We start from the raw sequence: 144,179 nt of genomic DNA, 5'->3' as shown, positions 1-144,179 counted from the left end.
CCTGACACATGTCTTACCAAGGTCCTGAAACTGTCCCAAAGTAAGACCTGACGCTGTCCCTAAGAGAGGCCCTGAGGCTGTCCCTAACAGAGGCCCCGATAATGAGTTCAACAAAGACCCTAATGCTGATCCTACAGAGGACCTGATGCTACTCCTAAGTCATGCCCTGAAACTGTCCCTAACTCAGGCCTTAAAGATAGGCCTCACCTAGGCCCTGTGGCTGTACTTTACGTACTCTCTGATGCTGTCCATACATCAAGCCCTGGCATTGGTACTGAATAAGGCCCTGATGCTAGTCCTAACTAAGTCCCTGATGCTCTCAATAACTAAGGTCCACATGCTCTCCCTAGGTCATTTCCCGACACTTACCCTGGAATGGAACCTGACTCTGTCCCGAGCTAAAATCCTGCATCTTATCCTAACTGAAACCATAATACAGTCCCTAACTGAGGCCCTGACTAGCCCTAACTAAGGTCTTGACCCTGTCTCTAACTAAGGTCCGTAATTTGTCCTTATTATAGGCTCTGCTGCCGTCAATAACTAAAATCCTGACACTCTGCTGAACTATTATCCTGACCCAGCTCTAACAAATATCTTGACACTGTCCCTAAGAAAGGACTGTCGCTGTCCCTAAGTGAGGACCTGAGGCTGTCCCTAACTACAGCCCTAAAGCTCTCCCTAACTGAGGCCTTGATGCTGTGCCTGACTGAGGTCCTGGTCATGTATTTAACTAAGACCCTAATGCTGATGCAACAAAGGCCCTGAGGCAGCTCCTACTTCATGCCCTGACACGTTCTCCAGCTAAGGGCCTGACGCTAGGCCTCAATCAGGCCCTGTCGCTCTTCCTAAGTCAGGCCTTGACCCTGTCCTTTACAAAGGACAAGATGCTTGTCCTAAATCTGGCCCTGACACTGTCCCTAACTAAGGCCCTGACATGGTCCCTAACAGAGGCCCTGATGCTATCCTAACTAAAGGCTTGACACTGTCCCTAACTAAATCCTTGCTGCCATCCATATCTAAAGTCCTGACACTATCCTGAGCTTATATCCTGACCCATCTCATACTAAGGTTCTGAAAATGTCTCTAAGTAAGCAGTGATGCTGTTCCTACGTGAACCCTGAGGCTGTCCCTAACAGTGGCACCGACAAATGTCTTTAACAACGACCCTGATGCTGATCCTACCGAGGCACTTAGGCTGGTCCTACATCATGACCTGACACTACCCATAGCTAAGGCCCTGATGCTAGGCCTGACTCAGGTCCTGTCACTCTCCCTAAGTCAGGCTCGGATGCCTTCCCTACCTGTAGCCCTGACACTGATCGTAAATTAGGCCCTGAAGCTCTACGTAAATCAGGTCTTGAAACTATCCCTAGGTCATTTCCTGGCACTATCCTTAGACCTTAACCTGACCTTGTCTTTAGCTAATGGTGAGAATAGCTAAAGAGATTCTTTAGGGCGTGATTTTTTCATCTTGTGAATATGGTTTTCTTAAGAAAATAATGTTTTTTTTATTGCTTAACAATGGTGTGTTAGTTTCTGCTTTATAACAAAATGAATCAGTTATATATATACATATGTTCCCATATCCCCTGTTTCTTGCATCTTCCTCCCACCCTCCCTATCCCACCCCTCCAGGCAGTCAGAAAGCACCGAGGTGATGTCTCTGTGCTATATGGCTGCTTCCCACTAGCTATCTACCTTACATTTGGTAGTGTATATATGTCCATGCCTCTCCCTTTCTTTGTCACAGCTTACACTTACCCCTACCCATATCCTCAAGTCCATTCTTTATTAGGTCTGTGTCTTTAATCCTGTGTTACCCTTAAGTTTTTCATGACATTTTTTTTCTTCTTAAATTCCATATATATATATGTTATCATACGGTATTTGTCTTTCTCTTTCTGACTTACTTAACCCTGTATGACACACTCTAGCTCTATCCACCTTATTACAAATAGCTCAATTTCGTTTCTTTTTGTGGCTGAGTAATATTCCATTGTATATATGTGCCACATCTTCTTTATCCATTCATCCGATGATGGACACTTAGGTTGTTTCCATCTCCGGGCTATTGTAAATAGGGCTGCTATGAACATTTTGGTACATGTCTCTTTTTGAATTATGGTTTTCTCAGGGTATATGCCCAGTACTGGGATTGCTGGGTCATATGGTAGTTCTATTTTTAGTTTTTTAAGGAACCTCCATACTGTTCTCCATAGCGGCTGTACCAATTCACATTCCCACCAGCAGTGCAAGAGTGTTCCCTTTTTTCCGCACCCTCTCCAGCATTTATTGTTTCTAGATTCTTTGATGATGGTCGTTCTGACTGGTGTGAGATGATATCTCATTGTAGTTTTAATTTGCATTTCTCTAATGAGTAAAGATGTTGAGCATTCTTTCATGTGTTTGTTGGCAGTCTGTATATCTTCTGTGGAGAAATGTCTATTTAGGTCTCATGACCATTTTTGGATTGGGTTGTTTGTTTTTTTTTTTTTTGTTGTTATTGAGCTGCATGAGCTGCTTATAAATTTTGGAGATTACTCCTTTGTCAGTTGCTTCATTTGCAAATATTTTCTCCCATTCTGAGGGTTGTCTTTTGGTCTTGTTTATGGTTTCCTTTGCTGTGCAAAAGCTTTTAAGTTTCATTAGGTACCATGTGTTTATTTTTGTCTTTATTTCCATTTCTCTAGGAGGTGGGTCAAAAAGGATCTTGCTGTGATTTATGTCATAGGGTGTTCTGCCTATGTTTTCCTCTAAGAGTTTGATAGTGACTGGCCTTACATTTAGGTCTTTAATCCATTTTGAACTTGTTTTTGTGTATCGTGTTAGGGAGTAATCTAATCTCATACTTTTAAATGTCCCTGTCCAGTTTTCCCAGGATCACTTATTAAAGAAGCTGTCCTTTCTGCATTGTACATTCCTGCCTCCTTTATCAAAGATAAGGTGTCCGTATGTGCATGGGTTTATCTCTGGGCTTTCTATCCTGTTCCATTGATCTATCTTTCTGTTTTTGTGCCAGTACCACACTGTCTTAATTACTGTAGCTTTGTAGTATAGTCTGAAGTCAGGGAGCCTGATTCCTCCAGCTCCATTTTTCGTTCTCAAGATTGCTTTGGCTATTCGGGGTCTTTTGTTTTTCCAAACAAATATTGAAATTTTTTATTCTAGTTCTGTGAAAAATGCCAGTGTAGTTTGATAGGGATGGCATTGAATCTGTAGATTGCTTTGGGTAGTAGAATCTTTTTCACAATATTGATTCTTCCAATCCAGGAGCATGGTATATCTCTCCATCTATTTGTATCATCTTTAATTTCTTTCATCAGTGTCTTATAATTTTCTGCATACAGGTCTTTTGTCTCCTTAGGTAGGTTTATTCCTAGATATTTTATTCTTCTTGTTGCAAAGGTAAATGGGAGTGTTTTCTTGATTTCACTTTCAGATTCTTCATCATTAGTGTACAGGAATGCCAGAGATTTCTGTGCATTAATTTTGCATCCTGCAACTTTACCAAATTCATTGATTAGCTCTAATAGTTTTCTGGTAGCATCTTTAGGATTCTCTATGTATAGTATCATGTCATCTGCAAACCGTGACAGCTTTACTTCTTCTTTTCCAATTTGGATTCATTTTATTTCCTTTTCTTCTCTGATTGCTGTGGCTAAAACTTCCAAAACTATGTCGAATAAGAGTGGTGAGAGTGGACAACCTTGTCCTCTTCCTGATCTTAGTGGAAATGGTTTCAGTTTTTCACCATTGAGGATGATGTTGGCTGTGTGTTTGTCATACATGGCCTTTATTATGTTGAGGAAAGTTCCCTCTATGCCTACTTTTTGTAGGTTTTTTATCATAAATGGGTGTTGAATTTTGTCGAAAGCTTTCTCTGCATCTATTGAGAGGATCATATGGTTTTTCTTCTTCAATTTGTTAATATGGTGTATCACATTGATTGATTTGCATATATTGAAGAATCCTTGCATTCCTGGAATAAACCCCACTTGATCATGGTGTATGATCCTTTTAATGTGCTGTTGGATTCTGTTTGCTAGTATTTTGCTGAGGATTTTTGCATCTATGTTCATCAGTGATATTGGCCTGTAGTTTTCTTTCTTTGTGACATCCTTGCCTGGTTTTGGTATCAAGGTGATGGTGGCCTCGTAGAATGAGTTTGGGAGTGCTCCTCCCTCTGCTATATTTTGGAAGAGTTTAAGAAGGATAGGTGTTAGCTCTTCTCTAAATGTTTGATAGAATTCGCCTGTGAAGCCATCTGGTCCTGGGCTTTTGTTTGTTGGAAGATTTTTAATCACAGTTTCAATTTCAGTGCTTGTGATTGGTCTATTCATATTTTCTATTTCTTCCTGATTCAGTCTTGGCAGGTTGTGCATTTCTAAGAATTTGTCCATTTCTTACAGGTTGTCCATTTTATTGCCATAGAGTTGCTTGTAATAATCTCTCATGATCTTTTGTATTTCTGCAGTGTCAGTTGTTACCTCTCCTTTTTCATTTCTAATTCTATTGATTTGAGTCTTCTCCCTTTTTTTCTTGATGAGTCTAGCTAATGGTTTATCAATTTTGTTTATCTTCTCAAAGAACCAGCTTTTAGTTGTATTGATCTTTGCTATCGTTTCCTTCGTTTCTTTTTCATTTTTTTCTGATCTGATCTTTATGATTTCTTTCCTTCTGCTTACTTTGGGGTTTTTTTGTTATTCTTTCTCTAATTGCTTTAGGTGCAGGGTCCGGTTGTTTATTCGAAATGTTTCCTGTTTCTTAAGGTGGGATAGTCTTGCTATAAACTTCCCCCTTAGAGCTGCTTTTGCTGCGTCCCATAGGTTTTGTGTCTCCATTGTCATTTGTTTCTAGGTATTTTTTTATTTCCTCTTTGATTTCTTCAGTGATCACTTCGTTATTGAGTAGTGTATTGTTTAGCCTCTATGTGTTTGTATTTTTTACAGGTCTTTTCCTGTAATTGATGTCTAGTCTCATAGCATTGTGTTCGGAAAAGATACTTGATACAATTTCAATTTTCTTAAATTTACCAAGGCTTGATTTGTGACCCAAGATATGATCTATCCTGGAGAATGTTCCATGAGCACTTGAGAAAAATGTGTATTCTGTTGTTTTTGGATGGAATGTCCTATAAATATCAACTAAGTCCATCTTGTTTAATGTATCATTTAAAGCTTGTGTTTCCTTATTTATTTTCATTTTGGATGATCTGTCATGATCTGTCAGTGGAGAGTTAAAGTCCCCTTCTATGATTGTGTTACTGTCGAATTCCCCTTTTATGGCTGTTAGTATTTGCCTTATGTATTGAGGTGCTCCTATGTTGGGTGCATAAATATTTACCATTGTTATATCTTCTTCTTGGATCGATCCCTTTATCATTATGTAGTGTCCTTCTTTGTCTCTTCTAATAGTCTTTATTTTAAAGTCTATTTTGTCTGATAGAAGAATTGCTACTCCAGCTTTCTTTTGATTTCCATTTGCATGGAATATCTTTTTCCATCCCCTTACTTTAAATCTGTATGTGCCTCTAGGTCTGAAGTGGGTCTCTTGTAGACAGCATATATATGGGTCTTGTTTTTGTATCCATTCAGCCACTCTGTGTCTTTTGGTGGGAGCATTTAGTCCATTTACATTTAAGGTAATTATTGATATGTATGTTCCTATTCCCATTTCCTTAATTGCTTTGGGTTCGTTATTGTAGGTATATTCCTTCTGTTGTGTTTCTTGCCTAGAGAAGTTCCTTTAGCATTTGTTGTAAAGCTGGTTTGGTGGTGCTGAACTCTCTCAGCTTTTGCTTGTCTGTAAACTTTTTAATTTCTCCATCAAATCTGAATGAGATCCTTGCTGGGTAGAGTAATCTTGGTTGCAGGTTTCTCTCCATCATCACTTTAATTATGTCCTGCCACGCCCTTCTGGCTTGTAGAGTTTCTGCTGAGAGATCACCTGTTAACCTGATGGGGATTCCCTTGTGTGTTATTTGTTGTTTTCCCCTTGCTGCTTTTAATATGATTTCTTTGTGTTTAATTTTTGACAGTTTGATTAATATGTGTCTTGGCATATTTCTCCTTGGATTTATTCTGTATGGGACTCTCTGTGCCTCCTGGATATGATTAAGTATTTCCTTTCCTATATTAGGAAAGTTTTCAACTATAATCTCTTCAAATATTTTCTCAGTCTCTTTCTTTTTCTCTTCTTCTTCTGGAATCCCTATATTTCGAATGTTGGTGTGTTTAATGTTGTCCCAGAGGTCTCCAAGACTGTCCTCTGTTCTTTTCATTCTTTTTTCTTTATTTTGCTCTGCGTCAGTTATTTCCACTATTTTATCTTCCACCTCACTTATCCGTTCTTCTGCCTTAGTTATTCTGCTATTGATCCCATCTAGAGTATTTTTCATTTCATCTATTGTGTTTTTAATTGATGCTTGAATCATCTTTAGTTCTTCTAGGTCCTTGTTAACTGTTTCTTGCATTTTGTCTATTCTATTTCCAAGATTTTGGATCTTGGAAATAGAATCTTGGATCAGCTTTACTATCATTATTCTGAATTCTTTTTCAGGTAGACTGCCTATTTCCTCTTCATTTGTTAGGTCTGGTAGGTTTTTATCTTGCTCCTTCTCCTGCTGTGTGTTTTTCTGCCTTCTCATTTTGCTTATGTTACTGTGTTTGGGGTCTCCTTTTTGCAGGCTGCAAGTTCGTAGTTCCCGTTGTTTTTGGTGTCTGTCCCCAGTGGCTAAGGTTGGTTCAGTGGGTTGCGTAGGCTTCCTGGTGGAGGGGACTAGTGCCTGTGTTCTGGTGGATGAGGCTGGATCTTGTCTTTCTGGTGTGCAGGTCCATGTCTGGTGGTGTATTTTGGGGTGTCTCTGGACTTTTTATGATTTAAGCAGCCTCTCTGCTAATGGGTGGCATTGTGTTCCAGTCTTGCTAGTTGTTTGGCATAGGGTGTCCCACACTGTAGCTTGCTGGTCGTTGAGTGAAACTGAGTGCTGGTGTTGAGATGGAGATCTCTGGAAGATTTTCGCCGTTTGATATTATGTGGAGCTGGGAGGTCTCTTGTGGACCAGTGTCCTGAAGTTGGCTCTCCCACCTCAGAGGCACAGCACTGACTCCTGGCTCCTCAATTTGGGATGATTCATTGTCTATTCATGTATTCCACAGATGCAGGGTACATCAAGTTGATTGTGGAGGTTTAATCCACTACTTCTGAGGCTGCTGGGAGAGATTTCCCTTTCTCTTCTTTGTTCTCACAGCTCCCGAGTCTCAACTTTGGATTTGGCCCCACATCTCCATGTAGGTCGCCGGAGGGCATCTGTTCTTTGCTCAGACAGGACAGAGTTAAAGGAGCAGCCGCTTCGGGGACTCTGGCTCGCTCAGGCCAGGGGGCAGGGAGGGGCACAGAGTGCGGGGGGAGCCTGAAGCGGCCGAGGCCAGCGTGACGTTGCACCAGTCCGAGGCGTGCTGTGCGTTCTCCCAGGGAGGCCATCCCTGTATCCCGGGAGCCCGGCAGTGACGGACTGCACAGGCTCCCCAGAAGGGGGGCGTGGACAGTGACCTGCACTTGAATACAGGCCTCTTGGTGGCGGCAGCAGCCCCTGCATCCCACACCCGTCCCTGGGTTCCACGCTTTCAGCCACGGCTCGGGCCCATCTCTGGAGCTCCTCCAAGCAGCACTCTTAATGCCCTCTCCTTCCAAACCAGGAAACAAAGAGGGAAGAAAGCGTCTCTTGCCTCTTCGGCAGGTCCAAACTTTTTCCCGGACTCCCTCCCGGCTAGCTGTGGCACATTGGCCCCTTCAGGCTGTATTCACGCCGCCAACCCCAGTCCTCTCCCTGTGCTCCGACAGAAGCCCGAGCCTCAGCTCCCAGCACCGCCCGCACCGGTGGGCGAGCAGACAGGACTCTAAGGTTGGTGAGCGCTGGTTGGCACCGATCCTCTGTGCGGGAATCTCTCCGCTTTGCCCTACCAAGGTACATGGGGAGTTTCTTACCTTTTGGGAGGTCTGAGGTCTTCTGCCATCGTAAAGTAAGTGTTCTGTAGGAGTTGATCTATGTGTAGCTGTATTTCTGGTGTATCTGTGGGGAGGAAGGTGATCTCTGCATCTTACTCTTCCGCCATCTTCCTATCCTGCATCTTATGATAACTAAATACCTTATGTTGTGCCGAAATCAGGCCCTGAATTTAGTTCTAAGGCCTTGACGCTCTCCCTAACAAAGGACTAAATGCTCGTCCTAAATCCGGCCCTGACCCTGTCCCTAAATAAGGCACTAACACTATGCCTAACTCAGGCCTTGATATGGTACTAACAGAGGCCTTAATGCTCGTCCTAACTAAAGGCTTAACACTGTCCCTAACTAAGGCCTTGCTGCCATCCATATCTAAAGTCCTGACACTATCCTGAGCTTATATCCTGACCCATCTCATCCTAAGGTTCTGAAAATGTCTCTATTTAAGTCGTGATTCTGTCCCTACATGAGGCCCTGAGTCAGTCCCTAACAGAGGCACCGATAATGTCTTTAACAACGACCCTGATGCGGATCCTACCAAGGCCCTTAGGCTGGTCCTACATCATGCCCTGACACTATCCCTAGCTAAGGCCCTGATGCTAGGCCTGACTCAGGCCCTGTCGCTCTCGCTAAATCAGGCTTGCATGCCTTCCCTACCTGTAGCCCTGACACTGGTCGTAAATTAGGCCCTGATGCTCTACATAAATCAGGTCTTGAAACTATCCCTAGGTCATTTCCTGGCACCATCCCTAGACCATAACCTGACCTTGTCTTTTGCTAATGGTGAGAATAGCTAAAGAGATTCTTTAGGGCGTGATTTTTTCATCTTGTGAGTATAGTTTTCTTAAGAAAATAATGTTTCTAGTTTTACAAACTTTAAACAAAATGTACTCACCTGTTGTGGAATATTCCTACAGAGGTCCGTGCACGGTTCACTTCTGCATCTGCTTGTATTGGCCTTCAGGTTGCTTTCAGGTATGGCTCCTCTTATGCTAATTAAATCCCTGATGCTGTCCTTAACTAAGTCTCTGAAATTAGTCCCGAGATCGAGAACCTGTCCCTAACTGAGGCCTGGAGGCTCGTCCTAACTCACGCTTTCATACTGGCCCTAAATAAGGCCCTGACACTACTCTTAACTCAGGCCCTGACACTGTCTATAACTAAGGCACTGCTGCCATCAATATCTAAAGTCCTGACATTATCCTGAGCTAGTATCCTGACCCATGTCTTACCAAGGTTCTGAAACTGTCCCAAAGTAAGCCCTGACGCTGTCCCTAAGTGAGGCCCTGAGGCTGTCCCTAACAGAGGCCCCGATAATGAGTTCAACAAAGACCCTAATGCTGATCCTACAGAGGACCTGATGCTACTCCTAAGTCATGCCCTGACACTGTCCCTAACTCAGGCTTTAAAGATAGGCCTCACCTAGGCCCTGTTGCTGTACTTTACTAACGCTCTGACGCTGTCCCTACATCAAGCCCTGGCACTGGTCGTGATTAAGACCCTGACGCTAGTCCTAACTAAGTCCCTGATGCTCTTAATAACTAAGGTCCTCACACTCTCCCTAAGTCATTTGTGACATTTACACTGGAATGGAACCTGACTCTGTCCCGAGGTAAAATCCTGCATATTATCCTAATTGAAACCGTAATACAGTCCCTAACTGAGGCCCTGAGTAGCCCTAACTTAGGTCCTGACCCTGTCTTTAACTAAGGTCCATAATATTTCCTTATGATAAGCTCTGCTGCCATTAATAACTAAAATCCTGACACTCTCCTTCGCAATTCTCCTGACCCATGTCTAACAAATAATTGACACTGTCCTAAGAAAGGACTGTTGCTGTCCCAACTACGGCCCTGAAGCTCTGCCTAACTGAGGCCTTGATGCTGTGCCTGACTGAGGTCCTGGTCATGTATTTAACTAAGACCCTAATGCTGATGCAACAAAGGCCCTGAGGCAGCTCCTACATCATGCCCTGACACGTTCTCCAGCTAAGGGCCTGACGCTAGGCCTCACTCAGGCCCTGTCGTTTTTCCTAAGTCAGGCTTTGATGCTGTCCCTACCTGAAGCCCTGACATTGGTTCTAATTAAGGCCCTGATACTCTCAGGAACTAAGGTCCTGACACTATCCCAAGATCATTACCTGACACGATCCCTAGACCTTAACCTGCAAATATCCTGCCTCTTATGCTAACTAAAGCCCTTATGCTGTGCCGAAACCAGGCCCTGAATTTAGTCCCAAGGCCTTGACGCTCTCCTTAACAAAGGACTAGATGCTCGTCCTTAATCCGGCCCTGACCCTGTCCCTAAATAAGGCACTAACACTATGCCTAACTCAGGCCCTGACATGCTACTAACAGAGGCCTTGATGCTTGTCCTAACTAAAGGCTTGACACTGTCCCTAACTAAGGCCTTGCTGCCATCCATATCTAAAGTCCTGACACTATCCTGTGCTTATATTCTGACCCATCTCATACTAAGGTTCTGAAAATGTCTCTAAGTAAGCCGTGATGCTGTCCCAAAATGAGGTCCTGAGGCTGTCCCTCACAGAGTCCCTTATCATGTCTTTAACAATGCTCTTGATGCTGATCCTACTAAGTCACTTATGGTGCTTCTAAATCGTGCCCTGACTGTCCCTATGTAAAGCCCTGATGCTAGGCCTCCCTCAGGCCCTGTTGCTCTCCCTAAGTCAGGGTCTCCCGCTGTCCTTACCTGAAACACTGACACTGGTCCTCAATTGGGCCCTAATGCTCTAAGTAAATAAGCTGTTGACACTACCCCTAGGTCATTTCCTGACAGTACCCATAGACCTTAACCCAGCCTTGTCTTTAACTAATGTCAAGTCTTATGCTAAATAAATCCCTGATGCTCCACCTAACAAAGGTTCTGAAATTAGTCCCGAATTCGTGAACCTGTCCCTGAGGCCTGGAGGCTTGTCCTAACTCAGGCCCTGACACTGTCCCTAAGGCCCTGACACTACATGTAATTCAGTCCCTGACACTGTACCTTTAAAGGCTCTGATGCTAGCCCTAACTCAGTCCCTGACTCTGTCTCTAACTAAGGCCCTGCTGGCGTCAATGTCTAAAGTCCTGACACTAACCTGAGCTAATTTCCTGACCCATCTCTTACCAAGGTCCTGAAACTGTCCCAAAGTAAGCCCTGACGCTGTCCCTAAGTGAGGCCCTGAGGCTGTCCCTAACAGAGGCCCTGATAATGTATTTAATAAAGCCCCTGAGGCTGATCTTACTGAGGCCTTTATGCTGCTCCTAAGTCATGCCCTGACACTGTCCCTAACTCAGGCCCTAATGATATGCCCCACTTGTGCCCTGTTGCTGTACCTTAGTTAGGCTCTGAAGGTGTCCGTACATCAAGCCCTGGCACTGGTCCTGATTAAGGCCCTCACGCTGGTCCTAACTACGCCCCAGATGCTCGCAATAACTACGGTCTTCTCCCTCTCCTTAGGTCATTTCCTGACACTATCTCTGGCCTGGAACCTGACTCTGTCCTGAGCCACTGTCCTGCATCTTATCCTAACTTAAACCCTAATACTCTCCTTAACTAAGGCCCTGACTAGTCCTAACTAAGGCCCTGACTCGGTATCTAACAAAGGCTCTGATGCTAGTCCTAACTAAAGCCGTGACACTTTCTCTAAGTAAGGCCCGGAATCTGTCCCTAATATAGACCCTGCGGCCGGCAATAACTAAAGTCTTGATGCTTTCCTGAGGTAATATCCGGACCCTTCTCTAACCAAGGTCCTCACACTGTCCCAAAGTCAGCCCTGATGCTGTCCCTAAATGAGGCTCTGAGGCTGTCCCTGACACAGGCCCTGAAGCTTTTCTCTAACTGAGGCCCTGACGCTGTGTCTAACTCAGGCCCTGATCATGTCTTGAACTAAGACCCTAATGCTGATCCAACAAAGGCCCTGATGCTGCTCCTGTCAAGCCCTGACACTGTCCCTAGCTAAGGCCCTGATGCTAGGTCTTACTCAGGCCCTGTCACTCTCCCTACATCAGGCTCTGACGTTCTCCCTACCTGAAGCCCTGACACTGGTCCTATGTAAGGCCCTGATACTCTCTGTAACTAAGGTCTTGACACTATCCCTAGCTCATTTCCTGACACTATCCCTAGACCTTAGTCTAACCCTGTCCCTAGCTAATGCCTTGCCTCTTATGCTAACTAAAGCCCTGTCACTCACTAAGGCCCTGAAATTAGTCCCAAGACCCTGACACTGTCCCTAAGGCCCTGACACTAGTCCTCAGTCCCTGACACTGTACCTTTAAAGGCTCTGTTGCTAGTCCTAACTCAGGCCCTGACACTGTCCCTAATTAAGGCCCTGCTGCTGTCAATAACTAAAGTCCTGACACTATCCTGAGCTAATATCCTGACTTATCTCGTACCAACATTCTGACACTGTCCCCAAGTAAGCCCTGATGCTGTCCCTAAGTGAGGCCCTGAGGCTGTCCCTAACTAAGGCCCTGAAGCTCAGCCTAACTCAGGTCCTCATGCTAGGTCTAACACTGGTCCTGACATTGTCCCTAACAAAGGCCCTGACCCTAGTCTAACCCTAAGCCCTGATGTTGGTGTAACTCATGTTATGACGTTGTCCCTAAGTAAGGCCCTCAAGCTGTCTCTAATGTCAGCCTTGCTGCTGTCAATAACTAATGTGCTGACACTATCCTGAGCTAATATCTTGATCCATCTCTTACCATGGTCCTGACACTGTCCCTACTAAAATCCTGATGGCATCCCAAAGTGTGGCCCTGAGGTGTCCCTTTGAAGCCCTGTTGCTGTGCCTAACTCAGGCCCTGACAATGTCTTTAACTAAGACCCTGATGCTGATCCTAACTAAGACACTGACGCTAGGCCTCACTCAGTCCCTGACGTTGTCCCTAACTCAGGGCCTGACTCTGTCCCTAACTAAGGCCCTGAAGCTTTCCCTAAGTCAGGCCCTGACACTTTGCCTAACTCAGGTCCTGGCAATAACTTTAACTAAGACCGTGATGCTGGTCCTAACTACAGTCCTGATGCTGGTTCTACGTCATGCCCTGACACTCTCCCTAACTCAGGATCTGATGCTGTCTCTAATATCTTGGTCTGGCCCTCCCTAATTCCTTGAGGCTTTCCATAACTATAGACCTGACACTGTTTCTAACTAACTGCCTGACTCTGTACCTAAGTGATACTGAATAATTAGCCTCTCGGCACCAGTTCTGAATCAAATCTCGAGAACAGTGTTTTGGAAAAATAGAAGAGATTAGTTTTATCACTCTGCCAGCCAATGGAGGACACAGCAGGCTCATGCCCTCTACAGCTGTGTATCCCAAGGTGGGAGGATTTGGTGTTTTATATCGATGGTTCAAGGGTATGGGTGCTAATAAAGATCAGTGTGTATGCAGGGCCTGCACTCCTTTAATCTGGTCTCAGATGGTTTCTTGATGAGCTCCTCAGGAATGAAGAATGCTAACATCTTCCATTTGTTGGAGGTTTTAGTTCTTTAAGGAGCTCAAAGATATCGTTATGTGTATCCCTTGAGGCAGAACCAGGACACTGCCACAAGGCTGCACTATTGTTTCTTGACTGTTCCTCCCTGTCTCTGCATCCCCTCACTTCTCTGATTAGCAACTGTTCGAATTTGCCTTTTGGAATTCAGGGAAGGCCCTGGAGTCTCTAGTCTATTCCCTACAAACAAGTTAGGAGGCACACAGAAAGGCTTCTGTGCCCAGGAGACCACAGAGTCCCTCTCGGTTTCACGCCTCCTCTTCTGGAAACTCCTAATCTTGAGAACAGATTTTTGACAAGAAAAGAAATAATCATTTCAGATTGAGATATTAATCATAAACTTGGCACAGGAAATCGGTTTTAATCCCCACTTCACTTTTATCTTTCCCCACATCTTTCAGGGAACGGGGTGATGACTGCTCTGGTTACTTCCTGCTGAAATGGGGCGTAGTCCTGCCTAAATCTAGGGGAATGGATACTAAGTTAGAAATATTTGAGTTCCAAGTCCTGTACCTGAGACTCGTATGATTAAGATCTCAGTCCTCTGGTCCCCCTTTTGGTGCAACCAATCCAGTTAAAATAGGAGGGGTAACAACTGAAAATTTAATAGTAAAAATAGATCTCATTCCCTTAGGAATTCAGGAGAATAAGTCTGAAACCTGGTCTGGAACTGGCACTTCAGAGAGACTTCATAGCCAGTTGTCTAATTCTACTTAAGTAGGTTTTAACTTCTGATGTATTATTGACGTATCCATAACAGGAGCTATTGACCACTACACATATGTCTCATCTTTCTATTAGTATCTGATATAACGTCATTGTTTGAAATTTAATAGTTAAAAGACTAGTCTCTGAAAACTTACATTTGCAGCTACAAGCAGACATTGTTTTGAGAATGGCTACTGGCATCCCGAGTCTAATATAGCTCAGAACTTCAAGTTCAACAGTACAGGAATGCGAGGACTTCCCTGGTGGTCCAGTGGTTAAGACTTCGCCTTCCAATGCAGAGGGTGCCCGTCTGATCCCTGGGCAGGGACCTAAGATCCCACATGGCTCGTGTCCCAAAATCCAAAACATGAAACAGAAACAAAGTGTAATATTTGTAACAAATATTGTAGCTAATTCAATAGACGTAAAAAATGGTCCATATGAAAAAAACTTAAAAAAAAAAGAAACAAACAAACAAAATACAGGAATGCATCTACATCACAGCTACAATGGTCACTTAGGTTTATCTTGGATATCTGAACCATAGTCACTCGTTTTTTTTTTTTTTTTTTTTTTTTGCCGTACACGGGCCTCTCACTGCTGTGGCCTCTCCCGTTGCAGAGCACAGGCTCTGGACGCACAGGCTCAGTGGCCATGGCTCACAGGCCCAGCCGCTCCATGGCATGTGGGATCTTCCAGGACCAGGGCACAAACCCGTGTCCCCTGCATCGGCAGGCAGACTCCCAACCACTGTGCCACCAGGGAATCCCAGTCACTCCTGTTTGACTGTTGAATGCATTCCCCTCCTCAATGCCAAAGCAGATGTACAATTCATATATAAAAGGCCACAAAACAGGCCACTTTGGTCGGTAAAATTTAAGTTAAACCATGTATAAGCCAGAGTGACTTCCTCACACCTAAATACGTGAAGAGATTTTTCCCTTTTGATTACAAGTCTTTCAATAGAAAGCATTGATGGTCAAAATGTCAATCCCTCAGTGCCAGAATGGTTCAGCTGTTTGGCCCAGGTGTAGATCATGTCCTTCAGTGCTAGGCCTCCTTTATATTTGCCTAGTTAATCCACATTGGGGGAATACTGATCAGGTATCATGAACATGCTCAGAGGTATGTTAATGAGAAAACACTTTATATAGGCCATAGATTTTATTATTCATACCCAACTGTCACACAAGCATTGTACATGTGCTTTTAGCAGCAGACCTAAAGCAAACAGTGATACATCATGAGTAATTACATTCTGAGAACTTCACTAGGTAACTTTCCTTTCCTCTTAAACATCAGGGCAAAATGAAGCCAACACAGTAACTTCCATAAATACAGACTTCAATACAGAGGTGTCATTTATCCAATTGCTCCAAGTCCTAAGTAGCTTGAGGGGAAGGACTTCCTTGTGGCTGGAAAACACAGATCAAAGCCAGTAACAAAAAAGCAAAAACATTATAACCATATTCACCAGTTCACTCAGTAACCAATCCTTTTGTTAACTTTTTATGAAGCCATCAGTTTCTCCATTAAGATTCTTCATTTCTTACCCAGTTTGGCATTATGATATGAAATTTATCAGAAACCTGTGCTTGCCAAAATGTCCTTCACATAGATCTTCTTGAAGATGGAGCACGTTTGCAAAGTGTTACAGCACAACAGTAACTATCTATAAATCACATAAAGACTTAAAATGTCATTGTTAAACATTGGATCACAATGTAAATGACAAAAGAAGCCATGATTGCTGTTACATACAACATTTAAAAATTACTAGAATTATGACTGATAAACGTTTACCAGGACATACTAGATTTTTAGGAATTCCATGTAATTTAACATACTAATCAAACATTTCTCTCTGAGATGGCTCAAGGGCCTTCTAAAGCATCTCAAAGTTAGCTGGAGATCAAAAGAACTGTTAGAATTGGCGAAACAACACTTATTCACTGAACCAAACTAAAGAGATTTCAAACAAAAAGAGAGATCACAGACACAGGCAAAGGAACTCACAACTGTTATCAAAAGCAGCATTCCAAGAAAACTTTGGAGGGAGAAACCAAATCCAGGCTTTCCCTAACCCACTTCCAACAAAATCCATCTTAGAAAATCCTGATCATGCACAACTCTTTCCTCAGTGTTCCCTTTTCACAAATGTTCATCACCTTCTGTATCCATCTTATGTTGCCCCTTATTTTTTTCTGCATTCAGACACAACCAGCTCTAGTACAAAGTGACTTTCTTTTCTCTTTGTACCATCAGCCTGTTACCTAGCTGCTCACTTTCTTTACTACGTAGCTTCATAAATGCTTGAACATATGGAATTTCTTTTGTCTTTCTCTTCCTGTGACAAAATAACTCTAGCTGAAGGATAGTATAGTCATTTAGGCTACCATTCAAAGAGCACCTTTCCTCATTTTTCAAGAATGTATCCGTACATTGGCCAGACAAAATTACAGTAGAATTTCATTCTTTTCTTAGTCTTGGTTTTACAACTATAGGTTGACCAGTCTGCCAGGATTTTGCCCATTGGCTATCAGATGTAACTGAAGAAGAAGCACTTCTTACGTTTGAACCATGGAACACTCACACGTGGACTAAGAACAAAACAAAATCCTAACCACCAATGGAAGCCTCAAATCAAAGGAACCAGAAACCAAACAGAAACCCAAAACCAAACAGCACAAGACTGAAATCAGGTTCCAAGTCTCAACTTAGCCTGTGAACTCTGTGCAAGTGGTGCACCTTCCAAATGAGATTTCCTGGAATGAAAAGTCACCCAAATGGGAACCAAGGTTCCCCCAGATGTACAGGGCTAAAAGGACCTCAGAGTGCATGCCAGGGGAGTTACCACATGCTGGCTGAGGTGCTGCAAAATCCCAAATGCTATTTTTCTCGTTCCCCAAAATAATCTCTTGGAGTAAGACATTCGGGGCAGTCCAGGCAGGAGGAAGAGAGGAATGTCCTCAAGGCAAAGATGGCCTTGGCAGCTGCTAGGGTGGTCCCTCTTCCACATCTACTCCTGCCCCAGAGTTCTAACTGCTGGGATGACTTGGACTCGGCCTTTCCAGGCAAGGGTCACAGGTGGTCTGGCCTCTAAAAGAATTCTCCAACCCCACACTCTCTCGAAAGAGGCTGGTGTGGAGAAAATCTCAGAGTGTCTGATCAAGCCAGGGGACCCACAGGAGGCATCCCCAAGTCAGACCCACATTGGGTACTAAATTTGATGTTGAAAATTCGACCTCTGTGCACCAGTGCCGAATTGAAACTCAGAGAGAGTGGTTTGGAGGAAGTAGAAAAGAATAGCTTTACTGTTTTGACAGCCAAAGGGGGACACAGAAAACTCGTGCCCTCAAAAACCGTGTGTCCCAATGCAGGAGGACTTGGTGAGGAGTTTTACAGCAATGGTTTAAGAACACACTTGCTCCTAAGGATTAGTGTGTGTACAGGGCCTTAACTCCCTTTAATCTGGCCTCAGATGGTCTCTTGATGAGCTTCTCTGGAGTGAAGAACACTAAAATCTTCTATTTTGTGGGGGTTTTAGTTTGGTAAAGAGCCCAAGGATACTCTTATGTACATCCCTTGAGGCAGAACCAGGGCCCTGCCCCAAGGCTGCACTATTGTTTCCTGATAGTTCCTCCCTTGTCTCTGCATCCCCTCCCTTCCCTGATTAGCAACTGTTCGAATCTGCCCTTTGGAACTCAGGGAAGGTCGTGGAGCCTGGACCCTATTCCCAACAAACAGGAAACAGGAGACATGGGCAAGGGTTTCATGTCCAGGAGCCCCACAGGGCCCTGCTTGATTTCACTACCAGGCCCTGACCCTGACACTAACTATGGCCCTGAGCTGTCTAGAATGGCGTGAGCTTTCCCTAACTATGAATTTCTCTCTCTCCCTAGCTAAGGTCCTGATGCTGTCTCTAAGGACTGAGCTGTCCCTAACAAAGGCCCTGATTTTGTCCCTAACTATTGCCCTGAAGTGTCTCTAACTAAAGCCTTGACACTGACCTTAATTAAGGTCCTTATGCTGTTCCTGAGGCCCTGAGGCTGTCCTTAACAAAGGCCCTCAACTTTTCTTTAACTGAGGCCCTGACACTCTCCCTAAGTAAGGACTGAGGCCGTCTCTAACTAAGACCCTGAGTCTGTCTTTAACTAATGGCCTGTCTTTCCCTAACAAAGGCCCTGACACGCTCCCTAGTAACATGAGCTGTCCCTCATTAATGCCCTGATGCGGCCCATAAATGAGGTACTGAAGACGTCACTAAGGTCCTGACGATGTCACTAATGACCCAAAATGTCTCTTACTAAGGCCCTCAAATTACGTCTAACTGAGACCCTAAAGATGTCCATAACTAAGTCTCTGATACTATTTCTAACTAAGACCCTCAAGTTATCTTTAACTGAGGCCATGACAGTGTCCCTAATGAAGAAGCTGACAGTGTCTCTAACTAAGGCCCTGAGTCTGTCTTTAACTAACGGCCTCACTCTTTCCCCAACTACTCCCTGACGCTGCCTCTAACCAAGGCCCTGACTGTGTGCCTAATTGCCTGAGCTGTTTTTCACTAATACCCTGACCCTGTCCATAACTAACGCCCTGATGATGTCCCTAATGAACAGCCTGAAGTATCTCTTACTAAGGTCCTCAAGTTTTCTCTGAGGCCCTGAAACTCTCCCTAATTAAGGCCTTGTCACTGTCTTTAAGTAATGGCCTGATGCAGTTCCTACCTGAGAAGCTGGTGCTCTCACTAAGACCCTGAAGTCTTTACCTGAGAAGCTGACACTGTCTGTAGCTAATTTCCTGACTTTTTCCTTAACTAACATCCTAATTTTGTCCCCAAATAACGACCTGACACTAGTCCTAACTATGGCCCTGATGATGACCCTATCTAAGGCCCTGATGATGTCCCTAATAGACTTAGATGTCCCTCACTGTGGTCCTGATCCTGTTCATTACTAAGGCCCTGAATATGTGCCTAAGTACGTCTCTGACCCTGTCCTAAGGCCCTGACCCTCTTCCTAACTAAGGGCCTTGACGCTGTCTCTACAGAAGGCCCTGACACTGAACCTAAATAACGGCCTGACACTGGTCCCAAGTATAGACCTGATCCTGTCCATAACTAAGGGCCTGAAGATGTCCCTCATGAAGTCTCTGACACTGCCCTTAATAAGCCCCCGACACTGTCCCTAGCTAATGGCCTAAGCTATAACTTACAAAGTCCCTAACACTATCCCTAGGACGCTGACACCCTCCCTGAGGCTTTGATGCTGTCCCTTAGTGCCTAAGTGGTGACAAAATAACACCCTGATTCTATTACTAAGGCCCTGAATACATCCCCAAGAAAGTCTCTGAAGTGTCCCCAACTAACGGCCTGAACTGTCTCTTACGAAGGCCCTCAAGTGATCTCTGAGGGCCTGACAACTGTCCCTAACTAAGGCCCCGTTGCTGGCCCTAACGAACGTCCTGATGCTGAACCTAACTGAGGCCCTGATGCTCTTCCTAACTAAGGCCTTGATGCCCATTCTACCTGAGGCCCTACAACTGTCTGTAACTAATGACCTGACTCTTTCCCTAACTAACACCCTCATTTTGTCCCTCATTAGTGCCCTGACACTGGTCGACACCACAGCCCTGATGCTGGCCCAATCTAAGGCCTTGACGACGTCCCTAATAGCTTTAGATGTCCCTCACTGTTGGTTGACCCTGTCCCTAGCCAAGGCCCTGACCCTCTTCCTCACTAAGGCTGTGATGGTGTCTCTACCTGAAGCACTGACACTGTCTATAATAACGGCCGGCTCTTTCCCTAACACCCTGACGCTGTCCCTAATAGCCTCATGTATCTCTCAATAGCGCCCTGATCCTGTCCATAACTAAGGCCCTGAACATGTCCCTAGGTAAGTCTGACGCTGTCCCTACCTCAGGCCCGGATGCTGTCTCTACCTCAGAATCTGAAATTCTCATGTCCCGACGCTCCCTAACATCCTGACGCTGCCCCTAAGTGAGGCCCTGACACTCTTCTTAACTAAGGACTTGCCGCCGTCCCCACCTAAAACCCTGACACTGTCTGTAACTAATGACCTCTTTCCCTAACTAACACCACCGTTTTGGCCCTACCTAACGCCCTGACACTGGTTCTAATTATGGCCACGATGCTGGCTCTAAGGCCCTGAAGGTATCCCTAAGTAACAGCCTGAACTCTGTCTAACTAAGGCTCTCACGTTCTCTCTAACTGAAGCACTGACACTGTCCCTAACTTAGGCCCTGATGCTGTCCCTTATAGTCTAAGCTGTCACTAAATAACGCCCTGATCCTGTCCATAACTAAGGCCCTAAATATGTCCCTAAGTGCATCTCTGACGATGTCCTTAACAGCCTGAACTCTCTTCAGGTTATCTCTGAGGATCTGACACTGGCCCATCCTAAGGCCTCACCCCGGGGTTGTCCCAGGCTGCTGGGCAGTTCTCTCTTGTCCGCATCTCTGGCCAGCTGCCTGCCATTGGCCACTCTAAGATTCTGCGATGCAGTGGTCCCACGTGGGATGTGCCTGTGTAGGCTCACCTGTGGGAGGAGAGTCATGGCCACTCCGCCCTCCAGGGGACTGCGGCTCAGGGTAGGAACCTCTGTCAGTGTCTGGACACAGAGTTCTGTGTCCTAGTTTGTTGTAAATCCCTTGGATTTACCTCTAACATTTTAAAATGGATATCCCCCTCAGCATATTTATAATTTAAATTATTTACCTCATTAAAATTCAGGAATGACATTATTAGAATGAGCAGGAAGACAATGGATGTCCCCCCAATGATCTATTACTTGGAGGTTTTAAAATTCTAATAAGAAAACGTTCACTCTCCTCACCCTCTTGGGCATCAGCACAAGGCAGGAATCAGCTGCATTCTTTATTTATCCCTCTGATTTCCCAGAACCTTTCCTTCCAGGAGAAATCTCTGGGCTCTGAGGGAACTGTGAGTGGTGACCATCAGGTAAATCTGAGACTGAAAAGCAAGAGGAACAGAGATTGAGGAGGAGATGAGAATTGGTGATGGGGAGAACCAGGGACATCCATATTCAATCTCAGGCTAAGAGTCTGGGTTAATCTCCAACGAAGCTAAGGACCACCAGGATCTGGCCCCACTGGACTTGTCACCTGGTGTGGGGACTGGGGGACAGCCAAACCACCATGGCCACTCTCAGAGAAATAAAGAAGGTGGGAGGGCACCCTGAGAGCCAGACTGAAAGTGGTCATGCTGTGAAATAATAAGATGACCTTTCAGAAAAGTGAAGACTGTTCTCTTGGTTCTCAAAGACTTGCAAATACTCTGTGTCCTTCTGGAGGCATGCTGAAGCCTTCAGCCTTTGAGGGCAGTAATGGGAGTGCATCTGGGCTCAAAACCATCCAGCACTCACTCCTTGAGGGTGCTGAGGATAACCAGTGTCCACACCCTGGGTGCTGTGGGGCCTGAAATCCCCTTATCACCTAGGACAGGAGGGGCTGCGCAGACACTCCACTGGACCACCAGGGGGCTTGGCTGGTGGGCTACGGTCCTTTATCAGATACATGGTTTGCAAACATCTTGTGCCATTTTGGATGGTGGATTATCTTATTCCTTGCTCCTTTTATACACAACTGTTTTTCATTATGAGGAAGTCCAATTCATCTATTTTGTCTTTTGTTGCTTGTGCTTTTGGTAGCAGATCTAAGAAATCATGACCAAATCCAAGGTCATGAAGATTTACTCTCATGTAAGTTTTATACGAGTTTTATAATTTTGGCTTTCGCATCTAGGCCTTTGGTCCATTTTGCCTTGATTTTGTGTACAGGGTGGGGAGAGGTAAGGGTCCAACTTTATTCTTCCACATGTGGGTATCCAGTTGTTCCAGAACCTGTGCTAACAGTTTGGGAGAAAATACCTGCAAATGATGTGACCAACAAGGGCCTAATTCTAAAATATACAAACAGCTCATACAACTCAAAAAAGAAACAAAATCAACAATAGGCAGAAGGTCTAAATAGACATTTCTCCAAAGACATACAGATCACCGATAAGCACATGAAAAGACACTCCACATTGCTAATTATTAAAGAATGCAAATCAAAACTACAGTGAGTTATCACCTCATAGTGGTCAGAATGGCCATCATCAAAATGTCTATAAATAAATGCTGGAGGGGGTGTGGAGAAAAGGCAACCCTCCTACACTATTGGTGGGAATGTAAATTGATGCAGTCACTATGGAAAACAGTATGGAGGTTCCTCAAAAACTAAAAATAGAATTACTATATGAACCAGCAATCCCACTCCTGGGCACATATCCAGACAAAACTATAATTCGAAAAGATATATGCACTCCAGCATTCACAGCAGCACTATTCACAATAGCCAAGACATGGAAGCAAAGTGGATGTCCCTCAACAGATGAATGGATATAGAAGATGTGGTACATATATACAATGGAATATTACTCAGCCATAAAACAGAATGAAAGAATGCCGTTTGCAGCTACATGGATGGACCTGGAGATCATCACACAAAGGGAAGTAAGTCAGACAGAGAACGACAAGTACCATATGATATCACTTATATGTGGATTATAAAATGAGACCCAAATGAACCTATCTACAGAACAAAAACAGACTCACAAATATAGAAAACAGACTTGTGGCTGTCAAGGGGAAGACAGGGGAGAGGGCTGGATTGGGAGTTTGGGGTTAGTAGATGCAAACTGTTATATATAGGATGGATAAACAAGATCTTACTGTACAGCACATGGAACTATATTCAATACCCTGTAATAAACCATAATGGAAGAGAATATGAAAAATAGGTATATATGTATGTATATATATGAATCACTTTGCTGTACAGCAGAAATTAACAGGTTAATAGGTCAACTATACTTCCATATCAATTAGGTTGAAGGCACTTTTATAAAGTAGGCCTTATTTCTCTTGTCCTTTCATCCTGGGACAAATGTTTAACAGAAACTAAGCTGGATTACTCCAGGCTGAACTCATATCACACAGAACTTTAATTGTTGAAAAAACTATGAATACCAGTTACACTATGGGATGTCCTGATCCAATATGAAGTTTGTAAACCTTGTATCAAGCCTGCAGAATCCAGTAAATTTGGAAATTCAAACTGAAATGAAGCCAACTATCCCATGACTTCTCCACAACTAGTTATATATCAATTGGAAACCATATACAATCAAATGAATGTAGACAGAAACAACTATAGCCTTCCTTTTTTTTCCTTTTAGATGAAGATGGTATTTAAGGTGATGTCTTGGGCTGTTTCAGGGTGTTACTCAATTTCCTGGGTATCTCCCATGCACACAGGAGGTACACCTGTTAGTTAATTTGTTTGTGCAACTATATGAAGGTAGTTAATACCACAAAACTGTAAACGTAAAGTGAATTAAATGCTAAAGGCATGTTTTGTATTTTTAATGACAATGCAAAAAAAGTGTAGTGCTGATATTTGTTACAAAAATGAACACGTAAAACATTCTTCGTGAAAAAAGCCATACAGAAAAGTCCACCTAGATCCCATACTCATCTTGTCTGCTTCAAATCCATCAAGGTTGTCTAAATGAGGAGGAAACTCAGTAATGGCTCCAGAAAAAGAACGTTGGATCAGGATGGAAAAAGACATTTTCATACAGTTGGGACAGCAGCTGAAAGTTGAAATGGGGCTGAGTATTAAAGTATAATGTAGACATCAGGTTTTCCTCATTTAGGAGTTATGTGCTGGTTTCTTTGGCAAAACACACTGAGTATTTTGTGTGAAATGGCAAATGTGAGTACTTTTTGCCATTAATGAAACTTTTCTGTACATTTTAAATTATTGGCAAGTAAATTACTTTTCTAGACAACCAGGTCAGTATCATGCCAGAAAATCAGATAAGACAGACATCAAATTTTCTTATAGAGGCCAAGACTTACCCAGACCAAGTTCAACCAAAGTTGTGATACTTATTTCCCTTGTAGGAGTCCACTTGGTATTAAGAGGTACCATGGGAAGAGTGTATTAGTAGCTACCATGTCGTGCGTCCTGTGGATCACCTGGGGGGCAGTAGAAACGGTGAGATTTTAGTATTGGAATTTTTCACATTAGTTCAAAAAATATGTTAAAAATAAATTCAGTAAAGTTGCAAAATATGGAATCAATATACACAAATCAGTTTTGTTTCTATACACTAATAATGAACCACCAGCAAGAAAAATTAAGAAAACAATCCCATTTACAATTCCATCAAAAAGAACAAATTATTTAGGAATAAATTTAACCAAGGACATGAAAGACCTATACTCAGAAAACTATAAAGCATTGATAAAGAAATTGAAGACACAATAGAAAACAATATTCCATGCTCATGCATCAGAAAAAATTACTATTATTAAAAGGTTTATTCTACCCAAAGCCATCAACAAACAGTGCCAGGAAAACTAGACACCAGACACCAAAGAACGACACTGGTCACCATCTACACTGCACACAAAACTAACTAAAAGCGCACAGTATTCCACAATAAACCCTTTCTCTCCTGAGTCCCCTGAAGATGCACCCCACGCACCCAGCAGTCAGTTGCACAGGAAGATTCTCCACACTTGGTCATTTTTTCCTCTTGTGGAGTCTCCTCACCATCGGCTCCTGAGAAAACCCCGCTCCTGTCAGTGTGGACAATGTCTCATGGTCCAGAAACCTAAGTCCTGACAGGAGACAAAGCTCCTGTCTGCTTGTCACAGAGCAAAGTCTGTGGGCAGGGTGCACCTGTGCCCCAGGGTCAGACAGGTGGGTTTGGCGCCCACTGTGGGACGTGAGAAAAGTGCCGGGAGTGCTGCACTCACAAACCCAGAGGCCTCATCCAGAAGGCAGTTCTGCTGTATATACTAAGTTTGGAAATCCAAACTGAAATGGAGCCAAGTGTCTCACTGTATCTTCTCAAAAGATGGTTAAGGAGCAACTAATTACAAACCATATGTAATGAAATGAATGTAGACACAAACTTTACAACTTGAACCAAAATTCACTCAAAATTACCCATAGACAAATTTAAATTACCAAACTATAAAAATACTAGAAAAAAAATATAATCTACATGACTTTGGGTCTGGTGACCTTATTCAGAAAACCAAAGGACAAACCACAAACTGCAAGAAACTATTTCCAAAACACATATCTGATAAAGGATTTGTACTCAAATTATGCCAACAATGCCATTAAAATTTGGTAAAGATTGAAACACACACCTGGCCCAAGAAGATAAACAGGCAGTAAATAAGCATACAATAATATACTCAAGATGCTGGTGGAATGCATGTACAACCAACTTTGGAAGAGAGTTTGGCAGTATTTCCCAAATCTAAAAAGTCTCACCTTAGGGTCCAAGAAGTGTACCTCTTGTATTTAGACAACTGCTTTGAAAAACTGTGTTCAAACCAAAACTAGCATCAAGTAATGCACAGCAGATCTATTCATAATGGCTAAAAACTTAAAGATATCAGGATATCCTTCTGTAGGTGAATTCATAAGCAAATTAGGGCACATACATGTCAAGGGGAACAGAATACACCACCCCAAAATATGCCCATTTGACAAAAACATTATTTTGGACTGATTAATTTAAGAAACAGCAGACCCAGGAGGATCTTTAAAAACCAAATAGAAAATGCCCTTTTAGGAGATAAATTTACATTTATTAAGGATATCTCCATTTGTAAGGGTATGTCCCTCTCAGGACCAGGAATTGAATGATGACTAAATATCAAGAAAAGCTTGTTGGGATTTCCCTGCTGGTCCAGTGGTTAAGACTCCATGCTCCCAATGCAGGGGACCAGGGTTCAATCTCTGGTCAGGGAACTAGATCCCGCATGCTGCAATTAAGAGCCCACATGCAGCAAATAAAGATTCCACAGGCTGCAACTAAGACCCGGCACAGCTAAATAAATAAATGTTTTTTTTTAAAAAAAAGCTTGTCAGTGAAATAGGCCTGGATGTAAATCTGTGTAACAACCATACCCTTGTTTACTGGGCTTTGACTAATAATATCCCTTAAATGGCTTCCTCCGTTCCCTAACATCTTTCTTTTGTTCTCAGCAGAAGATAGCATTTAAGGTAAGGGCTTGGGCTATTTCAGGGAGTGACTCAGTTCTCCTGGGTATCTTTCAAGTATACAGGAGGTATGCATGGTATATATTAAACTTCTGATTGTTTTCTCCAGTTCATCTCTTTTTCATTACAAGGGAGATCTCAATAAAGAACATAGAAGGGTAGATGGAAAATTATTTTTCCTCTCACATACATGCGATGCAATAGTATTCAGAGATATAATGGAATGGACCATCAACCCGTGCAAAAAAAAAAAAAAAGATGCGTCTAACACTTACATTGCTAAGTGAAAGAATCCAGTCTGAAGTGCTACACACTGTATGACCTCATTTATATGACATTCTAGAAAAGGCAAAACTGACATGGTAAACAGTTTATGGAATATGTGGTTGAAGTACTCCATATGATACTTCAGTGGTGAATACCTGTCACTATGCATTTGTCTACCCCCACAGATTTTTACAACCCAACAAGTAATTTACCATCTATTCAAACTTAGCTACTTAGGGTATGGGAGTGTCAAAGACACTGACACTGACACACATTCTGACGTTCCAATACAGAACGTAATGAAGAATCTAACTGATTCACAAATGTATGAAAAAACTCACTGCTGGTAGTGGGACAAATGGGCTGACCTAAGTTAACTTTGGAAATGTACAGAATCTGTAGGCCAAAGACAAAATGTGCCATACATACACAGTGGACTCTATGTTCTTTCCCATGAAGGGTAGTAGCTAACAGTACTGAAACTACTATATCAGTAATCGAATGGAACAAGCACTGAATTTAATAAATGACAAATGGTGGAAGCCAGGTTTCTTACCACTGGAGTGGGATGTTACAGTCAAACAAAGACATACAAATGGTCAACAAGGACATGAAAAGATGTCAAACGTCAGTAGTCATTATGAAAATGCAAGTTAAAGCCACAGTGTGATGCCCCTTCACATACACTAGAATAAAAATAAACTTTAAAATAAAATTTTAAATATATAAATAAAAATAACAAACGTTGGCAACAATGTAGAGAAATTGGAACCCTTAAAAGTTACTTGTGGAGATGTACAATGGTGCAGTCTATGTGTACAAAACTTTAGCATTTACTGAAAAATATAAAACATAATTACCATGTGGTTCAACAACTCCACTCCTAGATATATACCCCAAAAATGGAAAACAGGTGTTCAAACAAAACCTTGTACACCAATTAATCATAGCAGCACTGTTCACAATAGCCCAAGGTAGAAAAGATTTAAATGTCTATCAGCAGGTAAATGGATAAGCAAAATAAGGTGTATCCATAAGCTGTATTATTCTGTCATATAAAGGAATAAAGTAAAATTATACAGCCACTGTGAAAAATTGTATGGTGGCTCCTCAAAAACATGGAAGCTGTATGATCCCTTGATTCTGCTCCAGGGTGTACACCCAAAATATTAGAAAGCAAGGACTGGAACAGACATCTGTACCCCATATTCATAGCAACGTTATTCACAATAACCAAAAAGTGGAAGCAACACAACACATCTTTCAACAGATGAATGGATAAGTACAGTGTAGCATATACACAATGGAGTATGATTCAACCTTTAAAACTAAGGTAATTCTCACACATGCTACAGTGTGGATGAGCCTTGAAGTCATTATGCTAAGTGAAACAAGCCAGACACAAAAAAGGACAAACTTTCTATGATTCCACTAGTATGAGGTATCCAGATAAGTCAAATTCAAAGACAAAGTAGAATAAGGTTGCCAGGGTTTGAGGTGAGTTAGTGTTTAATGGTAACAGTTTCACATGGGGAAAATAAAGTTCTGGAGATGGATGGTGAGGATATTTTTACAACAATGTGAATGCAGTTAATGCCATAGTACTGTGTACTTACAAATGGTTTAAATGGGGCTTCCCTCGTGGCACAGTGGTTAAGAATCTGCCTGCCAATACAGGGGCCACGGGTTCAAGCGCTGGTCCTGGAAGATCCTGCATGCCGCAGAACAACTAAGCCAGCGAGCCACAGCTACTGAGCCCTCGTGCCACAACTACTGAAACCCGTGAGCCTAGAGCCCATGCTCCGCAACAAGAGAAGCCACCACAATGAGAAGCCTGCACATGGCAATGAAGAGTAGCCCCCAGTCGCCGCCAACTAGAGAAAGCCTGCGCTCAGCAACAAAGACCCGACACAGCTAAAAAACAAAAAAGAAAATAAAGTAATTTAAAAAAAAAAACCTTTAAAAAATGGTTTAAATGGTAAATGTTATGTGTTTTTAATTACAATGGAAAAAATGAATGAAATAATGATCAATATTACAATGTGGATAAACACTGAAAACATCCTAAGTGAAAGAAGCCATACAGAAAAACCACCCAGATCATGCTCATCTTGTACACTTTAAATCCAACAAGGTTTTTATAGTGAGGAAAAGTCCCAGTGATGGTTCCAAGAAAAGAAAACTGGATTGGAATGGAAAAATACATTTCCACAAAGCTGGGGCAGCTGGTGAAAGTTGAAGCAGGTCTGTGGATAGGATTATAATGTGGAAACCATAATTATTCCTCATTATGGGGTTATGTGCTGGTTCCCTGGGAGAGTGGCCCTCCCACTCTCACAGGGTAAAAAAAAAAACTGGAGTATTTTGTGAATGTGGAAAACTTTATACTGCTATTTAAAGTTTTTTATACACTTGAAATTTACTAGAAAATAAAGTACTTATCAAAACAACCATGTCATACCAAGCCAGAAATACAGACATCAAACTCTGTTATAGAGGCCAAGCCCTACCCAGATCCAGTTCACCCACAGTGGTGATGCTAATCACCCTTGTAGGAGTCCACATACTACAAGAAGCACCATGGGAAGATTATATTGGGAGCCACTATGTCTTGGGTGCTGTGGATGACCTGGATGTAGATGAAACAGTGGGATTTCTGAATTCTAGTTTTCCACATTCAATCACCAAAAAACTGTTACAACTAAAAACTGAATTCAGTAAAGCTGCAGGATACAAAAAAAAGAAAATCAATGCACAAAAATCATTTGTGATTCTATACACTGATAATGAACCATCAGAAAAAGGATTAAAAAAATCCCACTTACAATTGCATCCAAAAAGATAACTAGGAGTAAATTTAACCAAGGACATGAAGGACCTGCAGACTGAAAACTGGAAGACACTGATAAAGGAAACTGAACGGACAAAAATAAATGGAAAGATACCCCGTGCTCATGGGTAAAAACAATATTGTGAAAATATGCATTCTAAGGTAGGACTTCATTGGCCGTCCAGGGGTTGGGACTCTGCACTCCCACTGCAGGGGGCGCAGGTTCGATCCCTGGTTGGGGAACAAAGATCGTGCATCCTGCATGCCACATGGTGTGGCCCACAATTTTTTTAATTAAAAAAAAAATTCTAGCCAAATTAATGTACACATTCGATGCAATCCCTACCAAACGTGCAATGACATTTTCCATAGAAACAGAACAAACAATCTTAAGTTGTGTGTGGAACCACAAAGGACCCAGAAGAGCCAAAGCGACCCTGAGGAAGGATAACGGGCTGGAGGCATCTCGCTCCCTGACTTCGCACTTCATTACGAAGCTACAGTCCCAAAAAGTGTGGAATTGGCACAAAAACAGGCACACAGACCAGAGGAACAGAGCAGAGAACCCAGGAATCAACCTACAGGTATGTGGTCAGTTAATTCACAAGAAAGGAGCCAAGAACATACACCAGGGAAAGGACAGTCCCCTCAATAAACGGTGATGGGAAAACCAGAAGCCACTCGCCAAAGAACAACACTGCACTCTGTCTACACCACACACAAAAGGGGCCAAAAACCCAGTTTTCCACGTCAAGCTCTTCCTTTCCTGGGTCCTCTGAAGACAGACACCCTCAGCGGTCATCCACGCACAGGTACCTTCTGCCCACTTTTCCTCACCTTCTCCCTCAGCAGCATCACCTCCCGGCAGGTCCTGAGGATACCAGGCTCCTGTCAGCATGAACTGGACCCCACAGCATCCCAAAGCTGAAGCCCCAGTGGGTCCTGAGGAGACCCAGCTTCTGTTAGTGTGGACTTGACCCTGGCTTGTCCCAAAGCACGGCCGTCAGCGTGGACTCAGCCCTGCGTGTCCCAGAAGCCAAAGCCCCAGCAGGTCCTGAGGAGACAGGGCCCCTCTCAGCATGAACATGAACAGCATGACCTGAACAGACATCCCGCCAAAAAAGATACACAGATAGTAAAAGTCATACAGAAACAAGCTCAACATCATATACCATTAGGGAATTAGAAATTAAAATCAGGAGATATCACAGCACACCTCTTAGGACTGCTAAGCTCCAAAAATAGGACAATACCAATTGCTAGAGGGTGAGGAACAAAAGGAACTCTCCCTCATCACTGGGGGAATTCAGAAGGTAGACATGTTATTAAACTTCTGCTTTTCTCCTGGTAATCTGTCTTGTATTACAGGGGCATGGGGGCCTCAACCAAGAACCTAGAAAAGTAGAGGGAAAATTGTTTGTCCTCCCATACACATGCAGTGGAATACTACTCAGCAGAAAGGAATGAACCATCAAACTATGGAAAGACATGGATAAATCTTCAGTATATACTGCTAAGTGAAAGGATCCAGTCTGAGTAGGCTGCACACAGTATGACCCCATTGATGACATTCCGGGAAAGGCAAAGCTACATAGATGATAGCAGATCATGGGGTGGGGGCTTTGAAGTAGTCCACGTGATACTCTAGGGTGGATACCTGTAACTATGCAGTTGTCTAAGCCCATAGATGTGTGTAGCCCAAGGGGCCAATCATAATCTATACAAATGTAGTTATTTAGGATGTAGGAGTGTTGCAGGATGGAATACATAATGTCACAGAGTCTAACTGTGTTAGAAATATATGGAAACAACTCACTGTAGGGGATGGGGTAAAAGCTGCTGACCTAAGTTACCTTTGGAAATGATCGGAAGCTGTAGACTAAAGGCAAAATGGACCATATATAAACAGTGGGCTTTATTCTACAAAGTTCTTTCCAGGGTGTAGTAGCTAACAATTCTGAAACCTCTGCATATGTAACCTGGAAAGGAGCAATGCACAGATAAAGGGCAGATGGTGGGAGCCAGGCTCCTTGCTGTGGGCGTGGGAAGTTACAGATAAGCAAGGGGAGAGCCTCTGCCCTCATAACCCTGGATCTGGGCTTCCTGGGAGGATGCTGACTGGCTGGGGGAAACACACAGATCTTCACGCTGGGAAGACCCTGCAGACATAGGAACTTCACGCCCCATCTTTCCACCCATACCTGCTGGAAACACTCAGCCCTCCATAATCAGGCAATTGCAGCGTTTAAGACATTCTCACCCCCAGGCAGATAAAGGAGCATGAGGGTCTTGCTTACCCCTAAGCTGTCCCAGAATCCATGCCCTGGGTGTGGAGCCAGGATGGGGGTTCCTGGGTCTCTGAATCCAGGCCCTGGGGGTGGAGCCAGGTTGGGGGCTCCTGGGTCTCTGAATCTAGGCCCTGGGGGTGGAGCCAGGTTGGGGGGTTCCTGGGCCTCTGAATCCAGGCCCTGGGAGTGGAGCCAGGTTGGGGGTTCCTGGGCCTCTGACCAGAAGGTGAGAGGAGGGAGGAAGACCAGTCCTGAGGACAGAGGTTCCCTGAAGTCTGTGAGCCCAGGAACACCGATGGGTTCATTCCCAGTGAGGACATGGGCGGGGCCTGCAGTGGTTGTGTTCCCCCTGGACCCCTTTGATGAAGCCACGGCAGCACTGGGCCCGGACGTCCCCTGGCGGTGTCTCAAACTCTGACACAGCGGTTTTACAAAGGAACAAGAGGATGGAGCTGAGCCCGACGGCCAATCCTTTCCGGCTCTGAGTTGCTTCCAACAGGACCGCAGTCACCTGCACATAGTCTGCTGTGACCTACCTGCCCCCACTGGCCTTTCCTCTTCCTTCCTGTGATGATTCCAGTGACATTTCCAGCCTGGACCCCTCCCCCAGGCCAGACGCCTCTGTCCAGCCACTGCACCCCCATCTCACCTTGGGGGCTAACAGGGCCCTCAGAGGACTGGGACCCCACAGCTCCCCACACGCAGGAGCAGCCCCACCTTCCCAGGCTGCTGAGTCCAGGCACCGGGTGTAATCGAGCAGGACCCTACGGGGCCTTCCCAGGGCAGAGCCCTCCCCCACGTCCTCTGCTGTAGGTCCTCTCTGAAGTATCTGGATAACAGTGTCTGACGCACGCTTCCTCCACTACCAAGTGGAAGAAATTAACTACTTGATGATCGTGAACAGGTAGCCCCGGAGCTTCTGGGGCCTAAGAATTTACAATGTTAACCGCCTGTTACCTCACCATCAGCCAGAGAATTGTGCACCAGCTGATCACATACCCTGCGACCCACCTCCTTCACCTGGCCTTTAAAATGGTTTTGCTGAGCTCCAGCAGAGAGCGCGGTGAGAAGCGGATCGCGGCCTTTTAACCCAGGACCCTCCAGGCCCTCCGGCTTCCGGTCAGCAGGTGAACTGGGGGGCCCCCGGGACGGGCTCAGGCTGGGTCTTGCTGAGCCCCAAAGCCCTCACCGTAGCCGCCCACTGGCAGCGCCCGAGCCCAGAAGCAGCAATGAACTTCTCCCCCACCCCCACCTCCGCGACCTAATGGCATCGGCCCCTCAGAGCCCAGATCCCGCCCACCACCGGGCCTCTTGACCCCACGCTTCAGGGGTCAGGCGAAGCCTCCGGCAGGCCACCAAGGACGTGGCACCTTTGGGCGTTGGGCGTGGCAGGGCGAGAAGCATGGCGGCCACTGGAGAGCCTCGAGGGCCCGGGAAGGGGGGTCTACGTGGACGCCAGCTTGGCCACCCTTAGGCCTTGGAGCCCGCGCGGATCCAGGACCTGAGGTGACCTCTCTGCCCCAGCTGGACGAGACCTCACCTCGTCCAGACAACGACGGACAAGGCCTGAACGGGCCTGGAAGGGGAGCGGAGCCCCGGTCGACGACAGGTGGAACATGAGTGGGTCATCGGGCGATTGGTCGTTGTTCTACCAAGACCTTGATGTTGGAAGATAGAAATGGTAGAATCACGTACCACGTGTGGCCAACAGGAAGTGCCCGCCACCCTTTGGGAAGATTTACTGGCCGTTTATAGAAGGCCTGTGTATATAATATGAGAAAGCTGCTCTCAACTTCCCCCCAACCTTTCGAAAGAAAACTTTTTGCTACATCTAGGCCTTCTAGATGGGAAGAGGTTGCCGACGTATGATAAAGGCACATGTCTTGTAAATGCCCATTTGTTTCTTTAAAAAACCCATAGAAAAGACATGTCTTCTGGAAATGACTTTTCGAAATGGAGTTGTCTGACTACCTCTAGAGGCGACATCAGGAGACACAGAGGTCCACGTTTGTTCAGTGGGTTAGAGGACATGGGATGGAAGACTTTGAGGAGGAAGAAGAGAAGGTTCTGTGCCAGCCTGGTCACAGTTAGAAGACATCTGCGTATTAGAACCATTGTTTTGTGTGTGCATTTTACTCCTTACCACTGTATATGTAGTTGACAATAGGTACTTTTTTGAAATATCTAGTCTTTCTAGATGTTCTAAAGTGCCTGATATATGTTCAAAGTAGAGGTAGTAAAAAGACATTTTGTAAATATCTTTTTGTTAAAATTCATATGAAATGTTGTTTTGGGGGGAGGGGTGGCCAAACCACCTTTTTGAACAGTACGCAGTATGCACCGTGTTTGTTTGTGCACCGGTGTAAGGTCGGGGGCAGGAGAAGGAAGTGCAAAGAGCTCAGTGCCAGTGTGTGTATAGTGAGGCAAGATTAACTATTGTCTTTTTTATGTTCCTGCATTTTGTTTCACTTTGCTGTGTATATAGTGTATATAATGGACAAATGAGTCCTAGTTTACAACACCTAGTTTTTCCAGATGTTAAAGAGGTTGCCAGTGTATGACAAAAATAGAGTTAGTAAATAATACATTTTGTACATTTTGTGTTAAAATTTCTAGGAAAGATTGTCTTCTGAAAATTTGAGCATGATAGCCCTCTGGGTCGGTGGAGAGGGGAGAGAGAGAAGGGGGTTGGTCTTAGAATGGCTAGAATGCTGGTATTTTGAAGACACTTTCAGATTATAACTGTTAAATGTGTGCAGTTCATTCAATACTGCTCTGTATATAGTGGACAGATTGTGTCCTTATTTGGAACTTCTAGCCCATCTAGATGGTTAGAAGTGCCCAACGTATGTTAAACGTAGAGGTAGTACAATATCACTTTGTAAATATCTTTTTGCTAAAATTCACAGGAAGTACTGTCTTTGGGAATGTGAAATGTTAAACCACCTCTCTGAGCAGTATGCTATTGTCTATACTTGTTCAGTGGTTTGGAGGAGGGAAGGAAAGAATTGCAAAAGGTCATATGCTAGTGTGTTCATACCTGGACATTTTCAGAGAAAACCATTTTTTGTATGTTCATTTTGTTTTGCTGTGTATATAGTGTATATAATGGACAAATTTAGTCCTAGTTTTGCAGCATCTAGTCTCTAGATGTTAAAGCGGTTGCCAGTGTATGACAAAGTAGTAAAATTAGCACATTTTGTATACTTTATTGAAATTCATAGGAAAGCTTGTCTTCTATAAATGACTTTTGGATATGAATTTGTTCAACCACCTCTAGGCATTACACATGCATGTACTTGTCCACTGGATTGGTGGTGGAGAGAAGGAAGTGAGGGAGGAAATGGTTCAGGCCAAAACAGTCATATTTAGAAGATACCTCAGATTATTACCACTGTTACATGTGTGCAATTTTATTTAACAGTGCTGTGTACATAGTGGATAAGTAAGTTCTTATATGAAATATCTATTCTTTCTCGATGTTTAGAAGTGCTTGATGTATTTAAAAGTAGTTTTAGTAGAATAATGCTTCTTGTAAATAGCTTTTAAAAACTGATGGGAAATACTGTCTTTGGAAATGGAATTGTTAAACCTCGTCTCTGAAGAGTACACTCTGTGCTTGTTCATTTGGTTTAGGGAGGTGGGAGGGAAGATTGCAGAAGATGTTTTTTTTTTATTAGTTTCTGCTTTATAACAAAGTGAATCAGTCATACATATACATCTGTTCCCACATCCCTTCCTTCATGCTTCTCCCTCCCTCCCACCCTCCCCATCCCACCCCTCCAGGCGGTCACAAAGCACCGAGCTGATCTCCCTGTGCTCTGTGGCTGCTTCCCACTATCTATCTACCTTACGTTTGGTACTGTATATATGTCCATGCCTCTCTTTCACTTTATCACAGCTCACCCTTCCCCATCCCCATATCCTCAAGTCCATTCTCAAGTAGGTCTGTGTCTTCATTCCCGTCTTACCCCTAGGTTCTTCATGACATTTTTTTAAAATTCCATATATATGTGTTAGCATACGGTATTTGTCTTTCTCTTTCTGACTTACTTCACTCTGTATGACAGACTCTAGGTCTATCCACCTCATTACAAATAGCTCAGTTTCGTTTCTTTTTATGGCTGAGTAATATTCCATTGTATATATGTGCCACATCTTCTTTATCCATTCATCTGATGATGGACACTTAGGTTGTTTCCATCTCCGGGCTATTGTGAATAGGGCTGCAATGAACATTGTGATACATGTCTCTTTTTGAATTATGGTTTTCACAGGGTATATGCCCAGTAGCAGGATTGCTGGATCATATGGTAGTTCTATTTTTAGTTTTTTAAGGAACCTCCATACTGCTCTCCATAGTGGCTGTACCAATTCACATTCCCACCAGCAGTGCAAGAGTGTTCCCTTTTCTCCACACCCTCTCCAGCATTTATTGTTTCTAGATTTCTTGATGATGGCCATTCTGACTGGCGTAAGATGATATCTCACTGTAGTTTTGATTTGCATTTCTCTAATGATTAATGATGTTGAGCATTCTTTCATGTGTTTGTTGGCAGTCTGTATATCTTCTTTGGAGAAATGCCTATTTAAGTCTTCTGCCCATTTTTGGATTGGGTTGTTTGTTTTTTTGCTATTGAGCTGCATGAGCTGTTTATAAATTTTGGAGATTAATCCTTTGTCAGTTGCTTCATTTGCAAATATTTTCTCCCATTCTGAGGGTTGTCTTTTCATCTTGTTTATGGTTTCCTTTGCTGTGCAAAAGCTTTGAAGTTTCATTAGGTCCCATTTGTTTATCTTTGTTTTTATTTCCATTTCTCTAGGAGGTGGGTCCAAAAGGATTTTGCTGTGATTTATGTCATAGAGTGTTCTGCCTATGTTTTCCTCTAAGAGTTTGATAGTTTCTGGCCTTACATTTAGGTCTTTAATCCATTTTGAGCTTATTTTTGTGTATGGTGTTAGGGAATGATCTAATCTCATACTTTTACATGTCCCTGTCCAGTTTTCCCAGCACCACTTATTGAAGAGGCTGTCCTTTCTCCACTGCACATTCCTGCCTCCTTTATCAAAGATAAGGTGACCATATGTGCGTGGGTATATCTCTGGGCTTTCTATCCTGTTCCATTGATCTATCTTTTTGTTTTTGTGCCAGTACCACACTGTCTTGATTACTGTAGCTTTGTAATATAGTCTGAAGTCAGGGAGCCTGATTCCTCCAGCTCCGGTTTTCGTTCTCAAGATTGCTTTGGCTATTCGGGGTCTTTTGTATCTCCAAACAAATTTTGAAATTTTTTGTTCTAGTTCTGTGAAAAATGCCAGTGGTAGTTTGATAGGGATTGCATTGAATCTGTAGATTGCTTTGGGTAGTAGAGTCATTTTGACAATATTAATTCTTCCAATCCAGGAGCATGGTATATCTCTCCATCTATTTGTATCATCTTTAATTTCTTTCATCAGTGTCTTATAATTTTCTGCATACAGGTCTTTTGTCTCCTTAGGTAGGTTTATTCCTAGATATTTTATTCTTTTTGTTGCAATGGTAAATGGGAGTGTATTCTTGATTTCATTTTCAGATTTTTCATCATTAGTGTACAGAAATGCCAGAGATTTCTGTGCGTTAATTTTGTATCCTGCTACTTTACCAAATTCATTGATTAACTCTACTAGTTTTCTGGTAGCATCTTTAGGATTCTCTATGTATAGTATCATGTCATCTGCAAACAGTGACAGCCTTACTTCTTCTTTTCCAATTTGGATTCCTTTTATTTCCTTTTCTTCTCTGATTGCTGTGGCTAAAACTTCCAAAACTAAGTTGAATAAGAGTGGTGAGAGTGGGCAGCCTTGCCTTGTTCCTGATCTTAGTGGAAATGGTTTCAGTTTTTCACCATTGAGGATGATGTTGGCTGTGTGTTTGTCATACATGGCCTTTATTATGTTGAGGAAAGTTCCCTCTATGCCTACTTTCTGCAGGGTTTTTATCATAAATGGGTGTTGAATTTTGTTGAAAGCTTTCTCTGCATCTATTGAGATGATCATATGGTTTTTCTTCTTCAATTTGTTAATATGGTGTATCACATTGATTGATTTGTGTATATTGAAGAATCCTTGCATTCCTGGAATAAAGCCCACTTGATCATGGTGTATGATCCTTTTAATGTGCTGTTGGATTCTGTTTGCTAGTATTTTGTTGAGGATTTTTGCATCTATCTTTATCAGTGATATTGGCCTGTAGTTTTCTTTCTTTGTGACATCCTTGCCTGGTTTTGGTATCAAGGTGATGGTAGCCTCGTAGAATGAGTTTGGGAGTGTTCCTTCCTCTGATATTATTTGGAAGAGTTTGAGAAGGATTGATGTTAGCTCTTCTCTAAATGTTTGATAGAATTCGCCTGTGAAGCCATCTGGTCCTGGGCTTTTGTTTGTTGGATGATTTTTAATCACAGTTTCAATTTCAGTGCTTGTGATTGGTCTATTCATATTTTCTATTTCTTCCTAATTCAGTCTTGGCAGGTTGTGCATTTCTAAGAATTTGTCCATTTCTTACAGGTTGTCCATTTTATTGGCATAGAGTTTCTTGTAGTAATCTCTTATAATCTTTTGTATTTCTGCAGTGTCAGTTGTTACTTCCCCTTTTTCATTTCTAATTCTATTGATTTGAGTCTTCTCCCTTTTTTTCTTGATGAGTCTAGCTAATGGTTTATCAATTTTTTTTATCTTCTCAAAGCACCAGCTTTTAGTTTTATTGATCTTTGCTATTGTTTCCTTCATTTCTTTTTCATTTATTTCTGATCTGATCTTTATGATTTCTTTCCTTCTGCTAACTTTGGGGGTTTTTTGTTCTTCTTTCTCTAATTGCTTTAGGTGCCGGGTCAGGTTTTTTCCTCGAGATGTTTCCTGTTTCTTAAGGTGGGATTGTATTGCTATAAACTTCCCCCTTAGAACTGCTTTTGCTGCATCCCATAGGTTTTGGGTCGTTGTGTCTCCATTGTCATTTGTTTCTAGGTATTTTTTTTTTCCTCTTTGATTTCTTCAGTGATCACTTCGTTATTGAGTAGTGTATTGTTTAGCCTCCCTGTGTTTGTAATTTTTACAGATCTTTTCCTGTAATTGATGTCTAATCTCATAGCATTGTGGTCGGAAAAGATACTTGATACAATTTAAATTTTCTTAAATTTACCAAGGCTTGATTTGTGACCCAAGATATGATCTATGCTGGAGAATGTTCCATGAGGACTTGAGAAAAATGTGTATTCTGTTGTTTTTGGGTAGAATGTCCTATAGATATCAATTAAGTCCATCTTGTTTAATGTATCATTTAAAGCTTGTGTTTCCTTATTTATTTTCATTTTGGATGATCTGTCCATTGGTGAAAGTGGGGTGTTAAAGTCCCCTACTATGAGTGTGTTACTGTCGATTTCCCCTTTTATGGCTGTTAGTATTTGCCTTATGTATTGAGGTGCTCCTATGTTGGGTGCCTAAATATTTACAATTGTTATATCTTCTTCTTGGATCGATCCCTTTATCATTAGGTAGTGTCCTTCTTTGTCTCTTCTAATAGTCTTTATTTTAAAGTCTATTTTGTCTGATATAAGAATTGCTACTCCAGCTTTCCATTTGCATGGAATATCTTTTTCCATCCCCTCACATTCAATCTGTATGTGTCTCTAGGTCTGAAGTGGGTCTCTCGTAGACAGCATATATATGGGTCTTGTTTTTGTATCCATTCAGCCAGTCTGTGTCTTTTGGTGGGAGCTTTTAATCCCTTTACATTTAAGGTAATTATCAATATGTATGTTCCTATTCCCATTTTCTTAATTGTTTTGCATTTGTTATTGTAGTTCGTTTCCTTCTGTTGTGTTTCTTGCCTAGAGAAGTTCCTTTAGCATTTGTTGTAAAGCTGCTTTGGTGGTGCTGAACTCTCTCAGCTTTTGCTTATCTGTAAACGTTTTAATTTCTCCATCAAATCTGAATGAGATCCTTGCTGGGCAGAGTAATCTTCGTTGCAGGTTTTTCTCTTTCATCACTTTAAATATGTCCTGCCAGTCCCTTCTGGCTTGCAGAGTTTCTGCTGAAAGCTCAGCTTTTAACCTTATGGGGATTCCCTTGTGTGTTATTTGTTGTTTTTCCCTTGCTGCTTTTAATATGTTTTCTTTGTATTTAATTTTTGACAGTTTGATTAATATGTGTCTTGGCATATTTCTCCTTGGGTTTATCCTGTATGGGACTCTCTGTGCCTCCTGGACTTGATTATCTATTTCCTTTCCCATATTAGGGAAGTTTTCAACTATAATCTCTTCAAATATTTTCTCAGTCCCTTTCTTTTTCTCTTCTTCTTCTGGAATCCCTATAATTCGAATGTTGGTGCGTTTAACGTTGTCCCAGAGGTCTCTGAGACTGTCCTTAGTTCTTTTCATTCTTTTCTCTTTCTTCTGCTCTCTGGTAGTTATTTCCACTATTTTATCTTCCACGTCACTTATGCATTCTTCTGCCTCAGTTATTCTGCTATTGATCCCATCGAGAGTATTTTTGATTTCATTTATTGTGTTTCTAATTGTTGCTTGATTCATGTTTTGTTCTTCTAAGTCCTTGTTAACTGTTTCTTGCATTTTGTCTTTTCTATTTCCAAGATTTTGGATCATATTTACTATCATTATTCTGAACTCTTTCTCGGGTAGACTACCTATTTCCTATTCATTTGTTAGGTCTGGTGGGTTTTTATCTTGCTCCTTCTCCTGCTGTGTGTTTTTTTGTCTTCTCATTTTGCTTATGTTACTGTGTTTGGGGTCTCCTTTTTGCAGGCTGCAGGTTCGCAGTTCCCGTTGTTTTTAGTGTCTGTCCCCAGTGGCTAAGGTTGCTTCAGTGTGTTGTGTAGGCTTCCTGGTGCAGGGGACTAGTGCCTGTGTTCTGGTGGATGAGGCTGGATCTTGTCTTTCTGGCGTGCAGGTCCATGTCTGGTGGTGTGTTTTGGGGTGTCTGTGTGCTCTTTATGATTTTAGACAGCCTATCTGCTAATGGGTGGTGTTGTGTTCCTGTCTTGCTAGTTGTTTGGCATAGGGTGTCCAGCACTGTAGTTTGCTGGTCTCTGAGTGAAGCTGGGTGCTGGTGTTGAGATGGAGATCTCTGGAAGATTTTCACCACTTGATATTATGTGGAGCTGGGAGGTCTCTTGTGGACCAGTGTCCTGAAGTTGGCTCTCCTACCTCAGAGGCACAGCACTGACTCCTGGCTCCTCAATTTGGGATGATCCGTTGTCTATCCATGTATTCCACAGATGCAGGGTACATCAAGTTGATTGTGGAGCTTTAATCTGCTGCTTGCAGAAGATGTTTTGCTAGCAGGTACTGGAACATTTCAACTTATCCATTTCTCCATATGTTACATGCATTTTGTTTAACTTTACTGTATATATTTTGTATATACTGGCCCAATGGGTCCCAATTTTATAATATCTAGTCTCTAGATATTAAAGAGGTGACCAATGTATGACAAAAGTAGAATTAGAAACTAACACATTTTGTACACTTTGTGTTAAAATTCATTGAAAGGCCGTCTTCTGAAAAGGGCCTTTGGAAGTGAAATTGTAAATCATATCTAAGTGACTCCTGTGCCTGAATTTGCCCAATGTTGAATGGATGGCAGAATGGAGGTACTGGGAGAAATGAAGGGTTCTAGATTAGAATGTTCCTATGTAGAAGACACTTTCAGATCTAACCATTGTTACATGTGTGTAGTTTATTCAACACTACTGTGTATATAGTGGACAAACTTAAGTCCTTATTTGAAACATCTAGTCTTTGTAGATGTTTAGAAGTACACAAAGTATGTTAAAAGTAGAGGTAGTGAAGTGACATATTTTGTAGATATATCCTTTTGTTAAAATTCTTATGAAATACTGTCTTTTAGAAATGGAGTGATCAAAATGATCAAACCACCTCTCTGAGCAGTACACATTATTTTATTTGTGCTGGTTCAGGGAGAAAGAAGAAAGTGTAAAGGGCTTTATACCAAGACTAACCATTGTCTGGTGTGTCTCTGCGTTTTGTTTTACTTGGCTGTGTACATAGTGTACATAAAAGACAGAGGGTTCAAATTTACAACATCTAGTCTTCCTGGATGTTAAAGAGGTTGCCAGTGTATGACAAAAATAGCCGATCAATACATTGTGTACACTTTGTTTTAAAATTCATAGGAAAGACTCCTGAAAACAACTGGAGGGAGTGGAATTGTTAAAATCCCCTCTAAGCATTACAGATGCTTATTATTCTTGTCCACTGGGTTGATAGAGATGAGAAGGGGAAGCTTCTAGGCCAGAGTGTTCCTGTTTAGGAGAGACTTTGTGACTATAGCCTTTGTGTGCAGTTTCTTCAGTGCTACTACGTGTATACATAGTGGACAAACTTAAATCTGTATTTGAAACATCTAATCTTTCTAGATGTGTAAAAGTGCACAACATATGTTGAAAATAGAGAGTTAAAAGTCACACTTTTTAAGTATTTTTTTTCTGTTAATTCATAGGAATGGTTGTATTGGGGGAGTGGAAATTGTTAAACTTGAGTCTTGGAGAGTAAGCTGACTATTCACTGGGTGGTCGGGAGGTGGGGAGTGGACAGGGAAGGAAGCACAGAGAAGGGATCTGTGCCCATGAGTCTTTAGACAAGTTCAGATTGTCTAACCATTGTTCTATTTGTGTGTTTTAGTTAATATTGCTGTGTATTAAAGAATAAGCAAGTCCTAATGCCCAAAGTATATTAAAAGTAGAGGTAGTAAAATAACCCCTTAATAAATACCCTTTTGTTGGTTTTTAGGAAGGGCTGTGTCTTCTGAGAGCGTCTATGTTAATCCACCTCTTGGAGCTAGATATATTCCTGTATTTAGTCGCTGATATGCTGGAGGAGGGGTAAGAGGAAGGGTGAAGGGAAGGGCTCTTAGCTAATATCTCCATATCTAGAAGACAGTTTTAGGTTGTAACCATAGGTCTAAATGTGCATTTTTGTAAAGTACCAATGCTTATCACGGACAAGGTTCATTCATTATTTTGCAACATCTAGGCTTTTTAGGAGTCCTGAGGTGACAGTGTATGATAAAAAGTAGAGCTAGTGAATTAACCAATTTGTAAATATCTCTGTTATAATTGGTAAAAAAAAAGTAGCATCTTGTATATGGAATTGTTAAACCATCTGAGAATTGTACACCAGGACTTGTTCATTAGGTTGGTATCAGAGGAGCAGAAGGAAGTAAAAAAGGGAGGGAAGTATGCAGATGTGTTCCTTTTTATATTTTGATGATAACCATTGATGTGTGTGCATCTCTTAGCTGTACAATAGGAATACATTGTTAAGTAATTCAGTGGAAACATACCTCCTTGCTAATACTTTAATAGTTTAGATCAGATAATGAATCCTCTTAAAAGCATCATACTTTGGGTACTGTGTTGCTTTGTGTCTCATTTTTAATTGAACGTTAAGGGAATGTAGTATTTTAATCATAACTCTGCCAATATCTTTTTCTAGAGGCCTGTTGCCATTTTTGTCTTTTCTGAAGTTTTTGTCGCCAAGAAAGGATTACATTTTTTTCCTTCCAGATTTAGTTGGTGTAGTGTATTTTTGGTTATCAAAATACTCATAGCTTTGGGACTTTGAAATGGTAAATATTCATGATGTGTGAAAAAGCATGATACATAACTGTATGATCTTAATTACATAAAAATGGATGCTTAGTTGTGTTTAAATACACAAATGAGACCTAGAAGGATACATCAAATGGTAAACTCCTCGTGAGGATGGATGACTTTGTTTTTTGCTTCTTGTGTTCTTTGGTTTCCTATTATGCACATGTTAACTTTTAAGAAATAAATGTTATTTTGAAAACCTTAAAAAAATTGCTTTGCTGAAATCCTTCAGGGAGTTTGAGGTTTTAGAGCACAAGCCGCCTGGCCTCCTTGTATTGGCACTTGTACAATTAAAGCTGCAGTTTCCTTCACCACACCCAGTGTCAGTAGACTGGCTTTAGTGCACTCGGGCAAGTGGACCCACATTTTGTTTGGTGACACTGGGGTCTTCCAGGCTCCCACTCTCCTTGAGCCCCAGTGACTGTCATCTGCTCCTCCAGAGTCTTCTTGCAGCAAAAGTAGAAATGAAGTTTTCCTTCCCCTGAGAACAAGGAAAACAAAGGGAACAGCGAACAGGCTAGAGAAGAAACATAACCTGGCCTGAAAGAGTTCATCACTCCTTGTTTTACTTTGTCACTCATTTGTAGTAACTAGATTTGTACTTTACAAAGCTAACCTCACTCCCTGACACTATGTAATTTACATTCGGCACCCATCACCCCAACTCTGTGTGAGTTACATCCCCTGCCTCTCACTCCCTAACCTTATTATGTCCAGCACTTACATTCTATACGACCCTCATAACAAATCACCCCCTAGGTTTTCATTTCAGAAACAAGTTCATCGGCTGATAAACCAGAGACAAACATACGCAATTACCAGACTGCTGGGCCCCAATTACTGGGCAGCCTGACACAAACTATGACTGTTTTGAAACAATGCAAAGGAAAGGAGGAATGCGAGACCTTCACTACATTGAGCCTCATCCTATACCCCGGACTGCGAGAGCCCCACATATAAAATCTTCCCTGATTCTCAAGGAGGGGGTGCCCAGTCCTTGAGGCGCTAGCCAGCTATGTCTTCCCTGCTGCCTGGCAGAAAAATAAAGCCATCTCTCTCTTCCTCCAAAATCCCTGTCTCTGTATTTCTGCTCGGCCTCAGTGCACAGGGAAGCCGATATTTCGACAACAGTCTGTGGCCAGTCCCCACGCTAATTCACCTCTACGCCCACAGCCCTGGCCCAAGCCCGATCTTGTGCCTGGTTCCTCCATCAGGCCTGACAAAGCTCCCTGCCCCCGCGGTGTGTCTCACATCCCACCCCAACGTGGTCTTTCTGAAGCAAAAACGAGACTGACTCTCTCCCACCTGTAATCCCCCAAATGTTTCCCCACTTTTGCTAGGGTATCTGCTGGGAGAGACATCTGCCAAGGCCCTGAGGGTCCCCAGCATCCCCAATAGGCTGCTGGCTCCTGGGTTCCCTGACAGTGAGCACCTCAGCAGGCCAGGAGACACGGCAGGAAACCCCAGAACTGCTCACCTCCGGAGGGGACTGGCACTGCCACGGCCTGATGAAAGAGAGCAGAGAAGGGTTCCCCAGCTGGGATACAAACTCTGCACGAGTGGCCTCTCCTTGAGCCATTACATCACCTCGTGTGACTTGAGGGAAGGAAGGACCAAGGCACCCTTGGTTCCTAAGGAGGATGGTACAGGCTCAGTCACGTCCCCCAAAATTCACAGGCTGAATCCCTGACCCCCAGGACCCCAGGACAGGGCTGTATTTGGAGATGGGATTTTTAAAGAGGTGATCAAGGTAAAAATGAGGTCACTAGGCTGGATCCTAATCCAATAGGACTGATGTCCTACAAGAAGAGATTAGGACACAGATAGGCACAGGAGGAGACCATGTGAGGACCTGGGGAGAAGATGGCTGTCTACGAACCAAGGAGAGAGGCCTCAGGAGAAGCCAGCATGCAGACACCTTGATCTCAGCATCCAGGACTGGGAGATAGGTGTGTTATTCAAGCGGCCCAGTCTGTGCTATTTTTTATGGCGGCCCCGAGCAGACTCACATGTGGGGTAACTCAGGGCTCAGACTGGACACAGCCCACGCTCCATCCCCCTGTACGTGAGTTACAGGATCCTCAGGACCTGAGGAGGGGGTCCCTGATGGGAGGCACGAGATAGAAGATGCTAGGCATTAACATGACTGCATTCATGTTAAACGTGCCTGAAATCCATTCACACAAGATGGTTTTGTCTTGTATGTACATTGGCACCTTCAGTCTGAACTGCAGATCTCTGGCTTCACCACCTCCACTGAGAGCATTAGCTTCACCTGCTGTGGACCGTCTCCTGTAGGATTTCCAGAACCACAAAGCATCGAAGCTTCACAGGACCCAGAGTCTGTGCGCTAACGTCCAGGTGACCCTCGCAGCAGAGCCACACAGCTGCCCATCAGAACCCATTTCCCTTTTTCCTGTTCACGGCTACCCTGCACCTCCCAGCTTTCCCACCCCTTCCAGCTGGGGCTCAGTGTTTCGTGTTACCAAGGGAAACGGGTGGAGGTGGTGAGGGCCTTGGCCAGCCTGCATCCTAGGACGGAGGGCATGATGCCCACCTGGTCACCCCACCCTGCTGGTTGGAGCCCTCACCTGGAAGCAAGGAGGAGAAACAAGGGGGACAGAGCCTGGGACCTGACACCCACCTGCCCTGGACTCTTACAAGAAGGGGACAGAGACGTCTTGAGCTTCAGCCCAGTTTTGGGAGACACTTTGTTCCAGCAACAAACTTCTGCCCTAAAAGCCGAAGTGCTTTACAAACCCCTCCCCAGCTGTCACAGAAAGTCAGGCTTAATCTCTTCACACTCTGCAAACCCCAGTTCACGCTGAGACCACCTCTCAGGTGATGGTGCTTCAGAGAAGCCCCTTTAAAAGATCCCTGGAGTTCAGCTCTCCCAGCCCTGCCTTCAGTTTAAGGGAGAAGTTTCCTTGACAAACCTGCTCAGTTTCCTTGACAACCAAGCTTTTCAACCTCCCAAACTCTTCTCCTTCAAATGTTCCTATTCGAGGCTGGATGAGCCTAAAGTGACAGTGCTCTCATCATGTGCCAGAGAGCGACTCCTCCAAGCCCGTAGTTATTGGTTACATGATGCTACTGATGATGAAATCCCAGAAGAGCCAGCTTGGCAATATAACCACTTCTGGACTCGGCACTGGGTCCCTTTCCACGGACAGAGTGGAGTGGCTGTTTCCACGGGCCCCGTGGTGGAAGCCCTCACCTAATGCAGCCAGGACTTCATCCTTTCCAGGTGATTCCAGGGTCCTCACCCTGCCCAGACCCCACCCACATGGCTGCTGTCTGTGCCAGTCTATACGGGACCTTGGTAATCTCCTAAAAGGAGGGTTATTTTATACACAGGTAATGGGTTGAATGCTGGCCCCAAAAGATGTGCCCCCCCCAGAACACGTGAACAGGACCCTATCTGGGAAAAGGATCTTTGTATATGCAGTTCAGGACCTCGAGGTGAAGTCATCTTGGGTTGGGGTGGCCCTCAATCCAACTGAGAGAGTCCTTATGAGAGACAAAAGAGGAGAGACACAGACATAGAGGAGAAGCCACGTGAAGACAGAGGCAGAGATGGGAGGAATGCAGCCACAAGCCTGGGGGCTCCCAGAGCCCCCAGAAGCTGGAAAAGTCAGGAAGAACCCTATCCTGGAGCCTCTGGACAGACTTCCATCCTGCAACACCTTGATTTCAGATGTCTGGTCTCCAGGACTGGGGGAGGATGAATTCCTGTTGTTTTAAACCACTCATCTTGTGGTCATTTGTTACAGAAGCCACAGAACGGTCACACAGACCCTGCTCTGTAGGATCCTGGAAGTGCGGGTCTCATTAAAGGCCAACAGAGGCTGGAATGCAGAGCCCTTAGAGTCAGCATTGGGCCCCAGAAATCCTAAAGCAGAGGCTGGACACCAGAATGTTGAGGGGTCAGTTGGAAGCCCATCCCTAAGAGTGTCTGTCCAGGTGAGCTCCATATCCTGGGAGGAACCTGACCACAAGAGCCCTGGGGACACTGGGTACCTTCTCAGGTGAGCTCCATATCCTGGGAGGGGCCTGACCATGAGAGCCCCAGGGGCTGCTGGGTACCTGTCCAGGTGAGCTCCATATCCTGGGAGGGGCCTGACCATGAGAGCCCCGGGGGCTGCTGGGTACCTGCCCAGGTGAACCCCATATCCTGGGAGGGGCCTGAGCATGAGAGCCCCAGGGGCTGCTGGGTACCTGTCCAGGTGAGCTCCATATCCTGGGAGGGGCTTGGCCACAAGAGTCCCGTGTGCTGGGCAGGGGGCATGTGTATGAGCGTCCCCTCTGTGCAGCCAGCACAGAGTTGCTTATCAACTTCCCTGTGGGCAGTGCTGGGATGAAATGAGAACCAGGAGATGCCACGGACCCCTTGAACTCCTGTCCCTCTAGAGTGATGAGGTCAGTAGGCAGGTGCTGGCCACTGTGCTGCGTGAGGGAGACCCCACGGGTACCTCTTGTGTCTTCCACCTGACACCACGGAGGCCTCCCCAGGACAGAGCAGACAGCCTGCCTGGGTCAAGTGGGAGCTCCTGGTGATGCTGCAGGGGACATGAGAGGGACAGACCAGGCAGGAGGAGGTGGGAGTCCAGGCAGAGCCATGGGACTCGGGGCCGAGGGGGCCTTTCTGGGTCTGAGCTGGGAGTGGACGGGCAGGTGGTGAGTGTGATCCAGGAAAGCTGCCCTCGGTGATGTGAGGCTGAACCTGCTTCAGAGTGACAAGCCTTCCGGATGATCCCAAAACAGGATAGTGAGATGGATCCTGTTAGAAGAAGGTAAGTGAATCCCCCCAAAAGGGGGCTCTGCGAGCTGGTCCCGGGAGGGGGGCGAAGGGAACAGGTGTGGAAGCTGTGGAGAGTAGGCAGTCCCCCTGGGCGGGCAGCAGGTGCAGACCCCACTCCGTGTCCCACATCTGTGCTTCCGGCTGGATTACTTGGCTTCTCGGAGCCTCAGCTTCCCGGTCTGCTCATGGGGTGATGGTAGCATGGATTGACTAGCAATTTGCTCAGAATAGGGTAGGAAGGGGTCTAGTGGATATTCCACAGTACACTGTCAGTATAGGAATCGCAGGTCCTGTTTCCCGCAGGCCTGCCTTCAGGATCGGGAGAGCAAATCTGAGCAGACTTGCAGAAGAGCCTGGGGACGGGCTCCGTTTGGTGGGTCCCCCTGTTTCCTGAGTCTCGGAAGGAGCAGCTCCAGTGGGCAGTGGCAGCTTCATCCCACACCTGGAAGCATCCAGACCTCAAGGCCCAGCAGCCCCCGAGCCCTGTGTCTGGGCCCCCAGGAGGCAGACAGGACAGGCCGCTGTCCTCCTCGGCCCTCTTCCTGCCCAGAACATTCGGGGTCCAGGCCGTCATTAAGGAGAAGCAGGAATGGGGGTGTCCCATGTGGGAACAGGACACAGAGCAGCTTGTGCACGTGGACATCCACACCGGGAATATGGGTCGGTGGGACGCGGGCAGCGGGAGGGGCAGAGGGTGGGCCTGAGGAAGCAGGGCTGGGCTGGGGGTCCTGGGCGGGGGGCGGGTGCGAGCTTTGCCTGTGCCGGGTCTGAGACTCCACGGGGCTTCCCTCCCCTGGTCACTGGCGAGGAGGAGCCGAGCAGCGTTGGTGGAGGGACCCCTCGCGTCCCCAGGCCCTGCCAGCATCAGCCCTTCAGGCGCTGGGTCAGGGAGCCTGAGGGGCGCAGGCCCAGCTGTGCCCACAGGGAGGCCTGGAGGGGTCGGGCGGGAAGCACTGGTGTGGTGTCGCCTGTGCGGGAGCTTCCGAGCCAGTGTCTAGTGGGAGCTCTCACCTCGCATGTGGGTTTCAGGTCCACAGCTCAGATCACCTTCTAGCCGCTTGGTTTGTTTTCTAGACACAAAGTCCTAATATCTCCTATGTCCCCTGCCCGTGAAAAGGCACGTCTGATCTGGCACCAGGAGCTGCCTCTGGTCCCCCCTGACTGGACGCCCAGCAGCCAGTGTCACTGCGTCACGACTGTTGGGGGTGTCAGGCATGGGGGTATGAGAGCACACGGTCCAGACCCACGAGGGGCTGTGCCGTCCACGGAGCCGGTGCTGTGGCTGTAGGTGTTCCCTGCCCCCACCCCACAGGCAGAGACCACTGGCCCCTTACAGACTGTTACCAAGTGACGTCACGTGGACCCTGCTCGGGCCCCAGCCTGGCGAGGCACTCTGCCTCAGTGGGGAAGGTTTCCTTTTTCCACGTGGAGTCAAGTAGGCAAATAACAAAACCAAAGCCCAGACCACCACACACAGGCTCTATTCAGTGGCCAAAGAATGGAGAAGCGGGAACTAAGTTCACAGATCAACTTCTCGCCTTCCTGGAGAGAGTGGTTTAATTTTAAACAGTAAAGACAAAGGGAGGAGGAGTGAGGCTAGTGATGGGATGAAGAGGCCTTCCGGGGAAGGGGCGGGGCTTTTCCCAAGGGGGCGGGGCACCACCTCCTTTGACCCGTTTCTGGTCCTTCATGTCCAGTCACGGCCGCCGGTGGGTGTGTCACTTAATATGCTGATATAGTAAATTCAGCCTGTGATGAGACTCAGGGTCTGTTGGAGGTCACATTCGTTGCCATCTTGGTCCCAGCTGGTTCCATCTGTTTGTTTGTAGCTTCCTTTCTTACCTCTGGACCCCTTAACTTAAATACTTAGGTGAAATCCTGCTGAAGTTGGGGGGTGGAGGACAGCCGTGTGAAAAGTGGGTCCACGTGTTTTGAGCAGAGCCTGGAGCAGCTTTGACAACAAGAGGAGGCTGAGACGGGCGGTCAGTCTGACGCCCGCACTGGGGCCTGTGGTCGGCATGCGGAGGTGGTCAGCTGGGGCAGGTGTCAGGGAAGGTTCTCAGTGTTTACACAGAAGATGTGAATGTGGGTCCAGATGCAGAGCTGCCTGCGGACGCTGCTACAGAAACCCCTGATTCTTTACTGAGAAAACTTCTGGGCGATCATTCAGGCAGCAGGGCAAACTGCTTGTTCTGGAGGCTCTTGTGGGGAAGTGGGGGCCTAGCAACAGGGGCTCAGCCTGCATAACCCCAGAAGCCCTCCCAGGACAGCCCCAGAACTGCTTCTGGAATGGCAAGCAGAAGTGGATCTTCCACCTACTAGACGTGGAGGAGAGGGCTGAGGTCTGCAGGGCCGCCCTCACCTTCAGGGACTGGCTGGAGGCTCACAGGACCCAGCACATGCTCGTGGCTTGTGTCCTCACAGCTGAGATGGGTCACAGCACGCAGTAGGGATGCCCGGGCGGGAGGATCCCTGCTCCGGTCACCTCATGACCCTCATGCCCACTCCTTCCCTCGAGGGTCTCTAGGGTGTCTCTTCTCCCAGCGACGAAGGGCAGAGCCATGACAGTTACCCGCACCCCCGTCCCCCCAGGGAAGCTCACTAGAGACTTGGCACCCGGCAGGGGCTGGTCACGTGGTGTGCTCTGCCCTCACCCTCCAAAATGCCGGTGCCCAGAAGGGGAGCCGGGGTCCAGCATGAGTCACATGGTTTGTGCAACAGCACAGGCGCAGGGGGCTGCCCCTAACGGGAGGAGGGAGGGTTTAGATCAGGCCCGGGAGCTGCTCACCAGCTGCATTAGCTTCCCGGGGCAGCTGTGATGAACGACCACAAACGGAGGCTCAGAGCAACAGAAACCTGTCCTCTCTCAGTCCTGGAGACCAGACGTCTGAGGTCAAGGTGTCCCAGGGCTGCGATCCCTCCGGAGGCTCCAGGGGAGGGTCCTTCCTGCCTCTTCCAGCTTCTGGGGGCTCCAGGCGTCCCTGGGTTTGTGACCACATCCCTCCCGTCTCTACCTCCATCTTCACGTGGTGTCTCCTGTGTGTCTGTGTCTCTCCTCTTGTCTCTTAGAAGGACACTGTCGCTGATTCAGGACCTCCCGGATCCAGGATGACCTCGTCTCCAGATCCGTAACTAATTATACCTGCAGAGACCGTACTTCTAAATAAGGGTCCATTCTCAGATTCTGGGGGGCATGACGTGGACATACGAAGACTTCTGGGGGGCCCCCATTCAACCCACTATAGCACCCAGTTCCCAGATGCCAGCCGACCTTCCTCAGGACAGCATCAGGCTGGTAACGTTCTGTGTTTCCTCACGGAGTTGTCTCTTGTTTCCTGTGGTAACAGTGAGGTTGGGTGGGGGGCGCTGCCGGCTGACCTCCCGGTCATTCAAGGGACCATACTGACGTGTCCTTCCCAGGAGGGTGTGAGCACGGCCAGGGCTCCCCGGGAATACTCCACACTGACCGCTCGGTGGTCAGACACCTGCATGGGCTGGACCAGCCCCCAGACGTCTGCACCTTCTACCACGTCCACAGCCTGGTGGACTCTGTGCGGGCCTATGACCAGGAGGTGTGGACCGGCAGGCTCGGTGGGAGCCCTCCTGCCTGCCACATGGCCCCCAGCCCACCACAGACCCTCCAGCCCTGCCATGGACACCCCCATCCCATTAACCCCCAAGAGGGCTTCTGGGAGGGGTGAGAACTTGACCATGAAGAAGACAAGGCAGACCTTAACTGCAGCAGGTGAAGTCAAGGACTGGGGGTGCTTGGCTATTTGTCCCCCAAAGACTCTGAATGTGAGCTCTGACTTGATGGGTCCACCTCCACCTGAGCTCACCTGGGGGGTCGCTGCAGGGATAGCGCGTCCTTGGGAGATTTCCAACTCTCCCCACCCCCAGCTTCACCCTCTGGGCCCCCCTCCCCCATTAATAGTCTGTAAATAGTGTCTCTCACCCAACAGGCCTGCGTAGGATATTTTAATATCGTGTGGGAGTCCAGCAACCACGCCCATGTGTCCTGGGTGTCTTGGGAGGGGAGGGAGCCTCGCTCTCACGTTCCTGTCCCAGTGCACCTGGGGGCGGGGGCAGTAGACCCAGGCTCTGTTCCGGCAGAAGCTCCCTTTCTGTGAACAGGTCTTCCCCCAATCCCGTTATCCTCACTGGAGGCTCAGGAGGCCACAGCATCGGGGCACCTCCAGCACCAGGACCCCACCCTAGGGAATCTCTCAAGAGCAGGGACAAGGCCTGAGGGCTGAGGGCAGGAGGGAGCCGGCCTCTTCAGGATCCCCGGGGCTAGGATGCCTCCTACGCAGGAGGGCCTTGGACTCAGCTTAACTACCACCCGGGGTCTCCTACCCCTCCCCTGGTAGGGGGGCCCTTCAGATTCCAGGGCCCCAAGATCCTCCCCACTGACTTCTGACCCCAACTGCAGAGTCGGGGACCCAGAGACCCCCCTCCCCGGCTTCTTTTTTCTTGGAGGCTCCCAGAATTCCCTGAAGCTGTTATATCCAGGGTTTATTATGGTGAAGGATGCAAGTTAAAATCAGCGAGGACAGGGGGGATGAGCAGGGTCCAGCCTCCTCAGCTGTGGCAGCCCAGGGAAGCCCACCTGAGTCCTGAAGTGCAGGGTTTATTGGGGTCTGTCACGTCAATGTGGGGACCGCCATGTGCCTGACCTTGGCCTCCAGCCCCCGGGGGACTCAGGAAGCCCCACCATGTATCACGCCATCAGCACAGACCAGCCTGGAGCAAAGCCCATGGAGCACGGACACTCCCGTCAGACTCAAGGTGACCTCTGGAGCCAGGACAGAGGCCTGGCCTCTCTGTGGGCAGATGAACCCACACCGCACGAGCCCTGGTGCAGTGCCCGTTCCGTGTGGTCAGCATGGGTGCACGCGGGTCAGCCAGTGTCTGTGTGTCTCAGCCTGTGACCACAGACCACACTGTCCTGCTCTGCTCACAAGAGTGAGGCCAATGCAGGGACAACGGGGGTGGGAACAAAGCCGGGTCATGGTCAGGCTGGGTGAGAAAGGGTCCAAGGAGCGAGAACCCGGCTGCCCTTGCCTGGTGAGCCGAGAGCTGACGTCCGCCCTGTGGTCAGTCCATCTCCCCACATCCCAAGGTAAGGCTGCCTTTCCTGCACCCTGGGGCAGGGTCATGCCTGTGTATACAGCAGGACGCACAGCAGTGTACGCAGCAGGCCTGATGCCTGCCCCTGCCATGTACTTGGGGGCTTGGTGAGGGTGGAACATCCCAACAGGACGTGGGCCGACCCCAGGGAGGAGGTAGGGGTGAAAGGTTTGGGAGCCTCTGGAGGAGATCCTCACCTGTCTGCACAGGTGGACTGAGGACACCAACCAGGGTGGGCAGGTGGGGAGCCCAGTCCTTGGTCAGCCCTGAGGCTGGACAAGGGGCGTGGAGCTGGGCATGATGGCGGTGGGGACGAGGGGCTGATCACAGGGCAGTGCGGAGTGGGACCGTCCGAGGCAGCGGGGAAGGTGAAGACTGTGCCCGACGGGAGGACGGAGAGACCAGCAGGCGGCGCTGTAGGCGCGGGTAGCAGGGCTGCTCCCCGCAGGGCGGTGCCAGAGCCCTGCACCGCTGGAAACCTCGCGGTGTCCGGACAGAACCCCAGAGGATGGGGGGCCGGATGGGCGGGAAGAGTTTGGAAAAGTCACCTTATCTCCACATGTCCTGGGGGAGGGGTTCCCGCTCCCGCCTCTTTCCTTAGAGTCTTCCCACCTGGGGAGTCAGCACACTCAACAGCCAGTCGTGCACGATTGGAAATTTGTCCCGGAGGATGAAGGGGAAGGGGGGAAAAGAATGAAAAACAAGCTCTGCGTGCTTGGACAGCACATGCCACTCTAATTTCCCATCAGGAAGAGGAATTTCCCAAAGGCTCAGGCCGCCCCTGTAACCAGAATGGGGCTTGAAGCGATCCTGCCACCTTGTGGCCGGTTTCAGAAACAAGTTGAAGACAGTTGCTCAGGGGCACTGCAATCCACCACGCTTGCAGTGTTGTAAATGACAACTATCGTGGTAAAATGGCTTGGGGTAAGTAACGGAAAAGGACTTGAAAACAAGGCAGGATTGCAGGAACTGGATTGCAAGAGGTAGATTGGACTCGCCATTAAAGCATATGAAAGCTGCTCAACATTGCCTATGATTCAGTTGGCCAAAAAGGGCGTACAGGTGTAAATCCATACGCCCTTGTGCCAACCAAACATGCGGGAAATACAAATCAACACTACAAAGATGTATCACTTTGCCCCAGTCAGAATGGCCATCCTCACAAAGTGTAAAAACAAGAAATGGAGGAGAGGACGTGGAGAAAAGGGAACCTGCTACACTGATGGTGGGAATGTCAATTGCTAACAGCCACCCTGGAGAAGGATATGATGTTTCCTAAAAAAATCTTAAAAAATAGAGCTACAGGGACTTCCTGGTGGCGCAGAGGTTAAGAATCCAACTGCCAAGGCAGAGGACAAGGGTTCGAGCCTTGGTCCAGAAAGATAACACATGCTGCGGAGCAACTAAGCCCATGTGCCACAACTACTGAGCCTGTGTTCTACAGCCTGTGAGCCACAACTACGGAGCCCGTGTGCCACAACTACTGAAGCCTGAGCCTGGGCTCCAAAAGAAGACAAGACACTGCAATGAGAAGACCACGCACTTCAACGAAGAGTAGCCCCAACTTCCTGCAACTAGAGAAACCCCACACGCAATAACGATGACCCAACACAGGCAAAAAAGAGTAATTAATTAATTAAAAAACAATAGAGCTACAGAGCATATGGCACTTCCACTCCTGCGTGTATATCTCAGGATAACCATAAATCGATAGGACACAGGTACTTCAAATATTAGTGCAGCACTTTTGCAGGAGCCTCGACTTGAAAACAATATATATATTCTTGGAAGGAAAAAATGGATAAAGAAGATATGGTACTTATGTACAATGGAATAGTACTCAGCCATGAAATCAATGAAATAAGGCCAGTTGCAGCAACTTGGGTGGACTTAGGTACGATCATTCTAAGTGACATAAGTCAGACACAAAATGACACTTAGCTTACAGTATCATTTATAGGTGGAATCTAAAAATGGCTACACATGAACTAAATTACAAAACAGAAACAGAGTCACACATTTAGAAAACACACTTAGGGCTGCTAAAGGGGAAAGGTGGGGTGGGGTGAAACATAAACCAGAGGGCTGAAATTAGCACAGATACCGGTCCAAAGACCAAATAGGTAATCGACAAGACCTACTCTATAGCTCAAGAACTGCACTCAGCACACTCTAGTCACCAGAAAAGAATATATACCACTGGTAAGAATCTGAAAAAGAATTTATGGATATCTCTCTGTAAGTGAAACAAGTGGATGTGCAGCAGAAAGAAAGACAGCATTGAAAATCAGCTACACCTCATTATAAAAATAAATTTCGAAAAAACACAAAAAAAAGATAGAGAGAAAATGTTACAAAATACACTCAGGGGCTGTGATGCAACCTGGATTGACCATATCTAGACCCACAGCTGGATGGGCCCTAAGGCTGGACACTCGTGGGGCTTAGAGGCATGGTGAGGATGAGTCAGCAAATGCAGCACCTTTAGAGTAATAGTTCCGGGTCCCCATTCCATGGATCCCAAATCTCCAGGTGCAGGGGACCCTTCGTACAGCTAAAACATGTATGGGACACACTGACGATGGTACAGCGTCACATCAGGAAGAGTTTAAGAAAAGGCACATAATCTCCTCATCTCTGGGTGCTCGGGTTCCCCCCTCCAGACTCTTTCCTAACAATCTCCCCACTAGGGGAAGTCAAAACGTTCAACATGCTCTTTAGCACAGTCTGGAATTTGTCCAGAGAATGAACTGGAACGGGGGGAAACAATGAGAGACAAGCCCTAGGTATTTGGACAGGCACATGCCACTCTAATTTCCAATGAGGAAGACGAATTGACCAAAGGCTCAGCTTGCCCTTGGAACAGGAATAGGGCTTGAAGCAACCCGGCCGTTTTGTGTCCAGTTCCCAAAGAAACAAGTTGAAAAGTGGAGCTCAGGGGCACTGCAATTCTCAATCCTGCAGGACTGTAAAAGATACCTAACGTGGAAAAATGCCTTGAGGTAACTGACCAAAAAGGATTTGAAAACAAGGCGGAATTGCGGGAACCAGATTTCAAGAGGGAGATTGGTCTCACCTCGAAAGCACATGGAAACAGGCAGAACTTCTTCAATGATACCGTTGGCAAAAAGGGCGTATGAGTTCTACAAGAAAATATTCAGAAAAAACGCATATGCCCTTTTTGGTTAAGCAAGCAGGCACGCGGTGCAAATCAACACTACAAAGAGGTATCACTTCACATCAGTCGCAAGGGCCATCCTCAGAAAGCGTAAAAACCAGAAATGCAGAATAGGACATGGAGAAAAGGGAGCCTTTTTAGGCAGATTGTGGAACGGTAAATTGCCAACGGCACTCTGGAGAAGTGTATTGTGTTTCCCCCAAAAATCTAAGAAACAAAGCTATAGAGCATATGGCACTTCCACTCATGGGTGTATATCTTGGGAAAACAAAAACTCGACAGGACACAGGCACCACAACGTGTAGTGCTGGTCTGTTACAAGAGCCTTGACTTGGACACAACTGAAATTTCCTTGGAAGGAAAACATGGATAAAGAAGTCATACGCATGTACAATGGAATATAACTCATCCATGAAATGAATAAAATAAGGCCAGTTGCAGCCACTCGAGTGTACATAGTTACGATCATTCTCAGTGACATAAGACAGAAAAAGAGACTTATCATAAGATATCAGTTATAAGTGGAATATCACAATTGTACACATAAACTAAATGACAAAATAGACACAGAATCACACATTTAGAAAACTCACTTATGACTGCTAGGGTGCAAAGGTCGGTTGACGTGAGGCATAAACCAGGAGTTTGAAATGAGCACAGATACCGTTCCATAGACCAAATAGGGAATCAACAAGACTTACTCTAAACCTCAGAGGACTGGACTCAGCACACTACACACCAGAAAAGATTATATACGACTGGTAAGAATCTGAAAAAGAATTTATCAGTGTATCTCTCTACGTGAATCAAGTGGATGTACAGCAGCAAGAAACACAGAACTGAAAATCAGCTACTCCTCATTATAAAAATAAATTACAAAAAACAAAAAAAAGACACTGAATGAAAGGAAAATTCTTACACAATTCGTTCAGAGTCTGCGAGGCAACCTGGATTGACCATATAGAAACACACACCTGGATGGGACCTAAGGCTGGACACTCGTGGGGCTGAGAGGCTTGGTGAGCATGAGTCAGCAAATACAGCCCCTTAGAGTAATACTGCCTGGTCCTGATTCCATGGGTCCCAAATCTCCAGATGCAGGCAGCCCTACGTACAGCTAAAACATGCATGGAACATTCTGAGGATGGTACCCCTTCAGAAAAGGAAGAGTTTGGAAAAATCACCTCAGTTCCTGGAGTTCGGGTTCCCACCTCCAGCCACTTTCCTAAAAAACTCCCCACTTGGGGAAGTCTGGACCTACAACACCCTCTTTCGCACAGTTTGGAATTTGTCTGGAGGATGAACAGGAATGGGGGAAACACTGAGAGACAATGCCAAGGTGTTTGGACAGGTGCATGCCACTCTAATTTCCAATGAGGAAGAGGAATTGACCAAAAGCTCAGCTTGCCCTCTGATATGGAAGAGGGCTTGAAGCAATCCTGTCGTTTTGTGTCCAGTTCCCAAAGAAACAAGTTGAAAAGTCGAGCTCAGGGGCACTGCAATTCACAATCATGCAGGATTCTAAAAGATACCAAACGTGGAAAAATGCCTTGAGGTAAGTCACAAAAAAGGAGATGAAAGCAAGGCAGAATTGCAGGAACGGGATTTCAAGAGGGAGACTGATCTCGCCTCGAATGCACATGGAAAGGGGCAGAACATCTTCAATGATGCCATTGGCCAAAAAGGGTGTATGAGTTCTACAAGAAAATATTCAGGAAAAACGCATATGCCCTTTTTGGCCAACAAAGCCAGCCCGTGGTGCAAATAAACACTACCAGGAGGTATCACTTCCCATCAGTCCAAAGGGCCACTCTGACAAAGTGTAAAAACCAGAAATGCAGGATAGGGCTGAAGAAAAGGTAGCCTTTTTATGCTAATTGTGGGACGGTAAATGGCCAACGGCACTCTGGAGAAGTGTATTGTGTTTCCCAAAACTATCTAAGAAACAAAGTTACAGAGCATACGGCACTTCCTCTCATGGGCGTATATCTTGGGAAAAGCAAAACTCGACAGGACACAGACACTACAACTTTTAGTGTTGGTCTGTATACAAGAGCCACGACTTGGATACAACCAAAATTTCCTTGGAAGGGAAAAATGGATAAAGTAGATGTGATACTTATGTACAATGGAATATAACTCAGCCATAAAATCAATGAAATAAGGCCAGTTGCAGCAACTCTGGTGTACTTAGGTACGATCATTCTCAGTGACCTAAGTCAGACAGAAAAAGAGCCTTATCATAAGATATCAGTTATAGGTGGAATATCAAAATTGTGACACATGAACTAAATGACAAAAGAGACACAGAATCACACATTTAGAAAGAAAACACAATTAGAGAGGGGAAGATGGAGGAAGAGTAAGATGCGGAGATCACCTTCCTCCCCACAGATACATCAGAAATACATCTACACGTGGAACAACTCCTACAGAACACCCACTGAATGCTAGCAGGAGACCTCAGATCCCCCAAAAGGCAAGAAACTCCCCACGTACCTGGGTAGGGCAAAAGAAAAAAGAATAAACAGAGACGAAAGAATAGGGATGAGACCTGCACCAGTGGGAGGGAGACGTGAAGGAGGAAAGGTTTCCACACACTAGAAGCCCCTTCGTGGGTGGAGACTGCGGGTGGCGGAGGGGGAAAGCTTCGGAGCCGCGGAGGAGATCACAGCCACAGGGGTGCGGAGGGCAAAGCGGAGAGATTCCCGCACAGAGGATTGGGGCTGACCGGCACTCACCAGCCCGAGAGGCTTGTCTGCTCACCTGCCGGGGCGGGCGGGGCTGGGAGGTGAGGCTCGGGCTTCGGTCGGAGCGCAGGGAGAGGACTGGGGTTGGTGCCGTGAACACAGCCTGAAGGGGCTAGTGTGCCACGGCTGTCCGGGAGGGAGTCCGGGAAAAGGTCTGCACCTGCCTAAGAGGCAAGAGACTTTTTCTTCCCTCTTTGTTTCCTGGTGCACAAGGAGAGGGGATTCAGAGAGCCGCTTAAAGGAGCTCCAGAGATGGGCGTGAGCTGCAGCTAAAAGCGTGGACCCCAGAGACGGGAATGAGATGCTAAGGCTGCTGCTGCCACCACCAAGAAGCCTGTGTGCGAGCACAGGTCACTGTCCACACCTCCCCTCCAGGGAGCCTGTGCAGTCTGCCACTGCCAGGGTCCCATTATTCAGGGACAACTTCACCAGGAGAACGCACGGCATGCCTCGGGCTGGTGCAATATCATGTCAGCCTCTGCTGCCGCAGGCTCGCCCCGCATCCGTACTCCTCCCTCCCCCCGGCCTGAGTGAGCCAGAGCCCCCGAATCAGCTGCTCCTTTACCCCGTACTGTCTGAGTGAAGGCAGACGCCCTCCAGCGACCTACATGCAGAGGCGGGGCCAAATCCAAAACTGAACCCCGGGAGCTGTGTGTACAAATAAGAGAAAGGGAAATCTCTCCCAGCAGCCTCAGGAGCAGCGGAGCAAATTTCCACAATCAACTTGATGTACCTGCATCTGTGGAATACCTGAATAGACAACGAATCATCCCAAATTGAGGAGGTGGACTTTGGGAGCAAGATTTATGATTTTTTCCCTTTTTCCTCTTTTTGTGAGTGTGTATGTGTATGCTCCTGTGTGTAATTTTGTCTCTATAGCTTTGCTTTCACCATTTGTCCTAGGGTTCTGTCCGTCCTTTTTTTTTTTTCTTTTTTTACTTTTTAAATTTTTTTCTTAATAATTATTTTTTATTTTAATAACGTTTATTTTATCATCTTTCTTTCTTTCTTTCTATTTTTTCTCCCTTTTATTCTGAACTATGTGGATGAAACACTCTTGGTGCTCAAGTGAGGCGTCTGTGCTGGGCCTCTGAGGTGGGAGAGCCAACTTCAGGACACTGGTCCACAAGAGACCTCCCAGCTCCATGTAATATCAAACAGTAAAAATCTCACAGAGATCTCCATCTCAACACAAACACCCAGCTTCACTCAATGACCAGAAAGCTACAGTGCTGGACACCCTATGCTAAACAACTAGCAAGACAGAAACACAACCCCACCCATTAGCAGAGAGGCTGCCTCAAATCATAAGGCCACAGACACCCCAAAACACACCACCAAACGTGGACCTGCCCACCAGAAAGACAAGATCCAGCCTCATCAACCAGAACAGAGTCACTAGTCCCCTCCACAAGGAAGACTACATGACCCACTGAACCAACTCTAGCCACTGGGTACAGACACCAAAAACAATGGAAACTACGAACTTGCAGCCTGCAAAAAGGAGATCCCAAACATAGTAAGATAAGCAAAATGAGAAGACAGAAAAACACACAGCAGATGAAGGAGCAAGGTAAAAACCTACAAGACTTAACAAATGAAGAGGAAGTAGGCACTCTACCTGAAAAAGAATTCAGAATAATGATAGCAAAGATGATCCAAAATCTTGGAAATAGAATAGAGAAAATACAAGAAACATTTAACAAGGAACTAGAAGAACTAAAGAGCAAGCAAACAATGATGAACAACACAATAAATGAAATTAAAAATTCTGTACAAGGGATCAATAGCAGAATAACTGAGGCAGAAGAAGGGATGGTGACCTGGAAGATAAAATAGTGGAAGTAAATACTGCAGAGCAGAATAAAGAAAAAAGAATCAAAAGAACTGAGGACAGTTTCAGAGACTTCTGGGACAACATTAAACACACCAACATTCGAATTATAGGGGTCCCAGAAGCAAAAGACAAAAAGAAAGGGACTGAGAAAATATTTGAAGAGATTATAATTGAAAACTGCCCTAACATGGGAAAGGAAATGGTTAATCAAGTCCAGGAAGCACAGAGTCCCATACAGGACAAATCCAAGGAGAAACTTGACAAGATATATATTAATCAAACTATCAAAAATCAAATACAAAGAAAAAATATTAAAAGCAGCAAAGGAATAACAAAAAATAACACACAAGGGAATCTCCATAAGGTTAACAGCTGATCTTTCAGCAGAAACTCTGCAAGCCAGAAGGGAGTGGCAGGACATATGTAAGGTTATGAAGGAGAAAAAGCTACAACCAAGATTTCTCTACCCAGCAAAGATATCATTCAGATTTGATGGAGAAATTAAAACCTTTACAGACAAGCAAAAGCTAAGAGAACTCAGCACCGCCAAACCAGCTTTACAACAAATGCTAAAGGAACTTCTCTAGGCAAGAAACACAAGAGGAGGAAAAGACCTACAATAACAAACCCAAAGCAATTAAGAAAATGGGAATAGGAACATACATATTGATAATTATGACAATGGAGACATGACAACCAAAAACCTACGGGATGCAGCAAAAGCAGATCTAAGAGGGAAATTTAAAGCAATACAATCCTACCTTAAGAAACAAGAAACATCTCAAAAAAAACCCCAACAATCTAACCTTTGCTAAAGCAATTAGAGAAAGAAGAACAAAAATCCCCAAAGTTAGCAGAAGGAAAGAAATCATAAAGATCAGATCAGAAATAAATGAAAAAGAAATGAGGGAAATGATAGCAAAGATCAATAAAACTAAAAGCTGGTTCTTTGCGAAGATAAACAAAATTGATGAACCATTAGCCAGACTCATCAAGAAAAAAAGGGAGAAGACTCAAATCAATAGAATTAGAAATGAAAAAGGAGAAGTAACAACTGACACTGCAGAAATACAAAGGATCGGGGCTTCCCTGGTGGCGCAGTGGTTAAGAATCTGCCTGCCGATGCAGGGGACACGGGTTCATGCCCCCATCCGGGAAGATCCCACATGCTGCGGAGCAGCTGGGCCCGTGAGCCATGGCCGCTGAGCCTGCGTGTCTGGAGCCTGTGCTTTGCAACGGGAGAGGCCGCAACAGTGAGAGAGGCCCGTGTACCGCAAAAAAAAAAAAAAAAATCGAGAACAGCAATACAAAGGATCATGAGAAATTACTACAAGCAAATCTATGCCAATAAAATGGACAACCTGGAAGAAATGGACAAATTCTTAGTAATGCACAACTTTCTGAGACTGAACCAGGAAGAAATAGAAAATATGAACAGCCCAATCACAAGCACTGAAACTGAGATTAAAACTCTTCCAACAAACAAAAGCTCAGGACCAGGTGGCTTCACACGCAAATTCTATCAAACATTTAGAGAAGTGCTAACACCTATCCTTCTCAAACTTTTCCAAAATGTAGCAGAGGGAGGAACACACCCAAACTCATTCTTGAGGCCACCATCACCCTGATATCAAAACCAGAGAAAGGTGTCACAAAGAAAGAAAACTATAGGCCAATATCACTGATGAACATAGATGCAAAAATCCTCAACAGAATACTAGCAAACAGAATCCAACAGCACATTAAAAGGATCATACACCATGGTCAAGTGGGTTTATCCCAGGAATGCAAGGATTCTTCAATATGTGCCAATCAATCAATGTGATACACCATATTAACAAATTGAAGGAGAAAAACCATATGATCATCTCAATAGATGCAGAGAAAGCATCCAACAAAATTCAACATCCATTTATGATAAAAACCCTGCAGAAAGTAGGCATAGAGGGAACTTTCCTCAACATAATAAAGGCCATATATGACAAACACACAGCCAACATCGTTCTCAATGGTGAAAAACTAAAACCGTTTCCACTAAGATCAGGAACAAGACAAGGTTGCCCACTCTCACCACTATTACTCAACATAGTTTTGGATGTTTTAGCCACAGCAATCAGCGAAGAAAAAGAAATAAAAGGAATCCAAATCGGAGAAGAAGGAGGAAAGCTGTCACTGTTTGCAGATAACATAGAATTGCATATGACATGACATACATAGAGAATCCTAAAGATGCTTGCAGAAAACTATTAGAGCTAATCAATGAATTTAGTAAAGTAGCAGGATATAAAATTAATGCACAGAAATCTCTTGCATTCCTATATGCTAATGATGAAAAATTTGAAATTGAAATTAAGAAAACACACCCACTTACCATTGCAACAAAAAGAATAAAATATCTAGGAATAAACCTACCTAAGGAGACAAAAGTCCTGTATGCAGAAAACTATGACACTGAAGAAAGAAATTAAAGATGATACAAATAGATGGAGAGATATACGATGTTCTTGGATTGGAAGAATCAATATTGTGAAAACGACTCTACTACCCAAAGCAATCTGCAGATTCAATGCAATCCCTATCAAACTACCACTGGCATTTTTCACAGAACTAGAACAACAAATTTCATGATTTGTATGGAAACCCAAAAGACCCCGAATAGCCAAAGCAATCTTGAGAAAGAAAAACGGAGCTGGAGGAATCAGGCGCCCTGACTTCAGACTATACTACAAAGCTACAGTAATCAAGACAGTATTGTACTGGCACAAAAAGAAATATAGATCAATGGAACAGGTTAGAAAGCCCAGAGATAAACCCACGCACCTATGGTCACCTTATCTTTGATAAAGAAGGCAAGAATATACAGTGGAGAAAAGACAGCCTCTTCAATAAGTGGTGCTGGGAAAACTGGACAGGTACATGTAAAAGTATGAAAATAGAGCACTCCCTAACACCACACACAAAAATAAAACTCAAAATGGATTAAAGACCTAACTGTAAGGCCAGACACTATCAAACTCTTAGACGAAAACCTAGACAGAACACTCTATGACATAAATCACAGCAAGATCCTTTTGGACCCACCTCCTAGAGAAATGGAAATAAAAACAAAAATAAACACATGGGACCTAATGAAACTTCAAAGCTTTTGCACAGCAAAGGAAACCATAAACAAGAGCAAAAGACAACCCTCAGCATGGGAGAAAATATTTGCAAATGAAGCAACGGACAAAGGATTAATCTCCAAAATTTACAAGCAGCCCATACAGCTCAATATCAAAAAAACAAACAAACCAATCCCAAAATGGGCAGAAGACCTAAATAGACATTTCTCCAAAGAAGATATACAGATTGCCAACAAACACATGAAAGAATGCTCAACATCATTAATCATTAGAGAAATGCAAATCAAAACTACAATAAGATATCATCTCACACCAGTCAGAATGGCCATCATCAGAAAATCTACAAACAATAAAAGCTTGAGAGGATGTGGAGAAAAGGGAACCCTCTTACACTTTTGGTAGGAATGTAAATTGATACAGCCACTATGCAGAACAGTATGGAGATTCCTTTAAAAACTAAAAATAGAACTAGCATATGACCCAGCAATCCTTCTACTGGGCATATACCCTGAGAAAACCATAATTCAAAAAGAGTCATGTAAAAAAAAAAAAGAGTCATGTACCAAAATGTTCATTGCATCTCTATTTACAATAGCCAGGACATGGAAGCAACCTAAGTGTTCATTGACAAATGAATGGATAAAGAAGATGTGGCACATATATACAATGGAATATTACTCAGCCATAAAATGACATGAAATTGAGTTATTTGTAGTGAGGTGGATGGACCTAGAGTCTGTCATATAGAGTGAAGTAAGTCAGAAAGAGAAAAACAAATACCATTGCTAGCACATATATATGGAATCTAAACAAACAAAAAAAAGAAAAAGGTCATGAAGAACCTAGGGGCAAGATGAGAATAAAGACGCAGACCTACTAGAGAATGGACTTGAGGATATGGCGAGGGGGAAAGGTGAGCCGGGACAAAGTGAGAGATTGGCATGGACATATATACACTACCAAAAGTAAAATAGATAGCTAGTGGGAAGCAGCCACATAGCACAGGGAGATCAGCTCGGTGCTTTGTGACCACCTAGAGGGGTGGGATAGGGAGGGTGGGAGGAGGGAGAAGCAAGAGGGAAGAGATATGGGGACATATGTATATGTATAACTGATTAATTTTGTTATAAAGCAGAAACTAACACACCATTGTAAAGCAATTATACTCCAATAAATATGTTAAAAAAGAAAGAAATTTAGCACTTTGTAGAATTTATTTAATTTGTAGATATTTTAGAGGTTTTTACAATCTGATTCATTTATATCAACCTCCAAATAAGTAACAAATTATAGCTAGATTTTTTTATCCTTTCATTTTTTTTAAATAGTAAATATTTCTTTTTTATTCCTTTTCAGACTATTTATTCCAAATACATTCCCGAGTAATCCAGAATTTTTAAAACCTGGATTAATTTCAGGCATCCCATAATGCATGTAATGTCTCCAGTTTCATATTTCTAATGGCTCTTTAATATACCCATAGATGTCAGTAATATTACATATTTTCAATGCTCCTCTCTCCTCTCCCCACTGATATTGAGCCTGTACTTAATATCTGTTGACTTAAATATATTCACATGTAAGCCATGTGATTGTAAATGCATATGTTATTAGTGTTTTAATACATTGTTTATTTTTCAAGTATAATTGACCTACAGCATGACATTAGTTCCTGGTACACAACATAGTGATTTTATATTTCTGTACATTTCAAAATAATCATCATGATAACTCTAGTTATGATATGTCACCATACTAAGATATTACATAGTCATTGACTATATCTCCTACACTGTACACTTCATACTCATGAATTATTTATTTTGCAACTGGAAGTTTGTACCTCTTAATCTCCCTCACCTATTTCTCTCAAGCCCCCACTTCTCCCTTTTGGCAACCATCTGTTTGTTCTCTGTATCTATAACTCTGATTCTGTTTAGTTATGTTTGTTCCTTTGTTTTGTGTTTTTAAATTTCACATATAAGTTAAGTCATACAGGATTTGTCTTTGTCTGATTTATTTCACTTAGAATTATACCCTCTAGGTCCATCCATGTTGTCACAAATGGCAAGATTTCATTCTTTTTATGGCTGAGTAACATCCCATTGTATATATATACCACATATTCTATATCTATTCATCTATTCATGAGCACTTAGGTTGCTTCCATATGTTGGCTATTTACAAATAGCCAAGCTATTTACAAATAATGCTGCAATGAACATAGGCGTGCATATATCTTTCCAAATTCATGTTTTCATTTTCTTTGGAAAAATACCCAAGAGTGGAATTGCTGGATCATAAGGTAGTTCTATTCTTAATTTATTGAGGAATCTCCATATTGTTTTCCACAGTAACTGCACCGATTTACATTCCCACCAACAATGCATGAGGATTTCCTTTTCTCTGTATCCTTGCCAACATTTGTTGCCTTTTTGATAATAGCCATTATGACAGGTGTGAAGTGATATCTTATTGTGGTTTTGCTATGCATTCTTCTGATGATTGGTGATGAATCAACTGATCATATTTACCTTAAAAGGAAAAACTCTAAAAAGGAAAGAAAATTAAAAAAAAACCTCTCATTGTGTGCTAGGTTCTACTCAATTCTCTTTTCAATTTAATTTATACATTTTCCCTTCAGGTAAGCTGCCTGTTTTTTTTAAAAAAAATCAATGTACATTCTTATGTGTTATTCCTTAAGCAGACATAGAGAAGTATCAAATTTTTTATGCTCTCAGTGAATGCAGACTTCTTGTCAAAGAAGATTTCTGAAGATGGAACAAAATAATTTCAGTTTAAATCCCAGGGACTTAGGGATTCCAACCAGGTATTTTTATATTCCAAAAAATGATTAAAAATTTTATGGTTTAAATTACTATTCTTCGCTGAGAAAAGTTCTGAATGTAATATAAATGCTGTTATAGCATGATCTTCCTTTTTGATGAGATTTTTCAGCCTGTGTGGAGTAGCTGGCAGATAGCTATTACCTGAACAATCCCACATCTGGTTTGCTGAGATTTGTTTGTACTCAAACACATTGAATAAAACTTAGTGAAACTACTTTAAATTGAAGTACATATTAACAAAAAAGAAAAGGTCCAATTACTTAGTTATCTAGAAAAAACACCTACCTGTTGGTGCCCAGAAGCCTTAAAATTGAAATTGAAACATATTCTTTTTAGCGACTCTGCTGGAACTCTACAGTGAATGGTGTTTCGGTGTGTAGCACAGAGACCGTGAGACTCAAAGGGTGGGGCCTGGATTCACCTGCCAATTGTCTCCACACTTAACTTTTCTGAGTCTTACATCTCTTCCTATTAAAATAATGAGCATACTATTCTCATGAAATTGTAGGGAGCATCAAATAAGGCAGCGAATGAGAAAGCACCAGTGTGATGTAGCTTAATAAACTGGTACAAATCTACATCTAATATAGACATTAACTTGTTCTACTTTGCTGATTAAAGAGCACTCCCTGCTTTCCCCCTTCCCCCTGATCAAAGTGTCTTGCTCTTTCTGTGTCCTTTTATAAACTGTTTTCAGTCAGGATTCTTTTTGCAAATTCTAGCTAGCTTAAGCAGACAAGGAATGTATTAAAAGATATTAGATAATTCACAGAATCTGGGAAGGTCAGAAAATGAGGTTTGGAAGATAAGTCTGACTGCTCCGAGAGGCCCTAAGCGACCACCACTGTGGTGCTTTGTGACCACCTAGAGGGGTGGGATGGGGAGGGTGGGAGGGAGACACAAGAGGGAGGAGATATGGGGATATATGTATATGTATAACTGATTCACTTTGTTATACAGCAGAAACTAACACACCATTGTAAAGCAATTATACTCCAATAAAGATGTTAAAAAAACCTGGATTAATTTCACACATCACATAATACAGTTAATGTTTCTGTAACATTATGGAAACATTACACCTGAGTAAGCCTGAGGGAGGCCAGAGTGACAAGAGTCCAAGGATGCTGCCCCTGGGGCTCTTGCCACTGTGGCCTCCCTCAGGCTTACCCAGAATGGAGCCCACAAAGGTTGAATGATTGCATCTGATTGACAGTCTTTGCACCATAGCTGTGAGAGAAACTGGAAAGGTGAGGTTCTGACTTCTACCTTGCAAGACAGGAGACAAAAGGAGGGAAATTCCACAAATATAAAGAGAAATGAAACTGAGTTATTTGTAGTGAGGTGGATGGACCTAGAGTCTGTCATACAGAGTGAAGTAACTCAGAAAGAGAAAAACAAATACCGTATGCTAACACATATATATGGAATCTAAGAAAAAAAGAAAAAAAAAAGGTCATGAAGAACCTAGGGGTAAGACGGGAATAAAGACACAGACCTACTAGAGAATGGACTTGAGGATACGGGGAGGGGGAAGGGTAAACTGGGACAAAGTGAGAGAGAGGCACGGACATATATACACTACCAAACGTAAAATAGATAGCTAGTGGGAAGCAGCTGCATAGCACAGGGAGATCAGTTCGGTGCTTTGTGACCACCTAGAGGGGTGGGATAGGGAGGGTGGGAGGGAGGGAGATGCAAGAGGGAAGGGATATGGGAACAGATGTATATGTATAACTGATTCACTTTGTTATAAAGCAGAAACTAACACACCATTGTAAAGCAAGTATACTCCAATAAAGATGTTAAAAAAGAAGTAAAAAAAAAGAAAGCCATTGAAGGGTTCTGCTTGGCAAATAAGCATGACTATTCCACCCTGACCTCTGTTTTTTATGATCCCCATCAAGGTGATCAAATAGTGTTTACACATGAGTTTCTGAAAACAGAGGAAGCTAAAGAAGTTCACCTAACTGCAGAAATTTTAGGGCCAATAACAAACCAATCACTGATTCTTTCAGTTGTCCCCATCTTTATTTCTCACTCTCTCTGGGTTTGTGCATGTGTGTGAGAGTATTATACTATACTATAGAACTGTATTATGCCTATAGCATATAAGCTGCTTGATCAATCGATTGACTAGTTAAACAGTTATTGAATTTCAGAATATGTGCAAGGAATAAAACATATAAATATGAACAAGATCTGTGCCCTTCCTCCTTGGAACTCACATTCTAATTAGAAAAGCTGTCATGTAAACTACTAATTACAGGCAACATGAGAAGAGCTTTAACGGGGAAGATACAAGGCACAGTGCACATATGTAACGTTTAGAGATACAAGTTTTTTTTTTTGTTGTTGTTGTTTGTTTTTTGCAGTACGCGGGCCTCTCACTGTTGTGGCCTCTCCCGCTGCGGAGCACAGGCTCCGGACGCGCAGGCCCAGCCACCATGGCTCACGGGCCCAGCCGCTCCACGGCATGTGGGATCCTCCCGAACTAGGGCAAAAACCTGTGTCCCTTGCATCAGCAGGCGGACTCTCAACCACTGCGCCACCAGGGAAGCCCTAGAGATACAAGTTCTAACACCTGTAATAGGAAACTCAAGATTAAAGTTATTGCCCCATAATACCCATATTACAAATATATTGGTAACCTATTTTGTCAAACAGTTGACTGAAGATATGTCAGTAGACTGTTATGTGTCACTGATAAGTTCAGACTTTACTATGTGCTTTCAATTTTTATTCATATTAAAGTCTTTTAATCTCTCATTGCCTTCAAATAATTATTTCAAGCTTCGTTGTTTTTTTTTTTTTTTTTTTTTTTTTTTTTTTTTTTTTTTCGGTACACGGGCCTCTCACTGTTGTGGCCTCTCCCGCTGCGGAGCACAGGCTCTGGATGCACAGGCTCAGCGGCCATGGCTCATGGGCCTAGCCACTCTGTGGCATATGGGATCTTCCCAGACTGGGGCACGAACCCGTGTCCCCTGCATCGGCAGGTGGACTCTTAACCACTGCGCCACCAGGGAAGCCCCAAGCTTCGTTTTTATTCAGATAATCACTGTGAAATGAAATTTTAGATCATAAAATGTCCTTGAAAACAGAAGCTTCCTACTATGATACTGATATTTCTTTTCTTGCCTTATTAGAGTCTTTAGTTTATACTTCTTATGTGTACTCACTTAACAACCAGCCTTAAATTCAGTAATCACGTTTTCACCTAATCTTTGATTAGAACGATTATAGTAATTGAAAATAAAGGAGTAATTTCGTGAAGAGATTCATAAAGCACCCTGTTCAAGCCAAAGTGCAGCCTTCTAAGTAGTTTTTTCAGTATTAGGGCTACAAAAAATTCTGCTGTTCTGTTTAAAATACACAGATCCAGGGCTTCCCTGGTGGCGCAGTGGTTGAGAGTCCGCCTGCTGATGCAGGGGACACGGGTTCATGCCCTGGTCCGGGAAGATCCCACATGCCGCGGAGTGGCTGGGCCTGTGAGCCGTGGCCACTGAGCATGCGTGTCCGGAGCCTGTGCTCCGCCACAGGAGAGGCCACAACAGTGAGAGGCTTGCGTACCACAAAAAAATAAAAACAAAACAAAACAAAACAAAAACAACAACAACAAAAAAAACACAGATCCCAAACCCTTTCATTGTCCGCGCATATTTGTCTTGGTCTCCCCTAGAGCTGTGAGTCCCAGCAGAAGGCTTAGCACACAACAGATGTCCAGTAAATGCTGTTGAATGACTGCCTGGCCCTCTTAACCTGGACTAAGACAGTAGAAGCATCAGAGAAAGTCCCTTCAAAAATAAAAAGCCTGTGAACGGATAAATAGGAAAGAAACATACAACAGAATTTGTATGTCTACTCCAATTTTTCTTTAGCTCTGAACTCTCTTAGCCAATGTTGATTTTTGGTTTGCCTTAAAAAACAAGAATATATACATCAGCACACCCTAAAGGAAATCTCTGTGAAGATTGCCACACCAGTTTATATTATAAACCAATTGGTAACATATGGCTGAATATTTTCTGTCAACTCACTACTGTGTACTGAACACTGAGGATGATGTTCCCAGTTACATAATTCCCTCACACTGACATCCGGAATATTGTGTTTTTTTTTAAGTTGTTTTGCTAATATCATATTCTTGGAGAAATAAAAAGGCTACAAACACCTTGATTAACAGAGTTTTATGCCATCTTTTACACATTGTGGTAAAACTAAGCCAAAGCACTAGACGTGTTTCATGAAAGCCCATGAGATGCATAAGGGGTCTGAAAGAAAAAGGCACAATGTAAGATCTGTGAGTTGAAGTTTTATTCAGGGTCTTACTGTGGACTATAGCCTGGGAGACAGCCTTTCAGACGGCTCTGAGGAACTGCTCCAAAGAAGTAGGGAAGGAGCCAGGATACACATGACTTTGGGTTAAGAAATAAGTGCAGTCAACCAAGCATACATCTCAGTAAAAGATTACCTCTAGTCACAATGAACATGTAGTTCAGTTAATGATTTTAGTGCTTTTCTATGCATGGGAAGATACAAGAATCTGGGTTCATTAAAATTCTTCCTCAGATATGCATCTAACTGTCTAAAGGCCTGTTTTTCCAAAGCACATTTCATCCTGTTTTTCGTCCTGAATTCCTTCTGGGGTACACTGTTGGTCAGGGGCTGCAGTGGCTAAAGACTCGATCCTTGTAGAACTGAAGGGTGGGCAACACTCTTTACTGTACAGGTCTATACAGCTCTGTTAGGGTGGGGGACAGTGTAACTTTTTTGCATGTGTGAATCCCTCTAATTCAGATTCTCCTAGAATAGAAAGGTTAAGGAACTGATCTCTCACTGGTTCTTTTACCTTTATTCTTTCATCCCCAAGTCCCTCACATTTTCCCCACACACACTCAGGCACACACACACACATGCACACACACACACATACAATCACACTCACACACAAGCAAGAAAGGTGATTTTTGTCCAAGTAACAAAGACCCAAACTCACGGTGCCTTAAAGGAGATAGAAGTAAAAATCTGAATGTGGGCAAAGCGTGCTCTGCCCACAGGACAAAGCTTCCACCCCGTTACTACCCTGTGCAGCTCCACTCCTCAGTGCATCACTCTAGCCACATCAACTGCAGGTTAGTCGGCAGGAAGGTGAGGGCAGAAGGATGGGGAAAGGACGGGCAACGGAGAATCTGTCCTTGAAGGAAGTTTCCTAGAGCTTCCATACAACATTTCAACTTGCGTGAGCCTAATAACATGACCACACTCCGCCACAATGAAACCCCAGACACGTTTATATGTCACTATTGAGAACGGAGGGGAGAATAAAGACAGGGAGACAACCAGTAAGCTCCTCCCCTGTAGAATGTGTGGGGTTTCATTCTCTGGAGTGTTCTTGCATTTTCCTTTCCTTCTCCACACACCCTACACTACCATTCTCTCTACCCCTTAATCCACACAAAAAATCTTATTCTTACGTATCCATACATACTTCTCTTGCTCAAAGGAAAGAGGGTGAGCAATTAGAAGAAGACAGGCTGACTTTCAGTATTAAAGCTGCTGAGTACCATGGATTTGAATGAGGAGGATCTGAGCCATATTCTAATCCTGTGCCTGCGTGTTTGCTCTCTCAGCTGAGACCACAGTTGGTTTTAATTGAACATAAAAGCTCCTATTTGATTCTAAGCAGTGGAATAGGGTTTTTTATTTGCTAGTAAGTGGATTTTGAATTTCCTCCCAAAAGAAGTTAAACTTTGGTGATAGTTACAATAGTATCTCATTCACACAAAGGTCTAGAACATTTAAGATTCTCTGGGGAGATACCAACTTCTGTGGGCAGGGGACTCAGTAATTTAAAGACAATTTTAGGTGAAAGCATTGCCCTGGTTATCAAGGCAGTTGTTTTCATGCTCCACAAAGCACCAGAGGTATCTTTGAAATCTCCAGTTTCAGAGTGGTACAAACGAGGCAGAGCCCACCCACTGCAGCCCATCCCCATTCCATCCGTATTTTATGAATTCGGCTTCTATATGAGATACTGTTTAAAGAAACATTTTCACTACTTTTAAATATTTGACCTCATTGTTCCCAGCTCAAAATCTATTTCTTGTGGATTTGTTTCTTGTGGACATTACAGCCTTGAAATTCCTTGGCCTTTTAGGAGCTGGTGACAAAGGGTAGAAAGAGAAGGGACATATGTGAAAACTTCTGCTAACTTGTCATCATGACATATTCTTGTAAAACTTAATTAACTCATTTAGAGGCATCACAATGATGCTTGCAAAACAGACCCTCAGAATGCCTTGATGAGTGAGATTATATTAGCGGATATCTTTGTTTTGCTGGCAGTCACAACCTATGTGTATAATTGAAATTATTTTTTTTTAGTCATTTAAATTTTGCATTCTAATTCTTAAGTCTTTTTAATTGTGTGAATATATTTGTTGCTCCCACAAAATTGAATATTCCTATCTAGGTCAACATACGCGGAGGCAATGACCACCGAGTGACAAGGTTTGCTGGTTTTCACGTCACAGCTGCACCACAACTTTATTGTTTGTTTCTGAATCAGAATCCTCTCAGCAACCCCACTTCATCTGTCAAATACTCCATGGGGACAAAAAAAGAGAGAAAGCATTTGTAGTCTTGTTGTTGTTGCAAAAATGCAATCTTTTCTTTCTGGCAGATCAACTACTTAAGTAAAACTCACATCGCTAAAGGAGTAGTTAAGTGTTTCACACTAAATAAAATACTCTAAGAATTTATTTCTCTCAGCATCTGTTTTTTCACTTTCCAACTCATATTTCTTCATGGCAACAAAATATCGAATAAAAGTTTCCCCTAGAGCCTGTCTCAGACATTGATCTTCCTCCAGTGCCATGAGGGCATCTTCTAGTTTCAAAGGGATCTCAGAAAGTTTGGGCTGATGAAGGTCTGTGCTGTCCTCTGGAGCAGCCAAAACACCATCGTTTCTTTGAAGTCCATCCAAGCCTGAAGCCACAGTGGCGGCCAGCACCAGGTAAGGGTTTGCCGTGGCTGAGCCCAGTTTATTTTCTATTCTGGTGCCTTTCTCACCATGGCACTTGATATTAAAAGCACAGCTGTTATCGTTGTATGCCCAGGTTGTCGGCACACTCTCCTTCAGGTCTTTACTCTCCTTGGAATAGCGCTTCCGGCAGCTCGCAGCAGGAGCCATCAAGCAGCTGAGAGCCGCGGAGTGCTTCAAGAGACCTGCCAACCATTTTTTCCCAGTGGTCGTGAGCTGCTCCATTCCAGAACTGCTACAGAACAAGTTTTTCTCTCCATCGACATCCCAGAGACTATGAGACAAAATTCCTGAATTGCAGAATCCAGTCTCGATGAAAAAGCTGGTGATGTAATTATATTTCCTTGCCACTTCTTTGACGGCTGTTCTAAAGGTAAATGCGTTATCAGCTGAACGGATGCCAAATTCGGGCAGAAAGCAGATTTCCATCTGGCCAGGCCTGGTAGAGGAGGAAAAGCTCTCAACATTGGCCCCAGTGTGATACAACCCATCCACGAGGTCCTGGATGAAGGGCTGGTCATGATCATCTAGCAATGCTGAAGCAGGAAGAGATATGGTCTTTGAATTGATAATTTCAGGTATACCAAAAATGCAAAAATCATAGATGAAGGCAGAGAACAGGGAGAAGCCAGAGTCCTGCAGCCGGCTCAGCTGCCTCTTTGCGATGTGCCTTGGGGAAGTCAGCAGAGGCTCGCCAGTCACAGTGAACGTGTCACAGATCACCCTTGCAGTCCTCTCGGCCCACGGCAAAACTCTGAAGGTCGATAGCTCTGGCATCAGGACTATGTCACTATTAAAACATGTTGCTCTTATGTGATCCACTTCATTGTCCTTAGGATTTGGTATCAATTCAAGATAACCTCGGGGCATGTAAACGCCATGGATCACTTTTTCCTAAAGAAGTTAAAGGATAGAGCAATCAAGTTTTGAAACTTGAAAACAAACAAAAACGTGGGGGGTGGGAGAATGGAAAAAAAATGTTTAACATCGGTTGGTTAAAGCTAGCTTAGTATCAGATAAATTTTTAATAGTTTAAAATAGACCCCCGAAAGGTAATTTATAAACAAGGCTTAATAGCTTTAGCCTTGGAGACTTTATATGCTCATGTTCATGAAAACAGCACTCATAAAGAAAAGCTATAATGATAAAGAAAATGTCTATAGCCAATGACAAAGGTAAAACCTAACAGAACTATTTGAACTGCTCATAACCAAAAATATTTTTTAAAGCACTTTTTACCATGTGGCATAGTAGCTAATACTTCAGATAAGGCTTATTCTATTGTAATCTCCACAGGTAACTGACTCTCCAAAGTCTACAGTAAAGAATCCTCAGTCTTTCTCAGAGAGCTGACTGTTGTCACACCCGGGACACACAGGACAGAAGAGTCGGGACCGCTGACAGCTGCACTCCTCTCTTCACTCACCTTTACAACCCACTAACGAGCAAACTACCTCACAGGCGCAGAGTTCCAGAAACCTTGCCCGTGAATGTGGACCTATGTTATAGTTTCCAAAATGTTGCAGCCTTCAAGTCAGCAGTCCTAACTCTCATTAATTCCTTGTGTGAAGTTAAGCAGGTCACAGAACTATGTTATGTGCCTCATATGTTTTGTTATGTGCCTCATATGTTATGTTATGTGCCTAATGTTATGTTATGTGCCTCATATATTATGTTATGTGCCTCATATGTTATGTTATGTGCCTCATATGTTATGTGCCTCAGCCTCCATATCTGTGAAACAGAAGTGTTAGTGTAGATGATTGCTAAGGCACTTTCTAGTCAAATACCTCTTGGGTTCAATGGATTTAGCTTTTATTTAACTTTTCTATGTGCCATACAGCATGAAAATAATGAAGTTATAAAGTTGAACAGACACATAAAAATGTAGAAATTGTGTAGTAGGAATATCAGTAAGGTTTCATGTGTTGACGTTTCCATTAATGGGTGGAGAAAAAGCTGACTGTAAAGCTTGGTTCCTATGATGTCAGTGAACACCGTGAGGGTAACAGAACCTACTCACATTCTGCAAGCCAAACTCTTTGTTATATTACTTCCAAATCTCAAACAGTGTGGCTAACGAGGAAGGGCTGATGCTCGCAGAAGCGACTCTTCTGCAGGTGCCGGTGAGCCTCCTTCACTTTCCACCACCTCTACACATTTCCAAGTGCCATTTGACCTGGATGATCCAAATCTGCTTTTGCCAATAGTAAAGTTGAGTAAGTCAAGCACTGTTTATTCAGCGCCTGCTTAATTTTCAACCTACTCAAGGACCTATGTACATAAACTTCGTGTGTGCATGTTTTTGTGTGTGTGTGTGCAGGCAGATCTAAAGAATTTTTGAAGAAACAGATTTGAATCTTTTGGAATTCTTTAAAAAGTGTTTTGAAGATGCCCAGGTTTTCCCAATATAAAGCAAATGAGAAAAATTACAATTTGATATTGAAGTAATAAGTAAGATATATTTAAACAATAATCTTAGAGGATGCTTAATTTTCATACTTTTGTATATAATACTGATGTCCCTTCCTAAGAAATGATGTTTCAGTAACACAGTAAGGCAGTTATTAAAGTAAATACATGACATAAACTGAAAAATACTCAGAAAATCTCAAAACATATCTAAAAATATCGTATTTCTTGATATCACTATTTTTGAGAACTTAATAATATTTATTGTCATCCAACAAAAATATGATATATTCTTATCAGAATTAGAAGCTAAAATGGATATGCTTTTTATCTAGCAAATTCTATTTAATCTTTTTTTTTCTCTTTGTATTTACTCCTGGGTCTTCTGTTGTAATTTTCTCATATCAAACAAATTATAATCTTCATAATTGCAATAAGAGAAAAAAGGAGTGAAATTATTCAAGGCAGAAGAATGGAAATTACCAGTCTTAATTAGTTTTATATTTATATTGGGTAAATGAATTGCTGTTTGGGAGCTGAATGTATACATTCAGCTCTTAGGGGAACAATAATGTGTCTGGAGAGTGGCAAGGGAAGAAACACAATGAATGATTGGTTTTCAACTACAATTGCTGTATAGATTACAATAACATAAGAAAGAGCAATGAGGACCATTTGCTTGCAAATGAATTGAATGAAATTATATTCAATCATAACTCTACTTGCAAAACTCACTTGGAAAAATTGTGCAGGGATACTCTTAGACCTGGACACACCATGCAGGTCTGTTGCTTCAAATCGCACAAACTGAAGGTGATTTTTGGCCATTTCTTGTTTAATGTGTTTCATTCTAGAGGAGAGTTGAGGTGCAGTAGGAATTGGAGTGCTGTCCCTGGTGTTATCTGTAAAATAAAAAATGGTCTAAATCATTAGATCATGATGAACTGCGAAGTAAAATGAGGCTAGAGAATAGTAAATTAGTCATTATGATCATTAACAAAAGCATCATATGTTTCCATGTCTTTGGCTTATTCCTGAGAACATTGTTCCTAAACAGTCTAGGAGATTATCACCTGGGACGAGGTGAAGGTTAACTCTATTTGCTTAAGTAAATAGCAATATTATGTGTAAGCACTTACTGAAAATGTCTTTGCTTATGGGAATTAGAATATATTTACATCACTGCTTTGGCACCATATAAGGCTGTATATAGATGAGTATCATCAAAAAGACTGAGCGTCTTGAACTAACTGGTTTTACCCAAATAAAAAGTGCCTGTATGATTAAAGGTAAAATTATTTGTTTGTTTTTATTTTCTGTGGGTTTGCTTTTTTGTTTCGTTTTCTTTGTCAAAAGAGCTATATATCTTTATAACGGCATCTGGATCTAAGACATCTACATCTCTGTCAAATATAAAATTTGTATAAATGAGAATATAAAAGTGTTTTTCAAGAATGAGAGTGTAGGAGATGAAAAATCTAGACTGAGTACTCCATTTAAAAAAAAACTAGAAAACTTCAAAAGAAGTTTTTTTTCAAGACTTTTAAGATAGTCTACAAATTCTAAAACCCTAGAGTTAAAAGAGACTGGAGATAACATCTAATTCAACCAACTCAGTAGCTTAAGTCCCAGAGAAGTACAACCAGGTTCCCTGAATCACGCTCTCAGTCCATCACCAAAATTGAAACTGGAACCCAGACCTTTTGATTCTCGGTGGGTGGCTCAATACCATAAAGTGACTGAATGTATCTAAAGCGTATGGGAGGATCAGGCACACAGTGCACATCATAGATGTTGGCTACTGTTTGACTTTTTGGAGACGCAGCAGATTGTAGTCATTCAGCACAAACACTGAAACTCATCTGCCTCCCTACAAATCCTGCCTTTGCCCTGGCAACTTGCCTTATCTCAGCTTTCTTATGTGCCTCAGCTTTCTCACTGACACAGTATTACCTATTTCATAGGCTTGTTATGATGATTAAACAAGTTATTCAACAGTTCTTGGCAGACAGTAAACACCATATCAATGTTTCTTAAATGCATCAAGTGAGCACAATTACTCTAACCCTGGTAAATGGTACCATGATCATGTCTGAATCTGAATACCCATCAATCTGTCACATCACTGATGTTGAACAGCTGTAATTTTAAAGGGATGCTTGAGTATCATTTTTTGAGATATAATTATGCTTTTAAAACATAAAGATTGACAGTTTAAAAACACAGATTAAGTTGATTTTAAGTACATGAAGCATGTGTAGTCATTTGATTGGTTCTACCTATGCAAATATATTAGGGGTGCTGTCCCGTCACTGATAAATTTGGCTGCTCTGATGCTCCATAGGCTTTACAACTACCTTCCATTTAACAGAAACAAGCTGTAGCATTTACAGTGTTTTATGCCAAATTAGCAGCTGCTGTGTTCCCAAACTTATTCTGAAGTATTGGGTGTTCTGCCCAAGATGAATAATTCTCCTTAAAGAAAATAAAATTTATAGGCATTTTAAAATATGGAAAATTTCAGATAATCAGTATTCTAAACGTAATAAGCAATTACATGTAAACCATAAATATATTAATAACATAAAAAAATCAGAAGACATCTCCTATTAAAGGAATAGTCATTTTACTGGTTCACCAATAATACAATCACAGGTAATCATTAGTTCTTTCCCTTATCTGTATCTTCTACAGTTACTGCAATAAATGTGTGTTATTTTAAAATAAGAAAAAGGTTTATCCACTCAATATAGATTTGTTTTTTGTTACCACATACTATTTATACTGCACATATATTACAGGGGCAGCCAGAAAAAGGCTGGGCACCCTTGGAGAGCTTTATATTATTGAGTGAGGAAACTATAGACAATAAACATGCCACCAAATGCAAAGGTGGGATAACTTATCATGGTTAAAGTGCTGGGAAAATAAAACATAATCATCTGAAGTATTAATTCTCTGAGATTTGATCACAATGTGGACAGGTCCAACCACTGATTCTCTCTAACATCACCAAGTTACACTATGGCTGGACAGTTTGCTAGGGCTGCCATAACAAATATCATAGACCAGGAGGCTTAAACAGAAATGTATTTCCTTACAGTTCTGGAGAGTAGAAGTCCAAGACCAAGCTGTCAGCAGGATTGGTCGTTTTCTTCTGAAGACCTCTCTCCTTGGCTTGTAGATGGCCATCTTCTTCACATGGTCTTCCCTCTGTGTGTGTGTTTCCTAATCGCTTCTTATAGGGACACCAGTCATATTGGATTAGGGCCCATTCTACAGAACTCATTCAACATTAGTTATCTCTTCTAAAACTCTGTCTTCAAATACAGTCACATTGTGAGGTACTAGGGGTTAGAACTTCAACATATGAATTCTGGGGAGACACTATTCAGCCCATAAAATATACTGACCAGTTTCCATTTTCTTCAGGGTCCTAATCAGCACCTGCCATGTTGTTGTGTAATACAAGTTTACTGTCTTTCACCACTTGCATGTTAGCCCCAGGAGAGCTTACTTATTATGTATTTACTTACTTGCTATTGTATCCCCAGTACCTCCAAGCAGTACAGACATATCATAGGCACTCACTGGCTATTCCTTTAATAATTTAATAATTAATGTGATTTAATTATTTAGTTAAGTAATTAATACATTGTGTGATTTGACCTTGTCTAATTAAAAAGTAAAAATTGGCATCACATTTTGATATGTATCCTAAGTATCAAATTTTCATTTAAAAGTTTAATTCTTTCACCAAATATGACAGCCCTATTCAATCAAATTTCATTTTCATGGCATCAACTAATCTGAATTGTCTGACTTTCTTTTCTTCAAATAAATTGCACTTTTTAGTTACAATTAAACCTTTTGGTCAGCCCTCCCCAGATGTATATGATAGAGCATACATGTGTATGATAGAAGAGCAGACAGATATTTGCCATTTCAGGGGCTCATTTGTTTTTCTTATACTGTGGCTCCTGAGAGGTGCTCTCCTTTCCCATCTCCTCAGAGAGTTAATAAATTAAATCAATGTGCTTTTATAGAGGAAGTTTTATGGCTGTGAGTTTTTAAGGGGAAAAATAAGAAAACATGAAAAACCAAGCAAACCTCAAAGCTCTATAGCAGCTAGAAAGCCTTGGAGAAATGTCCATGTTCCATGACAATGAGGACATGTTTCAGTTATAGAGGACAAGCCATGGTCACTTATAAAAGGCAAATTAAATAGGTGTTTGGTCTTTCAGAAAACTCATTTCAAAAGAGGAAAAGTGCAGTTGAGAGTACACTCTGTAATACATTCAGCTTAGGGACGGCTGCCATATTCCTTTCCTTCATCGACCTGGCTGCTTTGAGAGCCACACTGTTAATGCAGATGTGACCCCACCTTTGGCCACATCACGTTAGCCCAGCAGTATTGGAAAACACGGGTGGCAGAATAACCTGGTATAAAAGCTGGGACAAAAACAAAAACAATAAAAAGTGAGGGTAGGGGGAGCTATTCTTTGAAACAATACACTTTTAATAAATTCAAAGTAGTTATTATAGAGAAGAAAATACCACATTGAAATTCCTTACACTTATCTTGGAGATTTATTTTTATATTTATTTTGAAGTTATTTATTGGTTGTTTGTTTGGAGTTGGATACTTTCTGGTACTTGGGGCCTGTAAAAAATCTAGCCCTGGGCCAAAGAAGACTGTGAATTAATAAAGTTGAATCAATCAATGATTATACCCACACCCCTAGTCATAGTTGATTGGTGAGAAGAGAGCTCATGACACAGTTCTTTTCTCAGATATTTTGACTTGAGACTAAATAATGGTAAATTCCATTTCTCTTTTATGCCTGAAACTAAGGTCACAAACTGTGAAAGAGCCAGTGTAGCCAGCAGATGTTTTCTCATTAGCCTTCCCAGTGTTTGGAAATTTTTAAAATTAGTTGACACTTAAATATCAGAAAATTTCATATAAAAATCTTGAGTTCAACCTTCTCTTGAAAAAAGAGAAAGATTTGGCAATACTGGGTGAACATTTCTCTGCAGCAACCATTGGCTGGAACTCTGAGGTGGCTTTCAAATGGGGTATGTATGCATCCTCTAATCCATGGGTTGGCAAATGTTTTCTGTCAATGACCAGATAGTAAATATTCACAGCTTTGCAAGCCATGTGGTCTCTGAGTGAGTAGCACTCACTACTTTCTCACCAGCACACCTCACTCATCGGCATTATCTGTCTGGCCCCTGTGGCATTTGTATTGATAGTCCCTGATGCTTGGAGGCTGCCGGTGCTCATGTTCTTCACTTCATGGAGAAATTCATGAAGCCAAACACAGAAAGAGACATTCATGAAGCCACGGAGAAATGCAGACATGAGAGATGGTATGAATTGCCCCCGAGGATGTTGACACCCTAAACCCTGGAACATGTAGAATATGTTAAGCTGCGGGGCAAACAGGACCTTGCAGATGTAGTTAAGTTTATGGACCTTAAAACAGGGACATTGTCTTGTATTATTCAGGTGAGCCCTTAAAAGCAGAGAACTTTCTCCAGCTGTAGGCAGAAAAGAGGTGTGGAAGACGAGGAATTCATAGAAATTCCAAACATGAGAAATATCTGAGGCACTACTGGCTCAGAGATATAGAACCAAAGGCTTCCAGGAGCTAAGGGCCACCCCAGCTGGCAGCCAGCAAGGAAACAGGAACCTCAGCCTTATGACTGCAAGGAACTGGATTCTCCCAACAGTGTGAATGATCTTGGAAGTGTATTGTTTCCTAGAATCTCTAGCTAAGAACTAAGATGGCCAACGCCTTGATTTTGGCCTTGACATACTTGAGCAGAGAAATCAACTGTGCAAACCTAGACTTCCGATGTACAGAGATAATGAATTGTGTTCTTTTAAAATGCTAAATTTGTTATGGTGGCAACAGAAAATTAATATATAAGGAGCCTGACAGTGTTCACTTTCAGGCTCTGTGGACTTCTTAGGCCCTGTGTGTGGTAAAGAATTTAACCTTGCCCAAAGAGAGCTCTGGCCTTTACCCTTGGCCCTGACTGGTAATCTCTAAGCCCTTAGAATGTCCTGCCTGACAAGAGTGCCTTTGTTTTCCTTGTGTCTCTGGTCACACTAGAGAGTCCAGCAATGTCATTTATTACTGAGTCATGTGGCATCAGCTTGACCCCAGTGGAGCTAGAGACTGAGGTCAGCCGTGTGGCCAGTTGACTGTGGAGCTCCAATAAAGACCTGCACACCAAGACTAAGGTGAGCTTCTCTGGTTGGCAATACTCCGTTTACATTGTCACACACCTTTGCCAAGAAAATAGTGTTTGTCCATGACTTCAGTGGCAGAGGACAAGTGGGAGTTCCATACTTAGAACTTCCTTGGACTCTTCATCATGAAACCTTTCCTTAATTGAATTTAATCTGTATTTTGTTTTCATTGTAATCAACCATAACCTTGAGGATAATAGCCTTCGGTGAGTTCTTATAGCTAATTATCAAAACTAAGGTTAGTCTTAGGGAACTCCCAGTCTTGAAATTGGTTTCAGAAGTGAGAGTAGCCTGGTAGACACTGTATCTTTAACCTTACACCCTGCTATATTTCTACCTTTCCAAACCTTGTTTGTTCAATCTTTTCATCATGGATTCCTATGTGGAATAAATAATTTTAAAATTAATTTCTATCACTTGGATCCCACAGATTTTTGACCAATACACTCATAGGCCAAAATAGCTATATCACTATTGATAACCCATAAATTTAGAATAAGAGAATTTTTAGTATCTGGTCTTACATTTAGGTCTTTAATTCATTTTGAATTTATTTTTGTGTATGGTGTTGGAGAATGTGCTAATTTCAATCTTTTCCATGTAGCTACCCAGTTTTCCCAGCAACACTTATTGAAGAGACTGTCTTTTCTCCATTGTATATTCTTGCCTCCTTTGTCAGAGATTAGGTGACCATAGGTGCATAGCTTTATCTCTGAGGTTTCTATCCTCTTCCATTGATCTATATTTCTGTTTTTGTGCCAGTATCATACTGTTTGATTACTGTAGCTTTGTAGTATAGTCTGAAGTCAGGAAGCCTGATTCTTCCAGCTCCGTTTTTATTTCTCATGATAGCCTTGGCTATTCAGGGTCTTTTGTGTCTCTATACAATTGTAAAAATTTTTGTCTAATTCTGTGAAAAATGCTACTGGTAATTTGATAGGGATTGCTTTGAATATATAGATTACTTTGGGTACTATAGTCATTTTGACAATATTCTTTCTTCCAGTCCAAGAACATGGTACACCTCTTCATCTGTTTGTGTCATCTTCAATTTCTTTCATCAGTATCTTATAGTTTTCTGAGTACAGATCTTTTGCCTCCTTAGGTAGGTTTACTCCTAAGTATTTTATTCTTCTTGATGTAAATGGGATTGTTTCCTTAATTTCTCCTGATCTTTAATTGTTAGTGTATAGGAATGAAAGAGATTTGGGCATATTAATTTTGTAACCTGCAACTTTACTGAATTCATTGATGAACATTTGTAGTTTTCTGGTAGCATCTTTAGGATTTTCTATATATAGTATCATGTCAACTGCAAACAGTGACAATTTTAGTTCTTCATTTCCAGTTTGGATTCCTTTTACCTCTTTTTCTTCTCTGATTGCCATGGCTAAGACTTCCAAAACTATGTTGAAAAACTCTTAGAGGAAAACATAGGCAGAATACTCTCTGACATAAATTGCAGCAAGATATTTTTTGATCCACCTCTGAGAGTGATGAAAATAAAAACAGAAATAAACAAATAGGACCTAATTAAACTTAAAAGCTTTTTCATATCAAAGGAAACTATAAGCAAAATGAAAAGACAAACCACAGATTGGGAGAAAATATTTGCAAACGAAGCAACCAACAAGGGATTAATCTCCAAAATATACAAACAGCTCATGCAGCTCAATATCAAAAAACAAAATAATCCAATCAAAAATGAGTGGATGATCTAAATAGACATTACTCCAAAGAAGAAATACAGATGACCAAGAGGCACATGAAAAGATGCTTAACATCACTAATTATTAGAGAAATACAACTCAAAACTACAATGAGGTATCACCTCACACCAGTTAAAATGACTATCGTCAAAAAAATCTACAAACAATACATGCTGGAGAGGGTGTGGAGAAAAGGATCCTCCTGCACTTTTGGTGGGAATGTAAATTGATACAGCCACTATGGAGAACAATATGGAGATTCCTTTAAATACTAAAAATAAAACCACCATATGACCCAGAAATCCCACTACTGGGCATATAGCCCGAGAGAACCATAATTCAAAAAGAGACATGTACCAGAATGTTCATTGCAGCACTATTTACAATTGCCAGGACATGGAAGCAACCTAAATGTCTATCAACAGATGAATGGATAAAGAAAACGTGGCACATATATACAATGGAATACCACTCAGCCATAAAAAGGAAAGAAATTGAGTTATTTCTAATGAGGTGGATGGACTTAGTCTGTCATACAGAGTGAAATAAGTCAGAAAGAGAAAAACAAATACCATATGCTAATGCACATATATGGAATATTAAAAAAAAAACGGTACTGGCGTACCTACTGGCAGGGTAGAAATAAAGACACAGACGTAAAGAATGGACTTGAGAACATGGGTGGGGGGAAGGGGGAAGCTGGGATGAAGTGAGACAGTAGCACTTACATATGTACACTACCAAATATAAAATCGATGGCTAGTGGGAAACTGCTGCATAGCCCAGGGAGATCAGCTCAATGTTTTGTGATGACCTAGAGGGGTGGGATAGGGAGGGTGGGAGGGAGACTCAAGATGGAGGGGATATGGGGATATATGTATACTTGTAGCTGATTCACTTTGTTGTACAACAGAAACTAACACAACATTGTAAAGCAACTATACTCCAATAAAGATATAAAAAATTAAATTAAATTAAAATAGAGCCACCATATGATCCAGAAATCCCACTCCTGAGCATATATCCAGAGAAGACCATAATTCAAAAGGATACATTCACCCCAATGTTCATTGCAGCACTATTTACAATAGCCAGGACAAGGAAGCAACCTAAATGTCCATCAACAGAGGAATGGTTAAAGAAGATGTGGTACATATATACAATGGAATGTTACTCAGCCATTAAAAAGAACAAAATAAGCCATTTGCAGCAACATGGATGGACCTAGAGTTTGTCATACTGAGGGAAGTATGAAGGGCAGAGAAAGACAAATATCATCTTATATGTGGGATCTTTAAAAAAGGTACCAATGAACCTATTAACAAAACAGAAATTGAGTTATAGATGTAGAAAACAAACTTACATTTACCAAGGGGGAAAGGGGGGAGAGATAAATTAGGATTAACATATACACACTATATATATATAACAGATAACTAATAAGAATCTTCTGTATAACACAATGAATAGTCAACACTCTGTAATGACCTATATGGGAATAGAATCTAAAAAAAAATAATAATAATAACAATTTTACTTTTAGAAAAGTCTTGAGAGATCATGCATTGCAACCCTCCCATTTTCCAGATGAGCAGCCTAGTGGGGAAAGAAAACTGTAAAGCATTTTATAAATGACAGGTGTATAAATTATTTCAATTGTTCTGACTTTCAGGCTAGCATCTTCAACCGACAACACAATGTCACTAATTCAAATATAATTTGGGATTAGCAACTAGACCCATATGCCAGTTTGTCCCAGAGTCCTTACCAGTGTAGCTGGAGTTTGGGTGAAATTCACCACCAGGAGCGCTAGCTGATGTTTTGAGGGGCAATGGCTTTATCACTATTGTCTGATCTTTGGAGTCCTTGTCATCTTCTGGCAAACGAGATTCAGCAGAGCCAGGTCCCATGACTGGTTTGTTGGTATCCCCCAATTTGTGACACACCATTTGGTTCCTAATCCTTTCTGTAGAAATAAAGAAAAATGTTAAGGTCTTCTGCCCATTTTTTATTAGGTTGTTTGTTTTCTTGATATGGAGTTTTATGAACTGTTTGTGTATTTTTTATATTAACCTCTTGTTGGTCTCATTGTTTGCAAATATTTTCTCCCATTCCATATGTTGTCTTTTCGTTTTGTTGATGGTTTCCTTTGCTGTGCAAATGCTTTTAAATTTGATTAGGTACCATTTGTTTATTTTTGCTTTTATTTCTTTTGCCTTGGCCTAAAGAAAATATTGACTGGTGTAAGAAAATATTGCTACAATTCATGTCTTTTAGGGGTTTCATGGTGTCATGTCTTATATTTAGGTCTTTAAACCATTTTGAGTTTATTTTTGTATATGGTGTGAGAGAATGTTTTAATTTCATTGATTTACATGCAGCTGTCTAACTTTCCCAACACTGCTTGCTGAAGAGATTGTTTTTTCTCTGTTGTATATTCTTGCCTTCTTTGTCAAATATTAATTGACCTTAAGTGTGTGGATTTATTTCTGGGCTCTTTATTCTCTTCCATTGATCTATATGATGCTTTTGTGCCAATACCATGCTGTTTTGATTACTGTAGCTTTGTAGTATTGTCTAAAATCTGGGACGGTTATACCTCCAGCTTTGTTCTTTTTCCTCAGGATTGCTTTGGCAGTTCTGGGTCTTTTGTGGTTCCATATAGATATTAGAGATCTTTTTTCTAGTTTTGTGAAAAACGTCATAGGTAATTTGATAGATATCACATTAAATCTGCAGATTGCTGTGGGTAGTATGGCCGTTTTATCAAAATGAAATAGATATTTCTCCAAAGAAGACATACAGGTGGCCAACAGGTACATGAAAGGATGCTCAATATCACTAATTATTAGAGTAATGCAAATCAAAATCAAAATGAGGTATCACTTCACACCAGTCAGAATGGCTATCACCATAAAGTCTACAAATAACTGCTAGATTAAAAAAAGGGAACCCTCCTACACCTTTGGTGGAAATGTAAATGGGTGTAGCCACTATGGAAAGCAGTATGGAGGTTCCTTAAAAAACTAAAAATAGAGATACCATATGTTCCAGCAATCCCACTCCTGGGCATATATCCAGAAAAGATGAAAACTCTAATTCGAAAAGATACATGTACCCCGATGTTCATAGCAGCACTATTTACAATAGCCAAGACATTGGAACAATCCAAGTGTCCATAAACTGATGATTGGTTTAAGAAGGTGTGGTATGTGTGGTATGTATATATATATATATACTCAGGAATATTATTCAGCCCCCAAAATGAAATATTGCTATTTGCAGCAACATGGATGGACCTAGAAATTATCATACTGGGTGAAATAAGTCAAACAGAGAAAGAGAAATATATGATAATCACTTATATGTGGAATCTAAAAAAGTAAGACAAATCTATATGCAAAACAGAAATGGACTTACAATTTCTGTAGTAGATTTAATGGTTTTCATAGAAACAATCTTATGGTTACCAAAGGGGAAAGGGAGAGTGGGTAGGGAAAAAATTAGGAGTATGAGATTGACAGATACACATCACTATATATAAAATACATAAAAAACAAGGAGTTACTGTATAACACAGGGAACAATATTCAATATCTTGTAGTAACCTATAATGGAAAATAATCTGAAAAAATTTATATAACTGAATCACTTTGCTGTACACCTGAAACTAACACAATGTTATAAATCAACTATATGTCAATTTAAAAAAAGAAAGAAACATGTTTAAAAATGTTGGTACTGTTTTCAACTGTCTTTCAATATGATGTAAAGAGGAATACTTGAGAAAATAATTTATTCCTAGGCAGTGACATACCAAATAAGGGGCAGTGGGAGTAGTTCACCCTGGTTTTAAGCCATATGGGGTTGCATTTTCTGTAGAGAACTTTAAAACAATAATAAAGTTTACAAAAGTCTAACTGCATTTTATTGTTGCCATGCACTGGCCATTTGTACTGCCCCTGCCTTGGAAAACAACTCTTCCTAGAATTCAGACTGTTGTCCAAATCAACTCCTAGTTTCAGCACTGTTTCAAATCCATTGGAGTCTAGTTGGATTTCCAATATGTGTTATGAAAACTTAATCCACATATTTATTGTGGCCTCTCTCAGTAATGATCTTTGTACTCATTTCTCAGAGCAGAAATATGCTTCTCTTCTTACTCATATGTTCCTTCTGTTCTGTACTCTTTTGTTCGCACTACTATTTTCTTAGTTCTACTCCCTTTAAATTCTAAATATTTTTATTATTTTTATATATTTATACTGCAAGCCTATATTTTCCTTCTTTTATGTTGCCTATGTAGGAATAAATTTTCTTTCTTTCTTTGCTTCTCCCATAGAAGAGAAGAAAAATGTTTTATGAAGAAGAGACCAAATAGAGATTGTCTTTGACTACATATTCTTGAGGGATCATAGTAGCAAGATACCTTTTGAGTTGTCTATATCAACTTCTCCTATTTCAGTTGAAAACATATGTAGTTTAGTGACTTCTTTTCTTGTCTTTCTTAAGTTACTCATCCTGCTGGCTTTAGTCTCATTACCTTCATCTCTGGTGTCCTGTAATAATTAATAAACAAAAAGTCAAATAACAGATCATGCATACAATGAAATTTGGAGGTCAAGAGAGAATGATGATATAAAAATGACTCTATGAGACTTTAAAAACAAGGTAAATTTTGCTGTTTCCACATCCACTTGAATAATTCAAAATTAAGAGGCTCAACATTTTGCTGACAGGATGGATTTTCTGTATCTCTTTTTATATGTGGTACAAAAAATATCATCAAATAAATTAAAATCTTGCCCAACTAGTCAAGATTTTCTATATCTTTTACTCTGGGATATTTTGCATTATTTATTCTTAAGTAATTTTACCAAACTCATTTTAGCTTTAAAAATCCCTCTTTTATAATTTCTCTCTCTCTTTTTTTAGGATCTCTAATGTTTTTGACCAGAGACATTAGTATTATACCTAAGGAATTAGATTCTCCTCTTCTTACCTTCATCCTAATTGCATCAATATTTACTTCAAAAAAAGTACACGCTTTCATAAAATTCTATTTTGTGACTGTATTTTATGTGTGTGAAAAAATATCATGCTCAAACTGTTTTATAGCTTGGGAAAACCTAAAGAAAAACATATTAAAACAAAATAACCTAACTTCAACACTCTAGTTATAATCTTTGACAGGATCCCTTGACAGAGCTGTCAAGGGCAATTCCCCACGGGGAGCTGGACAGTGAGGCAGGGGCTGGGGATGGAGAGCTCTGGTGTCTCTGCCCCATCAGCAGACAGAATCATCCCTGCAGTCCTGAGTCACAACTGAAATAAATAAGATTTTTTTAAAATAAAAAGCTGACATTGATTTTTTTTCATTTATCCACTTTTATTTTTAATTCACTGAAATAATTTTTAAAAGAATCAATTATTTTCTACTCAAATGGCTTGATATTTTATGCACATCATAATGTACTGACTACAGATTCTATTTTAAGTTTTGTGTAGGTGTCATTACTTCTACCAAGTCAACTTTTCTGATTTTTTTAATGAAATGTAATTGACTTAAAATATTATATTAGTTTCAGGTGTACAATATTAAATATTTTTATAGAGTATACTCCATACAAAGTTATTATAAAATATTGGCTATATTCCTTGTGCTACACATTATATCTTTGTAACTTATTTATTATCTACCTAGTAGTTTGTATCTCTTAATCATCTACTGTTATTTTGCCCATCCCTCCCCACACCTCTCACCTTTGGTAGTTTGTTCTCTGTATCTGTAAGTCTGTTTTTGTTTTGTTATATTTGTTCATTTTTTAAAATTCCACATATAAGTGAAAATATACAGTACTTGTCTTTCTCTGTCTGACTTATTTCACTAAGGATAATATGGCATATATATATATAATGGAATATTATTCAGACATAAAAAATGAAGTTTTGCCATTTGCAACGACTTGGATGAACCTGGAAGAAATTATGCTGACACTGGTACTTTTAATGTTTTTTTTTTTTTTACAAACTCCTCACTGTGGTTTGAGGTGAGAGGGTCAAGGTCAAAAACTATATTCTAAAATGTTTCGAGCTATTTTCTTTTTGAAGAGCTATTTCTGAAGTTTCCATCCCTGGAGGCAAGTTATAAATACATGTCCAGAGTGGTTGCTGGGGAACAGCTGTACCATTTGTCAATTAAATCAATTCAATCTCTGAAGACTAAAAGAAGAAACATGAATTTAACTGTTTTGTGTCTACATGTAGTTGTGATACATTGTTCTTATTGTTACCATGTTTTTGAAAAAGATATATTTCATAGGATAAAGTCTTTGTGTGATTTTGTTTCAAGTAACTAATATTTATTAAGCACTTAATGTATACTAAATACCAACATTATACTTTAAATTTTTAAAATTTTATTATGGTAAGAACACTTAACATGAGATCTAGCCTTTTAAATTTTGAAGCAATTTTTAAGTTGGCCATAGTGTTTTTTCTTTTTTTAACATCTTGTGTGATTTTAAATTTCACTTTTTAGAAAATTGTGGTCTTTCACTACAGATAATCTTATATTTGGATCATGTGAAGTTTATTGTTATAGTCATTTATTTTTTTCTAGTAGTTTATAATTTTATTCAAATATTTGTGTAAATTTTCCCCATGCACTTTGGATAGGATTCTGACAGTGACATACTAGCCTTATTGTATATATTCACAATTTCTAAGATTGCATTGCCAGAAATATACATTATATAGCTGTAATTTTGGTAAATGTTTTTGCATATTCATGTCTCTGGTTATTTTTAAGAAGTCTTCTTTAGAAAATGACGTATTAGTCCAGTTACACAAATTTCAAAGGAAACTGAGCAGACTAATGTTTGTGTTAGTTTGATTCATTAGGGATCCTCTCATACACAGATTGATGGAATCAAATGAAACAAATTTTAAGATTTCTTCCAGCTTCAAACTCTAACTGCAACCAAATAATGATGTGCTACAATTGAGCACTCTGTCAGGCACATTTCTTCAGCATAACCCTCAAGATGTTAGAATCTCCATCCTACAAATGAGAAAAGTGAGACCCTGAGTAACTTGCCCAAGGCCACAAAAGTGAATGGAAAGTAGAGAGTATTGATGCAAACAGGTCCTCTGGTTTCCAAAATGCCATTCTGCTTCCTAAATTTCAGAGACTCAAACCCAGAGAATGTTTATTTTAGTAATTTTCACCTGCCTTTATATAAACCAGACCAAAAGGGGAAGTTTATTAAGAGAAAAACAAGGACAATTTATCGAGTTCCTAAACTGAGAATTTCACCAATAAGAACCCTAGAACTAAGTCATAGTATGTGCCTCTGACTCCAAAATAGATGTTCAATTTTTTTTTCAAATGAAGAGTACATTTAGTTCAGTCCTTTGATTTTCCTTTATATACTAAAATGATCATTTCTATAATAGCTCAAAGAAATTTAGTGGATCCCTGATTTACCTCACCTCCAATAAGTATTTTTATTCTCTTTAATCTCTTAACTACATTTAGTTACAATGTGAATGATGTTTCAGTAAAAAAAAAAAATCTACTAGTCAAGATTCATGTGATTTGAGTCCTAATTCTGACTTTTCCACTAAGTAGCAAGTCCTCTGGAGCCTTGGTATTTTCATCTGTAAACACTGCTATAAGTACAATTCCCCAAAGTATATTAACATTTTACAAGTATTTTTATAACCAAACAGTATGTTATATCTTATTTAATACTCAAAACTTTCAGGGAACATTTATTATCACCTATGTTTTGCCAAGGCAGAAACAGGTTCACCAGGATTAAATGATTTGTTCAAGGTCATATAACTGCCAAGGAAGAATGGGAATTATCTGAGGAGCTTCCGACATCACCATAGGAGACAGCTGAACTAAATGAAATTCCACTTCTATATTATAGGATTATAAAAATTGTAAAAATTTGTTCACTCAACTCCCTCAGTTACATATTCTTCTATAATTATATTGTGTTTTAATAACTGTTTCCTGAATAAGGGTTAAAACCATCTTAAGTCACTATCAGCTTAAAGTTCATCAGTCCAAACAATGAGGACTATGGGTAAGGTAAAATCAAAGACATAAAAATAAATAAAACATGGTCCCTTTCATAAAGAATCTTACAATCTAGTATAGGTGATAAAGTGTTGTTATTGAAGTTGAAGGCTCCCATGTTACAAAGAAAGAGATAGTTAGGCTACCCTAGTTCAGAGGCAGCAAACTCAATGCTGAACTGGTAACAGAGACGCAGTGGGCTGTATGGTGAGCACCAGAGCTGACATCCATCCAAGGAAGGAACCAATGTGTGGGTCTAGCCAATAGTTGCCATGATAAAATGTGGCCCTAGTGATGCCAGTTTTCCAAATTTCCAAGGAATGCCAGAAATCTGGATTTTCATTTGAAATTGTATGATTTTTTAAAATGTTGACAATCAATTTAAAGTATAAAGTAGGTAGTAAAGAAGAAAAGAAAGATACTCAATTCCCATATAGCCAGATCTCAAAAAGACTGGAATGTTGTTCAGAATATTCAGCAGTGCTAGAGGCCCCGGGCACAATGATAGCAGCAGAGACTACCTATCTTTTCCCCAGCAGTGGTGGCTAGTACAGATGGTCAAGATATTTAACCATTAGTACAGATAATAAAAATAACAAATACTTTTATTTTACCTACTATGTGTCAGCTCTCTTCTAAATGCTCTGCGTTTCGTCTCAGAACAACCACTTGAGATAGATACATTGTCATCTCCATTTTAGAGATGAGTAAAACTGAGTCAAAGAAAGACTAATTAGCCCACACATCTTGTAAATGGTAGAGCTAGGACTCGAACCCAGGTAATTGGCTCCAGAGCACAAGTGCTTAATGCATTGTTAATGAATACAATCAGTCAGAATGCCCCAGAATCATTGCTGGGGTGCTGGGAAGCCAGAACAGGATTCTAGAGGGTCCCTGCAGGACCAGGTGTTAACTCTATAGTAGATGGATTATGGAGAGGTCTAAGGGCCCCAGGGAAACAGTAGGAGAGCTAGAGAAGTTCAGAGAGTTGGGGTACCTTCAAGGGACTATTGTCAGCAGCTGTTTGCCAACCAGTTTAGAAATGTTTATCAAGTAGTTGACATTACGGGTGCAGTTGACAAATTCCCTGGTTACACCGTTAAGTCGGACAAGCAGTGCCTGATGCGTAGTACTAAATAGATGTTAGTCATGATTATCTTTACCCAGGCACCGTGCATTACTGAGGATCTCTGCTTCAAAGATACCTCTTTCTAGGCTACCTCATTGGCCCTTAACTCATGAGAGATGACTCCTATTCAGTCAGGCTCTAATCCCTTCCTTTTCTAAGCATCTCTAGACTTTGTACACAGTAAGCTAGTGGAACCTCTCAGAGAGGTGAGGGTATGTCAAGTAGTCTGAGGGTTCTCAGTGGGGAGCCAACATACTCATGCTTGTAATCTACAGCACTGCTATTAAACAGGCAGATTGTTTTATAAATAGGGTCTTTAGAGAGTCTTCAGGGAAACTAGGCCAAGCTTAAACAGCAGAGGGGACACTTGAACTAAAGATAGAAAGAAGTCAATAAACGAAGCTGGAAAAACCATGAGCATAAACACGGATATGTGTGAACATGAAAATCTAATTTATGCTTAATTTGGACAGTCTCAAAATTCTACTACAACAGGTTGACTCTGATTTCTTTTGATATTTCCACCAGAGAAGCTTTTCACACTTCAGATACTTTTCTACTATCATTCTATCAGATGACTTCAGTTCATACACAGGAATGGCCTTTAAAGAATATTTCATATTACAAGATATTTTCATAATTCATGTTTTTCTCATCACAGCATTTCCTTTGAAAATTGTTCATATGGCTTAATATGTTTGTCATTTTGCATTTCCACTCAGTGGCTGATCAAGTTAACTAAAAGATTTAACCTAAAGGGGTACTGCCAAGCATTAAATTTAGGCATAATTTAACCTAATAAGTTTCTTTCCAATAAAGTAACCAGTGTTATTTAGATTCTAGATATCACTGATTCTGTTCATTTACTTTTTTTTTTTTTTTTTTTTTTTTTTTGTGGTACGCGGGCCTCTCACTGTTGTGGCCTCTTCCGTTGCGGAGCACAGGCTTTGGACGTGCAGGCTCAGTGGCCATGGCTTACGGGCCTAGCCACCCCGTGGCATGTGGGATCTTCCTGGACCGGGGCAGGAACCCGTGTCCCCTGCATCGGCAGGCAGACTCTCAACCACTGCACCACCAGGGAATCCCCTGTTCATTTACTTTTAATTTTCTCTGTTACCATTTCAATGTCAATACTTTAAAAATCCCTGTTTTAACCCCTGTATACTTGCTATAGTCTGTGGTATAATTATTTTATTTTATTTTTTTCTTTTTGCGGTATGCGGGCCTCTCACTGTTGTGGCCTCTCCCGTTGCGGAGCACAGGCTCCGGATGCGCAGGCCCAGCGGCCATGGCTCACGGGCCCAGCCGCTCCGCAGCATATGGGATCCTCCCAGATCGGGGCACGAACCCGTATCCCCTGCATCGGCAGGCGTACTCTCAACCACTGCGCCACCAGGGAGGCCCTGTGGTATAATTATTAATGCATTTACCATACACTCTGATTTTGTTGATGAGGAGAGATGCATGAAACAGCCAGCAAGAAAAAAAATAAATAAATCCCACATCCCTACATCAAGTTTTTTTGTTTTTTTGGTTTCTTTTTAAAATTTTTCTTTTTGTTTTTGTATTTGCTTGCTTGCTTTTTCATGTACCTCCCCTCATTAATAAAATCAGAGTTTGGGGTTGACATGTACACACTGTTATATTTAAAATGGATAACCAACAAGGACCTACTGTACAGCACAGGAGGAAAAAAGCCACATCAAGTTTTAACATGTGTTAGAAATAATGTTAAAAAGGATCTGTGATTATCAAATTTAAAAGAATATATCAAAGAGAAAAGAATTTCAGTTCCCTTAAAATGTATTCTTCAAAGAAAGGGGGAAGAAATGTGTTCAAAATATTTGTAGAAAAGATATTTCAAAGAACACATTCTAAACTAACATCAACTTATCTAAAAATATCCATACCTATTAAACACTTTTCCTACTTCTGGCAACATGGTCTAAGAAAATAATTCAAAATATGTAAAGTGATATGCATGTCCAGTGCCATCTTTGTTATAATAGTGAAAACTTGAAAGCAGCATAAAGTAGGAAGAGTTAAATACAGTGTGGTAATTCTGTTCAATAATTCCCCATTTAAAAGTAAGTGCTTCCATTTCCCACATTTTTCTTAGATTACCACAGTCATTACTGACTTCCTCCTTACCTTCAGTGTTACCATTCTCCTACCCATCCTCCAGACTTCTGCCCATATCACTTCTCTAAATCACAATTTTGTCTTGCTATTTCTCTGCTTAGGATACTTCCACAGTTTCCCATCTCCTTCAGGAAAAATTCAAATTAATATTATCTGAGGCTCTGCATAACCCAGGCTTACCAATCTCTCCAAACCCTAAGGCAATGATTAGTTTAGCCAAAGTATCATGATTCCTTAAGTGCCATGTATGTATTTAGGTGCCCCTTCTAGAATTAAGAACTTCTGCAGCCATAAACCAAGGAACTACTTAGACCTCCCAAAATCCACTTGGGCAATCTAGGGTAGAGATTACAGTGATCTGAACTAGGATAATGGCTGTGGAGATGAGGCAAAAAATGAGCATACTACAGATATATTTGGGAGGTAGATTTGGCAGGTCGGTGATTGACTGGATATAGGAAATAAAGTAGACAGAAAGATTCAAGATAGCAGTAAGGTTTCTGACCAGGAAACCCAAATGAGGAGGAGACCTGAGAGGAGAGTTTCTGGGTTCTATTTTGGGTATAAAGAATCTAAGATAAGTGTGTCATCTGGAGGTACCCAGCAAATATTAGCCATATGGGTCAGAACTCAAAAGATGAAACAAAAGGAAAAAAACAAAGGCCTGACAGTGGTTGGAATTATTAAGGAAAAAAGAGCAGAGACTGAAAAAAATAAGGACTAAGATAAAAATGAGAACAACAATATTTAATGATTAAACATAGAAATTGAATCCCCGACAGTAGTCAGAGAACAAAGGATGAGAATGTGAAAGAAAAAACTGCGACAGGTTGGCTTCACTGACATAAAAAAGATAAAAGCTGTATTTAAAAGAAGGGAGCACCAATAGGCCATGCTACTGAAATGATAAATAAAGTAAGTATTAAAACTTGCCCATTGTTTTTTGCAACCAGGTCACTGGAGGCCTTGGTAAGAGCAGTTTCAGTGAAAGAATGTGAGCAGCAGCCAGACTGCAGTAAACTGAGGAGGACTGAGAAGTGCTCAGTCCTGGGTCCACACACAATAAGTGCACCAGAGATGTCCACCACCATCGAGTGGAGACAGGCAGGACATACAACTCAAAAATACAAGAGAAGAAGACAGACAGGATGGCCACTGGGAGAGTGCATAGGGGTCCAAGAAAAGCTTATGTTGCTTTTAGGAAGAAAAGTCTTACATGAATTGTATTTAAATATTGATGAAAGGAGTCTATAAAGAAGGGGATGTTGAAGAAAGGAGAAAAAGGATAAAAGGGCAAAAGGGCAAAAAGTATGGAAACTTTGCCCTAAAAGGGCAAACTAGAGTTGAAATGAAGGAATAACTTTAATATATCTCCTTCCATAAGAGGAAGTAAAGAAGAGAGAAGAGAGAAGGTTAGAGGAGGGGAGAAGAGGAAAAATCTGGAGGAAGAGGAGAATTAGGAGTAGGAGAGAAAGAAGGGAATCCTCAACGTTTAATGAGTGCTTTTTAGATGACATAACTGTACCTCAGTAAGATTAATTGCACCTAATGAGTGGCAGATTATGAATTTAAAACTAATTTTAAACTTTGATCTTTCTTATCCATTCTGGGTGTGCTCAGACAGTAAGTATATGGAAAACTAAAGGCTTAAGAAGAATGGAAGTGGTTTGACATAGACATAGCAGAGAACGAGAAAAAGCCAACTTAGGAAACAATAATGTCTAGTGTCTAAAAGAACTGAAGACTTTAAAGTTTTAGTGGCACCAATCTTCACAGGTAAATTCTTTTTCTCCAGCAAAGCTCTGTTGGGGTTGTGAAAAACACAGGGTTGAGGTTTTGTGATGATACAAACTCAGGAAGACAATGACAAAAATAAGTTGAAGATATTGGCAAGTAAGAGGCTAAAATAATGAGACATGAAATCCAAGACAGATGGCATAGGAAGTGAAAACAGGAAAGACTGACACAGAGAACCTAGTCAAGGGATTGGAGAGTCCTAGAAGGGGTAATTTTAGATATACCCTTGAGCTTAATATATTGACTAGAATAAAATGGAAATTGATTAAGTATTTTCTAATAAATGAATGAATGAATGGCAACCAAGGTCTACACACGGCCAGAAGGGACATTTGATTCAGATCTCTCCTTCATAAATAATACCAAATGAGATTTCTTTGAATGTCCAACAGGACCTGATAGTAATCCAATAGGTTGACATAATCAAAACAGCTTTCCTAGTTAAAATATTATGTGGAATCCTTCAAAGTTTTCTCGAGAAGGGCTTAGAGAAAGAGAAGCTTCTGCTGGTGACAAGCTGCTCCACAACTTTGTCCCCTCTCCCCACTAATTTCACCTTTCCTTCAGGGTATTTTTCACTGTCTTTATCCTCAAAACGACACCTTGTCTCCAGGGTTATGATTACTCCCTTTAAAATATAGAACCTTATTTCCAATGCTTCCTTATAGCATAGCTGAAACATGCTAATATTTCAAAAGAATGTTCTAACATTAAAGAACCAAATGAAATAAAATAAAGAAAACTCAGAAACATTAAAGAAAACCAAAATATTCACTTTCTGTAGTCCTGGCAGTTAACTACGTTTGTATACTCTGATCTGTTCCATGTCTTATTTAAAACGTTGGTCAAATTATTATCTTTTTAAGTTGTCTGGCTCCCCAGATAAATAAACATCATTTGGAGTTTATTTTAAAACTTCAGGGATTTCCCTCGCTGTCCAGTGGTTAAGAATCTGAGCTTCCACTGCAGGGGACACAGGTTCAATAACTGGTGGGGGAACTAAGATCTCACATGGCAATAAATAATTAAATAGAAAAAGAAAAACTTCAACACCTTTTTATGACCTAGTGAGTAATTCACTCCTTCCACCAAGCTGTTTCTGCAAAGTCACTTTAGTCTTACACTAAATTAGAGAGTCCCTGAGATCATTATGCACAAGGACCCAACTTATAGAAAATAAGATATTCTTACAAAGACACTATCCACATATCTACTTATTCTAAAAGCTAGACCTTCATCTTTACATTTTAAAGAATTTTCATCCTTAAACTGTGTTGCATTTTAGGATCCTTCATCTGAATACATGAAAAGCAATAAGAAATTTCAGTCTTTTTTTAAAACTTCACATTCCAACCTAAGAGTGCCATCTCCATCCTTTGAAGTGAAATTATGCATCGACGAAAAATACAAATAAATTTTTTGGAAGTTACAGAGAATCCAAATTTTACTTAATATAATGGGCTAAAATGGGATGGGCTATTTGGAAAAGTGTCAAGTTTCTTGTCCTCAAGCTCATTTGTGGAGAGGTTATAGAGTCAAATGTCAGAGATGACCCAGATCATTTCCAGTTCTACCACCATAGATACTCACCACCTTTGCAATAAAATAATCTATATACTAGTTGGCAGATTAGGTGGAACATAATATATATCCACATCCACCCAAGAATTATAGAGAAACTGTCATTATAAAAAGCCTCTGTGTGAAGCAATTGTCACAGTGTAAATGATATGGCTGCTCCTCAAGTGAAGAGTTGGAATCTTGCTTCCATTCCCAGCAAGATGGCAAATAAGCAACATCAGCACCAAGCCCAGAGCAAACCGCAACTTTGGGGGCAAAGCAAAATCTGCAACAGTACATTCTATACAAGAAAAAAAAAAGCCTAAGCAATAGTTTCAGAGAAGGGAAAAAATGCTCTTATAAAGGTCTAACAACATGTTATTTTCATAACATGAAACTAAATAACAAAGGAAGCTGAAATAATAAAGGAAGCAAAACGTTCAGTCAATTCTCTGGGCTTGGTGCTGGTATACCAGTCTTACTTTGCTTTTTCATAGTGAACCAAAAAAGAAATCTCCATGTTTTCCAGAGAAATTAAGATTTTCACCTAAAAATATATTTATCTGTGTAGATAGGATCAAAGTAATTTTTGAAGGCTTTGTGGATGGGCAGAAAAGCAACAAATATATTTCAATAGGAAGAAAAGACTTGTAGAAAAATTGTAATGTACATTTAGCATATAATATAATACATACAATATTTATGATAATGGATTCTTGTAATACAGTTGAAATAAGATCCAAGAACATTATAGAACTGTTGGTGAAAATATCAACTGATAGGCTGCAGTAGATAAAAATACTGGGTCTCATCAAAAATATTTTAAACATGACAGGAGAAGGCATTCTATCTTTTTAAAAATATGATGCGCCTATAACTAGAATACTAAATATAGTTCTCATCACTATACCTTAGGAAAGACTTAATGGGATAGAAGTGAATAGATGTTTGTTTATATAAAAGTATACCACATATATTTTTTTTCATTATGACATAGAAAAGCAAATGAAGTTCTACCATGTAAAGAAAAAGTGTAAAACTCTTTAAGGCTGTAAAAATGAAAACTTAGGGAAGATATTACTAATCAGTCTAAAATATACTAAAGTATGTATGATAACTAATTCCTGTTTCATGAGTGCTCACTGTGTTGTAAGCTCTATTCTAAGCACTTTACATGTATTAAGACATTTAATCCCTCCACAATACCTCTTCCATTTGGTAATATTAATGCCCAAATGAAGCACAGAGAAGTCCAATAATTTGCCCCATGTGACACCGATAGTAAGTAATAGAGCTGAGATTAAAACAGAGACATTTTGGCTTCAGGGAATGTACTCTTAGCCACTGCATGTGAAACACAAACCTAATTTTTAACATTGAGAGAGGCACTTAATGAACTGGAAGGAGGTACACTTGAGGCAAATGAAAATAAGTATAAAATGAGATAAAAACCTTGAAATCTGAAAACAAGACTTTGAATCCTAAAAGACAAAACACATTTAAAATATAAAAATAGAATCAAGAAGTCTTTATAAACTTGCACACACAGTAGCATAGAGCAGGAAAAGTAGGGTAAGTTGGGGTAGGTGAATCTCTAGCCTTGAGTGCGTCCTCAGTCAGTTACAGCTTCCCCTGGTGCCACACTTGCTGCGGACACATACAGAGGCTGCAGAGGATGAGAAGCCTCTGGTCTCACCCCAGCTGGCACCCATTTCTCTTCCACATTTCAATGTGGAAGGCTCAGACTTTTGTGTCCACCTGGGTGGATGTTTTCTCTATTGAGCCATAAGCATCTACAGGGCAGAGAGGAGATCTTACCCAGGTCTCTTGGCATATCACGCAACTCAGTGCCGCACTCAGGTTTTTGATAGATAGATTTTAATTTTGATAACTTGATGTGCTGCTATTTTCCTCAATTTCACAATGTCATACATGCATAGGGTGTATTTTGAGGAATAAGAATGTGTTTTTGATCTATATTCTTTTCACCATTGATAAGAATTTGGCTGAACGCATGACTTCATGACATCGGAATAGGGAATGTCAGTAAAACATTCTTTAGGGACATACCATATCTAAGGTTAATAACAGTTCATTTTTACTAAAGATTCTGACACCCTCCTGAATCCATCGGGTCTTTGTTAACCTCGTGCTGCTGCTGCTTACTTTACCAGAGTGTCTGGTACAGCACACAATCACTGTCCTTTTCTAGACATCAGTTAACAGGAAAAGGATATCACACACCATCTCCCTCGCTCCTCCCATATTCATTCTCTCTCTGAAATATGACCCTAGGCAGGAAAGCACAGAGGAGGTTACTCAATGAAGAGTTGGGTCAAGTGGACACCAAGACTCACCTTTACTACATCTACTACATCTATTAAATATAATGTCCATCCCAGTTACAAAGGAACTTTTTCCCAAAAGGCAGAATATATCTTTTGTTGTAAAAATTGTGTACTTTAAAATCATATTGTTGGTTTTTGTATTCTCCTAAGAGTGAACTATCAACATTTGGTCTAGACTGGTTTTGGGGAGAGTGTGACTCATATATTTTCACAAAATCTGGGTCACCTGGAATCCTTAAAATTGTGGAAGGTGGGGGAGAAAACACAGTTCTGCCATGGGCTCAGGAGTAGTAAAACCTAATCCAAGAAGAAATTAAATAGTTAGAAATCAAAATTTCAAAAAGCTATTGTGTGTATACTAATCACTTTCTTTCTCTAAGCCATCATTTGCAGCTACAAGTTTACTTTCAGACTAATTTGTTCTCTTACACATGTCTATCATTTGATGCCTCTGACAATGACAGGACACTACTTGATAAGCCACAGCCACTCCGCAGTGGGTCCCTTCTTCACACAGTGTAACCCGGTTCCCTTGTGGAAAGTACTTGTCTCCATCCCAAAGCACACTGCTTATGCTCATTATACACAGCAGTTTCCTTATTTTTCCTCAGGTGTTTTTTTTTTTTAATAAATTTATTTATTTATTTATTTATTTATTTTTGGCTGCGTTGGTTCTTTGTTGCTGCATGCAGGCTTTCTCTAGTTGCGGCGAGCGGTGTCTACTTTTCGCTGTGGTGCAGGGGCTTCTCACTGCGGTGGGCTCTCTCGCTATGGAGCATGGACTCCAGGCACACAGGCCTCAGTAGCTGTGGCACGCAGGCTCAGTAGTTGTGGCACATGGGCCTAGTTGCTCCACGGCATGTGGGATCCTCCCGGACCAGGGCTCGAACCAATGTCCCCTGCAGCGGCAGGTGGAGTCTCAACCACTGTGCCACCAGGGAAGTCCTGCTTCCTTAGGTTTTTAGCTGTCTTCCCCACTAAATGGAGGAGTCTATTCTCATTTGCCACTATTTCAAACACGGTGCATTGGTCTACCACAGTGCCTCACACAGAGTAGGCATGCTTCTTACACTGTATCTTCTTAACTTCAACCAATGAAAACCCACATACTCCCAGACTTGACCACAACATACCTCCCAGTCTACATTCTAGACTTTCAGAATGGTCTGTGAGAATAACAGGAGTCACAGCTGGGTACATACACATTAAGAAGTAATGAGAAATGCTACATGTTAACAACTGTGTTGTTTAAATATATTCTAAAACAGATGAGTGGCTATCACTATTTAAAATGACATGCATTTCAAATACAATTTGAAAATGGCTTCTTACCTTTAGTCATTTAAACTCAAGGCATTTTTGTCTGAATGAAACAAAAACTTTGAGAAAACAAAGATTGTTCTCTCAATAACAACCAAAATAGGCATAAAAATTTTTATATCATACTTATGCTTCAAACTCAGTGCCTAATGAAGTTATTTTAAATGATTCATCAAACTAAATATGCTTTCCTAATGCTAATTCTGAATTTAGTTTTTATTACATTTATAAACTCAATGTGTAGTAGAGAATTTCTTCATAAACTTCCCCAGTGTAGACATAAAACTAGTGTAATCACGTTGTCCTTATTCATTCTGGCACTCAAACAGTTGACATAGAATAATAAAAAGCTTTGCTGTCAGTATTTTGATAAATAACATGTTAATTATTAACTTCATACCTCCTTCAGAAGGTCCCCTTCATCATTCATCTCACACATTTTTACGTAAGTTGGCTTTGGAAACCACAGTATCCCCAACAAATGCATTCAACATGTATTTATATGTATACCCAAAACAAACACTGCAGATGATGAATTGCATAGAGGCTCTTTCCAGAGGGGTCTGACAGGTAACAAAAGATAAGCACCAGACTGATGTGTCATGCCCAAGGCACAATACACTAGAAATGTACTAGAAAAGTCTAATGATGAATGTTCATTTATGCCTGAGTCCTTACAAACAAAGGATATACAAAGCTTAAAACTGGGTTGCTCAACATTTTCTGCAACATACTGGTTTTGTTATATAACAATTGTATTCTGGAATGAACTCTATTGTTAGACTGAGATAATGAAATATTTATTTGACAACTATGCTACCGAAGTCCACAGACAAAAACACAATTGGAAAAACACACCTGTAAGTGACCCAGATTTTTACTGATGGCAAAGATCTACTTATTTGTAATTTCTATTTTTATTTTCCTTTCAAGCATCACTTCTAGTCCTAAATTAATTCTGGTCCTGTGTTGTATAACTACTTTCATCTTTCTTTAGCCTTTTCAATTCTCCAAATGTCAGTCTCTGAAGAGCCCCAGCCACTCCAGCTGTCCACCATGAGCCCAGAAATCATCTATAAGCTGCTCTACATGGTCCCAGAAACAATCCTAACTCAGTCAGAGGAAATAGGAAATGGTTTCTCAAAGGGAGTTTGCTGCCTTCAACCACAACTTCAAGTCCAGTTAATGGGGGATGGTAGGAGGCTTTTTCTGAATCCAGTCAAACCTTCTGTACCCTCCTCCTTGTGTGATGTATAGTCTCCACAGCTGATCACTCCTTTCCAGGGCGTCTAGGCCCAAGAAAGTCCAGGCCCAACTCCAACTGGTCAGCTGAGTCTGACTCTCTTGTTCTATCTCTGCAATTGCATAGTCATTATTTTATGTTTGCTGTAATCAACTCTAACTTTTTCTTTATTTCTTTGATCATCGTTCCAGGTGTCTCTCTTGCCTACCTTATGAATGTCAATATCTTCTCCATTTACCCTCTTTGTTTCTTTCTAATCAAACTGCAATATAAAATTCAAACATACTGTGTACAACAGTTGCTATATTGCTGAGAAATTTTTATCTCTGTTCTTAATTACAAAAATGAGTATTTGAAAGGGTTTTCATTTCTCTTTTAAAACTTAAAAAGCTTAAAATTAACCTATTTACCTGTTCACTTGGTTGTTTTTCATCCAAATCTAAATGCTGATTCTCTTTATAAAACTTAATAATGCATCTATTTATTTTGTAGAACCAAGATGAAGTAAAAACTTATACCTGAAGTTGCCAGATAATCAATATTATTTAGATAAAACACAACAATCTAAATACAGTTTGCATCCACATCCACAACTTTTTCCTAACCCTCCAAATTAATAATGAATCCTAATTCTAATATTTGAGATAAAATGGAAAAATTGTTGTGTCATAAAACACGGAGTTGGTACATTTCTGACAAATAAATCAGATAAACCATTAGATCTTACTAAGTTGTTAGAACTTAGTTACCCTTCATTTATAAGATTTTTCATGTCATGAAGAGCTGTCTTATCTGCCCAATAGAGGCATAAACTGCACATTATTAAGTCAGAGAGATCTTAATTCAGAGATTCTCATTTCTAGTGACAACCTACTCACTGAGCATCCTTCCAACACTGTTTTACTCATTGGGCCTGTACACCATCATCTAACCTACTAATCAAATTATCTTTAGCCCCTCCTCATTATAATTTGATTCCTCCTGCACTAAACCTCAAGATTAACTGTTTTAACAGTCCCCCCCGCCCAGCTTCTCCTCCCACCAGTCTAGTTGTATATTGACTGTGGTTATGTTCACAATTGTTTATCATAGTTGTGCTGGTTATTGCATCCATGCAATTTAATTAAATATTATGCAAACTAATATGAAGAAAGATATTTAACATTTCTTCAAATCTAAGCTGAATGTTTTAGAAAGACTTGAAAATAACATGTCTTAGTTTGGGCTTCTATAACAAAAATACCATAAAATGGGTAGCTTATAAACAATAGAAATTTATTTCTCGCAGTTCTGGAGCCTGGAAAGTTCAAGACCAAGAACAGATTCAACGTCTGGGGAGGGCAGCTTCCTGATTCATAGACGGCTGTCTTCTCACTGTGTCCTAACTTTGCAGAAAGGGTGAGGGAGCTCTCTGGAGTCTTTTTCATAAGGGCACTAATCCAATATATGAGAGATCAGTTCATAGCAGTATATGTCAAATACAAATTGTTGAATTCCGTTTGGGTAATACAAATGTAAAAAAAAAATTAAGACAATTTGTTAAATTGGAATTCTCTTTCAGATTGTCTTACAATGGGTTTTAAGATCTAGCATCCAAAAAACAAACAAACAAACCCCAAAAATCTTATATTATTCTTATATGATGCACTATGATAATGGTTTTTTGCAAGAAAGACAATATGAGATTCAAACCAATGGATGTATACTCAAAAAAAGGCATTGTTCTAAATTCAATATGTTGGTTAACAAATGTATAATTATAAAACTCAATTTAAAATAATATGTTTAAAATATTTACTCTTTTTTTATTAGTTTCTGCTTTATAACAAAGTGAATCAGTCATACATATACATCTGTTCCCACATCCCTTCCCTCCTGCGTCTCCCTCCCTCCTACCCTCCCCATCCCACCCCTCCAGGTGGTCACAAAGCACCAAACTGATCTCCCTGTGCTCTGCGGCTGCTTCCCACTATCTATCTACCTTACGTTTGGTAGTGTATATATGTCCATGCCTCTCTTTTGCTTTGTCACAGCTTACCCTTCCCCCTCCCAATATCCTCAAGTCCATTCTCAAGTAGGTCTGTGTCTTTATTCCTGTTTTACCCCTAGGTGCTTCATGACATAAAATATTTACTCTTTTTTATGATTCCTTATTTCTGCTGACTTTCTTGATTAACCAACCAATTTTCTTACCTGATTGTTTAGGATAAAATACATCTTTTACCTTTATAAACTTTTCTTAAAAATGTTGATGAGGTCTTTTGGGGAGAAATGTCACACTTAATACATGCGCTTACTTACTTTTTCCTCCTTCAAAAAAAAAGTTAACAAAACACTGTAAGCAAAAAGAGAGAAAAGAAAATGGAAATGGGGACAAAAGAAAAAAAGATTTGGGTGGAATAAAGCAGTAAGACAAATTGTACCAAATATTTAACAAAACTCAGAAAGCTATTCCCACATAATTAGTGAGGAAAACCAGGAAACAATGCAGTGTACCACATAGAACTTTCCAAAAATAAGAGAAATAAAACAAAGAAATGGAAAATAAGAGAGAAGGGATTAAAAAAGAAAAAGATGACCAATCCAGGAGGTTCAACATGTGAATAATAAAAAAATTCAGAAAAAGATGAGAGAAAATAGAGGGAAATAAATCTTCAAAAATATTTATTTCCCAGAATTGAAGGGCAAGAGTTTCCAGAATGAAATGGTACACTGAATACCTAACTAAGTAGATTACAACTGATACAAGACTCACTGTCATAAAATTTCAGAATGCTAGCACATACCATGGATGAGGAATCAGAATGAACTCAGACTTCTTTATAGCAACACTGGAACTTAGGAAACAATGGAGAAAGAATTTCAGAATCATGTGGGAAATTGTCTAACCCATAATTCTATACTGAGTCAAAACTAACAATCAAGTGAAGAGAAAAATGAAGACATGTTTCACGTACCACTCGTATACTTTTCTCAAAAAACTGATGAAATATATGTTTCTCTGAAATAGGAAACCAATACAGAGGAAAACCATAAAACCAAGTAACAGGAGATCCAAATGGTGGAGAGTAAATGGAATCCCCAGGAAACTGATAAGGTGAAATCTCAGAATGACAGCTGAATGACACATATGATAGTACTTTACTTTTATAAACAGTAAAAGTACTATCAGGTATGTTCAGGACAAAAGCCCAAGAAATAATTTACAAGAAGAATAAGTTAATAAAATACCTCTTGTACATGAACGTTGGGAAATAATTGAGATTGAACTTCTAATATATATATGGGATATTAAGCAACTAGGAAAAAAAGACAATTATTAACTCTGAAACCACACACCTTGGATAGGACTTGAAGCTAGCTGCACTTCAGATTGGGACTTGAACCCACAGTCTCTGACATAGAAGGGAACTCAAACCCACAGTCCTTTGATTGAAACTGCACACCTGTTCTCAGGACTTACTGAAGCTCAGGTTCTTTTGTCTCGGCACAGAGAGAATTCAGCAAGAGGAAAAGTGACAGGCAAAAAATGAGTTTATTAGCGAGGGATGCTTGTGAGAGATACAAGCAGGTAGGCAAGGGAGTGTAGCCTTAAGAACAAAGAGCGTTACATTTTCAAAATCAAAGAAAAAGTGGGAGGGGAGAAGACTCCCTTCTTCCTCATTTTTGGGTAGACATCAAGGCTTATGTCATTAGTTCCTCCTTTGACTCTATATCATATAACAGGGACTGTCATGGTGCTATTTAAATCATAGGTATATTAACAAAATGGTGGTAACGTATACTAAAATATGGTGATTCATCCCAGGTTTTGGTATAATGTCTCCTTTCACCTAGTTTCTTTCCCCTTTCACCTGTATTCCTGTCTTGGTTACATGCAGAGATTCTACTCTTCGAGGACCATTAACCCCTGACTTCATGTAACAAGATTCAGACCCCATATCTATTGTCATGTGTTTTAATTATCAGGGTTTGTGCTTGAGTGTGCCTGGTGCTTAAATGCACCTGGTCTTCCTTCAAGGTAAAAATGTTGCTAGGTTACTGGCTTCTATTCTTAAGTGGTCACTGGCTTGCAACAGTCTTCCAAATTCCCTTAAAATTCTCTTTCTTCCTTTAATCTTCTAGTAGGATTTCTAAGCTATTTAATTATACTACTCTATGCCTATCAACTCCATGGAAAAGAAAAAGTTATATGGGCAAGGAAAAATTATCATATAATAATACTACATGGCTCAACTGTGGATAGCTTTACAATTGTGAATTACATTTACAATGTAAAGACTAAATATTTGTTCTACTAAAATCACAATACTTTATTAGGATGATTAGGAAAATTGAAAGTGTGCATGTGCATTCAGGGAGGAGGGAGGAAAAGAGCTAAATCCTCATTTATCCAATGTGAGAAGTCAGTAGTTAATGCCAAACAATTACAGATGAATAAATAGTAATTTAAGTACAAGTTTTAGACATATTGAGTACAAACAAAAGATCTAGCTAAAGAAATTGAGAATGGATGTCTTTGGAGGAGAAAAAGAGGTGGAACAAAGAACTGTTTAACTCTTTAAACCGTGGGCATTTATAACTTTAATGATTGGAGACAAGTTGGCAGAGTAGAACCAATTGAGCTCGCCTCGTCTCATGAAAACACCAAAATTACAACGAACTGCTGAACAGACACCAACAACAAAAAGACTGGTGCCTACCAAAAAAGATATTCTACATCCAAAGAAAAAGAAGAAGCCACAATGAGACAGTAGGGAGGGGCACTTTTGCAATATAATCAAATCCCATGCCTGCCAGGTGGGTGACCCACAAACTGGAAAATAATTATATTGCAAAGTTTCTCCCACAGGAGTGAGAGTTCTGAGCCCCACATCAGGCTCCCAAGCCTGGGGTCTGGCATCATGAGGAGGAGCCCCAGAGCATTTGACATTGAAGGCCAGCAGGGTTTCAGTTCAGGAGCTCCACAGGACAGGGGGAAACAGAGACTCCACTGCTGGAGTGTGCACACAAGTTTTCACATGGACTGGGACCCAGGGAAAAGCAGGGACTCCATAGGACCTTGGGCCAGACCTAACTGCAGGTTTTGGTGTGTCTCCAGGGGAGGAGGGAGTCAGCTATGGCTCACTGTGGGAGGCAAGGGCACTGGTTGTGGAAGCCCCTAGGGAATATTCCTAGGCATGATCACTTCCGTAGGTCACCATTTTGGCACCAAGACCTGGTCCCACTCAACAGCCTGCAAGTTCCAGGGTTGGGACACCTCAGGCCAAACAAGCAACATGGTGGGAACACAGCCCCACCCATCAGGCAGGCTGCATAAAGTCCTCCTGAGCCCACAGACACCTCTAGACACACCCCTTGATACAACCCTGCCCACCAGAGGGACAAGACCCAGCTCCACTCACCAGTGAGAACCAGTCCCTCCTACCAGGAAACCTGCACAAGCCCTTGGACCAACTTCACCCATGAAGGGGCAGACACCAGAAGCAAGAAGAACTACAATTCAGCAGCCTGCAGAATAGAGACCATGACACAGAAAACTAGACAAAATGAGATAGCAGAGAAATATGTTCCAGATGAAGGAACAAGATAAAACCCCATGGGGCTTCCCTGGTGGTGCAGTGGTTGAGAGTCCGCCTGCCGATGCAGGGGACACGGGTTCGTGCCCTGGTCTGGGAGGATCCCACATGCCATGGAGCGGCTGGGCCCATGAGCCATGGCTGCTGAGCCTGTGCGTCCGGAGCCTGTGCTCCACAATGGGAGAGGCCACAACAGTGAGAGGCCTGCGTACTGCAAAAAAAAAAAGAAAAAAAAGAAAGGAAGAAAAACCAGAACACCTATGTGAAGTGGAAATAAGCAATCTGCCTGAAAAAGAATTCAGAATAATGATAGTAAAGATGATCCAAGATCTCAGAAAAAGAATGGAGGCACAGATGGAGAAGATATAAGAAATGTTTAACAAAGAGCTAGTAGATTTAAAGAACAAACAAACAGAGATGAACAATACAATAACTGAAATGAAAAATATGTTAGAAGGAATCAATAGCAGAATAACTGAGGCAGAACAATGAATAAGTGAGCCGGAAGACAGATTGGTGGAAATCACTGCTGTGGAACAGAATAAAGAAAAAAGAAATGAAGACAGTCTAAGAGACTTCTAGGACAACATTAAACACACCAACATTCACATTATAGGGGTCCCACAAGGAAAAGGGAGAGAGAAAGGACCTGAGAAAATATCTGAAGAGATAATAAATGAAAATTTCCATAACATGGGAAAGTAAACACTCACTCAAGTCCAGGAATCATGGGACAGGTATGGGACAGGACAAACCCAAGGAGGAACATGCCAAGACACATATTAATCAAATTGACAAAAAACAGAAAATACTAAAAGCAGCAAGAGAAAAGCAACAAATAACATACAAGGGAGTCCCCATAAGGCTATCAGCTGATTTTTCAGCAGAAACTCTGCAGGCCACAGAGAGTGGCACAATATATTTAAAGTGATGAAAAGGAAAAACCTACAACCAAGAGTACTCCACAGCAAGGCTCTCATTCACATTTGAGAGAGATATCAAAAGTTTTACAGACAAGCAAAAGCTAAGCAAATTCAGCGCCACCAAAGCAGCTTTACAGCAAATGCTAAAGGAACTTCTCTAGACAGAAAAGAAAAGCCCACAACTAGAAACAAGAAAATTATAAATGGTAAAGCTCACCAGTAAAGGCAAACATACAGTAAAGGAAAGAAATCATCCACATATAAATACGATATCAAAACCAGCAATTGTGAGAAGAGGAGCGTGCAAATGCAGGATATTGGAAATGCACTTGAAATTAAGAGACCAGCAACTTAAAACAATGTTGTATATACATAGACTGCTCTATCAAAACTTCATGGTAACTTTAAACCAAAAATCTACAATAGATACACACACACAAATGAAAAAGCAACACAAACACAACACTAAAGATAGCCATCAAATCACAAGACAACAGACTAAAAGAGAAAGGGGAAAAACCTACAAAAACAAATCCAAAACAATTAACAAAATGGTAATAAGAACATACATATTGATAATTATCTTAAATGTAAATGGATTAAATGCTCCAACCAAAAGACATAGACAGGCTGAATGGATACAAAAATAAGACCCATCTATACGCCGTCTAGAAGAGAACAACTTCAGCTCTAGGGACACATACAGACTGAAAGTGAGGGGATGGAAAAAAGTATTTTAGGCAAATGGAAATCAAAAGAAAGCTGGAGTAGCAACACTCATATCAGAAAAAAGTAAACTTTAACATAAAGACTGTTATAAGAGGCAAATAAGGACACCACATAAAGATCAAGGGATCAATCCAAGAAGAAGATATAACAATTGTAAATATATATGCACCCAACATAAGAGCACCTCAAGATATAAGGCAAATGCTAACAGCCATAAAAGGGGAAACTGACAGTAACACAAAAATAGTAGGAGAGTTTACCACCCCACTTTCATCAATGGACAGATCATCAAGACAGAAAATCAATAAGGAAACATAGGCCTTAAATGACACTTTAGATCAGTTGGAATTAATTGATATTTATAGAGCATTCCATCTGAAAGCAGCAGAATATACATTCTTTTCAAGTGAATATGGAACCTTCTCCAGGATAGACCAAATCCTGGGCCACAAAGCTAGCTTCAGTAAATTTAAGAAAATTGAAGTCATATCAACCATCTTTCCTGACCACGATGCTATGAGATTAGAAATCTCATACAAGAAAAAACCTGTATAAAACACAAACACGTGTAGGCTAAACAACATGTTACTAAACAACCAATAGATCACTGAAGCAATCAAAGAGGAAATAAAAAATACCTAGAAACAAATGAAAATAAACCACGATGATCCAAAATCTTTAGGACAAAGCAAAAGCAGTTCTAAGAGGGAAGTTTATAGCAATACACTCTTACCTCAAGAAACAAGAAAAATCTCAAATAAACAACCTAGCCATACACCTAAAGCAACTAGAGAAAGAAGAACAAACAAAACCCAAAGTTAGTAGAGGAAAGAAATCATAATGATGAGAACAGAAATAAATGAAATAGAGACTAAGAAAACAATAGAAAAGATCACTGAAACTAAAACCTGGTTCTTTGAAAAGATACACAAATTGATAAACCTTTAGCCAGCCTAATCAAAAAAAAAAAGGAAGAGTGCTCAAATCAATAAAATTAGAAATGAAAAAGGAGAAGTTACAAGACACCCCAGAAATATAAAGGGTCATAAGAGACTACTACAAGCAACTATATGCCAATAAAATGGACAACCTAGAAGAAATGGACAAATACTCACAAAGGTACAATCTTCCGAGACTGAATCAGGAAGAAATAGAAAATATGAACAGACCAATCACAAGTACTGAGATTGAAACTGTGATTTTAAAACGCCCAACAAACAAAAGTCCAGGACCAGATGGCTTCACAGGTGAATTCTATCAAACATTTAGAGAAGAGTTAACACCTATCCTTCTGAAACTATTTCAAAAAATTGCAGAAAAAGGAACATTTTCAAACTCTTTCTATGAGGCCACCATCACCCTGATACCAAAACCAGACAAAAATACAAAAAAAAAAAAAAAAAAAAGAAATTTACAGGGCAATATCACTGATGAACAGATATGCAAAAATCTTCAACAAAATACTAGCAAACCAATCCAACAATATAGTAAAAGGAACATACACTATGATCAAGTAGGATTTATCCCAGGGATGCAAGGATTTTTCAATATCCACAAATCAATCACATTAATGAATTGAAGAATAAAAACCATATGATCATCCCAATAGATTCAGAAAAAGCTTTTGACAAAATTCAACATGCATTTATGATAAAAACTCTCCAGAAAGTGGGCATATGTAAGTTTCCTACCTCAACATAATAAAAGCTATATATGACAAACCCACAGTTAACATCATACTCAATGGTGAAAAGCTGAAAGCTTTCCTCTAAGATCAGGAAAAAGACAAGGATGTCCACACTTACCATTTTATTCAACATAGTTTGGGAAGTCCTAACCATGTCAATCAGAAAAGAGAAAGAAATAAAAGGATTCCAAGCTGGAAAAGAAGTAAAACTGTCACTGTTTACAGATGACATGATACATAGAGAATCCTAAAGATGCTACCAGAAAACTACTAGAGCTCATCAATGAATTCAGTAAAGTTGCAGGATACAAAATTAACACACAGTAATCTCTTGCATTTCTATACATTAACAATGAAAGATCAGAAAGAGAAATTAAGGAAACAAATACCATTTACCACTGCATCAAAAAGAATAAAATACCTATGAATAAACCCACCTAAGGAGGCAAAAGACCTGTACTCTGAAAACTATAAGATGCTGATGAAAAAAGTCAAAGATGACACAAACAGATGGAAAGATATACCATGTTCTTGGATTGGAAGAATCAATATCATCAAAATGACTATACTACCCAAGGCAATCTACAGATTCAATGCAATCCCTATCAAATTACCAATAGTATTTTTCACAGAACTAGAACAAAAAATTTTACAATTTGTATGGAAACAAAAAGACCCCGAATAGACAAAGCAATCCTGAGAAAGAAAAATGGAACTGGAAGAATCAGGCTCCCTGACTTCAGACACTACTATAAAGGTACAGTAATCAAAACAGCATGGTACTGGCACAGGGACAGAAATATTGATTAATGGATGGGGATAGAAAGCCCAGAAATGAACCCACTCACCTATGGTCAATTAATCTACAACAAAGGAGAAAAGAATATACAATGGAGAAAAGACAGTCTCTTCAATAAGTGGTGCTGGGAAAACTGGACAGCTCCATGTAAAAGAATGAAATTAGAGTATTCTCTAACTCCATACACATAAATAAACTCAAAATAGATTAAAGACCTAAATGTGAGACCAGATATTATAAAACTCTTAGAGGAAAATATAGGCAGAACACTTTGACATAAATTGCAGTGAGATCATTTTTTAAAAATTTATATTACATGTTTATTAAGGCAAGGAACTATATAGAAAAAAAAATTCTGCTTAAGGCATATTTGGGAATGAGCCATTGTACAAATTATTGCCCAACTGAAACCACAGTGCGTAACAGACTCTCTGCATAAAAAGGTTAAAGTAAACCAGGTGTATTTACCTGACTCAGGTCATAAATGTAGACTGGAAGACAAAAATAGATTTTCTTGTCAAAGTATGCAGCAGTTTGAGAAATTTAGCCTCCTTTGTCACCTTTAGAACCAAGACTCACCAAGCACCACTGTTTAGGCTATTAAAACACATTTTCTGTACCTGACTTTCTTCTTCTTCTTCTAAGATTGTAATAATGGCTTTTAGAAGAGAATACAAGGTGATCTTTATGCTTATATTGCATTGAAACAATTCAAGGCTTTCTGGTTTTCCCTCCCCCACACTCACTGATCTAATTTGTACCCTGATACCCACCACTTCCTGTCACCCCCTTGGTGTTTTTGAGCCCAGGAATATATATTCAAATTGGATTTAGAATTGGAATGATAGAAGATCCAGTCACAGACCCCAACTGTCCTTTGTCATTTGGTTTCCTCAGGTCTCCTGATTATCCATTCACAAGTTCACTGGTTGGGAACTTGACCATGATTGTAGTGCTTTCCAGCTGGGTTCCTTCCCTCACTGGGCAGACAGTGTGAAAGGTAAAAAATACTGAATTCTCTTCTGTCAAGGTGGGTCATACCCACTGTTTTGGGATTTAAAAGTGCCTCTTCATGTGTAAGTTGAAGTGGTCCAAACTCGCAAATGCTGGGTCGCACTTCTAGCACTGGAAGGGGTGGTGCCCGGTGCGTTGGCGGTAGTGCCTGGTCAGTTCATCTGAGAGGGCAGATTTCTACCCATGGCCGTCCCTGTCACCGTGCTAAGGTTTCTCACCTGGGTGGGCTCACAGGTGTGTGCCTTGAGGTGAGAACTCTTCCTGTAGGTTTTGCCGCAGCCTGCATAATCCCAGGTGTGAGTGACCATCCTTTTCCGGGGCTACGATGTTCTTCCCTCTCTGGCTCAGGTTCCTCCCACATGCAGGAACTGGGTGGCATGGGCTCTTGGTAATGGAGCAGTGGGACCTGCGGCTGCACCTGGTAGGGAAGGAAGGGAGGGTAGTTGGGTGGGGACGGAAGCCTGGGGGAGCGGCAGGGCAGGATGACTGCTGCTCAGCAGTTCCTTGGCACCCAGGGTCGGGGTAGTCCTGCAGGGGAGCTGCCGCCCCAGGGGAAAGTTGTGCACTGGCAGCTGTGGTCATTGCTGAGAGGGGGTCCAGTGACCAAGTGGACCTCTAGGGGCCGACCGACAGGATGCATGAGGAGACAGCTTCCTGCTTGATCTTAGGGCACAAGCGGGGCGGCCTGCCACTGTAGGGCACCACCACCACCAACTGGCTGCCGACCAGGCTGCCTTTGCTAACACCAATGATCAGGGGCCCTCAGCAATGCCTTCAATGCAAACTTGCCCATCAAGCCACCTGGCGGCTGCGGCTGCTGCCGCGGAGTGTACACTGGGTCCAATTCGGGCCACAGGAGCTCAGCCACGCAGCAGTCAGAGGGGCTTACGTGGTTAATGTCTGCCAGGTTGAAGGGAGCTGTTGCAGGGGGTGCAGATTCCTGGCCATGGAGCAGGCCACTGTCCCTGCTGCCTGGTGCCAAGCTTGGGTCGCCCCCAGCCTGGCCTGGACAGCTGAAGCTGCAGGTGGAGGGCACACAGGCAGGACTGCTGCTCAAAGGGGAGGATGAGGATGAGGCTGATGCCGACGACACAGTGGAGACCACTGGCTCCTGATGGGACAGCGAGTTGGAGAGGATAAAGTCCAGGTCCAGGAGATCACTGAACTCCTCCGTCTCCCTCCAGGGTAGGAGAGCCGAGTTGCTCTGTCGCAAGACGCGCTGACTCTGCCACTCTGCAGGTCGGTGGCCACGGTCGCCGCTGCCAGGTCGTAGGGGCAGCTGGGAAGCCCCGGGGAGAAGTCACTTCACGTGGGAGAGTTCCCCCACCCACAGTTATTCAGGACACCTGCTGGGTGCAGTGTCTTCCCCCTTCCCTGGGGGCCGGATGCAACAGTGGAGAAGGATGGGAGCAGTGTGTTGCTGACAGCCAAGTCAGACTCTCCAGGTGGCTGCCTCATTAATGTGGGTGCCCAGAAGATCCCCAGGAGTCCGAAGCAGAGGGTGTGCCTGAACACCAAAGTCAACAAAGAGGAAAAAGTCTTAGAGACGAGGCCAAAACCAAAAACTCCAAATTGCCCGAGATCCTTCTTCTTTGGATTAAATATAAAGGGGAAATTACTTTTAAAAAAAGTTCTTTTGTATACAAAAGTTCTTAGAAAAGCTGTAAACCCATAAAAATAGATAATCAGCAAGACAATGACGCAGGTCTGATGGCCGGGCTGTTCTCTCTTCCATTCAGCAGCGTCCACACCCTACCCTGTCTTCCACGTGGAGGAGGGATAAATTAGGAGTTGGGGATTGACATCTACACACTACTATCTATAAAATGGATAATCAACAAAGACCTACTATAGAGCACAGGGAATGCTACTCAATATTCTGTGATAATCTACATGGGGAAAGAATCTGAAAAAGAAGAATGTAGGTATATGTATAACTGAATTACTTTGCTGTGCACCTGAAACTAGCACAACGCTGTAAATCAACTATACTCCAACATAAAATTAAAATATGAAAATGGGGACAGAGAAATGAATAAATTGTTGACATTCTTTCTTCATAAAGCAGTCTTTCAATTGTATTTATTTGATTTTTCTTTTTTTGATGAGATCTTATTTAATTTATGTACAGTTAGTCACTCTATCTTCTGGCTTTCATATAACTATATGGTGCTCATCAAGTTTTACTGTATTTTACCTGTTTTTATATCTCCCACCTAAGCTGTGAATTCCTAGAGTTTCACATAGCAGAGGGTTCGCATCCTAGAAGTTGGATTCTATTTTGTAACTTGAGCACCTGGAACATAATAATCTCATAATAATAGATACATATACATTTGTTGAATGAATGAATGATATATGAGAAAAATGGAATTTATTATCTAGGAAAAAATGTTACATTTCTATTATGAGAATTAAGTATATATTGCTAAAGAACAAATACTCTCTTATGCTGTATCAAATCAAATTTTTATGGTGACCTAGTTTCTGGTGATATCCTCTATACTCCTGTCAATCACCATAGTCACAGTGCCTTCTTTCTATTAGATAAAAGCCTGAAAACATCTACTGTCAGACATCTTCACCCATAAGTAACTATTTATATTCATAATTTTTTTTCAGATAAAGTTAGACCCCTTCACACAATTTACACACCAAACACTTTAGTATTCTCTTACCACATTCCTGATTTAGAATGTAATCTGTATTATCTACTCTTGTTTCGGGTTTGTTAAGAATCATTCTAGGGGAGTCACTTAAGATTCACAAAATTAACTTGATATTCGTACCACATTGCCTCCTAGATAGTAGACAGAATTAAAGGTAAATTGTACCTTCTACTTGAGTCTAGATGACTTATGAATAATTTTGTCTGCAAAACAGATATAATTGTAATCTATATACAAATTTTTTTTACAAAACCATAATGACGTTAGATTCTCAAATAATAGGGCCCAATATCATTTGAAAACTTTAGTTTCCATTGTATACTGCCTAATATAAAGGATGATAGATAATAATCTAAATGGTATATATCACCTGTCCATTGGTGTGTTTCATGTTACAACACAATAAATAAATTTCTGATGGCATCATAAATTTTAAAGTAATATGTCTTTAATTAAGCAAACATATTTTAGAAAAAGAAATAAAATTTTTTTAAAATTTCTTTCCTCTGCTCATTAACCGAGCTTCTTCAATGAAAGCCCATGTGCCTACACAGCACAGTGCATATCAGTCTCTTTACTTTGGAACTGTGACCTAGATGAAGCTGGAGTATCCACACTGCTTCCTCCACTCCAGTTGTAAAAGTTTGTAATTACAACAAAAGCTTTAAGGATTTAACAAATATTTAGCACTGCTACATTATTGTAATGAATAAAATAAGATAGACTTAAATAGTTCTTAGAGTGAACTTCTAAGTGCTTTACAGATAGTAACTCATTTAATTACCAAAACCAATGAGGTAACACCATTACTACCACCATTTTACAGAGGGGGCAACTGAGGCACCGAAATCTTAAGCGTCTTGTGGAAGCCTCACACAGCTAGTAAGTGGCACAACCAAGATATGAACTCCAATAGCCTGTGCCCAGAGTCCACACCCTCAACCACAAAGGCAAGATGGGAAGGAATCCAGACTTTTAAAAAATTCAACACCTAAGAAAGCATAAATAGATGCATAAATATAAGGTGAGGAAGCTTCAGTAACCCTTTTCTCTTTTCATTAGTGAGACTGTCAGGAGCCATTCAGATTAAAGAAGCTCTATTTGTATCATTTCCTTGTCTCTAAAATTATCCCATCTGAGTGGGAAATTTATTTGACCACTTACAGCAAAAATCAAATTGTCAATCGATTTTATGAGGGCACAGGTGTTTTAGAGTTTTTAGGAGTGATGTTTGATATCATATATTTAGCATTTCTAAATAGTAAAATCTTCAGTTGGAAGTCTACATAGGAAGAAATATAATTCTTCCATTTGTAGAAAGTGAGTGATAGCTGAAAGTTTAAGGATAGGAAAAATTTCAGAATGGCATTTATAGAGAATCTGAAACCAAAATGTATTTCATATACTTTTGTCTCTTCTTTCTCAGAAATTGCCAATTTGATATTTTTCTCAATTTTTCAGAGAGGAAGAAAATACCTTGAAAGGAAAAGACTGCTTAAAAGGAAATATTTAAAAGATACTTAGCAAGCACGTGTGAATCTGAAGAATAAACCTGGGGTTTTGTTGTTATTGCTCCTGTAAATTTTATAAAAATTTGATCATATAAGCAACATAATACTCCATAATGGAAAAAATCAAATTCATTTAACTATCTTTCTATGCATGGTAATCTGGTTGCTTTTTTTTTCTTAAGATGGATTATATTCTTTTTTTTTATTGAGGTATAGTTGATGTAAAAAAAATATATGTTACAGGTGTACAACATAGTGATTCACAATTTTTAAAGGTTATACTCCATTTATAGTATTATAAAATATTGGCTATGTTCCCTGTGTTGTACAATATATCCTTGTAGCTTATTTATTTTATATATAATAGTTTGTATCTCTTATCCACTACCCCTATCTTGCCCCACCCCCTTTCCCTCTCCCCATTGGTAACCACTAGTTTGTTGTCTGTGAGTCTGTTTCTGTTTTGTTATATTCACTAGTTTATTTAACTTTTTAGTTTCCACATTTAAGTGATATCATACAGTATTTGTCTTTGACAGACTTATTTCACTTAACCTAATACCCTCCAAGTCTATTCATGTTGTCTCAAATGGCAAACTTTCATTCTTTTTTGGCTGAGTAATATTCCATTGTATATATATACCACATCTTCCTTATCCATTCATCTGTTGATGGACACTTAGGTTGCTTCTTATCTGGGAAATTATAAAGAATGCTGCTGTGAACATTGGAGTGTATGTATCTTTTCAAATTAGTGTTTGCATTTTTTTCAAATATACACCCAGGATTGGAATTGCTGGGTCATACAGTAGTTCTAGTTTTAGTTTTTTAAGAAACCGCCATACCATTTTCTACAGTGGCTACACCAATTTATATCCCCAGAAACAGTGTATGACTGTTCCCATTTCTCCACATCCTCACCAACATTTTTATTTGTGGTCTTTTTGATGATAGTCATGTTAACAGGCGTGAGGTGAAATCTCATTCTGGTTTTAATTTACATTTCTCTGATGATTACTGATGTTTAGCATCTTTTCATGTGCTTGTTGGCCAACTGTATGTCTTCTGTGGAAAAATGTATATTCAGGTCCTCTGCCCATTTTTAAATTGGGTTGTGTTTTTGATGTTGAGTTGCATGAACTATTTATATATTTTGGGTATTAACCACTTTTCAGTCATATCATTTGCAAATATTTTCTCCCATTCAGTAGCTTGTCTTTTCATTTTGTCCATGGTTTTCTGTGCTGTACAAAAGCTTTTTTGTCTAATTAGGTCACATGTATTTATTTTTGTTTTTATCTCCTTTTCTTTAGGAATCAGATCTAAAAAAAATATTGCTACCATTTATGTGAAAAAGTGTTCTGTGTTTTCTTCTAGGAGTTTTATGGTTTCTGGTCTTACATTTAGGTCTTTTAATCCATTTTGAATTTATTTTTGTATATGATGTGACAAATGTTTTGATGTCATTCTTTTACATGTGGCTGTCCAGTTTTCCCAGCACCACTTATTGAAGAGACTGCCTTTTCTCCATTGTATATTCTTGCCTCCTTTTTCATATATTAATTGATCATTCTCTTCCATTGGTCTATGTGTCTATTTTTTGTGCCAGTATCATACTGTTTTGATTATTGTAGCTTTGTGGTTGTTTAAATCAGGGAGCAGGATACCTCCAGCTTTGATCTTTTATCTCGAGATTGTTTTGGCTATTCATGGTCTTTTGTGTTTCCATACAAATTTTAAAACTATTTGTTTTAGTCCTGTGACAAATGCCATTTTTATTTTGATAGGAATTGGATTGAATCTGTAGATTGTCTTGGGTACCTTGGTCATTTTAACAACAGTAAATCTTCCAATTTATGAACATGGTATATCTTTCCATCTGTTTGTGTCACCTTCTGTTTCATTCATCAGTGTTTTACAGTTTTCTGAGTACATATTTTTACCTCCTTAGGTAGGTTTATACATAAATATTTTATTCTTTTTGATGCAGTGGTAAATGGGATTGTCTCCTTAATTTCTCTTTCTGATAGTTTATTGTTAGTGCATAGAAATGCAACAGATTTCTGTATGTTAATTTTATAACCTGAAACTTTACCAAATTCATTGCTGAACTCTAGTAGTTTTCTGGTAGTGTCTTTAGGATTTTCTATGTATAGTTCACATCATCTGCAAACAGTGATGGTTTTACTTCTTCTTTTCCAATTTGGATTCTTTTTATTCCTTTTTCTTGTCTGATTAATGTGGCTAGGAGTTCCAATACTGTGTTGAATAAATGTGGTGAGTATGGCTATCCTTGTCTTGTTCCTGATCTTAGAAAAAAGTTTTCTGCTTGATAAGTATAATGAGTATGATTGTTAGCTGTGGACCTTTATTATGTGGAAGTATGTTTCCTCTATACCCACTTTCTGAAGAGTTTTTTTTTTATCATAAATGAGTGTTGAATTTTGTCAAAAGCTTTTTCTGCATCTACTGAGATGATCATAGGGTTTTTATTCTTCAGTTGGTTAATGTGGTGATTGACTGACTTGCAGATATTGAAAAGTACTTACATCCTTGGGATAAATCCCACTAGATCATGGTGTATGATCCTTTTAATGTATTGTTGGTTTAAGTTTGCTAATATAATGTTGAGGATTTTTGCATCTATGTTCATCAGTGATATTGGCCTATAATTTTTTTTGTGTCTGTGTGATATCTTAGTCTAGTTTTGGTATCAGGGTGAGGCTGGACTCATAGAATAAGTTCAGAGACATTCCTTCTTCTGCAATTTTTTGGAACAGTTTGAGATGGACAGTTGTTAAATCTTCTCTAAATGTTTAATGGAATTCACTGTGAAGTTATCTGGTCCCGAACGTTTTTTGGGGGGGCAGTTTTTAAATTACTGATTCAATTTTTATTACTGGTAATTGGTCAGTTCATATTTTTTTATTTCTTCCTGCTTCAGTCTTGGGAGATTATACATAATTTGTCTAGTTATTCTCGGTTGTCCATTTTATTGGCATATAGTTGTTTGCAGTAGTCTCTTATGATCTTTTGTATTTCTGTGGTGTCAGTCATAACTTCTCCTTTTTCATTTCTGATTTTATTGATTTGGGTCCTCTCTTTTTTTTTTTTCTTGATGAGTCTGGCTAAAGGTTTATCAATTTTGTTTGTCTTTTCAAAGAACCAGCTCTTAGTTTCATTGATCTTTTCTACTGTTTTCTTAGTCTCTCTTTCTGCTCTGATCTTTATGATTTCTTTCCTTCTATTAATTTTAGGATTTGCTTATTCCTCTTTTTCTAGTTCCTTTAGGTCTAAGTTTGGGTTGTTTATTTGAGTTTTTCATGTTTCCTGAGGTAAACTTGTGTTGCTATAAACTTCCCTCTTAGAACTGCTTTTGCTGCATCCCATAGATTTTGGATTGCTGTGTTTTTGTTTTCATTTGTCTCCAGGTATTTTTTTATTTCCTCTTTGATTTCTTCAGTGATCCATTGATTCTTTAGTAGCATATTGTTTAGCCTCCAAGTGTTTGTTTCATAGTTGTTTTCTAGTCTCATAGCAGTGTGTTTTGGAAAAGATGATTGATATGATTTCAATTTTCTTAAATTTACCAAGGCTTATTTTGTGGCCTAGTATGTGATATATCTTGGAGAATGTTCCATGTTCACTTGAAAAGACTATGTATTCTGCTGCTTCCAGATGGAATATTCTATACATATATCTATTAAGTCTATCTGCTCTGAAGTGTCATTTACGGCCTTATTGATTTTTCTGTCTAGATGATCTGTCCATTGATGTAAGTGGAGTGTTGAAGTCCCCTACTATTATTGTGTTACTGTTAATATCTCCCATTATGCTTGTTAATATTTGCTTTAGGAATTTAGTTGTACCTACATTGGATGTTATATCTTCTTGAATTGATCCCTTGATCATTATATAATATCCTTCTTTGTCTCTTATAACAGACTTTAAAGTCTATTTTGTCTAAGTGTTGCTACCCTGGCTTTCTTTTGATTTCCATTTGCATAGAATACCTTTTTCCATCCATTCCTTTCAATCTGTGTGCTTTATTTTATTTTTTTAAGAATTTATATATTTATTTTATTTTTGGCTACATTGGGTCTTTGTTGCTGCACACAGGCTTTCTCTAGTTGCAGCAAGTGGGGGCTACTCTTCGTTGTGGTGCACGGGTTTCTCATTGTGGTGGTTTCTCTTGTTGCAGAGCATGGGCTCTAGGCATGCACACTCCAGTAGTTGTGTCTCATGGGCTCTAAAGTGCAGGCTCAGTAGTTGTAGTGCACAGGCTTAGTTGCTCTGTGGCATGTGGGATCTTCCCAGACCAGGGCTCAAACCTGTGTCCCTGCATTGGCAGATGGATTCTTAACCACTGCACCACCAGGGAATCCCCAGTCTATGTGTTTTTAGATCTGAAGTGAGTCTCTTGTAGGCAGCACATATACGGGTCTTGTTTTATATCTCTTCAACCACTCTATGTCTTTTGATTGGAGCATTTACCCCATTTACATTTATGGATATATTTATTGATATTTAGGTTCTTATTACCATCTTGTGTTAATTGTTTTGGGGTGTTTACATAGGTATTTTTTATTCCTTTCATCTTCTTTTGTCCTCTTCTTTTGTGACTTGATGACCATCTTTGGTGTTATGTTCAGATTCCTTTTTCTTTTTTGTGTGTTCATCTATTATAGACCTTTGTTTTGTGGGTACCATGAGGTTTTTACATAGTAATCTATATGTATACATGATTGTTTTAAGTTACTGATATTAGTTTCAAATGCATTTTAACCATACTGCATTTGTACTCTCTTCCCCTCACAAGTACTGCTTTTGATATCATATTTTACATCTAATTATTTTATATATCCCTTAACTGCTTGTTGTGGATATAGATGATTTTACTACTTTGTCTTTTAACCTTCCTAGTAGCTTTGTGTGTGGATGATTTCCTACCTTTACTATATGTTTGCCTTTACCAATGAGCTTTTTCATTTTATAATTTTCATCTTTCTAGTTGTGACCTTTTCTTTTTTGCTTAAAGAAGTTCCTTTAACATTTCTTGTTAAGCCAGTTTTGTGGTACTTTTTTGGTTTTGCTTGTCTGCTAAGCTTTTGATCTCTCCATCAAATCTGAAGTAGAACCATTCTGGGTAGAGTAATCTTGGTTGTAGGTTTTTCCCTTTTATTACTTTAAATATATCATGCCACTCCCTTCTTGCCTGCCGAATTTCTGCTGAAGATTCAGCTTATAGACTTATGACAGTTCTCTTGTATATAATCTGTTGGTTTTCCCTTGTTGTTTTTAATATTCTCCCTTTATCTTTAAATTTTTGCCATTTTAATTACAATGTGTCTTGATGTGTTCATCTTTGGGTTAGTCCTGTATGGGACTCTCTGTACTTCCTGGACTTCTTGGATATCTGTTTCCTTTCCCAGGTTAGGAAAGTTTTCAGCTATTATATCTTCAAATATGCTCTCAACAACTTTCTCTCTCTCTCTTCTTTCAGGATCCATTGTATTATGAATATTAGTGCACTTGATAGTGTCTCAGAGGTCTCTTAAAATGTCCTCATTTTTTTTCATTTTTTTTCTTTTTTCTCTTCAGCAGTAGTGATTTCCACTACTCTGTCTTCTAGCTCTCTGATCCATTCTTATGTATTATTTAATCTACCGTTGATTCCTTCTAGTGTATTTTTCATTTCAGTTACTGTATTCATCTCTGGTTCTTCTTTACAATTTTAACTCTTTGTTAAAAACATGTAACTTCTAGTTCTGTGTACCCATTCTTCACCAGAGTCCTTTGATCATCTTTACAATCACTACCCTGAATTTCTTCTTGAGTAAATTGCTTATCTACACTTCACTTAGTTCATCTTCTGGGGTTTTATCTTGTTCCTTTGTCTGGAACATGTTCTTCTATTGCTTCATTTTGCCTAAGTTGCTGTTTTTATTTTTATGTATCTATTAGATTGGCTATGTTTCCCAATCTTGGAGAAGTGAGGTTTTGTAGGAGATGTCCCATGCATCCCAGCAGTGTACCCCCCTCTTGTCTCCCAAGCTATTTGCTCTAGGGGTTCCTGCTATGAGGGCTGCATGGGTCTTTCTGTTGTGGGGGACTGATTATGTGGGTGGTCTCATGGACTTTGTTGCTCCCAGTCTGGCTGGTTTCCAGGTCATGCCTTGTGTAGAGGCTGCTGGTGGTGGTACTGCATCTTGAACGGCTGACTGCAGAACTCCAGGGGTCTCCAGGGCTTATGTTAGTTCACTAGTGGGTTGAGTTGGGGTCAAGAAGACTCCAGTGCTATTGCCTACCCACTGGTAGGTGAAGCTAAGTGCTGCACTACTGACAGACAGAGCTGGGTCCTGGAGTCTGACCCAGGGTTCTCAGAGTTGGTGTCAGATCAATTGGGGGAAGGGGTGGTTTCTGACACAGTTGGGTATGGGCCCAGGGTGTCCCAAAACTTGTGTTGGCCTTCTAGTGGGCAGTACCAGGGCCCAGGTGATCCCAGGGAAGGGTCTGTCCTGCTGATGGGTAGGCTGGATCTGCAGGCTGTGGGACTGTGGTTTTCTTGAGTCTGGTGTCAGCCCCCTGGTGGGTGAGACTTGTCCAGAGGCTAGAGGAGGCTCCCTGGAGGTCAGGGCCAGGGACCAGGGAATTCTGGAACTCGTGTCTGCCCAATGTTGTGTACAGCTGCATCCTGGGCCCTCTGGTGGGCAGGGTCATGTCCAGAGGAGGCTCAGGGGGTGTTAAGGCAGCCTGTCTGTTGATGGGTGATGTGTCCCTACCAAGTTATTTACTTGGCCTGAAGAGTCTTAGCACTGGTGCCTACAAGCTGTTGGATGGGGCCAGGTCTTGGCCTAATGAGCTAGAGGGAGGATGCCGCAATGGCACTTGCCAACTCTAGTGTCCACGTGGTAAAAGGAGCTCCCAAAAAATGGCTGTTACCAGTGTCTATGTCCCCAGGGTGATCTGCAGTTGCTTTCTGCCTCGCTAAGTTCAGCAAATAGGTTTGACACAGGCTCCTCTCAAATTACTCCTTCTGCCCTGAGTCCTGGAGTGTGTGATATTTTGTGTGCACATTTTAAGAGTAAAATCTCTATTTTCCCCAGCCCTCTGGGATTCCTAAACATAAGCTCCACTCTCCTTCAAAATCAAATACTCTGGAAGCTCATCTTCCCATTGCAGAAGCCCCGGGCTGGGGAGCCCAACATGGGGCTCAGGCCTCTCACTCCTTTAAAAGAACCTCTGTAATGTAATTATTCCCCAATTTGTAGGTTGCCCGCCCAGGGATATGGGATTTACTATATTGTGAGTCTACTCCTCCTACCCATCTCGTTGTGGTTCCTTTTTTATATCTTTAGCTGTAGAAGATTTTTATTCGTAGGTCTCAGTCTTTTTCATTGATGGTTTTTCTGCAGATAGCTGTGATTTTGGTGTGCATGTGAAAGAAGGTGAGCTCAGGGTCTTTCTACTCTGCCATATTGGCCAATTTCTGTCTTGAATATTTTTAAACATTTTAAAATTATTCACTCAATAAGCAAAAGTTGAAAAAAGTTGATTACCTATATGTAAATTAATTAAACTAACTCATAAGGAACAATAAATGTGAATAAGCTTTGGAGTTAAGAAAACTAGATTTATAGTTCTTTTGGCCATGTAATAGTCAACAAATACCTTGATTTCTTTCAGTATTACTGTAATATGGAGAAAAATTACTATAGTAATGAACTTGGATCAAGATGGCAGGGTAGGAAGACGCAGAACTCACCTCTTCCAAAGAACACATCAAAGATACATCTACACATGGAATAATTCTCCCTGAAAACTAACTGGAGATGATCAGGAAGACTCCTGTACAGCCAAGGCTTTGCAAATGATATGTCTGATAAGGGATTAATGTCTAAATATATAAACTGTTCATACAATCCAAAATCACAAAAACCAACAACCCAATTAATAAATGGACAGAAGACATGCATAGACATTTTCCCAAGGAAGATACACAGATGGCCAACAGACACATGAAAAAGTGCTCAACATTGCTAATCATCAGAGACAGCAAGTCAATACCATAATGAGATATCACCTCACACCTGTCAAAATGGCTGTCATCAAAAAGTCCATAAATAACAAATGTTGGTGAGGATGTGAAGAAAAGGGAACCTTTGTACACTGTAGGTGGGATTGTTGCAGCTACTATGGAAAGAAGTATGGAAATTCCTCAAAACTAAAAATAGAAGTACCATATGATACCAGCTCCACTTCTGGTATATATCCAAAGAAAATGAAAACACTAATTCAAAAAGAGACAAACACCCCAATTTTCACAGCAGCTTATTTACCATAACCAATATACGGAAGCAACCCAAGTGTCCATAAACAGATAAATGGATAAAGAAGATGTGATATATATATATATTACTCAGCCACACAGAAAAGAATGAAATTCTGCCATTTGCAGCAATGTGATTGGACCTAGAGAGTATTATGCTTAGTGAAATAAGTCAGACAGAAAGACAATACTGTATGTTATCAGTTATATGAAGAATCTAAAAAACTGAAGCAAAAATTGTATATAACAAAATGGAAACAAAGTCACAGACAGAGAGAACAAAGAAGTGGTTACCAATGGGGAGAGGTAAGGTGTGAGGAGTGAGATAAGGGTATGGGATTAAGAGGTACAAACTATTACGTAAAATAGAGAAGAAACACAGGGAAACATAGCCAATATTTTAATATAACTTTAAATAGAGTATAATTTATAAAACTATTGAATCACTACGCTGTACATCTGAACCTAAAAATAATAATAATAATAATAAAGAGTATCATGGGGCTTCCCTGGTGGCACAGTGGTTGAGAGTCCCCCTGCCAATGCAGGGGACATGGGTTCGTGCCCCAGTCCGGGAAGATCCCACATGCTGCTGAGCGGCTGGGCCCGTGAGCCATGGCTGTTGAGCCTGCGTGTCCGGAGCCTGTGCTCCGCAACCGGAGAGGCCACAACAGTGAGAGGCCCACATACGGCAAAAAAAAAAAAAAAAAAAGAGTATCATGGAACAATTCTATATAAAAGATTATTGGCCTGCATTAAACACAATGCTTCTATTCCCACTTGGGGTCCTTGTGCAAATTCAGCATCTAAATACTAGCTTACATATGTTCATGGCTTTTCTTTCCCAGTCATTAGCTCATTGAAAAAATGATAATGGTTTCTTTCCTTGGATATTCTCCTGAAAAAAAGGATTTGTTTCTGTAAAAGTATCAACAGATTTTATAGTATTTAATGGAGACAGAAAAATTATTATTTCTGTTTTCAAAAAAGCATTATTTTCTGTAAAAGGAGTAATGGTTTTTATAGTATTTAATGGAGTCAGAAAAAAAATTCTGTTTCCCCCTAATATTTCAATGTTTTCTTCATAAAGCTGAATATACCTATAAAAAACCAATTACTGTACTAATTACTTCACAGTATTTTTACTAGTACCAAATTAACTAAAATATTTGAAGAAATTTATAAACTGTAAAACAGTTCACAGATTTTACTTATGATTGTTACTGGCTCTAGTCATAGTTATATGTTTGAAGACCATAGATTATCTCAGAGCACTAAAATTAGTCTGAACTGTAAGTGCACAGATTTTTAAAATTTTACTTTATTTCCAGATTGAATCAACAGCATACTTAAAAAGTGCTACATACACATCAAAAAAATACAAAGTAAACAATTCAAAAATCCAATTGTTAAGTAAACTAATTGGTATTTTATCCTAATAAAAAGAATCTGACACAATCACTGACAACTAAATGTATTTACAGAAAAAAACCCCAGATATTTATTTTATACATGTCTTGAATTTGAATCTGAAAACAAAACTAACAGCAATCCAGTAATCTTAACCTCTTTAAATTAGATTAGAGACTAAAGCATTATTAAAGTGGGGTTTTAATTATAGATACTGCATCTCTTTTCCAACTTCAAAATGATGTCAACATATTGGAGAAGATTTAAGGAATATTAGGTCACTATCTCAGGATTTTTCCAATATATCAGTGGAAGAATTTCTTGTAATGACCCTTTGGGTAGAGTACTTAAAAGTAAGTAAGTAAATAAATCACTTCAAAAGAAGAAAGCATTGAGGTTAAAATGATCTTTGCGGAAAAAGAAATGCAGTTAGAGGGAAGAATATTGTTATATAAAGTGAAATATATGTACTAGTATGTATCTAGGCAAACAGTAGATGGCAACATCTACACAGTCTTGTTTTTGAAAGGATTATATAACATCAATATAAATCAGGCTAATGATTCATGAAATTTGGGACTTTCCAAAACTCATGTATTAGAAAGGATATTTATGCACATACATATTTTGTTCTTATGCTTCCTATTTTACAATATTGTGCTTCTACCTTATTAGAAGGACTTCACAAAGATCATTAACCTAAAAAATGTTTTACTTGTGAGTCACATTAGATTGCCTACCTAAACAAAGGGACAGTATTGTTTTTCCTCATATGAGTTGGCCAGATGAGGTGGTTGAATCAGATAAGGATGAGGATTAATGGAACCATGGATACCTTCTTTAATGAAAACTAACAAATAAATAAATCTCTGACGTGACCTCAGTAATTGGAGTTGCAGCAAGCTGCGGCAGGAGGCACATCTGGTGGTCAAGGGAAGGTGCAAGATGCATATATCATTTCCTTTTCTCTTTTGAGCTCATACAGCCCCCACTTGCCTCTGTCAGTAACGCTGAAATCTGAAGACATTCTCACAAACCACTTTCAAACCTAAGAAAACCACGGAAGTCACTGTGGACTTTGATGCCTGGGGGTATTTTTATTTTCCAGAATGATGAGATTTATTATTGACGGGTTTCCTGGTCAGAAATCAGAGAGCAGCCCTGCTGGCGAGCAGCAGTGTTGCTTTACAACAGCAGAGGTCACTAAAAGCAAAAGGGAAGGAGATGGAGCCATCCAGCCAGAACATGCTCCCACTTTCTTTGACAATCAGCAGGCAAAAGGCTGACACACACGAAGGATAACCTAATCCTAAGTGCCCAATAGGATCTCCTGGGCAAGCAATGGCTCTATCCTGGTCACAGTGCTTTCCTGGACATGCTCAGAGATGCTTAAAACCCTCCACACAGAGAATTAGTTCCTACCAAAGAGTATATTTTTAGGGAACCATAATAAATTATAGAGTGAAAATTTCCACTACATGCTTTTACAGTTATTGAAATTTTTCCTACCTCTCCAATCCTGGATGTGGATCAATCTTTAGAAAGAACAAATAACAGCCACCCCAAAACAACAACAACAAAAAAAGAATGGGAAAAATAAAATAGTTTAGCTCTACATTCTTTCAGCAAAAATTTTGGAGTGTCAGGCACTGTTCTAAGTACTCGGGTACAAAGGTAAACAAAATACATTACATCCTTTTCCTCATGGAACTTAAAGAGCCTGGTAGAAGCAGGCAGAAACTGAACAAAGAAATGGTATATCACACGTCAAGTGGTGTATTTGTTTTCTAGAGCTCCCACAACAAAGTTCCACAAACTGCATGGCATAAAAAAACAGAAATTTGGGCTTCCCTGGTGGCGCAGTGGTTGAGAGTCCACCTGCCGATGCAGGGGACACGGGTTTGTGCCCCTGTCCAGGAAGATCCCACATGCCGCGGAGCGGCTGGGCCCGTGAGCCATGGCCACTGGGCCTGCGCATCCGGAGCCTGTGCTCCGCAATGGGAGAGGCCACAACAGTGGGAGGCCCGCATACCGAAAAAAACAAAAAACAAACAAACAAACAAAAAAACAGAAATTCATTTTCTCATAGTTGTGGAGGCTAGAAATCCAAAATTGAGGTATCTTCAGGGCCATGATCCCTCTGAAACCTGCAGGGAAATCTCCCTTGCCTTTTCTTAGCTTCTGGGAGTTTGCCAGGAATGCTTGGCTCGTATTGATAGATGTGTCACTCCAATCCTCCATCTCCACATGGCATTCTCCCTGTGTCTCTTCACAGACTCCTTTATATATGTCTATGTTTGTATCCAAATTTCTCCTTTTTATAAGGACACCAGTCATACTGGACTAGGACCCACCCCAATAAACTCATCTTAACTTAGCTATGTCTGCAAAGAACCTATTTACAAATAAGGTCACAGTCTGAAGTACTGAAGGTTAGAGCTTCAACATATATTTTAGGGGGGGGGGCAAAATTTAACTCATAACCCATATTATGAAAAACTGAAGCAGAGTAAAGGAAATAGTAACAGGCAAGGGGAGGGAAGGCACACAGAGATAAGGTGGCCAAGGAAAATGACATTTGAATAGAGAAAGTAAAATCTGAGGAATTGGGACATGCAGATAACTGAGAGAAGAGATATCTGCTCCTGAAAATACATGGCTTTTAAGTGCCAAGATTGTAATACGACCAATTGTCTTCACTCTTTAAAATATTTTCATGATTATAAAGAAAGGCGTATTAACATCACAACACCAAATCATTCTTTTTAACTCTAAACAAATTGATTCATTTTCCTTTAACTCATCCTTAGCAAGAATAGAGGGGATACTGATTGACTGTAAGCTTAAATGATGATTCTCTAAACAAATATTCATTTTGTAGCAAATATTCATTTTGCACACTTGTAGCTCCTGGGAAAAAGGGAATAAAAAATGTAAAACTCTTTGCCTTCATGGAGTTTATATTTCAATAAGGGGGAACTGAATTTGACTTTTCACTGTTTCTCCCCCACTGGTTTGGAAATGGAAGACACCTGCCCAGTAAGAGTAAAGTGTGTCTTTGCAGCTATCAAGATTCATGAGATCTCATGAGGACCCATAAAATTTATCTGTTCCAAGTATTCATTGGATGGGGAACACTTTATAGACTCTCCTTCAAATGGCACTAACTTGTTTGGGAACACCATCAGCAACAGAAGTTCACAATCCCCCCAAACCCACCGTCCACAGGAACTTCTTTCACCCTTGCTCCCTCTGTTCCAAAAACACAGTCCTGAGCTGGAGGGGAAGATGGCGGAAGAGTAAGATGCGGATATCACCTTCCTCCCCACAGATACACCAGAAATTCATCTACACGTGGAACAACTCTTACAGAACACCTACTGAATGCTGGCAGAAGACCTCAGACCCCCCAAAAGGCAAGAAACTCCCCACATACCTGGGTAGGGCAAAGGAAAAAAGAATAAACAGAGACAAAAGGATAGGGCCGGGACCTGCACCAGTGGGAGGGAGCCGTGAAGGAGGAAAGGTTTCCACACACTAGGAGCCCCTTCACGGGCGGAAACTGCGGGTGGCGGAGCAGGGAGCTTCGGAGCCGCGGAGGAGAGCGCAGCCACAGGGGTGCGGAGGGCAAAGCGGAGAGATTCCCGCACAGAGGATTGGGGCCGACCAGCACTCACCAGCCCAAGAGGCTTGTCTCCTCACCCCCCGGGGCGGGCGGGGCTGGGAGCTGAGGCTCGGGCTTCGGTCGGAGCGCAGGGAGAGGACTGGGGTTGGCGGCGTGAACACGGCCTGCAGGGGCTAGTGCGCCACGGCTGACCAGGAGGGAGTCTGGGAAAAAGTCTGGACCTGCCGAAGAGGCAAGAGACTTTTTCTTCCCTCTTTGTTTCCTGGTGCGCGAGGGGAGGGGATTACGAGCGCTGTTTAAAGGAGCTCCAGAGACGGGTGTGAGCCACGGCTAAAAGCGCGGACCCCAGAGACGGGCGTGAGACGCTAAGGCCACTGCTGCCGCCGCCAAGAGGCCTGTGTGTGAGCGCAGGTCACTCTCCACACCTCCCCTTCCGGGAGCCTGTGCAGCCCACCACTGCCAGGGTCCTGGGAACCAGGGACAACTTCCCCGCGAGAACGCACGGGGCGCCTCGGGCTGGTGCAACGTCACGCCGGCCTCTGCCGCCGCAGGCTTGCCCCGCATCCGTGCCCCTCCCTCCCCCCAGCTGAGTGAGCCAGAGCCCCCGAATCAGCGGCTCCTTTAACCTCGTCCTGTCTGAGTGAAGAACAGACGCCCTCAGGTGACCTACATGCAGAGGCGGGGCCAAATCCAAAGCTGAGACCCGGGAGCTGTGAGAACAAAGAAGAGAAAGGGAAATCTCTCCCAGCAGCCTCAGAAGCAATGGATTAAAGCTCCACAATCCACTTGATGTACCCTGCATCTGTGAACTACCTGAATAGAAAATCAATCATCCCAAATTGAGGAGGTGGACTTCGGGAGCAAAGATATATTATTTTCCCCCCTTTTTCTCTTTTTCTGAGTGTGTATGTGTATGCTTCAGTGTGAGATTTTGTCTGTATAGCTTTGTTTTCACCATTTGTCCTAGGGTTCTGTCCGTCCATTTTTTAATTTTTTTTTTTTTTTACTTTTTAAAATTGTTTTTCTTAATAATTATTTTTTATTTTAATAACTTTATTTAATTTTATTTTATCCTCTTTCTTTCCTTCTCCCTTCCTTTCTTTCTTTCATCCTTTCTTCCTTCCTTCCTTTCTTTCTTTTTTCCTTCCTTCCTTCCTTCTTTTTCTCCCTTTTATTCTGAGCCATGTGGATGAAAGGCTCTTGGTGCTCCAGCCAGGAGTCAGTGCTGTGCCTCTGAGATGGGAGAGCCAACTTCAGAACACTGGTCCACAAGAGACCTCCCAGCTCCACGTGGTATCAAATGGTGAAAATCTCCCAGATCTCCATGTCAACACCAAGACCCAGCTTCACTCAATGTCCAGCAAGCTACAGCGCTGGACAACCTATGCCAAACAACTAGCAAGACAGAAACACAGTCCCATCCATTAGCAGAGAGGCTGCCTAAAATCATAATAAGGCCACAGACACCCCAAAACACACCACCAGACGTGAACCTGCCCACCAGAAGGACAAGATCCAGCCTCACCCAGCAGAACACAGGCACTAGTCCCCTCTACCAGGAAGCCTACACAACCCACTGAACCAACCTTAGCCAATGGGGACAGACACTTAAAACAACAGAAACTATGAACCTGCAGCCTGTGAAAAGGAGACCCCAAACACAGTAAGATAAGCAAAATGAGAAGACAGAAAAACACACAGCAGATGAAGGAGCAATGTAAAAACCCACCAGACCTAACAAATGAAGAGGAAATAGGCAGTCTACCTCAAAAAGAATTCAGAATAATGATAGTAAAGATGATACAAAATCTTGGAAACAGAATAGAGAAAATGCAAGAAACATTTAACAAGGACCTAGAAGAACTAAGGAGGAAACAAGCAATGATGAACAACACAATAAATGAAATTAAAAATACTCTAGAAGGGATCAATAGCAGAATAACTGAGACAGAAGAACGGATAAGTGACCTGGAAGATAAAATAGTGGAAATAACTACTGCAGAGCAGAATGAAGAAAAAAGAATGAAAAGAATTGAGGACAGTCTCAGAGACCTCTGGGACAATATTAAAAGCACCAGCATTCGAATTATAGGGGTCCCAGAAAAAGTAGAGAAAAAGAAAGGGAATGAGAAAATATTTGAAGAGATTATAGTTGAAAACTTCCCTAATATGGGAAAGGAAATAGTTAATCAAGTCCTGGAAGCACAGAGAGTCCCATACAGGATAAATCCAAGGAGAAACATGCCAAGACACATATTAATCAAACTATCAAAAATTAAATACAAAGAAAACATATTAAAAGCAGCAAGGGGGCTTCCCTGGTGGCGTAGTGGTTGAGAGTCCACCTGCCGATGCAGGGGACACGGGTTCGTGCCCTGGTCCGGGAAGATCCCACATGCTGCAGAGCGGCTGGGCCTGTGAGCCATGGCCGCTGAGCCTGTGCGTCTGGAGCCTGTGCTCCGCAACGGGAGAGGCCACACAGTGAGAGGCCCATGCACTGCAAAAAAAAAAAAAAAAAAAAACAGCAAGGGAGAAACAACAAATAACACACAAAGGAATCCCCATAAGGTTAACAGCTGATCTTTCAGCAGAAACTCTGCAAGCCAGAAGGGAGTGGCAGGACATGTTTAAAATGATGAAGGAGAAAAACGTACAACCAAGATTACTCTACCCAGCAAGAATCTCATTGATTTGATGGAGAAATTAAAACGTTTGCAGACAAGCAAAAGCTGAGAGAGTTCAGCACCACCAAAGCAGCTTTACAACAAATGCTAAAGGAATGTCTCTAGACAAGAAACACAAGAGAAGGAAAAGACCTACAATAACAAACCCAAAACAATTAAGAAAATGGGAATAGGAACATACATATCGATAATTACCTTAAATGTAAATGGATTAAATGCTCCCACCAAAAGATACAGACTGGCTGAAGGGGTACAAAAACAAGACCTGTATATATGCTGTCTACAAGAGACCCACTTCAGACCTAGGGACACATACAGACTGAAAGTGAGGGGATGGAAAAAGATATCCCATGCAAATGGAAATCAAAAGAAAGCTGGAGTAGCAATTCTCATATCAGACAAAATAGACTTTAAAATAAAGACTATTACAAGTGACAAAGAAGGACACTACATAATCATCAAGGGATCGATCCAAGGAGAAGATATAACAATTGTAAATATTTATGCACCCAACATAGGAGCACCTCAATACATAAGGCAGATAATAACAGCCATAAAAGGAGAAATCAACAGTAACACAATCATAGTAGGGGACTTTAACACCCCACTTTCACCAATGGACAGATCATCCAAAATGAAAATAAATAAGGAAACACAAGCTTTAAATGATACATTAAACAAGATGGACTTAATTGACATTTATAGGACATTCTACCCCAAAACAACAGAATACACATTTTTCTCAAGTGCTTATGGAACATTCTCCAGGATAGATCATATCTTGGGTCACAAATCAAGCCTTGGTAAATTTAAGAAAATTGAAATCATATCAAGTATCTTTTCTGACCACAACACTATGAGACTAGATATCAATTACAGGAAAAGATCTATAAAAAATACAAACACATGGAGGCTAAACAGTATGCTACTAAATAACCAAGTGATCACTGAAGAAATCAAAGAGGAAATTAAAAACTACCTAGAAACAAATGACAATGGAGACACAACGACCCAAAACCTATGGGTTGCAGCAAAAGCAGTTCTAAGAGGGAAGTTTATAACAATACAATCCCACCTTAAGAAACAGGAAACATCTCAAATAAACAACATAACCTTGCATGTAAAGTAATTAGAGAAAGAAGAACAAAAGAAAACCCCAAAGTTAGCAGAAGGAAAGAAATCATAAAGATCAGATCAGAAATAAATGAAAAAGAAATGAAGGAAACGATAACAAGGATCAATAAAACTAAAAGCTGGTTCTTTCAGAAGATAAACAAAACTGATAAACCATTAGCCAAATTCATCAAGAAAAAAAGGGAGAAGACTCTAATCAATAGAATTAGAAATGAAAAAGGAGAAGTAACAACTGACACTGCAGAAAAACAAACGAGCATGAGAGATTACTACAAGCAACAATATGCCAATAAAATGGACAAACTTGGGGCTTCCCTGGTGGTGCAGTGGTTGAGAGTCCACCTGCCGATGCAGGGGACATGGGTTCATGCCCTGGTCTGGGAAGATTCCACATGCCACGGAGCAGCTGGGCCCGTGAGCCATGGCCGCTGAGCCTGTGCGTACGGAGCCTGTGCTCTGCAACGGGAGAGGCCACAACAGTGAGAGGTCCACGTACCGGAAAAAAAAGAAAAAAAGGACAACCTTGAAGAAATGGACAACCTGCCAAGACTGAACCAGGAAGAAAGAGAAAATATGAACAGACCAATCACAAGCACTGAAATTGAAACTGTGATTAAAAATCTTGCAACAAACAAAAGCCCAGGACCAGATGGCTTCACAGGCGAATTCTATCCAACATTTAGAGAAGAGCTAACACCTATCTTTCTCAAACTCTTGCAAAATATAGCAGAGAGAGGAACACTCCCAAACTCATTCTATGAGGCCACCATCACCCTGATACCAAAACCAGACAAAGATGTCACAAAGAAAGAAAACTACAGGCTAATATCACTGATGAACATAGATGCAAAAAATCCTCAACAAAATACTAGCAAACAGAATCCAACAGTGCATTAAAAGGATCATACACCATGATCAAGTGGGGTTTATCCCAGGGATGCAAGAATTCTTCAATATATGCAAATCAATCAACGTGATACACCATATTAACAAATTGAAGGAGAAAAACCATATGATCATCTCAATAGATGCAGAGAACGCTTTTGACAAAATTCAACACCCACTGATGATAAAAACCCTGCAGAAATTAGGCATAGAGGGAAGTTTCCTCAACATAATAAAGGCCATGTATGACAAACACACAGCCAACATTGTCCTCAATGGTGAAAAACTGAAACCATTTCCACTAAGATCAGGAACAAGACAAGGTTGCCCACTCTCACCACTCTTATTCAACATAGTTTTGGAAGTTTTAGCCGCAGCAATCAGAGAAGAAAAAGAAATAAAAGGAATCCAAATCAGAAAAGAAGAAGTAAAGCTGTCACTGTTTGCAGATGACATGATACTATGCATAGAGAATCCTAAAGATGCTACCAGAAAACTACTAGAGCTAATCAATGAATTTGGTAAAGTAGCAGGATACAAAATTAATACACAGAAATCTCTTGCATTCCTATACACTAATGATGAAAAATCTAAAAGTGAAATTAAGGAAACACTCCCATTTACCATTGCAACACAAAGAATAAAATATCTAGGAATAAACCTACCTAAGGAGACAAAAGACCTGTATGCAGAAAACTATAAGACACTGATGAAAGATATTAAAGATGATACAAATAGATGGAGAGATATACCACGTTCTTGGATTGGAAGAATCAACATTGTGAAAATGACTATACTACCCAAAGCAATCTACAGATTCAATGCAATCCCTATCAAACTACCACTGGCATTTTTCACAGAACTAGAACAAAAAATTTCACAATTTGTATGGAAACAAAAAAGACCCCGAATAGCCAAAGCAATCTTGAGAACGAAAAATGGAGCTGGAGGAATCAGGCTCCCTGACTTTAGACTATACTATAAAGCTACAGTAATCAAGGCAGTATGGTACAGGCACAAAAACAGAAATATAGATCAATGGGACAGAATAGAAAGCCCAGAGGTAAACCCACGCACATATGGTCACCTTATCTTTGATAAAGGAGGCAGGAATGTACAGTGGAGAAAGGACAGTCTGTTCAATAAGTGGTGCTGGGAAAACTGGACAGGGACATGTAAAAGTATGAGATTAGATCACTCCCTAACACCATACACAAAAATAAGCTCAAAATGTATTAAAGACCTAAATGTGGGCTTCCCTGATGGCGCAGTGGTTGAGAGTCCGCCTGCCGATGCAGGGGACATGGGTTAGTGTCCCGGTCCGGGAAGATCCCACATGCCGCAGAGCGGCTGGGCCCGTGAGCCATGGCTGCTGAGCCTGCGCGTCCGTAGCCTGTGTTCCGCAGCCTGTGCTCCGCAACAGGAGAGGCCACAACAGTGAGAGGCCAGTGTACCACACACACACAAAAAAAGACCTAAATGTAAGGCCAGACACTATCAAACTCTTAAAGGAAAACATAGAACACTCTATGACATAAATCATAGCAAGATCCTTTTTGACCCACCTCCTAGAGAAATGGAAATAAAAACAAAAATAAACAAATGGGACCCAATGAAACTTAAAAGCTTTTGCACAGCAAAGGAAACCATAAACAAGATGAAAAGACAACCCTCAGAATGGGAGAAAATATTTGCAAATGAAGCAACTGACAAAGGATTAATCTCCAAAATTTCAAGCAGGTCAATAACAAAAAAACAAATAACCCAATCCAAAAATGGGCAAAAGAGCTAAGTAGACATTTTTCCAAATAAGATATACAGATTGCCAACAAACACATAAAAGAATGCTCAACATCATTAATCATTAGAGAAATGCAAATCAAAACTACAATGAGATATCATTTCACACCAGTCAGAATGGCCATCATCAAAAAATCTAGAAACAATAAATGCTGGAGAGAGTGTGGAGGAAAGGGAACCCTCTTGCACTGTTGGTGGGAATGTAAATTGATACAGCCACTATGGAGAACAGTATGGAGGTTCCTTAAAAAACTAAAAATAGAACTACCATACGACCCAGCAATCCCACTGCTGGGCATATACCCTGAGAGAACCATAATTCAAAAAGAGTCATGTACCAAAATGTTCATTGCAGCTCTATTTACAATAGCCAGGACATGGAAGCAACCTCAGTGTCCATCATCGGATGAATGGATAAAGAAGATGTGGCACATATATACAATGGAATATTACTCGTCCATAAAAAGAAACAAAATTGAGTTATTTGTAGTGAGGTGGATGGACCTAGAGTTTGTCATACAGAGTGAAGTAAGTCAGAAAGAAAAAGACAAATACCGTATGCTAACACATATATATGGAATTTAAGAAGGAAAAAAAAAGGTCATGAAGAACCTAGGGGTAAGACGGGAATAAAGACACAGACCTACTAGAGAATGGACTTGAGGATACGGGGAGGGGAAAGGGTAAGCTGTGAAAAAGCGAGAGAGAGGCATGGACATATATACACTACCAAACGTAAGGTAGATAGCTAGTGGGAAGCAGCCGCATAGCACAGGGAGATCAGCTCGCTGCTTTTTGACCACCTAGAGGGGTGGGATAGGGAGGGTGGGAGGGAGGGAGACACAAGAGGAAAGAGATATGGGAACATATGTATACATATAACTGATTCACTTTGTTATAAAGCAGAAACTAACACACCATTGTAAAGCAATTATACTCCAATAAAGATGTTTAAAAAAAATAAAAAGAAAGAAAAAAAACGAAACCGATATTTCCCTCTAATCAGTAAAATGACCTGCAGGCAGGCGCCCCAGCGCAAACGAAATGAATTAACCAACCGTCAAACCGGCATCATTCCCAGAGCCCGGCCTAAGGCAGGGCGCCCGCACCCGAAGGCTGCGGGCAGCGCGTTCCGTCTGGACCAGCAGGTCCCCCGCGCCCGGGTCGGGGGGCTCTCTCGCTTGCCGGGCACATCGGGTCTGGCCGTTCTGCCCCCAGGCGGGAGAAGGTGTGACTGGTCAGTGAGCGGGAGCGAGCGGAGGAAGCCCACCGTAGCCCCAAGCGCCGCGCTTTCAGCCTTTTCAGACGGCCTAGCGCAGGACACGCACATCATCCCGCTGCGAAGAAGGCTCTGAACTTGGGTGCTCTCCACGGGCCCGCACTCTCGCCCTGGGCACCCTCGAGCCCCAGATCCCTCCTCCCCCCTCCCATTCTCCAACTCCGCCAAACTAAAAACCACCCACAAACCCCAGCGAGCCCGACCGTGGGAGCCGGAGGCACACGCCCGCGGCGCCCCGTCCCGCCGGCGGTTACCGGCTCCTGCAAGGTGCGTGATCGCCGCCGCCGCCGCCACCGCCTCCAGCCGCCTGGCCGGCGGGTGGCTCCCGACCTACGACGGAGGCTGCACTGGGCGCGGGGCCGCCCCCAGCCCCACCCCACGAGCCCGAGGGCGCCGGGCCGGGAGGAGTGAGCTCTGCGGAGCCCTCTGCGCCCGGGGGCGCTCGCGCACCGTCTGGCTGAGAGCCTGCCGCGAGGAAGGGAAAGGGACCGGAGAGAATTGTTCGCCCTCCCGGCTGGGCAGTGCGTCCCCTTGGCCAACTTTGAGTGACAGGAGCCCAAGAGCTGAGCGAGAAGGAGTGATGCAGGATGGATGAGGGTTAGGAAGAATCCTCAGCAGCAGGGTTCAAGTTCAGTTATGCTGGGACCCTCCATCATGTGCTACTTTAATTACTACCTCAAATTTATCTCCTCCTGCCTCCTGGTACTGGCGCCCACCCAGTCAAATATCCCCCAAACGGGGCCCCCAGAGGATGGGACTGGGTCAGGCGTAGTTTCAAATTAGCGACGTGGCGCCCTCCTCCCTTCCAGTAAATATTTATCGAGTCCGTATTCCATGCCGGACACTGATCTGGGCGCTGAGAAAATAGCCTCCTGGAGCCTATATTCTAGTGTAGAGACAGGCAGTCAACAGAACCAATAAGTACATGTCCCATATGGATAGCGACACGTGCTGTAGAGAAGAAGTAACTCAGGAAGGGCACAGAAAATGTTGATGGGGGGGGTGTAGTTTTAAACCAGGTGATCGGAGAGGGCCTCACCGTGGAGATGGCTTTTGAGTAAAGATCTAGAGATGAGGGATCAAATCCTGCTGGTATCTGGGGCGAAAGCACTTGCTGTGGACCAGCCACTGAGATGGGTTTTACTGAATGAATCATTTCTTTTCCCACGCACAGGCACCTATAAGGCAGCGATTATAACCATTTCCATGTTATGAACGAGGAGACTGTAGCTTAGAGATGTTATATGAAATGCCCAAGGTCACATATTAGTGCACGGAGGGGCTTGCCTTCAAGCTCAGGAAGCCTGGCGCCCCAGAACCGAAGTTTAACCGCCACTGCACTGCAGTGGAAGAAATGCAGCAAGAGCGACACGCAGGCAGGTTGGTGACTGTGTGATGAACTCACTCTCCTGGTGCCAGAAAAGGATTCCTAGAAATGCCAGCTGATTCACCTTTTTTAAAGCTAATTTCATTACTCCATGTCCAATGAAATATTTTGCCAGCCATCTTTACAACTCTATTCCTCAGCCTCGTCCAAAGGCAGTTGAATTCTAAGTGACATAATGTGACCATCTGTGATGAGATTCACTAGTCCTTCCTTAATTCTCCACATTGGATCCAGTTGCACATTCCTGGTCACCAGGTTGCGATCCGTCACCCACTCAGTAGAGCCTGTACTACACAGGGCAGCAGGGTGTGGTGAAGCCGGTCACAGAGCAGAGCCGCAGAACCACTGCTGCTGAGGAGCAGCGGTGCAAGCAGGACCGTCTCTGCCTTAGCTGTCAGAGTTAGGTGGCTACTTTGGGGAAGAGTCCCAATGGCTCATGAGGCAGAGAACAAGGGCGCATCGTACCATGTGGAAAAGACTGCACACCAGCAGTTTCAGAGGCTGAAATTAGAGCATCCAGTGGGAGCAGCGTCATCAACACGATGGCAGAGCTCCCGTTTCTCTCCCAGGTATCTCTGCCTCCCCGTGGCTGCATCCGTCTCCTTCTTCCCTCCCCCAGTGCCAGCAGCATCTTCTTATCTTTCCTTCGAGGTCTAACTCAAATGGACTTCTTCCTGGACTACTTCTTCCAGGAAGCCTTCCTTGCTGCCCCAGCTACCAATGAACTCTTGTTCTAAAATCTTATACCTCTCTTACGGCACCTGTCATTTTAGAGTTGTACTCTAAAATAGACTCTATCTATTCCTCCATAGGCCACTTTATATTCAATTTCTCTACAGGTCCTAGCAGAGTGCCTTGCATCCAGAGTTTTAATTTATTATTTAAACAATATTTAATGAGGTTTTTTTTGTTCATAAATTAATCCATAAGAACCCAGCTTCATTATCCCTTTTCAAAATTGGCATATAGTTGATGCACAAAATTATAGAAGTTACAGGTGTACAATAGTCACAATATTTAAAGGTTATACTCCATTTATAGTTATTATAAAATATTGGCTATATTCCCTGTGTTGTACAGTATATCCTTGTAGCTTATTTTATATATACGAGTTTGTACCTCTTAATCCCCTACTGTTGTATTGTCACTGCTCCTTTCCCCTTCCTCACTGGTAACCACTAGTTTGTTCTCTTTATCTGTGAGTTGTTTCTTTTTTGCTATATTCACTAGTTTGTTGTATTTTTTAGAGTCCACATATAAGTGACATCATACGGTATCTATTTTCCTCTATCCACTGTCCCTTAATTTGACCTCTTCATTCCAAAATAACTTTCAAGCTCACAGAAATTTAGTGATAGGACTCAGTTATATGTAGTCATAGTTGTTGTTTGTCAGTATAAATGGACAGCAGTTTACTTTGAGGTAAATTCTATTTGCTGCATTCTGAAATTGGAAAACTGAGGTTTAAGAGTAATGTCCCGAAGGCCACAAGACCAGTCATTGACAGAGTCGAGATTTAACCCAGGACTCTGTGACTCCAAAGTTCACACCCTCCTCCACAACCTCACGTATCTCCTCATTCAATTATCCATTCACACGTGCATTCACCTGAGTGATCAACAAATATATCTATTTATTGTGCTCAGCTCTGCATCAGGCACTGTGAAAATGGCAAATGACTACAACACAGTCTTGCCCTCAAAACTGCTTGCAATCTAGTAGAAGGGACAGAGAAATTGTGAAATAATCAGACTTTAGTGTTATAAATCTTATAAAAGAGATGCACAGAGGCCCGACAGGAGCACTTTGTTTTACCTTAGGTAGTGAAAATAAGGATTCATGGAGATAGAATATAATTTTAGATTTGAAGGATATATAGTAGTCTGTTATAATGATAACCAAGAAAAGCATATGGCAGGCAGAGTAAAGAGCATATGCAAAACTATGGAAGCATGGGAGAAAATGCATTCAGAGAAGGGCTACAGCAATTCAGGAGGCCTGCAGCATGGTGAGACAGGTATTGAGACGAGGCTGGAAAGGTAAGCAGAGCCAGACCACAGGTGGGCCACACATTAGCTTCACTGGAGTCCATTACCCCCCAACATGTATGAAATCATGGATGTCTTTGTATGGAAACTTTCCACAGGAGAGGTCTGTTAGCTTTAGTCAAATTCTCAAAGGGGCTGAGTGACCCGCGACTGGGAGGTAGGGAAGTCAATTTCCCTTGCCATGGCCTGCTGCCCAATCCATGGACCACAGGTGACCCCCAAGGGATTGCAACATCAGCCAGGATGCTCTGGATATGTGGGCATGGGCGCAAGGCTGAGCGCTGCCGAATCACCTCAAAACAGGCAGTGGTGCAGCCACTCCTGGGCAAGGATGGCTGGACCCCAACGCTCCCAGCATCTGCACCCAGGGCCACTCTAAAGGCAAAAGGAGGGGGTAACTGACTGGCATCTTTATAAGAGGAAGAGATTAGGACACAGAGAGAGACAAGGGGCCTGTTCAGAGGCATAGGCATGTGAGGAGGCAGCAAGAGGATGGGCCTCTGCAAGCCAAGAAGAGAGACCTGGAGCAGATCCTGTCCTTTCTTCTCCTCAGAGGAAACCAACACAGCAGACATCTTGATCTTGGAATTC

The 144,179-nt window shown here is 41.5% G+C and overlaps 1 protein-coding gene and 1 pseudogene across 1 annotated transcript; both read right to left on the bottom strand.

Annotated features, from left to right (window-relative positions):
- Positions 1–73,773: 73,773 nt before the first annotated feature.
- On the bottom strand, positions 73,774–89,473 carry LOC132499889 (lengsin). Its single transcript, XM_060114563.1, has 5 exons — positions 89,468–89,473; positions 88,895–89,024; positions 86,234–86,431; positions 77,227–77,393; positions 73,774–74,973 (listed from the first exon to the last, which is right to left on the bottom strand). Exons 1-5 carry the CDS (start codon positions 89,471–89,473, stop codon positions 73,774–73,776), a joined length of 1,701 nt encoding a protein of 566 aa, XP_059970546.1.
- A 25,396-nt stretch (positions 89,474–114,869) lies between these two features.
- Positions 114,870–116,285, bottom strand: LOC132500141 (Krueppel-like factor 4; annotated as a pseudogene).
- Positions 116,286–144,179: the final 27,894 nt, after the last annotated feature.

Source organism: Mesoplodon densirostris, chromosome 12 (assembly GCF_025265405.1).
Source record: "Mesoplodon densirostris isolate mMesDen1 chromosome 12, mMesDen1 primary haplotype, whole genome shotgun sequence".
Taxonomy (NCBI): Eukaryota; Metazoa; Chordata; class Mammalia; order Artiodactyla; family Ziphiidae; genus Mesoplodon; species Mesoplodon densirostris.
Note: the sequence above shows the minus strand (reverse complement) of the source record. Positions and strands in the feature narration are given on the sequence as shown.

Coding starts and splice junctions, on each gene's coding strand:
- LOC132499889 (XM_060114563.1), bottom strand. Junction 77,394..86,233: donor CCCAAACTCCAGCTACACTG/GTAAGGACTCTG, acceptor TTTATTTTACAG/ATAACACCAGGGACAGCACT. Junction 74,974..77,226: donor TCCCTGCACAATTTTTCCAA/GTGAGTTTTGCA, acceptor TAACTTCTTTAG/GAAAAAGTGATCCATGGCGT.